Genomic DNA, 144,179 nt, shown 5'->3' with positions numbered 1-144,179 from the left:
AGATTTACATTTCCTTGTACTGCAGATAAAGGTAAAAGAAAACTCGAGTAGGAGGAGGCAACAGGAGCAGTGCTTGGGGGTGTATGTGTGTGTGGTGGAACAATGGAAAGAGATCAGAGAGTTTGTTATTATTGGGAACATGTAGAACTTTAGTTTGTTTTCTTCTCTCCGTTTTATATAAGATACTGTCACTAATCGGGTTAGAATGAAATTGACGGCTTGCCAGAATTTGAATGGCAAGTGAAAGTGAAAAAGAGGAGAACAAGCTTTTCCGGTAGAGAAGGGGGATCCTCCGCACAGCCCGTGGCACGGCCGTGCGGATTCGTACGACCTTGCCCTTCCTCCTCTTGGTCAAGGTGACACGGTCATGTGATTCCACACGGTCGTGCCGTTCCTCCTCTCGGCCAAGGTGACACGGCCGTGTGATTCCACACGGTCGTGCCCTTCTTCCTCTCGACTGAGGTGACACAGTCGTGTGGAATCACACGGCCGGGCACCTCCTCCATTCGGCCAATGCTACACGGTCGTGTGATTCCACACGGTCGTGTCTCCCCTTCTCTCAGCCGAAGTGGCACGGTCGTGTGGGTTCACACGGTCGTGCATGCCCTTTCATCCTCTACCAAGGGTCATGGTCGTACGACCCTCGCACAGCCATGCCCTGTGTCAGTTGGGAGTGCAATAGCTGTCAGGGTCACATGTCCCAGACTCACCAGAAGCTTTAGACTCCCTTCGGCCCTACGTGGCTACAAGTCATGTCCTACCAGTCATAACATGTTAGAATAGATTTAAGGACTAAGCAGCATGTAACAGGTAAGAATGCTGAAAAATTAGATACACGAGGAAATTGTAACATTTGTCCTATAGCTTAAGGGTATGAGTAAGGGCAGGCGTTACAATAAATATGCTCAAAACTGTGGAGCCTTCTATTATGGGTGAACAGAAAACTATGGTATTAGTAGACTCCTCATAGAAAGGTTCTAAGAGTAAGCCAAAATATCGGGCTAAAGGAAAGAGCAAAAAGGCCAAGATAGTAGAACCAACACAAAAGGGCTTATGCCATCATTGTGGCAAGATGGGACATTGGCGAAGAAACTACAAGATCTATCTTGAGTCTGTGAAGAAGAATAAGGTATCTGATGCCCCATCCTCTTCAAGTATTTTCATTATTTATTGTCATGACATTTTCTCAGACAATTGGATATTGGATACTAGGGTGTGACTCACATATATGTCATGACATACAGGGGCTAAGGAATAGCAGAAGACTCGTCAAGGGAGAAATATGTCTGCGAGTTAGGAATAGAGCAAAGGTTGCTACAGTCACCATTGGAACATACTTGTTAAAGCTTCCTAGTAGACTTATCTTAGAACTAGATAATTGTTATTTTGTTCCAGCATTAATAAAGAACATTGTTTCTATTTCTTTCTTAAATAGAAGAAAAGATTTCCATTTAACTTTTAGTAACAATTATTATTATATAACCTTAAATGGTGTTCTTTATGGCACTGGAACTTTATGCAATGGCATCTACAGGTTTAATATATCTAGTGGCGTACTCAATATCGAAAAGAGCAATAAATGCATCTGAATAGATAATCAATTAACCTCTTACTCGTGACATTGTCACCTTGGCCATATAAGCAAGAAACGCATGTTCGAATTACAAAAGATTACGGTTCTCGAATCATTTGAATTAGATACATTTGATACATGTGATTCATGTTTAAAAGGCAAGATGACAAAGTTACCTTTTTCTCAAAAGGGTGAACTAGTTGATGAGTTACTTGGGCTCGTACATACCGATGTATATGGACTAATGACAACTCATGCATTAGGGGGTTATAGCTACTTCATTACTTTCATTAATGATCACTCTCGTTATGGGTATGCGCATCTAATGAAACACAAGTCTGAAGCTTTTGAAAAGTTTAGAGAATTTAGAAGTGAAGTAGAGAAACAACTTGGTAAAAGTATTAAGATACTTTGATCTGATCGAGGTGGTGAATATTTAAGCTAAGAGTTTCTAAATTAACTAAGGGATAATGATTTTTGTCTCAATGGACTCCGCCTTATACGCCACAGCATAATGATGTATCGGAAAGACGTAATCGAACATTTTTAGACATGGTTAGATCAATGATGGATCGTGCATATCTTCCCAAAACCTTTTGGGATTATGCACTTATGACAGCTATTTACTTGCTAAAAAGAGTCCCGACGAAGGCAATCTTAACTACTCCATATGAGGTATGGACTAGTAAGAAACCCCTCATATCTTATTTGAAGATATGGGGATGTCATACTTATGTGAAGAGGACTATATCAGACAAGTTGGACGTCAAGTCTGATAAGTGTTTAGTTATTGGATACCATAAGGAAACTAAGGGCTACCAATTCTATCACCCCTTGGAACAAAAAGTGTTTGTCTCAAGACATGCTACCTTTCTAGAGAAAAAATTTCTCTTACAGGAAACAAGTGGGAGTATGGTTGAACTTGATGAAGTTCAAGGTACTCTAATAAACACTAATGAGATGCCTAGTCAAGAACAAAACTGATTATAACACAACCTACTCGTAGATCAAGTAGGACACGCAATATTCCTGAGAGATATGGATCTCTTGTACGAGAATAAAATAATGTGTTACTCATTGAGGATGAGGAACCTATTGATTATGAAGAGGCTTTAAATAGTTCAGAAAAGGACAAGTGGCTTACAACCATGAAGTCGGAAATAGATTCCATGTACGAAAACCAAGTTTGGAACTTGGTGGACCCACCTGAAGCATTACGCCTATAGGGTGCAAATGGGTTTTCAAGAAGAAAACCAACATGGATGGTAATATTATTACCTACAAGGTAAGGTTGGTGGTGAAAGGCTATCGTCAAAAGCAAGGCATTGACTATGACGAAACTTTCTCACCTGTGGTCATGCTTAAATCCATTTAGACACTCCTAGTTGTAGGATCGAAAGAGTGTGATAGAGGGGGTGAATATCACACTTTTAAAAACAATTCTTTTACTTGTTAAAATCAAAGTTGTGCAGTGGAAAATAGAAAACACAATTCGGTTACTTGGTTCGAAGCCTACGTCAACTCCTACTCCAAGGCTCGCAATCCTTGATCGCACCAATAAGTAATTCACTAAAACTCTTCTTTCCAAAAACCTCAGAAAGAAGCAGTGCATACAAATGAGTAAGATAGTAACAGCTGACTATCTTACTAATAAATAAGTACAATTACAAGCTAGTAAAATTATACCGACTTAAGAATGAGTATGCAGCTTGTTGGCACTTCTTGGAGCAGTAGCTTGCGTGTGAAGAGTAGCTATAGCATGGACAGTAGCTTGCGTAGAGATGAACTTTGAACCAATCAGATTTCGTTCCTCAACCTCGACCTCGAGCTCACTTTTATAAGAGTCATCGATGTTTGGTCGACCGATCCTTGGGTCCAGTCGACCGAACCAACTCCCTTCCATCTTCGCTGAGATCTTATGTTGATTCGATCTTCAACATTTAATGACAATTAAGTGTCCGGTCGAATGATCCCCTTGTTGGGTTGACCAAATAGAGATCCTTCCCTGTTTGCCGAGATCTGAAATTAATGTGCCATTAAGTGATGATTGTTCGGTCGACCGATCACTTTGTTCGGTCAACCGATAAGTCGCTCTTCCTTCTTTGCTTCTACTCGATCTGAACTATGCTGAGTTATCAGGGTTTGGTCGACCAATCCTCTAGTTCGGTAGACAGATCAAGCTTTGATTAGACCCTACTCTGTTTTGATAGTATCTATTTATTACTTCCCATCAATTGTTCACTATAAGTAAATATAAATTAATTGTTAAGTGGATTGACTGACCACTTATTTCAAAAGCTTAAGTCAATTTTAACATTGACTCCCCCTTCATATGGGTGGTATACCTCACTTGTTTAGCCTAAACCCAAATCATGAATTGACGAGATTTTTTTTCTCACAAGCAAGATTTGTAGCTTGAATCTTCTGCTTTGATACCATATTAACGTGTCTAACCATTTATCCCCAAAGTTCGAACTGTTAGGCAATGAATCAAGTTATTTATTTCTTGTATCTTTAATAATAATAATTTGAAAGGGCCTACATATAATTTGGTGTTGCTTAATTTTTTTCATTACTTTCTAGCTTCTACTTGATTTTGATTCAACTGTTGCTCGTCTTGCCTAACTGATTTTCTGTTCTTTAGTGGGTTACACTAATTAGTTTCAGCTGGTTTGTCCCTGTTGGCTAGCTAGAGTCTGTTTGATATTATTTACATGGAAAACATAGGTTTATACCTGCTGTTTGAGAGTTATAGAATCTGATATTAAATTTAAGTGATGACATACATTAACATCTATCTGCATTCTTCTGGGTCTAGAGGCTTTTGATAGCCTTAAATTTATTTGTGCCTACTTATGTTTATGATAATGCTTATGATACTGAAGTTGCTGGTCTCCTCTCTCTAGTATCTGTATCTGCAAGCCTGGGAAACAATTTCCTTTTCTCCTACTATACAAAGAATCTCTAGTAATTGCACACTGAATAACCCCAGAGAGATGTCTAGCATCCTTGCTTTCCTTCTCTGTCTAATCTCATAGCCTCAAGCCTTATTTCAGCTGGAGATTTTGGTTGCTAAAGGTTAAGAATTTTAGCTTAGGGATAGCAATGGGGTGAGACGGGGGGCGGGTTGGGCATCCCCATCCCTGCCTCCATCCCCAGTTATGTCTAATTGGGGAATCCCCATCCCGCTTCAAATGTTCATTGTATTTGGCTAAAAAGGTTTTTAATTTTCAACATCTTTCATAAAAGTATTAATACAAGAATCCAGCTCCCAGGGCTACGGTGCAGCGGAAGGGTACCAAGTTGTCGCGCAAGTACCCGCAGTTTGATCCTCAGCTATGGTACATTTGTAGAGATTTTTCCTCCAAGTGGGGCACGCAACCACGGGATGATAAACTTCTAGGCTGCCCGCCTTGAGCGCTTCTAATTTATCTTGGCGGTTGGTGGGAAACTTCCGTGGGACTAGGCCAATTGCCCCAGGTTCAATGTTACCTGGTTCATCATTTTTTTTATTAATACAAGAATCCAATAATATATAAATACTAATATTAATTAATCAATACATATATAATAATATTAATAATTTTAATAAATAGAAAAGATCAAATTTTATTTTTATTATTATTATTATTATTATTATTATTATTATTGAAGCGATTCCGAGATGGGGATAGCATCTCCATACCCGTCCTAGTTCAACTATGAGAATTTAAAAAATCTCCGAACCCGAATTCATACCTAAAAAGATTTCCCGAATCTACCCTAGTTTCGGGTTTTCCTCACGGGGCTCCAAATCCATGGTGAAAATTATCATCCCGATTTCAGCCCTTGACTAGGTAATATGTGTTTTGTAGTTTAGCTTATTCAAAGTCTGGGTCTTGTCTATGCAACTGTGTTTAGATCATCTTGTGACCCTTGGCTGCCATGCCAATTTAAATATCTCTATTAGCATTCTAAGACTCTTGCGCACGAAGATTATGACAAATGCAGTATCAATGAGTGTGAATCAATATTCTTCGATGGTGTTTTGTGGTGCTTAACTGCGTTCAGTGTCTAACTTAATCTGGGTTAGTGATTATTGTTACGGGTTATCATTTTTTTAAAGTTATTAGCATTCTCCTGTTTTCTTATTTTCTATTATTAAGCTTATAAAGTTCTCATCTAGTTGCCTTACTATGGGGGTTGCTGAACCAAAAACATACCATAAAGTTGGCAAGTACTCAGCTGCTCGTTTTGACCATTTTGAAGAATTTAAAACAGTCCCTTTATTTCCTTCTGTTTGATCTGTATTGGACTGTTATTGTTGCTGTTTTTTACTTTCAGATTGCTTATTCAGTACATGTTGATTCACCCCTTGGATCTGATGCCTTTCATGAATATGAAACATTGCTTGTTCAAGACTATGAAGAACTCTTGAAAAAGTCTGAAAAGAAAAGGCTCCAACAAGAGAGGGACTCAAAAAAGCTAACAGGATCTCTTTATGTGAAAAATCTAGCTTCTGAAGATGATGGTTGCAGGAAACTTCCTTCCTGTGAAAATGATCGAGCTGTATATGGTGATAATTCAATCAATTTTACAGGAGTAAATTCTCTGCAAAGTTGTTTGTTTCTGTTGATCACACTTCCCAATGATCTTTTGTCCTCTTTCTCCACGAGCAATGTTTTGAAAATCGGACAGGTCATTGAACCAATGCAATGATCGGATCGATTTTTAAAGTTTGACCGGTCGAATCGGTGATTCAACCGTTATATATATATATATATATATCATGTTTCAATAATTAAAAATCATGCTTCAATCCTGATTAAACCTACGATTTTAATTGATTTGGAACGATTTTGACCGGTTTTAAGTGGGTTTGACCGGTTTTCAACGGTTTTGACTGATTTTTTGTGTTTTCAGCTTTAATGATGGACCGAACCGGATCAAGGGCCAGTTCGCGGTTCAACCGGTCGGACCGGCCGGTCCGGCCCGGTTTTCTCAACACTGCCCACGAGTCTTCATTTTGCCTTCGGAAGGAACACTTACCGAAGCATGCTTGTCAACTAACTATGAAAATTCTATTAGTCCTGGACTTCCCTCTCTTTCGGCTGGATCATCTTCTGATGCTGATGATGTTCCTCCTGGTGCAACACTCACGGCTAATTTCCTCTATCATCTTCTAGAAAAGGTAGATTTTGTCATTGATATGCTTATAATTATGTGCATTTGATTTGGCATAGTTTTTTCTTCATTTATCTAGTTTTCTTTTGGCTATTATTTACTGGGGATTACCTGCTTCATGTCTGTTTTCCAACATGTTCAGATGGATTTGAAGATGGAAATATTTTCTTTAGGAGATACATCACAGATAGTTGGCAAGATGATGATGGACATGTCAAGTTTATATGATGTTGGAAGGCGTAATAAAAGATCAGCTGGTTTGCTGCTTATTGACCGCACCATTGATCTTCTTACACCTTGCTGTCATGGTGACTCTTTTCTTGATCGATTGTTATCCTCCTTGCCACGTAGAGAGAGAATCTTGTCTTCTTTACCTGCATTGTCATCACAAGCACCAAAATAGATGCCCATATCAAAGTTCAACGTGCACCACTCGATATAAGGGTTCCATTTGGAGCTATTTTGGCAAAAATGAATCTGTATTGAACCTTTCGGAAGGAATGACTGCTTTTGCATCTGGTTGGAGCTCTGGTGCAATTGAGTCAAAGTCTGATGATCACACTGACAAATTTACCACTGATGCTGTACAGCATGAAGTTGATTTGCTAGGTGGATCATTTTTATCTAATAATTCAGGAACAAACTATCTCGAAACCTTGCTTGATAGAAGAGCTAAAGATGGGGCAATTTTAGTTAAGAAATGGCTTTTGGAAACTCTGCGGCATGAGAAGCTAAACCTTTCCCTGAAAGGTCGGTCTGGATCCTTTTCTGCTTCAGAGCTTCATACTTTGCTTGAAAAATTCGCACAAAATCAGATGTCTTTAATTCGAGATAAGGGCATCATTCAATTAGCATTAGCAGTAGAAATAGTCCTAGGCGAGCCTCATAGTTCTCACTGGGAAGCATTTGTCAATGCTGAGAAGATACTGGCTGTAACTTCTCAAGACACCAGTCAAAGCCTTTCAAGCCAAATCCGTGATTTCATCAATACGAGTATCTTATTAAGATCTAATGAACAGGATAAAAGGATTGGACCATCACATAATGTTCTCTCTTTTCAAGATGCATTGCTTCTGTCAATGATAGGGTATATTCTTGCTGGGGAAAGCTTTCCAACAAGCGCATCTACTGGACCTTTTTTATGGGAAGAAGATGTTGTTATATGAGAGTACTGACATAGTAATATATTTGTACCAAAATAGTAAGTTTGCAATAAATAGGTAAATAAAAGAGTAAGGTCCAGAAATTGTTATCCTCCGGTTGAAGCGTCGGCGTGCCGACTGTCTTTAGAGAATATATTGCCGCCCACGGTGCAGAGACTTTCCGGCAAAATTCTCCCAAGATCCGACAACCACTCGCGTCGACAAGGAAAACTCTCTAGGAAAAGAAGGCAGCCCATGCAGACACAAAGAGGGAAAGAGGAGAAAGCAGACTGCTTGAGAGCACACGAACGACGAAGGAATGACTGCTTTTGCAGCCAAACCGTGCATCGCTTCCTCACGCGCGCGGGATAGAACCAAACCAAACCAAAGACTGACAAAACCAAACAGGGCACTTGTAAGTGTTGAGGCCCACGAATTAGGAATTTGAATTAAAAGACACAGAACTCAACAGAAGAACATCCCTTGAAAGAAGCTGAAGTGGATGCAGTTATGGAAAATCCATCTTCTGCAAAGCTTCATTTCCTACATGGATTATCTAATGGATTTGCTGCCAAGTTGGACAAGGAGAAGGATGATTTTTTCAAGTCATCAGAACTAGATGACTTTGATGATAAATGGGGTAATTGGGATGATGAAGATACAGATAATCAAAATGCACAAGCATATGATGACATGCAGCTTAAATTAGAGTTACGAGATAGAGTAGATCAACTCTTTAAATTCTTCAACAAATTGTCTAGTTTGAGGCAAAGAAACTCAACTCTCCGAGAAGGGTTGGCTGCTTATAGTAGTATGGAAGTGACATGGAAACTCAGAAGAGCTTAATTTATAAGCTTCTAACCACTTTATTAGCAAAGTATGATGTTCCTGGACTTGTGTACCATTCATCAGCAGTAGGACGGTTTTCGAAGAGCGGATTTGGTAGGTTTGGGCTTGGACAGGTGGGTTGTTTACTTTATTCTTATTCGTGTTTGTCCATTGATTATCTGCATTAACTTTTTAAAATTTCCTTTTTCAGGCTAAACCAAGTTTTGGAGATCAAAGTGTTCTTTTCATTTTTGTCGTGGGGGGCATGAATACTCTTGAGGTATGGTTGCATCAATTTAGCTACTGGTTATTTAGTTTTGTCTTGCACTTAGGGCCATTCTATGGTCTTTGAGCATGGCAGATTTTGGACATTGTTGGTAGTCATTTAAGGATGCATTATCATATTCTAAGTTGCTTTTCAATAGATCATTTTAGCACCAATGTAGGAAAACTGAGTTCAGCAATTTAAGATGTAAGCAAGTGTCGTAATTTATAGTGCTAAAATACATGACCAAGAGTGACACCTACTTTTTTAAACGTCCAAGGTTCGGGAGGCAATGGAAGTAATTGCAGAATACGGTAGATCTGGTATAGAATTGATTGTTGGTGGAACAACTTTGCTGACACCCAATGACATGTTTGATTTGCTCTTGGGCTCATCCAGCTACTTTTGACCGTGTAAGACCTCCGGCTCTTTGTCTCAACTGATATAATATGTTAATCTATCTGAATACTGATGTCCTTCCAAATGGACTTCATGATCCTGTTGAAGCCTGATGTCCTTTCGAATGGACTTGTTGATCCTATGCTATGCCTATTTATGCCGGTCTCCTTCGACTAAGCTCCTTCAGCAGATGTGCCCTCAAAAGGTTTCGGATAACCCTTCACTTGCAAGCCTGGGAGTTTTGAACACTCAGAAGAAACATGCTTCTGATATAAAGTTTGCCATTTCGAGAGACTAGATGATCTCTGACTATCATATTCTGAAATGTTCTTGCTGCCTAAGCCCTTTACACTGATGTGCTAATGTTTGTTTGGTGAAAAGTGCAAGGCGAAGGTTTCATGATGCAAAAGAGTTGCATACCAGTTGGATAGGGGGCCTATATATTTTTACACATGTTTCCTTGTTCCTTTGTTATTCAGAAATAGAAAAGTTCACATGTTTGACCGATGGAAAAAGGATGGAGTTGCATTGTCGATGTGAGCTTGGCCTCCCACTACACCATGTATTCTAAACATTGAGGTATCTAATAAAAATTACTGTCGTGTTTTTCTTTCAAAATATATATATATATATATAAATATATATATATAAATCAGAATTAAAGTTATGTACATAAATATTGAAAGATTCATAAATGACTTTTTGAATAATACGTGTACCTCATTTAATATTGATTCATGTATTTATGTAGATACATCTTGGGTACTCCCTATAAATATCATATGTATTTAACAATTTAGATATGAAGAAAATAAAAAGTAGTTTCCTCTCATCTTGAGTGTTATAGTTTTTTTTTTATACTCCTCATCTGCTAACAAATTGGTATCAGAGTCACCATTTGTGTTTGGAGACAAAGCATGATCGAATGGAACCCCATTTGTTGTTCCATCTTTCATCAAGGAAAATTATGATAATTGGTGCATAAGAATGAAGGCTTTGCTTGGATCATATGAAGCTTGGGATCTTGTGGAGAATGGCGTTGATGAAAATGTGGCATCCGCCAAGAAGGATCAAAAGGCGCTCACCCTCATCCATCAAAGTTTGGATGAAAAGATGTTCGAGAAAGTTGTTGCGGCAACTACTTCCAAGCAAGCATGGGAAACTCTTCAAGCTTCGTTTAAAGGTGTTGATAAAGTGAAAAAGGTACGTCTCCAAACATTGAGAGAAGAGTTTGAATCTCTACGCATGAAGGATTCCGAATCCATTTCGGATTATTTCTCAAGAGTATTGGCTATCACAAATCAATTGAAAAGATACGGAGATGATATGAAAGATGATCGAATTATTGGAAAAATTTTGAGATTTTTGGATCCAAGATTTAATTATATCGTGGTTGCCATCGAAAAGTCTAAAGATCTAGACACCATGACCGTTGATGTTGCCGGATCTTTACAAGCACACGAAGAAAGATTGATAAAACCGGTTCAAGAATCGGTTGAACAAGCTTTGAAAATAAAGCTATCATTGAAGGACACAAACCAAGGCACATCCCAAAGAGGTCGTTTACGTGGAGGATCTCGAGGGCACAGCCAAGGTCGAGGTCGTGGTTATGGAAGAGGTGGACGAGGTGACAAAAACACCTCATATAATAATGAGAGGAGTCAAAACTTCAATCAAAGAAGAAGTCACGAAAGAGGTAGAAGTCATGGAGGCCATCAAATGAGGTATGACAAATCTGAAGTTGAGTGTTTTACTTGTCATCGTCTTGGCCACTATTCTTGGGAATGTAGAAATAATATGGAGGAGACAAACAATTTTGCGGAGAGCAATGATGCAAAAGAAGATTTGGGCCCTACTTTGCTTCTAGCTTGCAAAAATGATAAAGATGAGAATGAGAGTACATGGTATCTTGATTCCGGCGCAAGTAGCCACATTTGCGGAAGGAGAAAATTTGTTCGTGAAACTTGATGAATCAACCGATGGAGATATAACTTTTGACGACTCTTCGAAAGTTCAAGTGAAAGGAAAAGGTACGATTTTGATTCGTTCAAAAGATGGGAGTCATCAATTAATTTCCAATGTGTTTTATGTGCCGGCCATGAAAAGTAACATTTTGAGTTTGGGTCAATTATTAGAAAAGAATTATGATATACATCTAAAAGATAAATACTTGACATTGAAAGATGATAGTGGAAGATTGCTTGCTAAGGTGCCCATGACAAAGAACCGAATGTTTTTGCTAAATATTCAAAGTGATGTTCCTATGTGTTTGAAATCTTGTTACAAAGATTCATCTTGGTTATGGCACATGAGATTTAGGCATTTGAACTTCGATAGGATGAAAATGATGAGCAAAGGAAGAATGGTGAAAGGATTGCCTTCCATAAGCCATCCTAATCAACTTTGTGAAGGATGTCTTCCTGGCAAGCAAGCGAGAAAAAGTTTTCCCAAAGAGTCTTTAACAAGGGCTCAACATCCATTGGAGTTGATACACTCGGATGTGTGTGGACAATCAAGTCATCATCATTTGGTGAGAATAATTACTTTGTGCTTTTCATTGATGACTATTCTTGGAAAACTTGGGTGTATTTTTTTAAGGCAAAATAGGAGGTGTTTAGAACCTTTAAAAGGTTCAAAATAATGGTAGAGAAACATAGTGGCTATCAAATCAAAGCTAAGCTCTTTGGTCTGATAGAGGTGGAGAATTCACATCTAATGAATTCAAGGTTTTCTGTGAAGAAAATCGCATTCATTGTCCCATGACAACTCCATACTCACCACAACAAAATGGAGTGGCAGAGAGAAAGAATCGAACTATTCTCAACATGGTGAGGAGTATGTTAAAGAGCAAGAATATGCTAAATAAATATTGGGCTAAAACTGTCTCTTGTGCAGTATACTTGATGAATCAGTGTCACACCAAAAGTGTTCATGGTATGACGCCTCAAGAAGCTTGGAGTGGATACAAGCCAAGTGTTTCACACTTGAGGGTTTTTGGAAGCATTGCCTACACGCATGTTTATGATGAGAAAAGAACAAAGCTTGATGATAAAAGTGCAAAGTATCTCTTCATCGGCTATGATCAAAGCTCTAAAGGGTACAAGTGGTATAATCCAAGCAATGGAAAGATTGTCATAAGAAAAGATGTGAAGTCCGATGAAGCAGGTGTTTGGGAGTGGAGTACTACAAAGAAAGAGAGGGGATATAGTTCTTTTCTTGATGATGATGAGGGGGAAGAAGGCATGGCACCACCTAATACTCCACCACCAACACCACCACCACAAGATTCACAAACAAATGAAGCAAGCTCGAGTGAAGGGCCTCAAAGATTCAGAAGTTTGAGTGACATTTATGATACCACTGAAGAGGTAAATTTTAGTGATTTTACTCAATTTTGCTTACTAGCAGAAATCGAGCCTGTAAGTTATGACGATGCCGCTCATGATAACAAATGGAGAAATGTCATGAATGAAGAAATCAAGGCAATCACAAAGAATGATACATGGGAGCTAGTATCATTACTGAATGGCAAGAACACAATTGGTGTGAAGTGGGTGTACAAAATAAAGAGAAATGCACAAGGTGAGGTTGAAAAATACAAAGCAAGATTGGTTGCCAAGGGGTACAAGCAAAAGGCCGGAATTGACTATGATAAAGTATTTGCACCTGTTGCTCGTCTTGAAACAATTCGGTTGATCATTTCTATTGCAACTCAAAACTGTTGGAGAATCCATCAAATGGATGTAAAATCCGCATTTTTGAATGGAGACTTGGAGAAAGAAGTCTATATTGATCAATCTTTGGGTTATGTAGCGACTAACGAAGAAAATAAAATGCTAAAATTGAAGAAGGCTCTTTATGGCTTGAAGCAAGCCCCTCGTGCTTAGAATAGCAGAATTGATAAATATTTTCTAGCAAATGGTTTTATCAAGTGTCCACATGAACATGCTCTCTATGCAAGGAATGATAAAAATGGTGATATGTTACTTGTTTGCTTGTATGTGGATGACTTAATTTTTACAGGGAATAATCTAAAGATGTTTGAAGATTTCAAGAGAGCTATGAGAAAAGAGTTTGAGATGATGGATATTGGCATAATGTCCTACTATCTTGGGATTGAAGTGAAGCAACGAGATGATGGCATATTTATTTCTCAAGAGGGATATGCTAAAGAAATTCTCAAGAAGTTTGATATGAAAAATTGCAAGCCGGACGGGACACCTGTGGAGTGTGGAATCAAGCCACACATGAATCAAGATGGTGAAAAAGTTGATCCAACTTTATTCAAGAGTCTTGTTGGAAGCTTGAGGTATCTAACCTGTACTAGAGAGGATATTCTTTTTGCCGTTGGACTTGTGAGTCGTTACATGGAAGCTCCTACTACTTCACATTTGAAAATTGCCAAAAGAATTCTTTGCTGCATCAAAAGTACAATCAATTATGGTATCTTATATGCTTTCTCGGACGACTTTATGCTTGTTGACTATTGTGATAGTGATTGGGCCGGTGATATTGATAGTCGAAAAAGTACTACTGGGTTTGTTTTCTTTATGGGAAATTCAGCTTTTACTTAGAATTCTAAGAAGCAACCTATTGTGACTCTTTCTACTTGTGAGGCGGAGTATGTAGCTGCTACTTCTTATGTTTGCCATGCTATTTGGCTAAGGAGTTTGTTGAAAGAATTGAATCTGTTACAAGAAGATCCGACGAAGATTTATGTTGATAATAAATCTGCAATTGCATTGGCCAAGAATCCGGTGTTTCATGAAAGAAGCAATCATATTGATACAAGGTATCATTTTATTCGAGATTGTATATCAAAGGAAGAAGTGAAGCTTGAATACGTGAAGTCACAAGATCAAGTTGCCGATATCTTTACGAAACCATTGAAATTTGATGTTTTCAAGAAACTTCGTTTTTTACTTGGAATAATGAATCTGGTTTAAGAGGGGATGTTGAAAATATAAACCATAATTAAAGTTATGTGCATGAATATTGGAAGATTCATGAATGACTCTTTGAATAATGCATGTACCTCATTTAATATTGATTCATATATTTATGTAGATACATCTTGGATACTCCCTATAAATATCTTATATATTTAACAATTTAGATATGAAGAAAATAAGAAAAAGTAATTTTCTCTCATCTTGAGTGTTATAGTTTTTTTTTATGCTCTTCATATGCTAACATATTAATCATCAACTTAATTATTCACATGTAATATAAAGAGTATGATCTTGAAGATTTACTGTATGAGATAGTATTAACCATTAGGAAATTTTCAAAAATAATGTTAATTGCAGTTATAATTTACAAGGGAATAGGTATGCTACATTTATGGTTTTATGCTACTTGGTAATTTGTATGGCAGACTATTGTTATCACTCGAGCTAAAGATGTTAGAAGGAAGAAACATAAGAAATTCCACAAAGTATCTTAGAAGTGAGACACTTGTTATGTAGGGAAGAGGCAAAACACACATGTAGACTAGCATAGAGATTTCTATGATTTTAAGGGATGTTCACCATGTAATGGTTGTTCATGCTTCTGATTTCGACGAATGTTCTAGATCAAAAGGGTATTATCATTAATTAGTTTGATAATGAACTCGATTGATCAATGATGGATAGAGGAAGTCGTCGGTGCGCACTCAAGAGGTTACAATATATGATAGCGAAAATTTGAAGCTTATTGGCTCGATAGCCTCGACAACATCAAGTTGAATAATTTGGTATTAAGGTAAGAGGAAAAGAATCTAGTTGGAGTTTATTTTATTAGGATCTTTATGGTCTCCTTGAGGTGTTAGGATTGATAATAGGCCAACTAAAGAAGAGGGGGTGAACTCACCTAATTCTAAAATTCTTACAAAAAATAAACAAAAATAATGTAAACATATTGATATGACGTGGTTTGAAAAATCTGCTCCTAATCTATGGTGTAGTTCAGTTTTTTTTTATTTTTTTTTTAAATTATTAAATAAATAAATATTCTTATATTTTTCAGAATTTTAAATTTATTTTTTATTTGTATTTTAAATTTTTATTAATTTTGTTTTTATTTTTTAGTATTTTACTTAAAAATAATTAAATATTAATTCAACTCACAAGCATGAGTAAAAAATCCCTAAGACTAATTTAGGGTAAAATCCTAATCAACACAAACATCAATCTACCTAATCAAATATAACGGTTAATTAGGGTTAGTTATCTAATCCCTAATCATCCATTAGATTAGAAATCTAAACCTAAATAAATTTCACACAATCAACATTCAATTCAATACATAAACCTAACCAATCTACCCATGATCATCTAACTATAATATTTAGTTTACCATGATCTACCAAAAGTTCAATTATCCTACAACTTACCTCAATTCACAGCTGCTGATGCCGCTGGAACAAGGTGCTACTAGATGGGGTTGCTGCCAGAACCAAGAACAAGAAAACCTCATAGCCTAGAGGTGGAGCAACTGAAAACTCCCAATTCCAGATCCACCGAACAGCCCCGCACCTACTGGAATCCATCTTACTTGGCGCCTTCTCCATGATCAACCATCAAAACCTAACCACTTCAGGTGTGCCCATCTGCTGACAGGTGTGTGATGTCTGGAATCAAGCAAATCCTCCACCTACAAGATTGCCGACAATCAGAGATAGTGCTTTCTTGCCGAAGGACAGAGAGGGGATCAGACAAGAAATAAACCCTTCACCTTGTCGGATTACCACTGCTCTGAGGAGAAGGCACGGCTCGGAGCTAAGGCACAGCTCCATCATCGCGTGGAAGAAAGGAATAAGACACCGACGATGAAATCGGAAGAGAGGAAAGGCTCAAGAAACCTACTTCTGTCGTCGACGCACGCTCTCGGCTCCCGTCAATCTAGGGCACGGGTCCGCAAGGTAGAGGGCGAAGGATAGAGTTCGGATCTCCCTTCAACTCCACCGAGAGCTTGCCCGTGTAGAGGCGACGACTCAGAAGGAAATGTGACCTCCAAGCTAGCTCGATCGATGGAGGAGATGGGGTGCTCAGCCGCCGGCAATCAGCTCCCTGGCGTCGTCGGCGTCGGAGAAGAGACGGGGATTGGGCAGAGGGAAGAGGAGATCGGGGAAAGAAGGATCGGCATTTTGGGGAGAAGGGAAATAAGGAAAAGAAAATAAAACATTTCCTCACTTAAATGGGTATCCCAAACAGACTTAATCCAAACCTGTCAATTCGTCCCCTCAAATTTCGTCGTACAAGTTCCGAAAAATTTTCTAAAAATTTCTAAAAATTTCAGAAAAATCCAATAAGATTTTCGTCCAATAATATTTATTATTTAATTTTTTTGGTATCTTACAATAAAGAAGTTAGCCCCATACCTAGAAAAAGAAATGTAAAAATAAAACTGAAAAATCAAAGTTTGAGGACTTAAGGTTTGAAAATCAAGTCTTATGATCAAGACTTAAAAAATTGGAGAAGACCCTAAATAAAATAACAAATAATGTCAAAGGGTCTAAGAAGCAAAGTTTAGGGTTAGGAAGACAAAAGTCATTTATGGACAAGAAGGGTTTGGGATACAAACCTAAGTCCTAAGACAATGTGTTGATCCTTATATCATAGAGTTCCACAAAGCTATGGAACTAACCCTAGGTCTAGGAGTCAAGCCAAAGTTAGAAGAAAAATTATCCCTAGAGTTAATCTTGAGGAGACTGGTATAACTAAAGCTTCTAAGAAGTCTGTTACGTCACTGCAAGTGCACGATTACGTCGTCAGTAATATAAAAGATTATCGATCCCACAGGGACTGTTGATTAAGCACTAGTTAACTTCACACGGCGAATTATCTAGATAAACATAAGATTGGTTAGAAAAAGAGAGAGTGAAGAAAAGAGGGAATATAAAGGGTAGAGAAAGAGGGAAAATTGGATTTGGGGATGGATAGATACTAGGATTTTGGTTTCGTTGTGATGCTAGTTAATGTCTCTATGCATTGTTCATCTCCCTAACTCCATGCTTACACTCGTGTAGGAGTTCTAACTAGAGTTCGGTACAATCCCGCAAAGATTGCACCGAAGAGTTTACCCAAGTTCTACCGACATTAAGTAGAAGAGGTAATTTAGGAAGTTCTATTATAGGGAACATCCTTCTATCACAAGGGCCCACGGTCCACATTCCTAGATTACTCAGATCACTTTCTAACGGTAGATTAATGCAATTAAGTAGAAGAGGTAATTTAGGAAGTACGATTATAAGGAACATCCTTCTCACACAAGGGCCCATGGTGCACATTCCTAGATTACACAAGTCACTTCCTAACATTAATTTGGGAGAACCCTCTAAACTCTAATTAATCTTCCTAACAAGAATTGATCCCCATTTCAAGGAACTGTCATAGAAAGTAAGGGATACCTTCTGTCACAAGATCTCATGATCTTACATTCCAAGGTTCTTCCGCTATATGGTGATCTAACCCTACATCTACATGGATTTACCTCACACACATTTCGTCAAACGCATACAAGGTACAACACACATAGATGATGATTTAAACACTTCATTGCATAGGAAAATATTCAAATACATAGTTCATACATTCACAATCACATCACAGCTACTTCCTACATCTTAGATCTAGAGATCTACTCCATAGAAAAGGATTTACAAATAAGAGACAAGAAATTAAACATTCCACACTCCAAACTAAGAGATAGAGAAGAGAGGAATGTTTATCTATGTACCGCCGGTCTTCTTACTGTAGGACCGTTGAGGTCGGCTTGAAGGGGGGGTTGAATAGCCCTGTAAAAATAAAACACAACCCTTCCCGACTTTTCAAACTGACACTTGCATATAAAATAGAAAAGCAATAAATCAAAATAGAAAAAAACGAGGCACCAGATGTTTACTTGGTTACAACCGGGGAGGTTGTTAATCCAAGAAAAATGATCACACTACTATCTCCTTCAGGCGGAGAAGCCTATTTTACAGCAATATAGGCACAGAAAGAAAGAAGCTAATCTAAATAGTGGAAGCGCACAAGCGTTGTTACAATTTTTGAACTGACGATAAGCTTCTGGACCAAGGCTATATTTATAATCTTGGTCTAGGCGCCCCAGAATGGTTTCGGGTGCCCTGGGGGGATAAAACTTTATCCCCCAACGTTCAGATCACGTTTGACGCAATCTGGTCAACAAATTGGGTCCGGGCTCCCGGAGCCATTTCGGGCGCCCCGGGCTATTCCGAGCGCCCGGAATGGTTCCGAGCGCCCCGGAGCCTAAAGTCAACCAGTGTTGACTTTTTCATCCGAGGACCACTGCTCCAGTTCAGTTCACCCCGGTCCGGGTCTTCTATTCCGGATCCGCTCGCTTTGGTGATCTCTGCCATCCGGAAAAGGGCTCACCCGAACCCAACTTCCGATCTTCTCGAGCGGGCTTCCCTCCGACATCTCATCCCTCGGAATCGCCGCGTGTTTCCTTCTCGTCCGTCGGCGTACTCATCCGCAGTCTTCATTCCTTGGAAAAAACCGCGTGCCGTCCTTCTCGCTAGCTGCGTCTCTTGCTCCTCGAGCAATCTTCCGCTCCGGCTTTCGTCCCTCGGAACCCCCGCACGCTTCCTTCTCGTCCGCCGGTATACTCTTCTGCAGCGCCTCGTCCCTCTGACGCATCTCGTGTCATCCTTCTCGCTAGCTGCGTCTTCCACTCAACTACCTGTGCTCCTAAGCTCCTGCATACTTAGACACAAGGTTAGAAACACAGGACCTAACTTAACTTGTTGATCACACCAAAATATCCTTGGGGTTCCAACAATCTCCCCCTTTTTGGTGTGATCAACCCAAGTTAAGCTAGAGTTAAAATAGACATAAAATAAATTAACTGATTTTATAATTAAGTGAACAAAAAAATAAAATTATAATACCTTCCCCTAAACTTATACTAACCTTCTCCCCCTTTGACCACAAAAAAAAATGGGGTTTAAAAAAATCTAAGGGTTAAAGACTTAGAGAATTTTGAGATCCTTAAAACAGTCTCAAAAAAAAATTTAAGTAAAATTTTAAGAAAATTTTCTAAGTAAAATTACAAGAAAATTCTAAAAAACTTAAGCAGAAATTTTCAATTTCAGAACAGCTTTTAGGCAAAAAAAATCTTCTGAAAATTTTCCTAAGTATGAATTTAAGTCTTTGCAAAAATTATTTAAAAAAAAATCCTAACTTAAGATTTTTTTTCTAAGTAAAATTTTCTAAGTAAAAATTTCATGTAAAAGTATTTTTCTAAGCATAAAAATATTTTAAAAAAAATGTTTGAAAAAACTTTTAAAAGTATTAATTAATTCTAATTTTAATGATTTGACAGAAAGTTAATTAAACATTTATTTCAATATTTTGGCTTCCAGGTCGTGGCGAGGCACTAGGCCTTCTTGGTTATTGGAGCAACAACCACTTCCTTAGACAAAGCCTTATAGAGAAATTCATTGTTTAATTTTCTCACTGAAAGCGCTAATTTTTATTAATATTTAGACTAAGCAAGATTTAGGAACCCAATAAAGGTTCCAGCCTACTGGATTGATTAAAAATTTCTTAGGAACAAATTTTTTAGAGATATTCCTAATTTGTCCCTGGTGATATCTATAATACCAATTCAAATTTTAAAATTTTCTAAAATTAGATGAGCATGCATGGTTTTTCAAATTATCTATTTGAATTTTCATATCTTTATTTTCTAATTCCAATTTCTCATTTTCTAATTTTGATTTGTCTAATTCTTATAAGGGATAGGACTTAGCTAAAATTATTTTTAAATTTTTATTTTCATTTTCTAATTTGTAGTAATCTTTTGTTAAAATTTCAATGAACTTAAGTATTTTGTCGAAAGGAAGAGATCGTACCTGACTTACCTTGTCAATCTCATTGTCCATTTCTCCCCCTGAACTGCTGCTTGCTTCCGACGTGACTCCCCCTTCATCGATGCTCTCAATGCTCATTTTGGAAGAGCTTGACTCGCAGTCGTCGTCTTGATGACTTGCCATTAGAGCAAGTCCGGAGAATGCCTTGACTTCCGACTCCGACGACGTATCGTCCCACGTCGCCTTTAGGGCCTTTCGCTTTTGGATAGGCTTCTTACCCTTCTCCTTGTCTTTGTTCTTCAGCTTGGGGCAGTTGTCCTTGGCGTGCCCTTCTTTGTCACAGTGGTAGCAGCGGATCGTCCTTTTCTTCTTCCCCTGCGGATGGTTAGTAGATCTGGATTTACAAAGTTTCTTGAATCTTCTTACCATCATTACCATTTCCTCGTCGTCGAGAGAAGATTCCGACTCTGGTTCGTCTCTCGAAGTTTTGAGGGCGACGTTGTTCTTGGGCTCCTTCATTCCTGCACATCTTGACTCATGCACTTCAAATGTTGAAAAGAATTTTTATAACGAAATTTTTTCTAAATCTTTAGAAATGTAAAAGGCATCTACTAATGATCCCCATTTGATATTTCTAGGAAAGGAATTCAGTGCGTACCTGAGCAAATCTCGGTTACTTACCTTTTCTCCGAGATTCGAAAGTCTGGTAATGATTTCTTTTATTCTCGAGTGCAGATGCGCGACTGTCTCGTCTTCCCCAAGTCGCAGGCTGGTGAGCTGATTGCGAAGCAGATCTTGTCTAGCGAGCTTGGCTTCGGACGTCCCTTCGTGCAGCTCGAGGAACTTCTCCCAAAGTTTCTTTGTCGAGTCGTAGTTCCCGATCCTGTTGACTTCTAGAGGCGGAAGAACACTTAGCAGATGGTATTCTGCTTTGCCGTTCACCACGAAGTCGGCCTGCTCCTTTTTCGTCCAATTGTTTTTCTCCTTACCTTCCGGTGTTGTAAAACCAAATTCCATTGTAAGCATTAATTCATAATCGTTGGTAAAGAATACCTGCATCAGCTTTTTCCAAGTGGCGAAATCCCCTTCAAATTTCGATGGGTGGATGCTTGGTCTGGCTATCTCGTTGCTTCGCTCGGCGGTTAGTCCTCCTGAAGCGCCTCGGCTCTGATACCACTTGTAGGACCATTGCGGCCGGCTAGAAGGGGGGTTGAATAGCCCTGTAAAAATAAAACACAACCCTTCCCGACTTTTCAAACTGACACTTGCATATAAAATAGAAAAGCAATAAATCAAAACAGAAAAAAAATGAGGCACTAGATGTTTACTTGGTTACAACCGGAGAGGTTATTAATCCAAGAAAAATGATCGTACTACTATCTCCTTCAGGCGAAGAAGCTCTTTTACAGCAATGTAGGCACAGAAAGAAAGAAGCTAATCTAAATAGTGGAAGCGCACAAGCGTTGTTACAATTTCTGACTGATGATAAGCTTCTGGACCAAGGCTATATTTATAGCCTTAGTCGGGGCGCCCCGGAATGGTTCCGGGCGCCCTGGGAGATAAAACTTTATCCCCCCAACGTTCAGATCGCTTTTGACGCGATCTGGTCAACAAACTTGGGTCTGGGCGCTCGGAGCCATTCCGGGCGCCCCGGAGCCTAAAGTCAACCAGTGTTGACTTTTTCATCCGGGGACCACTGCTCCGGTTCAGTTCGCCTCAGTCCGGGTCTTCTACCCTGGATCCGCTCGCTTGAGTGATCTCTGCCATCCGGAAAAGGGCTCACCCGGACCCAACTTCCGGTCTTCTCGAGCGGGCTTCCCTCTGGCTTCTCGTCCCTCGGAATCGCCACGTGTTTCCTTCTCATCTACCGGCGTACTCATCCGCAATCTTCGTCCCTCGGATGCACCACGTGTCGTCCTTCTCGCTAGCTGCATCTCTTACTCCTCGAACAGTCTTCCGCTCCGGCTTTCGTCCTTCAGAACCCCCGCACGCTTCCTTCTCGTCCGCCGATGTACTCTTCCGCAGCGCCTCATCCCTCGGGCGCACCTCGTGTCGTCCTTCTCGCTAGCTGCGTCTTCCACTCGACTACCTGTGCCCCTAAGCTCCTGCACACTTAAACACAAGGTTAGAAACACACAGAACCTAACTTAACTTGTTGATCACACCAAAACAACCTTGGGGTTCTAACAATTACTTGCAACCCTTGCTTCGGAGGTGGACGAATCGGCAAAGATGGAAGATCTAGGGTTCCCCCATGGGGAAAACCCTTCCCCAAGCAATGGGGAAGTGCCCCAAGCCAAAGATGAGTGAAAAGGGGAGAAAATCCCCTTTTATAGAGCAGGGCATGGGCACCACACTGCCCGTGACACGGTCGTGTGGCACACACAGCCCCAGCTGCTCTACCCTCTGCTAAGATCACATGGTCATGTGGCCTTCACACGGCCATGTAACTCTCTACCTCTGGTTGGCTCACACGGTCGTGTGGATCACACGGTCGTGACAATCTTTGCCTCTGGAAACCTCACACGATCGTGTGGCACAAATGACCTGGGCTTGCCTCTTCTCTGGAAATGTTGCATGGCCATGTGGAGAAGTTGCTTGGGTCGTGTAGAACACGGCCAGGTTCTGGTCATGCTTTCTGGGATGACACGGTCATGCCAATCCACACAGTTGTGTTATTCTCCTCCTCTGGTAAAGCTACACAGTATATCTGCTCCACACAGTCAAGGTCATTTTCCTCCTTGCTCCTTTGACACGGTCGTGTGATTCACATGGTCAATGTTGTCTTCCTTTGTTTGTTGCCTAAATCAGCGACGAACATCATTTCTTCTCCAAATTCAACTCCTGAAGATAGAAAATACACAAGAGCAGATCTCTGAATAAAGAAAAGTATTTATACTGAAAGTAAGTCAAAGAGTATGAAAGTGTATAGACAAAGCATGCATAAAATATGTAAATGTGCGTTAAAATATGTTAAATAAGTGTATGTAATCTATGTACATCACACCCCAAGACTTAAACCTTTGCTTATCCTCAAGTAAAAACTGCATCTAAACTCATGTGGTTAAATAGTGCATCATAATCTCTAGCAAGTCAATCTAATCCTATCAAATGATTTCATTGGTGAGAAAGATATAAAAGTAGTTTGAGTATGACCTAAATAGTAGTCCTCAGTGCTCAGTGTGATGGTGACCCATGTTTATCAAGTTTCAATCCCTAAGCCTAGCCAAGTCGTCATAGAATCATATTTCTTATGCTCCCAGCGATAGGCACTTACCTGCCACACGCTTGGTTCATCCTTCTCAATCTACCTAAGGTCTCAAAAGCGTGCTCGATATTAAGAGAAACATAGCAGTTATTTCCCCAATAACCTAACTGGTCTCAAGGGGTAACTTACTAGTTTCCACCCATGATAACTATTTTTTATATCCCTTATTCATTTTTTTTCATCATTTCATGTTTTTTAAGTGATTGCAAGATGCAACACTTGTACACAAATGCACATAAATGCAAATGTTGGGATATTTTGATTTTTCCAAATGAACTGACATGATTCGAGCATCATCCAGTAACCAAAATGTAGTTTGAGAAATCACTACGAAAACGCTAGTACTAATCAAGTTCTATGAATCATGACTATTTTTAGAGTTTTCTACCATCAAAACTAGGCAAAGTATATAGAAGTCCTAAAACAAAGTCAATAATTAAACTCTTACAGTAAAAACATTGCTCACTTTATGCTATCATAGATAGAAAAAGATAGGTCACTAAACATACTAGCACTATAAGTAACACATAAACCACATAAAATGTAGAATAAACATGCTAGTATTTTGCAATAAGGAATAAACAATCATGATGTGATGAATGATGCAACTAGCAAAAAATTTTATTATGCAACAAGAAATGTGCAAAAACTAAGGAATATGACAAACACTACACTAAACCCAAACATCCCCCCATACTTAAATTTTTCATTATCCCAATAAAAACTAAAAATAATGAGGAGGAGATTAAAGTAAGAGAAGTTACCAAATGATGCGTGTCAAATACACATGCATGAACTTCTCCATCATATAGTTGCCCTCCTCCTAATCTTTGAGTTCTATAAAAGAAGATAGACAACAAAAATTAAGTAGAGGATACAGGTTTATTATAAAGAAAGAAATGAAACTAGAAAGAACTAAAGTCATAAATAAAAACAAGGAAAATGAACTTGGGTTGCCTCCCAAGAAGCACTTGTTTAAGGTCATTAGCTCGACCGCCTCATTAGATTCATCTAAATCTCGCTCTTGGAGGGGTAAAATATTTCAACACCCTCCTACCAAGGGCTCTTATTATGGAGGGAGCTTTCAATATAGAAGTTAAAAGGTGAAGTATCGCTCTCTCCATCCTCGTCTTCTTTGAAGTTCTTTCAGGTGGTCGAAGACGGTTCAGATTGAGCTTCCAGTATTCGGCCCAAGTGAAATCTACACTCACAAAAGAAATACAAATCTCCCACAAGCATGTTAAATAAGATAGAATCATAACCATATCAAAATAAGCTGAATGAGTAATAAAAATTGAATTACATTCAACAAAGTCAACGATGGGTATCTCTATAATGTTGTCCAAAAGATCACAATTAATACTAACTTTACTTTGTTGAGAGATACCTAAAATTTCTAAACATGTGGATGTGACTTCCTCTGAATCAAATGATGGTTCTAGCTCTAGCTCAAGTGTTGGTGCTACCAAAGGTAGTGATTCTTGAGACTCTGCTAATTATGCATAAGTCCTTACACATTGATCCATAACATGTTCAATCCTTGCAACTCTTACAACCTCTAAGGGTTGTATGGACAAAGGAGGTGATCCTTGAGATGCTGTTTTCACAACACAGCTCCCTACACTTCCTTCCATATCATTATCATCAACACAAACATCGAAAAATAAACCAATATCAATATCCTCAATAGGAGAATCAATTACAAGAGGATCAATAACTTCACTTGTAGTTTTAAGTTGATCTACCACATCACATTCATCATCTGAAAATTTAATTTTATTATAACACCCTGTAAACCCAGAGGGTAGATTTGAAAACTTGTTATCCACTGCATTATCATCACAATCCTCATCTGAAGAGTCTTCATCTTTATATACATCCATAAATCTACACTCAACCATATTAGAATCACAAAATTTTTTAAAGTCTTTGTTTTCATTGACCTTCACTAGCCTTTGTGGAAAAGAAACCCTTAGTGAAGGTCTTGGGAAAGATTGAACTTCCTTTTTTCCATATTCTTTTTGAGCTTGCGGAGGAGGTCCAACTTGCTTATCTAGTAATGGTGTGATCAATCATTGAGGGAAAGGTACTTGTAGCCTTTAGGAACTTCTTGGAGTAATGGAACTGAGTTCTTGAGGTTTTCTATTGTTCTTCTCCTCAATTCTATACAAGTCCTTTTTCAGAAGTTCTTCATGATTCTTTCCACTTCTCAACTTAATATCATTACCATTTTCACTAGATCTTATATGTGTAGGAGGGGGATCATGTTTGAACCATTTTGAAACTATGTTGTCAATCTTTGCCTCCAACTGTTTGGACCTCACATTCTGTGATTGGAGATTTTCAAAACACTTGGATGGTTGAATAACATTTTATTTGACAGACTCTCTAACATATATGGCTTGCACTTCCTGAATTTTTTAGGGAGAATCCATCCAACTTTTATCTGACGATTCTTGAAGATTTAATGTCACTTGATCAATTAATGTGTATGCTTCGTCTACACTCTTGTTCATAAAAGAACCTCCAGCAGATGAATCTAACAAACACTTATCTAAGAAAGAAATTCCTTTATAGAATATGTGCAGAGTCGGTCATTTTTCCAAGCCATGATTAGGGCACTGTCTTTGTAGACTCTTGAACCTATCCTATGCTTCAAATAATGACTCTCCATCTACATGAGCAAAATTTGTAATGCAATTCCTCATATACACTATTCTGCTTGGAGGGAAAAAAATGATTCAGAAATTGTTGTTCCAATTGTTCCCAACTTGTAATGCTTTGAGGACAGAGGGAATGTAACCAAGTCCTTGCTTTATCCTTGTATTGAAAGGAAATGCTATCAATTGAACTGCATCTGCTGACACTCCTTCACAATTCACCATATCACAAAGCTCTAGAAATGTCTCAAGGTGCAGATAAGGACTTCTGATACTTCTCCTCCAAATTTGTGACCTTGTATCATAGCAATTAACTTTAGGGTTAGTTGGAAACTTTCTGCTTCGATATGAGATTACACAATTGGAGATAAAAATCTTACGGAAATAGGTGCAGAAAATTCTCTCAAAGGTCTACTTGACATGTTAGTGCTCATGGATATCTAAGAAAAAATTATGAGAAAAAAAAATGAAGAATTAAAGACAAGAAATAAAATACTATATTAAAAACAAGAAAGAAAATGCAGAATTTAAATTGTAAGAAAGAAAGTGCATAATGAAAAAAGAAAGAAAAAGCAAAACAAAAAAGAAAAATGTCTAGAGTAACTCATATGCTAATCACCTAATGTTAATCGAAAATAGCCCCTGGTAACGGTGCCAAAAACTTGTTATGTCACCGCAAGTGCACGGTTACGTCGTTAGTAATATAAAAGATTATCGATCCCACAGGGACTGTTGATTAAGCACTAGTTAACTTCGCACGGCAAATTATCTAGACAAACGTAAGATTGGTTGGAAAAGAGAGTGAAGAAAAGAGAGAATGTAAAGGGTAGTGAAAGAGGGAAAGTTGGATTTGGGGATGGATAGATACTAGGATTTCAGTTTCATTATAATGCTAGTTAATGTCCCTATGCATTGTTCATCTCCCTAACTCCATGCTTACACTCATGTAGGAGTTCTAACTAGAGTCTGGTACAATCCCGCGAAGATTGCACTGAAGAGTTTACCCAAGTTCTACCGCCATTAAGTAGAAAAGGTAATTTAGGAAGTTCGATTATAGGGAACATCCTTCTGTCACAAGGGCCCATGGTCCACGTTCCTAGATTACTCAGATTACTTCCTAATGGAAGATTAATGCAATTAACTAAAAGAGGTAATTTAGAAAGTCCGATTATAGGGAACATCCTTCTCACACAAGAGCCCACGGTCCACGTTCCTAAATTACACAAGTCACTTCCTAACATTAATTTGGGAGAACCCTCTAAACTCTAATTAATCTTCCTAACACGAATTGATCCCCATTTCAAGGAACTACTGTTATAATGTATACTAAAAGCCTAGCTTTTGGTATAAACATTTATCTAGAAATAAGAATCACATTGGTCAAATGTCTACATTTATGATAAATGTAGTTGTTCAATTAATTTATATTGTAGATAACATGGTGTGTGGTGTCACATACAGATGATCATGTTATCGGTTCCTTATAAATTATAAACAGTAGCTCACGACCAAGATGGAAAGGAATAAACCATTGGAAGGTCGTAGTGTAATTAGGTATTAGTTTATCTTAAGTATATAATTACACTAGTACACTTAGAGTGTATTGAGTAGGATCATTAGAGGTCGTTCCTTTTATACTGACTTTATGAAGGAACAAATACCTCAGTTATTATGGAAGTGTGTGCTCTTAATCCTAATATAATAACAAGCACATACATTTGATATCTATTTCTTTAATTTATCAATGGGTGAGATTTAGTTCAATAAATCAATAAGCCCGATAAGTTGGGAAATGATATCACTTATAGTGTGTGTTGTTGATTATAGAAGGAAACTTGTCCTAGTGATCTAGGTTGATAATGTCCCCAGGAGGAGCTCATAAGGATTGTCATGTTAAACCCTGCAGGTGGACTTAGTCCGATATGACGATAAGGTTGAGTGGTACAACTCTTGGACTAAGATATTAATTAAATGAGTTGTCAGTAACTCACTTAATTAGTGGGCATTCGACATCTTAAACACAGGGAGACTAACACACTCATAATAAGAAGGAGCCCAAAATATAATTTGGGATTGGTGCGGTAGTTCAATAATAGTTCTTTAGTGGAATGAATTATTATTGATGAAATTAAGTTGTGTGTTCGGGGCGAACACGGGATGCTTAATTTCATCGGGAGACCAAAACCAATTCCTCCTCTCGGTCTCTATCGTAGCCTCTTGTATATAGAGATTTATACCCACCACATACCCACCTTCTTACCCATCCAATGGGGCCGGTCAAGCTAGCTTGGAACCCAAGCTAGGGCCGGCCAAGACCAAGTGGATGAGCCAAGTTGGTGGCCGACCAAAGCTTGGGTCCCAAGCTTAGGTGGCCGGCCACTAGAATATTAAAAAGGTTTTTTATTAAAATTATTTCTTATGTGGATATCAAGATTTAAAAAGAGAGTTTAAAAATTAAAAATTTCCTTTTATAGTTTTCTGCAAAAGATTAAGAGAAGAAATTAATCTCTTTCCTTATTTGTAGATTTAAAGGATGATTTTAATTTTTAGTAAAAACTTTCTTTATTTATAAATCATCTACATGTTTAAAAGAGAGTTTAAAATTTGAAATCTTTCCTTATTTGTTGATTAAAAGGTGGATTTTAAATTTTAAGAAAACTTTCCTTTTTAACCATGTTCATGATTTAAAAGAGAGTTTAAAAAATTAAATATTCTCTTTTATAAGTTTCTACAAAAGATTAAGAAAAGATTTGATATCTTTCCTTATTTGTAGATTAAAAGAGATTTTAATTTTTACAGATAACTTTCTTTTTATCCACATGTTAAAAGAAAGATTTTAATTTATAAAATTTCCTTTTTATTAACCAATTATGAAGGGATAAAAATTATTGGAGAAATTTTTTATAAATTTCTGGAGACAAATTAGGAAGTTTTAATTAATTAAAACTTTCCTTGTTTTGGGGAGAAGAGTGGCCGGCCAAATAAATTGGAGAAGAGAAAATTATTTTTAATTAAATAAATTTTCCTTTTCATGGCAAAAGAATTAAGGAAGTTTTTTATTTAAATTTCCTTATTTGCCAAGACCAAGGATTATAAAAGAGGGGGTAGAGGTGCCTTCATAACGAACAACTCTATTCTATTTTCTCCCTCTTTTCTTCCTTGGTGTGGTCGACCCTTCTCCTTTTCTCTCTTCCTCTTGTGTGGCCGAAATCCTTTATCTCTTGGAGCTTGGAGGAGGTGGCCGGATCTAGCTTGAGGAAGAAGGAGAGAAAGCTTGCGTCCCTTGGAGCTTGGTTGGTGAAAAAAGTTCTTCATCCTTTAGAAGATATGCTTGGCCAAAACTTGAAGGAAGGAAGAAGAAGGTGCCTTGGTGGTCCTCGTCTCGGAAGATCGTTGCCCACACAACGTCCGAGATTAGAAGAGGAATACGGTAGAAGATCAAGAGGTCATTATCTACTAAGTAAGGTATAACTAATATTGTTTTCCGCATCATGTTAGTTTTATCTCCATGTAAAAATACCAAATACAAGAGGCATTCGATTCTAGTATTTCGAATTAGTTTTCGATGTTGTGTTCTTTTATTTTTCTTTTCCTTGTGATTTGATTGTTCCTTTTGGTTGACCTAAAGTTATTTAAGGAAATTAAATATTAGCTTTCCTTAAAAGGCTTTGTCTAGGCGGTGGTGGTTATTCCCATATCCAAGAAGGTCATGTGCCTCGCCATGCAGTCCTAGAAGCTAATTTTGGAAATTAATATTTAATGGAATTAATAACCTAGGTGATTTGGATCGAACGTGTTAAGTTCCGCAGGAGATCCAAGTCTAAACCTAAAAGAACAAATAAATTAAATTTAGGATCAAACGTGTTAAGTTCCGCAGGCGATCCGAGTTTAATTTAAAAGAACACATGGTAGCTAGGAAAAGGTTCAGACCTTTGTATAAAATTTTTGTACAGTGGAACCATTAGATTTTCCGAGTAGCAACCAACAATTGGTATCAGAGCTAGGGTTTTGCCTCTGTGTATTTGGTATTAGTTTAATTATGCACATGTCATACATAATTTAGGTAGGATAATAGTAGGATGTGCTAACTTTGTGGATGCAGGATCCAACTATTATGACTTATAGATATTGTGTGTGTAATTGGACCCTTGGACATGTCAAGGGCATTTTATTGTGTGTGCATGATTGTATTATAAAATACAGCAGGAGTTGTATTTAGTTTTATTAGGATTTTATTTTTTGATCTAGATACATGTACATTCCTTCGAGGAATATAGGATCGAAAAATGTAAAATTCTATTTATGTCGCGGATCGAATCTTGCAAGGCGTGGAACTTTTTGAGGATCAGAGGCGCAGCGGAACAAGGAGCAAGATGGATGCGACAACTAGACCCGGTGGCAGTGGCCAAAGATGGCAGCAGCTAGGGTTGGCGACACATGGAAGACAGCAATAGATAAAAGTCATAATAGTTGAAAATTAGTTTTTCTATTTATTGCTTTTTATGTTGTGCTGTGTGTGCTTGTTAGTATGCATGTTAAGTAGGCTAGAATAGTCAAAATTCCTCACTTTAAATAACTAAGTGGGAGAGGGATTTATTTTTTAATAAATTCCACGGTCTCCATTACTGGTTTATAAGTGATGCAACAAGCTTGCGCGTTGGCTCTGAGTGCCTTCCTCCATATCGGATGAGCTTGTTTGCGGATCACTAGATTAAACTTCCATTTTAGATGACTATAGGAAGTTAATTAAGAGCGTGTGATCTTCCCCATCAGAAATGGCACAATCTTATTAATGGACTTAGTGTCAAGTAATGGTATACACTTAGGCACGTCTAATAGTATCCTCCCCATCGGAGTCACTGCTATTATTTGTGTGACCGAAGAAAACCAACTATTAATTTGTCAAATAAATAGGTTGACAAGATAATAAAATTAAAAACTCCTTTTACAAATGTTTGATTTTGTATACGTCCACACTATCGTGGCATACAAAATTCACGGTGTTTGAGGTAATTTTATTTTGTCATAAAGATTTATTGACAAGATAATTAATGGGTAAAACTCTCATCTTACAAATGTTTAAATTTTGTATATGTCCACACTATCGTGGCATGTAAAGTTCACGGTGTTTGAGGTGTTGGTGAATTTAAATAATATTGTTTGAGAAATCAATGTTATTTTAAATTCAAAAGTTTTGACCAAATATTTGATCAAAGACATATCAACTATTTATTTTATTCGTCATAAAGTAAAGTTGGCGAGATAATAAAATTAATGGATAAAATCTCCTCTTTGTTTTTGTATACGTCCACACTATCGTGACATACAAAATTCATGGGGATTTAAGGAATTGATCTTGACCAAATATTTTTTTGTGATTCTTAGGATTTAAAATGTTTGTCAATTCCCTAGTTGTTATACTATAGAAAAGACTTAGTAGTCTCAATTGTAATGATTGAAAATAGGACTTGGACATTAAGGTAGACTATCTTCTTAGAACTAAGAACAATATAGGTGTATTCATTAGTTGAAACATGTTTAGTGGTGTTATCTACTAAAACCTGGAGTGTAGATACAGATGTCATTAATCATGTCTGCAATTCATTGCAGGGTTCCAGGAAACCCGACAACTAAATGAAAATAAATCACCATCCACATGGGCATTGTTGTAAAAGTAGCAGCTGTTGCAGTGGGAGATGTTTATCCTTTGATAGAAATAAAATATGGTTTTTAAGAAATTGCTTTTAAGTACCAAGTTTAGAAAGAAATTTATTTTAGTTTCTAAAGACTAAATATTGTGTCTATTTTGATAACAAAGTTGTTATCGAGAAAATAGGAAAAATATCTATTCTGGTACATTGGTTGGCAATTTATAAATCCAATAACTACCACGATACAACAAATGGAAATTAGTAACACATCTTCTAATTTTAAGTGAAAGCAACCTTCGGGAATGAACCATTTATATCTTTGGCATCTAAGGCTAGGTTATATTAACTTGAGTAGGATTCATTGGTAGCTGATGAACTTTTGGGTTCATTAGTAGAGGAAATCTTTCCAACCTGTGAGTCTTACTTGGAAGGAAAAATAACCAAGAAGCTTTTAAGTCTAAGGGGTATGGAGCCAAAGATATGTTGGAATTGGTTCATTCTGATTTGTGTGATCCTATGACTATCCAGACAAGAGGTAGTATCGAATATTTTGTCTATTTTATAGACAACTATTCAAGATACAAATACATTTACTTAATGTGCAGCAAGACTAAGTGCTTTGATTAGTTCAAAGAGTACAAGGCTGATGCGGAGAAACGTTAAAGTAAAAGTATCAAGTCACTATGGTAAGATCGTAGTGGCAAGTATCTCTTGGGACAATTTAGGAGTTACTTATCAAAAGTAGGAATTCAATCCCAACTAACTGCACCTGGTACACCCCAACAAAATGGTGTAGTAGAAAGAAGGTATATGACTCTTATAGAAATAATTAGATTGATGATGAGTTATCAGAAAATTACCAAGTTCGTTTTAAGGATATACTCTGAAAAAGAAAGTGAACATAGTACCTTCCAAAGTCAGAACTCTCTACTCATATAGAATTGTTGAATAGGCGTAAGCCTATTTTGAAGCATATTTGGATTCGTGTAGTCCAGCACATATGCTGAAGAGAGACAATGATAAGTTGGATAGGAATTCACTTGTTTATGGGTTATCCTAAAGAAACGAAAGTAGGTTTATAGTCTTAAAAATCAGAAGGTCATTATTAGCATCAATGACCGATTTTTAGAAAAGGACTATGTAATAAACCACGTGCCCATAAGTAAATTTGTTCTTAAGGAAATAATAAAGGGCATGTCTAATCTAGTACCAACTGTACAAGATTAAATATCACAAGAAACTGCAACACGTATCATAAATGATACACAATTACAGACAGTGCCTCATCGTAGTGGGAGGGTTGTCAAGCAACCTATGAGATTCATGTTTTGGGAGAGTCTTTGGACTTGATCCCAAATGAATATGAGCCTGATCCCGGACATATGATGAAGCACTCCAAGATAAAGATGCAGCATCTTGGCAAAGAGTAATGAATAATAGAATTAGAATATATGTATTCTAATAAAATCTGGAAGCTTGTAGAACCACCAGATGGTGTAAAAGTCATTGGGTGTTAAATAAGTCTACAATAGAAAAGGAAGGACAGACGGGAAAGTGTATAATTTTCAAAGCAAGGCTTGTTGAAAAAAGGAAAATCTTTTATCGGTAGTTATGCTAAAGTCTATCCAGTTTCTTTTTGGCAAGTGGATGTCAAGACAGCTTTCCTTAATGGAAGTCTTGAAGAAAGCATCCATATAAAGCAACCAAAAGGGTTCATTACAAAGGGCAAAGAGCATCTTGTGTGCAAGCTCAATCAATCTATGGACTGAGGCAAAGCTTTAAGGTCTTGGAACATTCGGTTTATCAAAGTAATCCAGACCTATAGATTTATTTAGTAACCGGATAAGTCTTGTGTATACAAAAAGTATGATGGAAATGTGGTGGTATTTCTTGTACTATACGTAGATAACATTTTTGGTAGTTGGAAACAATATCAAAATGTTGTCAGAAGTAAGGGTATGGTTGTCCAAACAATTCGATATGAAGGACTTGGGAGAATGAATATATTCTTGGGATCAAAGTAATAAGGGATCGCAAGAAAAGAATATTTTACTTATCCCAAGCTTCATATATCGAAAAAAATCCTTGCTCGTTTTAAGCATGCAAAACTCCAAGAAAGGTTTCTTACCTTTTTAGCATGGAGTAACTTTATCTAAAGAAATGTCTCTGTAGACATCAAAGGAGATAGAGGAAATGAAGGCAGTTCTTTATGCTTCGGCTGTCGGAAGCCTAAAGTATGCTATGCACGAGATCAGAAATCTGTTTTGCCAAGGGCATAGTTAGCAGATATCAAAGTAACCCTGGACAAGGATAGTGGACTGTAGTAAAGCATATATTGAAGTACCTTAAAGGCACTAGAGATTATATGCTAGCTTACAAGGCAGTTAATTTGGTCCCTGTGGGTTGCACGGATTTTGATTTCCAATCGGATAGGGACAGTAGTAAGTCAACCTCGGGGTTTTGTGTTTACTTTAGGAGGTAAAATCATAATTATGGAAGAGTGATAAGCATAGGTGTTTTTCTAGACTCCGCCATAGAAGCTGAGTATATGGCAAGCCTCTGAGGTAGTCATAAAAATTGAATGACTTAATAACCTCAAGATAGACTTAGATATGATTTCTGGTTTGTCCAAAGATTATTACAATTTATTGTAATAATAGTGGTGCAGTAGCAAACTCGAAGAAACCATAAGTCTATAAGGAAAGTAAACGCAATAGAGCGCAAGTACCACCCAATACGAGAAATCGTATAAACGAGGAGAAGTTGTTGCTGCCTAGATTGCATCAACTGATAACCTAGAAGATCTTTTCACTAAGGCCCTTAAGGCAAGAGCTTTTGATGGGCATGTTGAAGGGTTGGGAATCAGATGTATGGCAGCAGATATGCCAGCTTAGTCTTTTAGTATAAGTGGGAGATTGTTAGAATGTATACTAAAAGTCTAGAAATAAGAATCACATTAGTCAAATATCTACATCTATGATAAATGTAGTTGTTCAATTAATTTATATTGTAGATAACATGGTGTGTGGTGTCACACACAGAAGATCATGTTATCAGTTCCTTATAAATTATAAACAGTAGCTCACGACCAAGATGGAAAGAACAAACCATTGGAAGGTCGTAGTATAATTAGGTATTAGTTTATCTTAAGTATATAATTACACTAGTACACTTAGAGTGTATTGAGTAGGATCATTAGAGGTCGTTCCTTTTATACTGACTTTATGAAGGAACAAAGATCTCAGTTATTATGGAAGTGTGTGCTCTTAATCCTAATATAATAACAAGCACATATATTTGATATTTATTTCTTTAATTTATCAATGGGTGAGATTTAGTTCGATAAATCAATAAGCCCGATAAGTTGGAAAATGATATCACTTATAGTGTGTGTTGTTGATTATAGAAGGAAACTGTGTCCTAGCGATCTAGGTTGATAATGTCCCCAGGAGGAGCTCATAAGGATTGTCATGTTAAACCCTGCAGGTGGACTTAGTCCGACATGACGATAAGGTTGAGTGGTACTACTCTTGGACTAAGATATTAATTAAATGAGATGTCAGTAACTCACTTAATTAGTGGACATTCGACATCTTAAACACAGGGAAACTAACACACTCATAATAAGAAGGAGCCCAAAATATAATTTGGAATTGGTGCGGTAGTTCAATAATAGTTCTTTAGTGGAATGAATTATTATTGATGAAATTAAGTTGTGTGTTCGGGGCGAACACGGGATGCTTAATTTCATCGGGAGACCAAAACCAATTCCTCCTCTCGGTCCCTATCGTAGCCTCTTGTATATAGAGATTTATACCCACCACATACCCACCTTCTTACCCACTCAATGGTGGCCGGCCAAGCTAGCTTGGAACCCAAGCTAGGGCCGCCAAGACCAAGGATGAGCCAAGTTAATTGGTCGACCAAGGCTTGGAGCGGCCACTAGAATATTAAAAAGGTTTTCTATTAAAATTATTTCTTATGTGGATATCAAGGTTTTAAAAAGAGAGTTTAAAAATTAAAAATTTCCTTTTATAGCTTTCTGCAAAAGATTAAGAGAAGAGATTAATCTCTTTCCTTATTTGTAGATTTAAAGGATGGTTTTAATTTTTTGTAAAAACTTTCTTTATTTGTAAATCATCTACATGTTTAAAAGAGAGTTTAAAATTTGAAATCTTTCCTTATTTGTTGATTAAAAGGTGGATTTTAAATTTTAAGAAAACTTTCCTTTTTAACCATGTTCATGATTTAAAAGAAAGTTTAAAAAATTAAATATTCTCTTTTATAAGTTTCTACAAAAGATTAAGAAAAGATTTGATATCTTTCCTTATTTGTAAATTAAAAAAGATTTTAATTTTTACAAATAACTTTCTTTTTATCCACATGTTAAAAGAAAGATTTTAATTTATAAAATTTTCTTTTTATTAACCAATCATGAAGGGATAAAAATTATTGGAGAAATTTTTTATAAATTTCTGGAGACAAATTAGGAAGTTTTAATTAATTAAAACTTTCCTTGTTTTGGGGAGAAGAGTGGCCGGCCAAATAAATTGGAGAAGAGAAAATTATTTTTAATTAAATAAATTTTCCTTTTCATGGCAAAAGAATTAAGGAAGTTTTTTATTTAAATTTCCTTATTTGCCAAGACCAAGGATTATAAAAGAGGGGGTAGAGGTGTCTTTATAACGAACGACTCTATTCTATTTTCTCCCTCTTTTCTTCCTTGGTGTGGTCGACCCTTCTCCTTTTCTCTCTTCCTCTTGTGTGGATGAAATCCTTAATCTCTTGGAGCTTGGAGGAGGTGGCCGGATCTAGCTTGAGGAAGAAGGAGAGAAAGCTTGCGTCCCTTGGAGCTTGGTTGGTGAAAAAAGTTCTTCATCCTTTAGAAGATATGCTTGGCCGAAACTTGAAGGAAGGAAGAAGAAGGTGCCTTGGTGGTCCTCGTCTCAGAAGATCGTTGCGCACACAACGTCCGAGATTAGAAGAGGAATACGGTAGAAGATCAAGAGGTCATTATCTACTAAGTAAGGTATAACTAATATTGTTTTCCGCATCATGTTAGTTTTATCTCCATGTAAAAATACCAAATACAAGAGGCATGCGATTCTAGTATTTCGAATTAGTTTTCGATGTTGTGTTCTTTTATTTTTCTTTTCCTTGTGATTTGATTGTTCCTTTTGGTTGACCTAAAGTTATTTAAGGAAATTAAATATTAGCTTTCCTTAAAAGACTTTGTCTAGGCGGTGGTGGTTGTTCCCATATCCAAGAAGGTCATATGCCTCGCCATGTAGTCTTAGAAGCCAATTTTGGAAATTAATATTTAATGGAATTAATAACCTAGGTGATTTGGATCGAACGTGTTAAGTTCAGCAGAAGATCCAAGTCTAAACCTAAAAGAACAAATAAATTAAATTTAGGATCAAACGTGTTAAGTTCCGCAGGCGATCCGAGTTTAATTTAAAAGAACACATGGTAGCTAGGAAAAGGTTCAGACCTTTGTACAAAATTTTTGTACAGTGGAACCATTAGGTTTTCCGAGTAGCAACCAACAACTACCGTACAAAGTAAGGGATACCTTCTGTCACAAGGTCCCATGATCTTACATTCCAAGGCTCTTCCTCTACATGGTAATTTAACCTTACATCTACATGGATTTACCTCACACACATTTCGTCAAACGTATACAAGGTACAATACACATAGATGATGATTTAAACACTTCATTGCATAGGAAAATATCCAAATACATAGTTCATACATTCACAATAACATCACAGCTACTTCCTACATCCTAGATCTAGAGATCTACTCTATAGAAAAGGATTTACAAATAAGAGACAAGAAATTAAAACATTCCACACTCCAAAATAACAGATAGAGAAGAGAGGAATGTTTATCTATGTACCGCCGGTCTTCTTACTTGCAACCCTTGCTCCGGAGGTAGACGAATCGGCAAAGATAGAAGATCTAGGATTCCCCCAAGGGGAGAACCCTTTCCCAAGCAATGGGGAAGTGCCCCAAGCTAAAGATGAGTGAAAAAGGGAGAAACCCCCTTTTATAGAGCAGGGCATGGACACCACACGGCCCGTGACACGGCCGTGTGGCACACACGGCCCCAACTGCTCTTCCCTCGGCCAAGGTCACACAGTCGTGTGGCCTTCACACGGCCGTGTAACTCTCTGCCTCTGGTTGACTCACATGGTCGTGCCAATCTTTGCCTCTGGAAACCTCACACGACCGTGTGGCACACACGGTCGTGTAGCACACACGGCCTGGGCTTGCCTCTTCTATGGAAATGTTGCACGGCCATGTGGAGAAGTTGCTTGGGTCATGTAGATCTACACGGCCAGGTTCTGGTCATGCTTTCTGGGATGACACGGTCATGCCAATCCACACGGTCGTGTCATTCTCCTCCTCTGGTGAAGCTACACGGCCTATTTGTTCCACACGGCCAAGGTCATTTTCCTCCCTGCTCCTTTGACACGGTCGTGTGGCTCACATGGTCAATATTGTCTTCCTTTTCTTGTTGCCTAGATTAGCCACGAACATCATTTCTTCCCAAATTCGACTCCTGAAGACAGAAAATACACAAGAGCATATATCTAAACAAAGAAAAGTATTTATGCTGAAAGTAAGTCAAAGAGTATGAAAGTGCATAGACAAAACATACATAAAATATGTAAATGTGCGTTAAAACATGCTAATAAGTGTATAGAATCTACGCACATCAGAAGTCTAGGAAAGTCATTAGGAATGTATGTAGGAAAGTTATCCCTAGTGAGTACCTAATATACCCAAGGAGCATCAATAGATTTTATATTCCTAAGAATGTGTTTTCTTCACACTAAATGGATTTAGGATGTGTCAAACCTAATTGAAAGGGTAGCTAACCCAACCATGGTAAAGTTGACATTTTAGGACATTTTCAAGATATTGTGACACCTTGAAAATGAGAAATTGAGTTTTTACTCTTGAAGACTTTATGATGTGCCAATAAAGTTTGAAGTATTGGGATTAATCAATTGGCATAAATAGGATAGAATTTAATAATGTGTCAAGTTGGGTCTTTGACACTTTCTAGGGAGTTAGGGCCACTTATGCTTCTTTTTATCATAATAATTAAGGGATGTCACTTAGATAGCATACCTAGGCATTTTTCTGTATTAGGTATTTACTTTTATGATATATCTACCATACTTGTGTGCCCTACCACATACCATGACATTATATCATACATTCATATTATTATGAAAATGGTACTTATCATGTTATACATGTATCATTAATCTATGATAGTTTTTCTTTTGAAAAACACTCATTTGATGTATGTTATAATCATTATCATGCATTATTTTAATTCGTTTTAATTAAGAATAATTATATTAATTGACATCCTAGGTCAGATGATCAAAGTTAAAATGCTTAGTTAGAGATGTGCAATCCCTTAATTTTAGGGCAAACCTATTTTACATCTCACAAAAATCATAAAGTGACTTATATATATATATTGAGATATATTAAACACAAGTGAGATATTAAGAGAATGAGAAAAACACAAAATGTTAATTTAATACATATATTTGAGTTTTAATTTCATCAAAACATAGATTTTGTGAAGTCCAATCATAAGAAAAGTTAATATGAAAGTCATGTGCATTTAGCCCATAGATTATGGTTGGAAATTATTTTTGAAAATCATTTCAAAATTATTTTGAAAAAAAAATCTTAGTGAAGTCTAGTTTTTGATAGAAATTACCATTGATTAGTTAGATACAAAGTTAGAATGAAATATTGAAGTTTTAAATGATTTCTAATTTTATATCATTTTTTAAAATAAAATATATTTTTATTAAAAAAAATATTTTCCCCTAATAGTATATGACATAAATAATGTCTACATAAAATTTTATGATTTTTTAGAATATCATAGAATTATTTATAAATTTTTGAATTTCGGATAGAAATCATATTTGAAAAATTAGTAACACCAATCAACTGAGCATTGTTGCCCATCGATTGCCACATTCTATAATCCATTAGAAGCTCATGCCAATTGATTGACATGGGAGGCAATCAATTGGTAACTAATATCAATCGATTAGTGGTTGTTGTGTTGTGTTTGGCTGAAATGAGTTTATTTTAGCTAATTAAGTCATATTAAGATAATTTAACTATTCCTAACCCTATAAAGTGCTTGGACAAGTATTTAAGGGTATTTTATTGATGAAAATGAAAAAAGAATGGTTAAAGAGGACTAATGTGGAGTTAAAGGAGGGGTTTTGCTTCAATGTTGAATTTTTAACCTCGTGACTTCAATTTTGAGATTTCCTAAAGGTTTAGGAACTCCAAATCATTGTTGGTACAATAATAAAAGTTAGAGCATGCTTTGAGGGAGAGTTTCACGTTAAAGGCATGATTTGGATAAGAAAGGATGATGGATGTATGCTCTATGTTAAGCATAAAAAATAATGGAAGATTGAGAACATTCATTGTGATAAGAGAAATTTTGAGAAATGCTCAAGAGAAACAATGGAATGTAGGGAACCTTCATTGTCATGGTTAGATGAATCTTAGGAAAAAAATTTTGATATGTGTCAAAGGAAAAAAAATATATAGTTTAAGTTAGGAGACCCACATTCATGTTTTGGCATGGGATGAAAATGGAAGTTGGGCTAATAAATTAGCCTAACTTAAATATATTGTCAAGCATTAAAAGGGGGAGATTGTTGGTATAATCGTCCTTGGATCAAGGATGCCCAGTTTGACTAAGCTCGGGTCGGTCTGAGCTTGAGTTTTGGTTTTTGGCAATATGTGAAAAAAAAAGTCAAGTAGGTCAAGACAGGATCGTATATTTGACTAGGAAAGTTCTAACTAATTGTTAGGCAATGGAAAGTCCTAACTATATGTTAGGTAATGAGAATTCCTAACTGTAGATTAAGCGGGTGATAAGTATACCGAGTGACTAGTTCTAACTAAGATTAGGCAAGGGAAAGCCCTAACTAAAGGTTAGACAATGAAAAGTCCTAACTGGAGGTTAGGCAACGGAAAATCCTAACAAAAGGTTAGACAAGTGAGAAGTTTACCAAGTGACTAGTCTTAACGGATGTTAGATAAGGGAAAGTCCAACTAGAAGGTTGGCGAAGGAAAAGTCCAAGTGAGTCAAGGAGGACTGGAGCCTTGGTAAGAAAGTCCAAGTGAGTCAAAAGTTGACTGGACACTTGGCAAAGAAGTCCTGGCAAGTCACGGATGATTGGATGTTTGGCAACGAAAAGTCTCAACAGGTTACGGATGACTAGATGTTGAACAAAAGAAGTCTTGATAGGTTGAGATCAACTGGATATCAAACAAGATGTGGATTCAGCCTTGGAGAAATTAGGGTTAGCAATCAATTAGTGAGCTTCACCAATCGATTGACAAACTCTAAACCTGAACCTTCGAGTTTTGTGCTCCAATCGATTAGCATTACCAATTGATTGGGAGCTCAATTTGAAAAAAATAGAAAGAGTCAAAATTGATTAGGTTAATTGATTTTGACATCCCTAATCGATTAGGGTAATCGATTAGCTAGATTTTTCGTGAAGCATAGTAGGCTTCTAAATTGATTAGCCTAATCGATTTAGAGGTGCTAATCAATTAAGGCAATCGATTGGCTGATTTTTCACATGAGCACAGAAGGTAGGGGAATCGATTGGGGTAATCAATTTAGGCCTCATCAATCGATTGGAGGCTCTTCACGAGAGACCATAAAGCTTCGGAATCAATTGACTTAATCGATTAGAAGCTGCCAATCAATTGGTTAGGCGAAAAAGAGTTGTTCTATATGTTTGAACGGTTGGATCCTACATGGCAATCGATTGGAAGTAAGGTCAATCGATTGGGAGGCGTTTTCCAATCCGAAGGCAACCCTAGAAAAGGAGGTTTTGTGAAGTTTCTTCGTAGCCCGTTTTTGAAATTTTGGTGACTGCTACACTTTCTAAGCATCAAGAGGATAATGAAAACAATAAAAGAGCAAGCAAGGAAAAGTTCATTATTGTAAAGTCATTTTCGATTTCATTTGTAATTTTGTTTGTGTTTCTTGTTATATTCTCTCATTGTATTCTCGTGTTCAGGTTTGTACAAGGCTTCTTCACTCCGAGAAGGAGGTTTTCATAATGAAGCAATGAGAGAGAGAGTCGAACTCGTGGATTAGTTATCTCAGGGAGATGGATACCAAGTAAATCTAAATGTTAATTATGAAGTTCTTTGCTTTAAATTTTTGCTGCAAATCAAGTTTAAAAAAGCAAAGCAAACTATTCACCCCCCCCCCCTCCTCCTCCTCCTCCTCCTCCTCCTCCTCTAGCTCATTCATGTCCTAACAAAGGATACATGTACCTATCTTTTATGTGAGCTCAGATTCTCTGGTCCAAGATTTTCTAGACCAGGGAGGCCCTATAAGCATATTGGTGGAGTGAGTTGAACCCCACCTAATTAACAAGTGGGGTAGAACCCACTCCACCAATAAATGAGAAGGGGTCTAGAAGTAGTCCAGAGATTTTGGACTAAGAGAATCCCTGTCCTCTTTATGTACAAAATAATATTTTGAATGTCAACAAGTAATGCTCCACTCCACTTCAAGAAAATGAATATCAAATAAATCCAAGTTTTAATATTATAAAGTTCTTCAAATTTTCACTACAAATCAAATTTAAAAAACTGAAATGAATGGTTCACCCCCTACCCCTAGCTCATAGGTGTCCGAACAAAGGATACATGTACCTATCTCTGTGTACAAAATAATATTTTGAATGTCAACAAGTAATGCTCCATGCGAATTTGTATCTACAAGTATAATATTAAAATGATTTAAAACTCAAAATAATTTCTAATACCATGGTAACACAAAATGAATCAAATATTGACCCCGCTATCTCAATTCTACGAGACGTGCATTTTCTACTATCAAATAATAAATTTATTTGACCAAGCTAAATAGCAATTTAATAAAATAAAATCCATACCTCATGACTTTCCACGAAGCATTAATAGGGATGTTACACTTAAGCCAAATGGAGAACTCGTCACCTTAGCACTTTTAAGATGATCTCACACTCTATAGAAAAAAATAAATTATAAAAAATATTTCGATATTTATCCTATCACAACGATATTTTATATGAGAAAAATTAGACACCGAATATGATATTTTTTATTGAGAAGATCAGGCATCCTAAAGAATTGAGCTATGTTTTTTTTAAATCAGGACACTTGAGCCAATTGAACCTATACAACGTATAGCAATTAATTCTAATTAATTAATTATTTTTCGATGTCAACAAATAAGTAATTACATCCCCTTTCCCTTAAATGAGTTAGAAATAGCCAACTGTGACTTTCCTCATGATTCCACCGACCGACGACGCTGCCCCCTCTTTTTCTACAATAATTTTTTTTCGATGAATCATGTATTTTATTATTTTGGAGAAAATAAATATGACAAACATTTAATGGGAGAGAACATTATAGAAAGGCCATTCAACTTAGAAAAATTATCTCGTATGGTCATAAACAAAATAATAGAAAATCTCACATCTATCAATATTCTTCAACCACCAAACAACCTCTTTGAAAAGAAGAAGAAGAAGAAGAAGTCACTATAAGTTCTTAATTTCCCTAGTCTTTATGTGTTCTCCGAATTCATAAATTCTAAAATGATCCCTTTAAAATTCATTTGAAAAAATTTACAAAGAAAATCCTCTCTTTCTTGAATTGATTTCATCTAGAATTGTAGCAAAGAGAGCATTAGTTGTTAGAGAATGAATAGAAATAATAGAGGTGGATGGAATCGGTCTCCATGTATGAGAGTTTAGTTTTACATTGAGAAATAAGTGACTTTAAGGTTGATTAATATTGAATCACAATCGACCTTTTTTTATATGTTTGACGACAATTGTTATCTACTTATAGATAATTACTCATGAAGTAGGAGAAGCTTACTTGCTATTACAAAGAAAGAAACATTGACCACTCTCTTTTTTTTGCCAAAAAAAGGCAAAAATATATGAAAAATTAGGAGGTTCAAGCTTTCCGAGGCAACTACTCATCCTTATCTTCCATTTTCGACTAGTATAATCGGGTGCTTCAATAATCAAACTGAGCCAATTTGGTTTAGGTTTATTTGTATATGTTGAAGGAAAGTTTTGGCGCAACAGTAAAATTATTGTCATATGACCAAAAGATTATGGGTTCGAATACTAGAAACAACCTCTTGTAAAATGTAGAGTAAAACTTCGTACAATGAATCCTTCCCCGAAATTTTGCATGGTGCAAATTTCGTGCACCGAACTGTCCTTTTTTTTATTTATATCTGTTGCTTGAATTTCAATGTGTTAGGCGACAACATCCTACATATTAGAGAGCTGTTCTTCATCAATTCCCTTAATGAAGTCTGCCAATATACCATTACTACACTTCAAATATGGCCACAACTCATCATCCACCATGATTTTTATTTTCTTGTCCCAATCCATCACAATTTTATTATTGTTTTTATTATTATTATTATTATCTATAGATATTCCAATTCGTGGGGGTCCAATACTGCGAACCGCACCTACAAAATTAAGACTAAAATTAAACAATAGAAGACCTGCACATATAAAATACAGACTTTAACCACAATTTCATGGCCTGCACGTTCAACTTTTAATTGCTCCATGATTAATTTGTCTAACACATATATATGCAGATTCTTCCTTCTACTCCTTACATTTCAAAATATTACATTTACCATCGCCTCCGTAGAGGTTACAGAAGGCTAACATGTATAATGTTTTTATTGTACTGTCAAAAGAAACCCTTTTTAAAGTGATTTAGTGATGTTTAAATAAGTATATTTAGTCTTTAAGAGGAGTATGCCATGAACAACGCCTTCTATGTTAGTTTTAGGGAAATGTATAATATTTTAAACAGTTGAGGGGGGAAATGAAAATTTTCTCATTTATATATATAAATAAATTCATCTTTGAAGAAATGATGAGATCAAATTGCTCTGTTCCACTGCAATTGCTCCAATAGAAATGGGAATTGACGGGAGGAGGGTTTGGTGTTTCTGGGTGAAGAAGAAGGCGGCGATGCCCAGCATTCGGCTGGGATCGCCGCAACCGAGCTGGGCAACGAAGCCTCCGCCGGCGCAGGCCGACAGCTGGAAAGGCCTGGGTGGTAGGAGGGTGGTCGTGGTGGTGGAGGCGGAGGCGGAGGCGAAGGGCACCCTCCAGTGGGCTCTGTCGCATTCTCTCCAAGACGACGACACCCTCGTCCTCGTCGCCGTCGTCAAGCCGCCGTCGAGAAACAGTAAGTCGACTCCTCTGTTTTTCTGTCATCAATATTTTTTTCCAAAAATAAGAGTTAATTGCTATTAATATAAATATACACACGCAATCTTTCAAAAAAAATATATATTTATCCTTACAAAATTAATATTTTTAATTATCGTTAATCTGAAAATCTCTTACAAGTACTATTTATATTACGTTTAAAACAAAGAAAATATTGTAAATTACAATATGTAAAATAATATTTTTGTAAGGATAGATATACACGAAACGAAACGTTGTCTTTGCACTTTTAATACCAAATTCAAGTTAAGATTTGTTGGCAGAAAGGGTTTGTTTAATATTCTTTCGAAAAACAAAAATAAATCAGTGTTTACTATATTGAAAAATATTTAGTTAATATCAAAGCAAGATAGAAGGTTATTTTGATGGTAAAATATAGATTAAACTTTTCTAGTACATTGATTGAAGTATGTGAGACATCTTCCTTGATCACTTGTTTCCTTAAAGTTGATCATTCCCACCAAAAGAAGAGGAACTCAAGGTACCAAATGCTGTATGCCTTGCAAAGTATATGCCAAACCAGAAGACCAGAGGTACGTAGAACTAATTATCAACTCATTGTTTATATCATTTTTGTTCTGAAAGTTTATAATAAACTCAACTCGATATCAATAGATCAAAGTGGAGGTACTAGTAGTTGAAGGGAGAGAGCAAGGGCCGGCAATCGTCGAGGCGGCCAGGAAACAAATGGCCTCCCTTCTGGTGCTAGCGCAGAAGAAGAGATCCTTGGCATGGAGTTGTATAGCAGCGTCGTGGAGTAACAGTGGTAGTAGTGATGGTATTATTAGGCCTTCTGGTGGAGATGGATTGGTGGACTACTGCATCCAAAATGCTTCCTGCATGACACTGGCAGTGAGGAGGAAGAGCAAGAGAGGCGGCTACTTGCTCACCACCAAGCACCACAAGGACTTTTGGCTTTTGGCTTGATCATCGCTGCTGCTTCACTATTTGTTCTTCTTGTTTTTCTTGAGAACTTTTTCCATTTAGCTTTTGTACATTAGTTCCGATGGGGAAAGGAAAGGTTTGTATAACTGCATGTCTGTAATCGTGTTGTACATGTTGACCTACATTGTTAAATCACGTTGGGTTTGTGATCAGATTAGAAGCTTGGAATAGCAAGTTTTGAAATTGGGACGCTCTTAGTAAATACTTCCCATCTAAATTTGAAAAAAAAAAACAAATTTATTTTAAAATTATGCTTATTTTAGGAAGTGAATATATTTTTAAAAAGAAAAACTTAGCCTAATAGACGAGCCAAAAAGACAAATTGTAAAAGTACCTGGAATCCATTCATTTCCACGTCACATCACATTGAAATGTTTACACTGTGTTCGCAGGTTGTACCGAACCTCGATGCTGTTTGACTTCCTCCAATAACATCGCTTCACGTAAGCAGAACCATCTTTCGGGATCTCCCTTTACCATTTGGGTTCCTGTCGAGGGCAAATCCTCTGAATCACTTTTTACGATTTAAAGGATGATCCTTTAGCATGAATTGATAAAATGAATGGTCCCCATTCATAAAATGGGTGGGGATCATTTATCTCCACCAATCCACATCAAGAGATCATCTCCTGGACCGCAAAAAGTGATCCAGAGGATCCGGGCTCGGTTCCTCTCCCCATCGATGAAATCCTCCCTGGTCCGCTCCTAGACCAGAGATTGCCAGAGGATCGGGGCTTGGTTCCTCTCCCCATCGATGAAATCCTCTGGTAATCCTGTCCGAACGCTGCCTCAACGGACGCTGGGCACGTGGCGCTCTCCTAGTCGATGACGTGGGCCTCCGGCTAGTCGTACGAAGCTCCGGCGAACCTGCACAGAAGTCGGGCCGGGAAGGGGTTCCCGGCGACCCTCCGACACTCAAGTCAGGTAAGCAAGTGGTGGAAAAAGTAGCTCCAAAGCTTGTAGAACGCGTACCTCCAGCGAAGTCTGCGGCTCTTTATATAGAGCGGTGAAAGAGCTTCTACACGCCCACCGAGGCGCGTACGTGTCCGCAGCCCATACCTCGGTATGTGTTTGTCAGAAAGCTTACCTGACGCCATACTGCAACAGTCCCATCGCGCCTTCGATGGGACAACAGGACACCCCGTTGTCAGACTAGGAGTATGGCTTAGCCATATGACTTGATGGTTGTCAGCAGGTGTTCCTGTCCCTATTTACCCATCGCTGGCCAGGACGTCCATCCGGTCGGCTAGACGAAGAGAGCCGTCCGGAAGGCTTTAATTCCCTGCGCCGGCCGGGCGGCGCGCCCATTACGTCCTGCCTTCTCTTAGGCCTTCCGCTCGGTCATTATTTACTGTTTCATTGATCGTCGGAACCCCGATCCCTGTCAAGGCACCTTTTACTATCAGATGTTTACTAGCATACCGATCGGCTCGCCCTTTTCTCATGAGTCCGGTCGGCTCACCCTTCTTTGACGGACCACTTGGCCTTTTGACCTCCACGTGGCGTTGACCCCTCGTTAGGGGGTCCCGGGCTCTTACCATCGGATCACTTGCCTTCCCCTCGAGTCTAGTCGAAGGAGGCGAAGTCCGACTGACTGGACTGCCGATCTGACTGAGCAATGATCACTGCATTAGGCCGCTCGGCCAAGCATAGGGATACTCATCCGTTCGGCGGTATCTTGTCCGTGCCTTGTGTTCTCTTGGAATCCATGTCCGATGCTCTCCCCTACTACCCATCACGTGAGCTGCGCACGGTAAGGGGAGCTCATTAAATGCGGCCAGTATCCTGCCGACACGTGGCGATCATGCGTTTGTCAGAGTATGGCGGTGACGTAACTTCCGATGGGACATCCGCCGTTTGAAATGAACGGCTGGATGATGACCTCATTATCGACGACCTAGATCGGACGGTGTAAATTGATCGCGGCCGCCCTTATAAAGCTCCCGACCCCAGCTCTTCACCGCATTTCGACCTTATCGTCTCTAGCCATCCCTCTGTTCCTTTTTTCCGGCGACCTTGCGTTTCAGCTCTCCGACGACTCTACAGCCGCCTTCGATCATCTTCTTTGCCCGTAAGGATTCCTTTTCCTTGCCGCCTCTCCTTTTTTCTCTCTATTAGCTATTTCTTTCATCATCCCGCATTCTTTCCCTGTTTTTATTTCTCCCTCCTTCCATCGCGCGTCCTTCCCTAGCCTTATACCATGACCAACACCTCACAGCCGACCGGCGGTGCTCCGGGTCTTTGGTATTCGACCATGGAAAGCCGGTTCGACGAGGAGGACGCGTTGCGTCTCACTCGAACCTATGATCTGCCGACCGACCACCAAATAGTGTTAGCCACACCGGCCGATCGGCCTCATGAACCGTCGCCCGGCACCGTTTTATTCTTCCGAGACCAATTTTTGGCCGGGCTACGCTTTCCACCCCACAAGTTCTTCTTACAAATCTGCAATTATTTTCGCATTCCGCTCGGCCAGGTAGTCCCTAACTCCATTAGGTTGTTGAGCGGAGTGATAGTCCTTTTTAAACTGAACAACATCCCCCTCGACCCTAAGATTTTTCACTACTTTTTTTATCCCAAGCAAGCCGAGTGGGGTACTTTTATTTTCCAATTTAGGATAGGTTTCGTCCTTTTTGATAATATGTCAAGCTCCAACAAATATTGGAAGGAGCACTTTTTCTATGAGTTGTCATAAGCAACATCTGGTAATCCCTGGTCCGCTCCTGGACCAAAGATTATTAATAAGTGAGATCTCATAGATCCTTTTTGTATAACAGGTAGGGTTCATGAATTTTCACCTATGAGTGAAATGATCCATCCTCTAGATCATACTCTGCGGTCGAAAAGATCCAGCCTCCTCCCCTTCCCCTCTTACCTCCACTGCTATCCGCATCGTCATCCAGGCGGCCGTAGCTCAGGTGCACACCGCTACCGCAGGATAAGTGGGCAGGACGGCAGATAAGTTGGGAAGGACGCTGAGGAGAGCGGCAAGAGCATTGGCGGCCAGGAGGATCCGGTTCCGCACTGGAGGTGACCGGCACGGTCCCACTGAGCTGATATTGAATCACCATTGAAATCCATGGAGATCAAGAATTGAATAATTTGACTTATCGATACTAAGAGGAAGGATAGTGGATTGGAGAAGGATTAGGAATGTGCAGCTGTACCATCTATCCAATTAATTTGGCATCTAAGTTTTAAAAAAAAAACACCAACCTTGTTGGGTTATAGACTGCATTAACTAGATCAAATTAGATACCGTTGGAGAAATAAATGAAGTTCCTCAGGCTTTATCTTACATGATATTGGACGTTAAATAGATCTGTGAAGTGAAAAGAAAAGTAAAAAAAAACAATGATACAAACTACGCTGAACCAATTACTGGACAATAGTAGACGCTTCCTGCTGACCCAACTTTTTCTTCAGAATATCATACACCCTGTCCACTTTCACTGGATCAACTTTAAACAAACAATGGGCATCTGATTTATTGACAATGCTGCCCTTGAATATCTCTTGCACCAGTGTCTCTTGCATTTTGAGGTAGTGATTGGGCAGCAATCGGTTTTGACAGCACAGTTCTTGCTCCTGCAGGCCAAGAAGAAGGGGAAAAAAGTTAAAGAAAATCTATCAGAATTATGAAGCAAAGCATATTTTCTAATAATTTCCTTTTTTTCCCCACAAAACTCCGTAATGGGTTATTTAAGATCATCATCCCAACAGAACTGTATTCCATCATCAGACAACCATACTAAACTTCAAGAAGTTTGGTTTCTTTAAAAAGGAATAAAAGCTTAGCAGTTTCTGAAGTTTTCCCTGCTCATCATAATCCCAAATATCTTATTTACAAGTAAGCATCATTAAGATAGTCTTCAGCCTACACAAAACTAGCAAGAGCTATATCTAAAAGCAGTACATATTAACAAACAGATAAAATAAAGGCTAATGCACAAATAATAAATCAGGAAAGTAAATTCTTACGATCTCACTGAGCAATTCAGCCCCAGGGAGTCCGGTGATATCCCATTCATCAATGATCTCACAATAACTTGTCTGGCATTAGTTGAAGGTGAGTCTTTGCTACCGGTATCTAACCCAATGCCGCCTTTTACTTTGTGGTCATCATTCATGTTTCTCAGGCTTCCATCATTTTCCCCTTTTTCACGATTTAATGGACGGCTTGTTTTTTGCATTAGTTTACTCCCAGGAAGAACCTGAGAGTTTTTCCTGGAATTTTGTGCATTTGGCTCTGGCTCCCTCTTCCGCTTCTGTTCAGTGTACGATTTTGCTTCTGCCAATGTACGACATCCAGCAGATTGACATTCCTGTCAAACAGGCATGAGGTTTCAAGTCAAGTCACATGATGGTGCAAGTCACAGAAATCACAAATGTGCCCCCCTGTAGATTATTTCTACAACAAATCGTAATTGATGATCCACAATTAACAGGTAGTCAAGGGCTCTTCAGGATATCTAGGCATCAAAGAACCTTTTCAAACTAAGAAATCTTTATTTATATAACAATCACATAACTCAGCAATAGCATTGAGCCTTATGGTCCTATTCAACATCTTCTTGTTAATTGAAATCTATAAATAAATCTACAACTCGACTTAATTACAGAGAAGATTATACCTTAAGCTCTTGAATTCTTCTTCGAATTTTGCGCTCCTCAATAACACTCTTGACCAAGTCCTCATGATCTTCTTGAGAGAGAAAGCGCATAAAGACCTTGAAACTATTATATATGTCTTTGTCTTCATTAGAGATCTCCTTCTCTAATTGATTAGGATAAAGTAAATTCCTTTCTAGAATAAATTCCTTTCTTCGCTTCCTCTCATCAAGCCTATCAAAATGTTTTTAACACATCAGTCACATTTTTGCTAATTCGTAACAATAGTAATGCTATTCCACAAGTACTATAAAAATGCATACCAAAGATCATTTTAGCAACAACTTGGAAAGGATGACTGCCTTCAGTTCACATGGTACGGAATAGCATGCGTGCAAGTAAAATTATGCTGGAGAAACCAGTTCTAATAAAAATCTCGAGGCCACAATTAAAATTAAACTGTTCAGAGATCAAATCCTACCAATATTCAGGAAGCCAAAATTATATGTTCTAATCATGCAAGAAGAACAAACATCATCATCATCAAACCAAATTTGTTCCAACTACCTAAGGTCTAATACATAGATGTTATCCCTCAAATAAACTGTGCAAGGACTATATAAATAGATAACAAAATCAATTTTTATCAATTAAATCAATTTTTAGTACCTTTACTAAACAGATAACAAAATCAGCCATCATGTACATAATTTGGGATGGTAGTTAAATTCGTTAATTAAAATATCATTCTATGTCGATTGGTACATGCAAAATTTCTTGTTCAGCAAACTGACCATGATGTGGAATAGGCTGAACATGAAACTAGACTTTAGTGACACATCACGACAACAAAGGTGACTTCGCAAAACTTATGTGAAGTTTTGAGGTGGAGGTGATTTCACTCAAGGTTGGTATGGACTCCACACACGATTTGAAGCTTACACACATCGCAACAGCAGGTTCCATGCGAGATCTAGCAACAGAAACACCTTGCGCATAGTCAATGATAACAAAGAAAGTTTTGTTTGTTGTTCAAGACAATTAGCAATGGCTTTGCTCGTGGTCTACAAGACTTCGAAAACATGAACAAGTCATTTTCTTCCTCCAGTCCTTCCCATTCTCCTATTCTGCATCTATGCTTTAGCATTTGGCACTCCCACCAGCACCAACTCTAGGCACACCTCAAGCCAACTGGGGACTAAAACCTCCGCTTGGATCAAAACCTCAGCTCAGCTAAAGATTTCAAACCTTAATTAAATTTACGCTAAATTAGGTCAAAAGAACCATTCAGTAGAGATGTGACCTTTTCTAAAGAAATTTTTCTTAGTTTCATTTCCCTTCAAGGAAACACAAATCAGGGACCAGCTTTTATCTTCTTTTCCTCTACACTTGTCATTCAGTTCCCTCCACTTTACCGCCCTTGCAGAAACACAATGTTACTTCCACAGGTACTTTTTGTTAGTTAACATAGAAAGAGAATATCTCAAACCATTGCAAAGGCAAGAAGGAAGAGTATAAGGATCTGTTGGATTAGTCAGAGTTGTGTATGTATCGACCAGGTAACAAAGCAACATACACACGTCACACAAATAAGAAAAACTGGAGCTACAAAACAAGCAAAAGCTTTAATTATCTAACTAATGCATTTATCATTTATTTAACAAATAAGAAAAAACTTGTCCACATGTGAACTGTGTCCAACTAACAGAAGCACTTGGATATATTATACCCAATGCAGATGTTCAAAGGACACTGTCAGTGCATCACTAAAGGGCTGGCTGTACAAGCTTCCTGTGTTCCTATCTTTCTGAAATATATACCATCCTACTATTTAAAATAACACGCAAAAAGAAAGACACAATCTTGGTTGCCTCCATATCTTGATTTCCTTCTATGCTAAGCATGCAAAAGTCCTGACCTCACAAATCAATCATATGTAGTACATTTTCACAGGCAAAATTTTAAAGTAGTCGAAGTATTTTTTTACCATAGAACAGAAATTTAAGCAGAGATGTTAAATAACTGCTTAGCAAAAGCCAGTCACCCTTGATACACACAGGATTTGTCCAATATAAAATAAAACATACTGCAAATTTTTTGTAACTAACCTTGACAAATAAATACGTAGCATTCTCAGCTTCAATTCCCGTTCTATTTCCAAGTCATTTTCCTTAAACTCCATATCAGCCAATGCCTGCTCTGCATCATTGTCATATTCAGGATCAAATTCTTGCCTCTTTTGGTTATAGCCACTCTCAATGATTGTAGGACCTTCCTCTCCTGAATACTTGGGTTTTTTCACACCGACTGTCCTATCCGTATAAGACCCTGCCAAGCAAAAATGTCAAATAGGATTATCACATCTGAAAGTAGAAAAGCAAGAAAACAAAGCATTATGAATTAACAACTTGCATTTAACAAGAAAATCTGAAAATAATAGTCAGTGAGGCATGTATCTTTAAAGCATGAAGAATTAATTGATCATGCAGCAAGCAGAGTGGCATAGCAATGACAGTGTGATGGAAATAGACCCTTTTAAAAATAAATTGGTCAAATAAAATAAATCCAGCTCAGGTTCTAAATTTCTATTTTTTCTATTTTATTTATACTTGAGTCAAAATGCAAGTTTATTTTAATCCTAATATTATTATTTCTAAAGCTCCTAATCTAGTTTGCTTGCCTTGTGAGAGACCAAGTTGTTGTAAAACCCATATAAGAGACCCCATCACAGTGTTTATTCATTTAATCAATAATTTAAAGTTCTCTTTTCATATATTTTCCTCTCCCACTCTCATAGTATCATCAACTGAGGTGAAGGCATCCAGATCTATCCTGGTGTTGTCCAGTAAATACCCACACCATAGTCATGGTAGGAAAATAATGTATCTTAAAAGCGCCTATAGTAATGGGATAAGTAGAAAGGAACACTAAGCATTGGAGAAAACAAACTGATTGAATATTTTGCAAATATTTGATGATTAACCATACAGTAACAAAACGAGGACTTCAGAAGAAATTTGGTATGCTCATCCTGATATCAACCTTCCACTTTAGGTCCATCAGTATTATCCTTAAACTGTCCTGCGTTTGAAGCCATCTTACATGCACCTGAAGAAAGACAAGGAAATCAATCGATCATACAAGAGCTAGCTCTAACCTTGTATGTGAAACATTTTAGTGGCTAGTCATGTTCATCTCCAGAGCAACAAAGAACCAAGAAAACATCTGGCCACGAAACAGCAGAAAAAAAAAATACCAGAAGTTAAGTTTGAGGGTGACCGATTGACTGAACCATCACTTGAATCTTCAACCCTGTCATGCACGCATACATAGATGCAGACATTTTGATAAAGATCTTTAAATAAAGAAAGAAAAAAAATTGGTCCAAAGGCATACTTGACCCTTGCATGTGAAAATGGTGACTCGTCCTTGGGAATGACATCACCAAGCAATGAAGTGCCTACAATAACAAGCAATACTAACTAGTTAATTGATATAGTTGCTATTGGACCAGCACACTAAGTACAACTCAGTCAAAATGGATGATGGAGGCAATAAGGATGACAATGTGCACGTGCTTCGTACCCATTGAGACACCTGGCTGAAATCATGTTTGTCAAGATGGGTCAATACCAACATGGATTGTCCGAGTTGGATCAATATTGGCAACAGTATTGACCCAACTCAAAGGAAAAAAAACAAATGGCAACAGCCAATGTAATCTGTGTTAGATTATCTGAGAAGTTTAAAAAACTAGAGATTCAAAGAAACTTAAAGCAAGGCTTAAAATCTCGACTCATGCCGAGATTTCGGTCCTGGACTGAAATGATATAATTTTGGTACTGTATCATGTCGTGCTAGTATGATTTCAATATTTTTTTAATATAAAATATATAAACTAAAAATAAAAAATTGATCTAAATATTTAAAAAAATAAAAATAACTTTTTAAAAATATATATTGAATTAATAGGATAGTTTTATTAGAGTTTAATTAAGATTATTTAAATTATACCAACTATAGCTAGGAGTTGATTGAAATTATTAACGTAAGTTTTTTAATTAAAAGCACAGTTCCGCCTTCGTCTTTGGCTACTCCGCGCTGCCAGCGAACGCGAGGCCCACGCGAGCCCTCCGCTGAGGCCGCAAAGCCCATGCGTGGCCTCCACGGCAGTCGCGAGGCAACCGTGATCCCTTCGCAACGGTCGTGAGACCCTCGCAGTGGCTGCAAGGCCTCCGCGGGGGCCTCGAGGCCCATGCATGGTCTCCATGACGGTCGCGAGGCCTGCTTGTGGCCTCCGCAATGCGCACATAACACCTCCGTGGCTACGGTACTTCCGGCGTGCCGGTGCCAATTTTGATCAGCGAGTAGAACGAATTTTTTCGCCCTTGTCGAGCAACACAGCACGATATTTTAAACCTTGCCTCAATGATATTTTAGCTTTAAAGCTGGTTCAACTTCCACTACTTAATTGGCCGACATTGTCAAATGGAAGATCAAACTCCAAACAATTGTGAAAGAATAAGAACAAATTCTGAAGCTAGATTTCTCTTGTAATGGTGTGTTGAGATTCCAAGATTCACAGATTGTCCAATGTCTCATCCTATTAACAACAAACGTTTGAGAGAGACACCATTTAGACTTCGCAACACATGGATGTTTGTAGATCTTGATAGGTTGTATTGGTGTCATTACGTGAAGAGCAATATCATAGATTATGGCTCAATGTTTGGTGTGCTAGTAGATCAAGGCAAAATATTCACCTTTACATGGTGCTTTATTTGAACCCCAAATTAAAAAATGGAAATACATCACTAATAGCGCAGACTTCCAGAGTACTGAAAAAGGCATGACTCGATTTAGGTAGTAATCAATCGCTTCACCAAGTCAGCTCATATGTTGCCAATCCATAAATATGATTCGGTTGACTGGCCAAATTGTAGTGTAGATATCATCAGACTCCATGTGATTCCTCAAAGCATCATCTCAGATCATTAACCTCGTTTCAGTTTGAGGTTTTGCACTTTCCACCCATGGAGTTTGCAAAAGGCTTTGGGTACCATGCTTAGATTTTGCACTGTCTTCCATTCACAAATAGATTGTTGGCCAGAGTTCATTTTTTGGCTCTAGAGATGACTTCCTATATGTATGTGCATAGGAAAGAACTGGTGGTTGAGATGAGCGTCTATACCTAATGTAATTCGCATAAACAATAGTTACAGTCATATATTCAGATGGAACTATTAGAGACACTTTAAGAGAATACCAATAGAAAACTGGTGCTTTAGGACAAAGCTAGTGAGTGGCAATTGTGGGGTGCACAATAGATTTAAAAAGATACAAAATTAGTGCAAAGGATTATACAACCACAATTCACTGCCCAGAACCAACAGAAGAGCTATCCGGAGTAACATGTCAAAGGGTTAAGAGTTCTCTGATAGAGACCATTGCTTCCTGCATTTGTCCGCTGTGAAGGGGCGATGTGAGGAGATTCAGTCTCAAGAGAAAGTTCGCTCCCAAATTTATTTTATCAAGTTAAATCCTTGAGCAAGTTGGTCCACTATTCAGTCTGAAGACAAAGTTGGTTCCCAAATTTATTTGGTCTTTAAATCCTTGGGTGAGTTGGTCCAGCAGCCTTCTTGCTTGCTTTACCTTCTTTAAAGGGGGTGCATAGCGTCTTCCACGTGCCCATGCTATGAAATTACATGTTAGTTTTGACTCATTTTATAAAGCTCCGCAATGCGACCTAATTTTGATGCAAGTTATGAGGAGCATGGAACCAGAAACGAGAATGGCTTGTAGAAACAGAATCTGAAATTTGCAAATCGTGAAGGTCGAGTGGCAACACCCTTCATATCAGGAGGTCATTTGAGAGAGTGAGGATGACATACATATCAGATATCCTCATCTTAATGCTTCAATAACTAAAATACGTGTCAGATATCCTCATCTTTTTGCTTCAGTGACTAATTTTAGGGACCAAATTTTATTTGGCAGGTAGAATGTCATACCTGTTTGACTTAACCCAACCCAGATCCAAACCTATGAACACAAAATCTTCCCTTAACCTATTCCTTTTTCAACCACAAGAACAAAGGAAGAGGAACAAATCCATCCTCAACTTTTAAGTTCGCAAACCACTAGCGCCCTTCCACCTTTGCAGAACCATCGCCGGTTCTTCCCTTGTCCACAACTTTTCTCCTCTAACATCTCCTCTTTATCCACCTTCGTAAACCTTTTTCTCTTCTCCTTACAAATTGAACAATAAAGTCACTGCCTCTTCTAGCCATGTTGACATTCAGCAGCACTGTGTAATCTGAGCAGCTGGAGATAGTCATGTTCCTTCTAATTTATGTGAACAACAAGCAAACTCTCTCCCCTCGCACCTGAGCAACACCAACAATGAGCAAGTAGCCCAATTTTGAGCTGATCAATGGGCCAATGGCAATGCAGCACACCTCCCACATGAACCCCTTCTCTGATTGGGAACATGTGTCATTATAAGATAATGAGGATCTGCAACCATTAAGCCTATGGCTTTAGGGAGAGATCACAGAGTGGCCTCCTTAGGGTGACACAGAATCTTACCCACCTATTTGTCACAGCATGAGGGGTTTGCATAGGCAGACACATATAGAAATTTTGCCAGGATAACCTAGAATATGATAGGGCATTTACATCTATCTTTCATACTTGATTATTTTGTTGTCTATTATTTTCAGTTTCCTAGGAGACTCTCCTACTAGTTTTTTTTTTACTGAAAATCTAGTTTGTGTATCTAACTTCAGATTAACATGAGGCTAGTAGGGGCATCGAGTCAAGTTACAAGGTGCACTATTGCACTTTCTTGTCTAAGACATTACAGCTACCTAACTTGGAACATTTTGAGTTTTCTTGGGTTCTTCTTACTACCTTGGTCACTATGTATTTTCCTTGTTTATGCAAGTTTCTGCTAGTTTAGGACAATATATTTTGTTAAAGTATTACACATTTCCTTTAGTAATAAATCATTTTTGTATTAGTGAAGGTTTACTTGCATATTATTGCTATCGTAAACCTGAGATGTTGTGGAAATGTTCTACAAATGTTAACATGTGCTTATGTGGAACAGCTCTTTGATTGGCATGATGGTCATTTGTACTGCTACTATAGCAATTGTTCATAGCCATGGTGGAAGTGTGACAACCACTACATACATAAACAACTACCAATGTTTGGGATTCCCTCTATAAAGTAGCAAGGTTAACTTTATATCATTTTTGTGTCTCAATGGAAAACACCAATGTGTAAACATGATCGAACACAGCCATATATGCAAAGTAGCAAGCAAACAAATAACAAGGCTACGCAGAAATGTAGTGTAGATAAGATTTAGTTCAGATGAATGGAATAATTTGATTACAAACATTAAATAGCTTCAGTATATTAAGTTAGCTTCCTATTTCTTTACCTCATCATACAGGTGTATAAGAAAAAAAATGCTAAATGCACTGAGAATTCTGTAGGTACTAGTTACAGCACAATTATAATTTTGCATAAATTACAGATGGATCTCCTGCAACTAGAAAACAAATTATCATAAATGAAAATCAGAGACGGGAAGAGAGAAATGTATGAATACTAAGAACAAAGCAACATTTAAATGGACAAGTGACAACACTGTAAAAAAAATTTATTAGAATTGTAACAAAATCGTTGTATGAACCCAATTACTAGTTTAAATAATTGATTTATTCAGAGAAACCAAAACTAACCTTTCTTTCCCTCGACTTGTACTTTAGCCATAGCAAGGAGTTCCTTTCGATTCTTACCATTAACGTGAGACATATCCTGTAGTGGATTCCAACAACCAAGAAATGATAGACTTGAGATTGTAAAATGAGGACTGCAAAAGATTAAATAATGAAGAGTAAGCTGGTTATGGAAAGATACAATACTGGAAGAGGATAGCAAGGCGAGTTCAAGTATGATGTGGTATAATGGTCAATGCATTGTGCCTTGCTCTTTGTACCAACATGTTCAGCAACCTCAGCCCAGTTCCCAAGCCCATACATCTCAATCCCCTAAAGGTAACCACAAAGTTACTACTCAAGGTTTACACAAGGGCGAGACTGAAGTACAAAATATTTCTGATAGGAAAGGATGGGGAATACCTCTAAAAGCAGTATTTCCTCGTCCGCATTCCAATCTGGACAAATAAGAGGGAAAGACAAGTTGTCCTGCAGAAAAATCAGTATTAGCCCAGGGATGTAACTAAAAAGTGAAAACTCCATTTTAGTAGAGAGACCATAAATAAAAGTAAGCACTAAGGAAATTAGAAGATGCATTCCAATCTGGATTCTTCCCTAAGAAATTAAAATTCCTGATAAGGAGCAATTACTTAATAAAATCCAGAAATCTAAATGGTATTCCAAATTTGACATGAAATCTGATTTTTGACAAGTTAAGATGCATCCTGAGTCTATTTCCTCGACTGCATTCTCTTGTCCAGAAGGACATTTTGAATAGTTAGTTATGTCATTTGGACTTAAAATAGCACCTCAAATTTTCCAAAGAAAAATGGATAATATTTTCCGACCTGTTACTTCCTTGTGTTTATATTGATGATATTCTCATTTTTTCCAGACAAAAGAAGAACACTTTGCTCACTTACATATGATTTTTAACCTATTGGAAAAACATGGGTTAATTGTTTCAAAGAAAAAGATGAAACTTGTCATACCATACATTGAATTCCTAGGAAGTCTTATTGGTCAAGGCAAAATAACATTGCAACCACACATCACTAGTAAACTCTTAGGATTTCCAGACAAATTGGAGGATATTAAAACTTTGAGATCATTTTTAGGACTTCTAAATTGTGCATGCCCATATATAAAGAATGTTGGCAAAATTAGCGGTCCTCTATATAATAAAACATCTCTAACAAGACAAAGATACTTCAATCAGCAAGACATAGACTTGGTAAGACAAATCAAACTTATGGTACAACATCCTCAGTTAACACTTCCCTTAGATTCAGACTATCTAGTCATAAAAATTGATGGTTGTCAATCGGGATGGGGCGGAGCCCTATTCAGTAAAAGATCTATGACCCAAAAATCTCTGAAAACCTTTGCCGCTATGCTTCAGACAAATATAAAGAAAAAGGAAGATTAACCTCCTTAGACTTTGAACTACTAGCGGTCGTCTACTGTTTAGAAGCTTTTATGCTATTTATCTACAGTAAATCTAAAATTACAATTAGAACAGATTGTGAGGCCATAGTAAAATATAGCCAACAGACAAAGAAAGCAAGAAAAGGCCTTGGTTCTAAACGTTGGATAAAATTCACTGATGTCATCCTCAATAAGGGTTTACATATTCATTGGGAACATATTAAAGGAACGAATAGTTCTTTAGCTGATACTTTGTCTAGATTACTTATTTAACTTCTTTCCTCTTTCAGAATGGACCAGATAAAGAAGGTACATACTTATGGTTATTCCAAGACTATAAAATTTGGTATTCATGATTTATCGCTATACACAAGAAACGAAGATACATTCCAATTCGCATTACGATTGCAATTAGATGCTATACAACAATGTTTGATTGATAATATATGGCATCTTCCTACTTCACCAGGCATAGCCAGCAATAAAATAGCAGTGATTAATGCAGAAATCGTTGGGAAAGAAATTTTCTTGTTATGCTATTCTCGCAGGAAAGAAAATATATACAATTCCTAAAATTAAGTGGTGGAAGTTAAAGGATGGGAAGCAACATATATTTAAGGAGAAGATAGAAATACAAGCATTAGGTGAAATATATGATGACTCTAATACAAAATGGGATAAGATGGTATCAAAGTTAAAAATAGTAGCTAAGAGTGTCCTCGGTGAGTCAAAGGGGCATGCACCGCTAAGTAAAGAATCTTGGTGGTGGAATGAGAAAGTACAAGAGAAAGTGAAGGAAAAACGAATAGCTTATAAGAAATTATATATTTGTAAGAATGAGGAAAACTTAAAAAAATATACAATTGCCAAGAAAGAAACTAAGAAAGTGGTGAGTGAAGCAAAAAATGAAACTTTTGAACGGTTATATCAAAAATTGGATACAAAAGAAGGGGAAAGAGACCATTTATAGAATAGCTAAAGTGAGAGAAAGAAAAACAAGAGATCTTAGTCAAATAAAATGTATTAAAGATGAATGTAATAGGGTATTAGTAAGCGATGGAGAAATAAAAGAGCGGTGGAAGAGGTATTTTCATCAACTTTTTAATGAAGGTTTAGGAGACCAACTTAACTTGGGTAATTTAATTAGGTCAAATGAGCATCGAAATTTTAATTTTTATCGTAAAATTCAAACTTCAGAAGTAAAACAAACTTTAAATGAGATGCACAATGGAAAAGTCGTTGGACCAGATGATATTCCGATAGAGGTGTGGAAGTGCTTAGGGAAACAAGGTATTGAATGGCTTACAAAATTATTTAACATGATATTGAAAACGAAAAAAATGTCTGATCAATGGAGGATAAATACTCTAGTTCCCTTATATAAGAATAAGGGAGACGTACGAAATTGTGCAAACTATAGGGGTATTAAACTAATGAGTCATACTATGAAACTTTGGGAAAAAGTAATAGAAAAAAGATTAAGGAAGGAGACCACGACGAAAATCAATTTGGGTTTATGCTTGGAAGGTAATATAAGCTATACATCTTCTTAAACAATTAATTGAAAAATATCGGGAGCAAAACAAGATCTACACGTGGTATTCATTGACTTAGAAAAAGTGTATGATAGAAAAGAGAAATTATATGGCGAATTTTAGAAAAGAGAGGTGTTAGCGTAATATATTGAACTAATTAAGGATATATACGAGGATGTAACGACTAAAGACTAAAGTATTTTCCATAAAGATAGAGTTACATCAAGGATCGACTCTATCTTTTACACTAATTATGGATGAACTCACTTCCAGTACCGTGATGCATGTTGTTTGTGGATGATATTATTTTGGTAGATGAGACACGTGAAGGAGTAAATGCTAAGCTAGAATCTTGGAGGAAAACACTAGAAGGAAAGGTTTTAAGCTTAGTAGATTAAAGAGAATATATGGAATTTAAGTTTAGATATTAGAAGTAATGAAACAATTGTTAAGATAGGAGAGGATGAGTTGCTCGGAAAGATTTAAATATTTAGGATCATTTCTACAAAATGATGGAGGATTGAGAGATGTCTTACATGAATCTGGCGGGAGGGTGAAATGGAGGGGAGCGTCGAGTGTTTTATGTGATAGTAAAGTACCTCTTAAACTTAAAGGTAAGTTCTATAAAACCAGAGTTCTTTTGGGCTATGACTCGAGCACACGAGCAGAAGATGAGAGTTGCAGAGATGAGGATGTTAAAGTGGATGTGTGGACATACAAAGATGGACAAAATAAGAAATGAGAGCATTAGAGAGAAAGTCGGAGTTGCATCTATTGAGGGAAAACTCCGAGAGACACGTTTAAGATGGTACGGACATATACTTAGACGACCAATAAATGCTCTAGTTAGGCGATGTGAAACTATGATAAATATGCATATCAAACGAGGAAGAGGAAGACCAAAAAAGACTTGGTTAGCAACAATAAAACAAGATAAAATATATTTAAATATAGATGATGATATAATAGGAGATAGAGCTCAATGGCGTAAAAGGATTCATACAGCCGATCCCACCTAGTGGGAAAAGGCTTGGTTGTTGTTGTTGTTGTTGTTATGCTATTCTCGCAGAAACTTATGCAGGTCTTTATGCCCACTGGGATGAAGTTAAACCTCTTCTCTCAGACGAAGACAAAGTACCTTACAAGGGTTTTTACTCTTTAGATGAAGCCTATGATTTACTTAGAGAAAAATTGGGGCCAAACTTTACAATTAGCCCTTCACTTCAGAATTACAGTCAAATACAAGCAGATAAAACTTACTTAATGGTAGCAACCACTTCTGAAATACCTACCCGAAGAGATACGGATGTACTATCTGTACCTACAAGGCCAATGACTTATCAATCTATGAAAATACTTCAGACTAACACTGGCCAACACAATAGTCTAGTTGTTGGTTGCTATTCGGAATATCGTACCGGTTCCCCTGTACAAAAATTTTGTACAAGTCCTGAACATTTCCTAACAACCTATTGTGTTATTTAGAAATTAAATTTGGAATCGCAAACAGAATTTAACATTATTGATTCTAAATTCAATTTATCTATTCTTAGAGGTATGGACTTGGATTGCAAACGATGCTTAACATTATTGATTCAAATCCACCTATGTTACAAATTTGATTAAATATTTATTTCAAAGATCGGCTTCCAGGTTAAACATGGCGAGGCACTAGGCTTCTTGGTTATGGGAGCATCCACCACTTCCTAGACAAAGTCTTTCACGAAATTCAATATTTAATCTCCTTATAGTAACCCTAGATTTAACCAATAAGAACAATCGAATCACAAGATCGAAAAACAAAAGAAACACAAATTCGAATCATAAATTCGAAACCTAGAATCGTTAGCCTCTTGTGTTTGGTATTTCAAGATCTAAACAAAAAAATGAACTAGTTATGATGATGAAATTAATAACTAGTTATACCTTTTGTAGCTTATAGACCTTACGATCTTTTGTCGTATTCCTCTTCTTATCTCGAACGTCGTGTGGGCGACGATCTACCGAGACGAGAATCCACCCAAGCCTCCTTCTTCTTACGAGTTTCGGCCACCACCACAAGCTCTAAAGGATGCTAAGAAACAATGTCTCCTATCTCTCCTTCCTCTAACAAGATCCGGCCACCTTGAACTCCTTGAGATGAGATGCCACCGGCCACCAAGGAAGAAGAATATGAGGAAGAAGAGGGATGAGGGTCGGCCACCACCAAGGAAGAGAAGAGAAGAATAATAGAAGTATTGTTATAAGGTGAGGCACCTCTACCCTCTCTTTTATATTCCTTAGTTTTGGCAAATAAGGAAAGTTTTAATAAAACTTCCTTATTTTCCTTGCCAATGAAAGGAAAATTTAATTAAAATCTCCTTTTATTCTTTTAATGGTCGGTCACCTTAAATCCTCCAAACAAGGAAAGTTTTAAATAGAAAATTAAAACTTCCTAATTTGTTTCCGGAAATTTTTAAAATAAAAATTTCTCTTTAAAAAAATCCCTTCATGATTGGTTATAAAAGGAAACTTTTATAAATTAAAATCTCTCTATTAAAATATGTGGATGATTACAAAAAGGAAAGTTTTCTCCAAAATTAAAATCTTCCTTTTAACTACAAATAAGGAAAGATATCAAACCTTTCTCTTAATCTTTTGTAGAAACTATAAAAAGAAAAATTTAATTTTTAAAACTCTCTTTTAAATCATGGCTTCTACATAAGGAAAGATTTTTTTTATAAAATAAAATCCCCTTTTATTTTTATTGTGGTCGACCACCTTAACTTGGGTTCCAAGCTAGGGTCGGCCACCACTTGATCCATCCACGGCTTATCTTGGCCGGCCCTTGCTTGGGCTCCAAGCTTGGCTTGGCCGGCCACCTATGGATGGGTAAGAAGGTGGGTTTAGGTGGGCATAAAACTTTATAAATAAGAGGCTACGACAAGGACCGAGAGGAGGAATTGATTTTGGTCTCCCGATAAACTTGAGCTTCCCGTGTTCGCCTCGAACACCCAACTCGAGTTCATCAATAATATCTCATTCCACTAAAGAGTTATTATTGCACTACCGCAGCAATCTCATATTACTATATGGGTTCCTTCTTATCATGAGTGTATTAGTCTCCCTGTGTTTAAGATATTGAATGTCACTAATTAAATGAGTTACTCACAACTCACTTAATTAATATCTAGCTCCAAGAGTAGTACCACTCAACATTATCGTCATGTCAAACTAAGTCCGCCTGCAGGGTTTACATGACAATCCTTATGAGCTCCTCAAGGGGACATCATCAACCTAGATTACTAGGACACAGTTTTATTCTATAATCAACAACACACCATATAAATAATATTATTTCCCAACTTATCGGGTCTATTGATTTATCGAACTAAATCGCACCCTTTGATAAATTAAAGAAATAAATATTAAGTATATGTGCTTATTATTATATCATGATTAAGAGTACACACTTCCATAATAACAGAAGTATTGTTCTTTTACATAATCAGTATAAAAAGAAACTACCTCAAATGGTCCTGCTCAATACACTCAGAGTGTACTAGTGTAATTTTATAGTCAAGATAAACTAATACCAAATTACACTACGACTATTCCAATGGTTTGTTCCTATCCATCTTAGTCGTGAGCTACTATTTATAATTAAGGAACTGATAACATGATCTTCTGTGTGTGACACCACACATCATGTTATCTACAATATAAATTAATTGAACAACTACACTTAGCATATAAATGTAGACATTTGACCAGTGTGATTCTTTATTTCAAAATAAATGTTTACAAAAAACTAAGTTTTTAGTATACACACTAGTATCTATCAAGGCATTACCAACAGACTTACGTACCTACATCACTACTTTGGGAGAAGCCTCTAGTTACAAATTGTTCTTAGAACTTGAAGAAGTACTTAATTGGTTTCATCAAAACCCTACTCCTGGCATTTCAATAACTTATGTTGAAGAATATACTTATAAACTTCCTTGCACTAAAAGTTTTCCTCAGTGTTCTGAGAATACAAACTTGGGTTGCAGATGTCAACTCTTATACTCTTTCAGAAAAGCAAATATACATTGTGAAAATTTTCAACATAAAAATTACAGAGGCAATTTATTACTCCTCTTACTTTAATGAACTACGGTTTACTACAACAACTTTGGATACAAGACTTAGACTCTGTTCCAACCCTACCTCCAGTACTTGGGCAAAAGCTAAGAAAAAGAAACACTTGTTCTATGTACTTTTGAGTTTTGATAATTCTCCGCCAAAATGGACAACTACTTATATTGAATCAGCCATCTAATTAAATTAGATATGAAAAAACTTAATATTGAACTTCTACCATTTGAAGACTATCCTTCCAATCCAAACAAAGATTGAACATCATCAAAACCACTTGAAGAACAACTGAAACATTGCAGAGCTTCGCTACAAGGAAGTTCCTAGTTATGGGATCAAGGTCCTCTAGACTATACTTTAGCCAAAGAAACACTAACCGAAAAAATATATTAGCCAAAAACTTTTGGAACGGTATTCTTTCCGTTCTCTCACTCCACTGAACATTTAAACCTACCAAAATAAAAATCTAGCATGGTTAGAAAAACAACGAAGACAGACTTCAGCAGCCTCCACATCTACTCTACTACCATCCATGGGTTCTGTCGAAGAAGCCAACCTCATCAAACATGATGGAATTCTAATGACACAGAAGCAATGGCGTCATCAAACAAAAGACGTAAGCACTGACGACTAAAGCCACTAATGACGTCATCCCTGACCTCTACCAGCACTGACTAGCATAGTTATCTGCCACGACTACCTTCCAGTCCCTTCTTCTTCGCTCTATAAATACCTCCTCGCCAGCATCCATAAGGAAAAAAAAACCTCTCAATTCTCTCAGCTCTCAACCTTCCTCTTTCCTTCTCGCTTTCTCTGAACGTCCTCTTGTACTATAATTGTAAGTTTTTGTACTCTATCAGTTTAGTCTTGTATAAATCTTCTCAGTTGTTTGTATTTCTTCTTTATGGCTGAATAATATCTTTGTGTTTCTAAACCATAGGCTGGTGTTCTTGTTTTCTTCAGTTCAATAGTCCTCAGTCCTTATTGTCACATACTCTTTAGTATTCGCATAACTAGCTAAAAGAGACTGAGAGAAATCTTTCGGTTCTGTAAAACCTGTGCTGGCTTAAGTAAGGCAATCAGCAAAAAAGCTATTGTAAGACCTGAAGAAGTAGGGTTAAGAATCATTTGGATTTTCAAACAACTCTAGAGGCTCTTTACTAGGTGAGGCTCACTGGTACGAACGGAAGAAAGACAAAACACTAACCTATAGGTTTAGAACACACCACTTCCGAAAAACACAAACACCTCTCACAACCAACCCTCTAGAAAACTTGGTATAGAGTCAGGTCGATTTCTAACCCTATACTAGGTTATGAGCACAACTTCTAAACACTTAGAGTATCTAGATCTAGCTTTACAACCAAGAAACATAATAACACTTGATCAATAAAAACACACTTGTTATATCAAAAGCAAACGACTTGAACACATTTTACATTCAGATCGAGCACATTTAAACTCTATCACTGATCTCCTTCTTAGTCAAGGACTTTCTCTAGAAGGTCATGGTCAGTCCATAACTAATAAATTAGAAACTCTCAAAACTACTTTGTTCCAACAACAACAACTTTTATCGGAACTCCTAAGAAATCTTGATTATTTAAAAACTTCTCTCAATCTCTTAACAAGAAAACCTTCTTCTCAAAAGTATGTAGAACCAAAAACATCCTCACAACAAATTTTACTGCAATCAAAAGATTTATCAATTGATAAGAAAATGTATTCTTTGGGTTAAGAAAATGTATTCCTTTGGTTGTCAGTGCTTCAATCATATCTGTAACAGATACTTTAAAGTAATTGTGCATGTGATTCATTGTTTTTCCTAAGAATATGATATCTAATTGGAGATTATCTCCTTAGAATTGGTCATAGCCTTTTGCCTGTATATGAATTTGTATATGTTTTATAAAGTCTATTATAGTCATATTAAAATTGGAGCATAAGTAATTCCTAAGTTTGCATTCATATCGACTTCTATTAGTCCAATGATTGCTTTTTCAGTATCAGAAAAACGGATGTCATGTAAGACTAATAAAACTTTTCCTCCTAACTTTGCCTTTGTTAAGCCGCATAGACCAAAAACAAAAGTCCTAGATGGATGTAATTATGTTTTCTTAGGTATAAAGTTTTTGCTGCCTCTTCTGTCATTAGACCAAGTTTCACTTCTCCCCCCATCAAGGAGGTGAAGAGCTTCCTGTCTATGATGTCTATAGACCGATGTTGAAAAATTTTAGAATACCTTGACTATAAAGTTTCCTAGAATTTAAAGTATTTAGTTGTTCATTTGATAAAATAGTAAGATCTTTATCAACGTCTATTATTTCTTCAAGTCGAAGAGGTACTAAAGAAGAAGTGTTATTTCTCCTGGTTATAGAATCTATCCAGGAGGAGGAAGTATTAGCTTCTATTGCTCTAACAGCTCTGGAAGGTCCAGAGAAGGGTTTAGTTTTTGTCAGACTCATTGGGTTTATATGTTACGAATTTAGAAGTGACAAGTAGAAGTTTAGGAATAATTTTACAAAGAGATTACTGACTTAAATCTTTGTTTAGTTTAGCGAAAGCTTCTTTAAATTCACTAGAACGCCAAGTTGCTGAAGCGGACGTTTCTATATGTACTAATGTAGTTTCAATTAAATCCGTAGTGTAAAGAAGTGAGAAGAGCAATAATGGTATTATTTTGTTGAACTTGTATTTGATCACCTTTTCCGGGTAGTTCTAATTTACAGTAGCCGTCTTCTTTTGTTGTAGAGAACTGTTTAGTGTATTCTACAGCATCTTCATAGTGGGAGTTTTCGTAATTCAACTAGTTCATTTATATTTAAGTTCATCTAATAAGTGAATTATGTTATCTAATTTATTGTATAATTGAATAAAATCTTTTGACTTTGTTGTGAGGATGTTTCTGGTTCTACAGGCTTTTGAGAAGAAGGTTTTCTTGTTAAGAGATTGAGAAGTTTTTAAATAATCAAGGTTTCTTAAGAGTTTCAATAAAAGTTGTTATTGGAACAAAGTAGTTTTGAGAGTTTCTAATTTATGAGTTATGGACTGACCATGGCCTTCTAGAGAAAGTCCTTGACTAAGAAGGAGATCAGTGATAGAGTTTAAATGTGCTTGATCTGAATGTAAAATGTGTTCAGGTCATTTGCTTCTGATATAACAAGTGTGTTTCTATTGATCAAGTGTTATTATGTTTCTTAGTTGTAAAGCTAAATCTAGATACTCTTAAGTGTTTAGAAGTTGTGCTCATAACCCAGTATAGGGTTAGAACTCGACCTGGCTCGGATGAATGAAATTTTGTGGTAAACAATAGAAATATAAGGTCAAAGAGAGCGGAGTCTCAAAAATCAATGATGACAATAAAGAAAAAAATTCACATTAAGTATGGAAGCCGAGGTGAATCAGACACGTAACAATGATTAAGGAAAGCAAATCTTCTAACATCGACATATAGAATTACAATTAGTGAGAAACTGATAAGGATTGAGAAATCATGTTACATAAATATTGCCTTACATTTACTGACAATGATTTTTATGTGAAATGCATTTGACAAAGAAATTTTCTATTGCTCATTTTATTATGAAATAAGCAAGTATGTGTATTGTCAATATAAGATATGAACCTTTACATTCTTGAATTAACAACTTACTCTACTTATATCATTATATCATTAAATGGAACATTATATAATTTTACATATTTTTGGATATCACATTATTCTAAGAAAAAATCAGAATTCTTTTTTAACATACTTTTTATATTCTTACAATTCACCATTTAAAAATTCACCAAAACAATTCACAACCCCAATCTGAAAACCTTAAACATAATATCTAGAGGAACAAGTTGAAGAATGAGAACACAATAACAGTTTGAGCAGTAAAAAATCATGAATTAGTTAATGTAAAGATAGAAGCAATTGTGCTAACCATAACTCGATATGGATGGTTGCTTTTATGTTGAGTAACTTCAGCACCAACAGAGAAGCACTCCACACATAGATCAAAATCAGGACATTTTGTGCATTTGATACGGATCTTCCCTGAAATGTCTTTGTTGCAATAGTTGCAGTGAAACAAAACTTTTTTCCCTTCGCTTGATCCTAGTCCTGCATCAGAAATCAGTTAGAAAGTTATCACAGAATTATTTTAAAGGAAGTTTCAGATTTCAACAATCATAATGGAACGAGTATCAAAATGTCATCACTAATAGGTTCCAAAAAATGAAATAGGTAGAGTTATTGTTTACAATTGGTAACAAACTAAGATACCACTGAGCATACTAAATCTAGTGCAATAGCATAAGAAAGAAAACTATCATTTAGAGATACAAAAAAAAAACAGCCTCATGAAAATTATAAAAAGCAGCTTAAGAGTAGTTTAGCAATTGACTTATTTGATTACAGTGGCATGCTCTTAAGAACTTACTCTATGCTTAGTAATCATCCTACAGCCTTCTAAACAAGAAATGTTGGTTTTACAGAAAAAAAAATGAGCATGGAGCATCTTTAAACATTACGTTTGTAGCAACCAAGGTGTACTCCCACCAAAGGTTGCTTATCTAAACCATCACTATGCATCTGAATAAGTTCCAATTGCACAACTGGTGTCTGGACAGGTTCTCAAAACCATGGATTCATAATTATTATAATGCTAGCTAGGCTATCATTATGAAGAATTTTAATTCAAATTGACATCCACTAGGCTCTCTTATGTTTTGACAGTCACAGCCCCCTTTATTTAATCCTTCCTTAGAACGGCTGATATACTCAAATGATCAAGTAGCAAGATTTGTGTACCAAATACCATGGTGAAGCCTTTCTCCGTTTTTCAATATTTCAATTTGATCTGCATTTGATCAAGAACAAGTTTTGTCTTGCTTGGGTGTATCATCAACTGTAACCTTTTATTCTAGGAATCTGCTGATATCCATTAAATCATGGGACACTCCAGGAATTACTATTGGATGGAAAGAAAGGCGGTATTTGTGCATGTCCATGCCCTTTTTTTTAATTGGGGTTGCGATCAAAACATTAGGATTGGAATTGTAAATGATGGGGCTCAACTGTAAATGTTGTGACTTAGTGAGGCTACTAGTGTCTTGAAACCATAGATCTCACAGTCTACCCTGTCATTGTCATTCTTCTAGTGTAGCATTTTCATCCTTAATTTGTTGGGATATGAATCACTGTGGTTCACCTATTTGTCTATTTGTTGATAATGCTATTCAACTACATGTTAGTAGTCCATCATTGGGTTTTTCCTCTTATATGCAAAGGCAACGTCAAATGAATTAACATTTGCCTCCTCAAAATAGTCTCACCACTGCAAATGTGTAATTTTGCCTCCTCATAATGTGCTCACAACTGTAGATGTTTATAATCACCATGTATAACCTTCTCCAGTAAAAGGGCTCCTCCATCTTGCTTGAGAAAGGGTGGAATGGTACAAGAACCTCCATTGAACTTAGATGCATGGTTTAAAATTTTGTACAGTGAAATGGGCGAAATTTGTCATTCTGCACACCACCCAGCATAGGCACTGCGTGCCGCCGCGGGGTCACGGAGGTCACTACGGGATTGCAACGACCTCAACAGGATCACGGCAACCTTAGTGGGTCGCAGTGGGGAAGCCAAAGTTGCAGCGGGGACGCTTGGGTTTGGGGCCTTTGGGCGTCCCCATGGGGTCACGAAGGCCCATAGAGGTCGCTGCGATCAAGCGACCTCTATGGGTCGCGACGGGGACACTCACAGGCAGTGGATGCGATGATGCAGAAAGGAAACCTTATGTTAATAATTAAGCCTTAAATTAATAATTTCAATCAACTCTTAGCTATAAGAGCATCCACATTGGTATTAATATGTGGGTGTTATAACATATAAAAAAAAAATGATACAAACCAATGTGGATGAGTCTTATAACACTCATACATTAACAACATTCAATTCTTTGAACACTATTAATGAGCGGATTTTATATAAAAAAAAATTAAAAATGGATATAAAAAATAAAGATAATAAATGGACAATAGGACCCATAAATAATCATTATTAATGTTAAAATGAATGTGAGTATGTGTTAATATAATGGATACGTCATATGCTATTTGAAAATGTGGTATATATTAACATTCAAATCAATACGGATGCCCTAATAGGATAATCAAAACAGACTTATTCAAAGTCTAATAAAATTATCCCATTAAGTTAATATATATTTTATTTATACATTTTAATTTCATAAATATATAATAAAATTGTTATTTTTTATTTATTTATTTACCATATGGAGGTATTGCGATCCCATATTTTTTTCCTTTTTAAAAAAAAAAAGATATTTTCCCTTTTTTGTATTTTTTATTTTTCAATATTTAGATTAAATTTTTTATTTTTAATTAATATATTTTGTATTTAAAAATACTGAAACTGTATCATTTCAATCATAAAACAAAATTCTAATACGACTCAAAATTTTAAACCATGCTTATATATAATATAGCAATAGAACTGATGTTTTCAACCATGGTCTTATAGAACAATATTGGCCACAGTGGTAGACTCCTTGACCCATGAAGCATCCTTGAAGCTTCAACATAAAAGTAAAGCTATTCGGTAAAAATGAAGGCTTATCCAAAAACATTGTTCAATAATCCATTTTCAGTTTTTCACAATCATTCTTGCAAAATTACTCAATGTGTTTGTAAAAAAAAAAGTCTCTAACCCGATATGAGCATTGACGTGAGCTGTAACTGTTATAAGGCTACTAGTGATACAGTCTTACATAAAATCAAATCAGTATAAGATCCATTAATTGGCCCCGGTATAGTTGGGACTAACATGCCTTCTTGTTGTAATTTGATAGATAACATTGTATCCTTAGCACATTTCTATCATGAAACAGACTTCATAACCCTTTCCAAGGAATAAATGGTTCTCATCATAAGTAGAACGGCTGACCAAATAGGAAAAAAATGGTTACAAAAAAGTTTTGTTATTCTTAACTCTGGAAACAAAAGAGAACATAAGCAAAAAAAGAAACCTGTTGTTATAGTTTCCAAAGCCTCTCCACTCGAAGCAACTCTCCTTCTCTTCGATCTGAAGAAAAGAGATGTTGGAAAATGATCAATAAAAAAAAATAATCAAAGCAAAAATAACAACACAGTCTATCTACACATTCCATATAAGGCATTTAGCATGGCTAAGCCACCAATGCAAGCTTGATCATTTAATACACTGCCAAGTACTGATTACTAATTGATATCATATTCAAGAACCCAAGAAAAGTAACTGAAATAAATATATCATCTAAATATTTGGATAGTGTAAAAAGGACATAAAATAAAAAACAAATTGACCTTAAAGATCTGACTAGCTGAATACCTCGCAAGGATGAGTAATAACTAGTTAATGAATTTGGAAATACTCAGAGATTACATATGCTGAGGTTTATATAATAATTATATCTGCAGCAATTAAGTGCTAATTATTGGGTAGTCATAGGTCATAGTGGCCCAAATCTGGCCCTATCAAAAAATATACAATTAGAAATTTTGACCTGAATATGAGACTCAACCCAAAGTGATCAGATTTCAAGCTGCAAAAAAGAAACTTTGAACATGATAAATTTTCAGGTTGATTTGGGAAAAGAATTTTGGTATCTGTGAAATTTAGTTGAGTGAGATAAAATTTGGTACAAAGCAATGTAAATGTTTGACTCGACAGTTGTCATGTTTGTGTCAAAATTTTCAAATATTTATATTAATATAACCATTGTAATTAAGATTTTATAAAATTTATTAACCATTATTTTTAAAATTTTAGTTATCTCCCTATTCTTAGTATTAGCAAAGAATAATTTAAGATGAATCAACTTGAAAGGTACTTTAAGAATTATCTATTCATATATCATAATCCTTATTTTTAATATTTTTGCTTTAAATTTAATATCATATCACATATCACTTTTTCTATTTATCATTTATATTTTAGTATTGTAAAATAAATTGTTCGTTACATCAAGCTTCAAGTTAGTAAATATTCATAAAAAAAAGTTATCTCTTGGCTAATAATTATTCAAAAAGAGCATCAATTTTTGCAAATTGAAGTTACGTTTTCAGGTTTGGCAAGAATATTTTTGTTGACTGAAGTTGTTACAGACTATTATTCTTGTATTTTGTTTCAATCTTGCTATGCCATTTCCAGCAGTATTGCACTATTAAAGCTTTTAAATCTGATTAGGGAAGGTATTACATTTATTGATTTGATGGTTATGCAAGTGTCAATAGTTAATGAAATGGATTGCAATCGACCAAACATATGCAAATCAACTATATAGCTAGCCTTCACAGGAGCCATGTAACCGATTTAATTGAGATATGAAGGATCCTTTACCTTCAAGCTTTATGTTTTCATCTGGTCTGTTTTCTTAGACTTCCCTTGACACCTTATTTTCCAATGTTGGAAGAGATGATGGGAAAAAAAAGTACCTTTTCGTTTAATAATAGTATTATAGTTTCCACATCTCAACGGTTGAGCATTAGCTGAGTTACAAACAAAAAGACAAGCTTCCTTGAATACAATAATGGTGTGCCTAGATAATTCTTTATGTGGTTATGCGCCAAATCAATTCTTAGTGTTCACTGCATCCTTTATTACAAAATAATAAACCATGTTTTCCAGTAATTCACCAATTCATCGTGTCTTTCACAACATTATGCTACTTATCTGTCAAGCATGGGAAAAGACAATGATGTGGAGATATTCGATGGCAGAGTAGTAATTAGGAGGTGGAGGAAGGGTAGTTTGGTCATTTGAGAGGAGCCCCTTTGTTAGGGTACTGTAGGACACGAATAGAGGGGGGTTTTTTGTTAGACCCCGTGGGTGTTTTGATGTGATCAACCAAGTTGGTTAGGTTTTTCTTTGTGTTTGATCCCTGTGTCTGAGTGTGCAGGAACTTAGGAGTGCAGGAAGTCGAGCGAAAGACGCAGCTAGCGAGAAGTACGGCACGAGAAGGGAGCCGACGGGCTCGGTGTATCCGAAGGACGAGAGAGCTGCGGAAGAGTACACTGGTGGACGAGAAGAACGTGCGCGGCGTTCGAGGGACGTTAAGCCGGGGAGGAAGGCTGCTCGAGGAGAAGGCCGGAAATTGAGTTCGGGTGAGCCCTATTCCGGTTGGCTGGAATCACCCAAAAGAACGGAGCTTCGGAAGCAAACGAAAAAGAGCAGTTGGAGTCACTGCACTGATGGAGGCGCCTTCATTAGGCATTGAAGGCGCCTTCACCTTGAAGGCACCTTCAATGCCAGTTGAAGGCGCCTCGGACCTGGCCAAACTGGTCATTTAGCTTTCGGATAAAGTTTTATCCGCACACTCGTTGGAGATGCCTTGGACCTCTATTGGAGGCGCCTTAGACCTTCGAGATAGATTTTCCAGAAGCTATATAAAGGCCCCTGGAGCTAGGAATTAGACATCAACTCAGTATTCAACTCTGTAATCAATTCCTTGCAGCTTGTGAGCTTTCTCAGTGTGTAAAAAGACTTCTCCGCCTACAGTAAAGGAGACTTTCTTAGTACGCGTTTTTCATCGGCCTGGATTAACAACCTTCTTGGTTGTAACCAGGTTAACTCCCGAGTCTCTGATTTATTTCTATTTCCTTTTTGTTTTATTCTTATTATAGTTGCTTTTATTTTGAGTTGAAAATTCCGAGGAGGGTATACTTTTGTTTTCAGGCAATTCACCCCCCTCTTGCCGGCCTCCGCTGCACCGACAATTGGTATCAAAGTCAGACCGGCTCAGAAGGACTAACCGCCGACTAAAGCACAACGATCAAGACGATGGCTGGAGCGAATATTCATCCCTCGAAGTTCGACGGAGACTTCGCGACATGGAAACGCCAGATGGAGGTATTTTTTAAAACCGACTTCGATATTTTACTAACTATGAAATATGGTTTTGAAGTTCCGAAAGACAAAGAAGAGTCTCAGTGGAGCAAGAAGGAGCAAGTCGAGTTTGTCGCCAACGGAAAGGCAGAGTTCCACCTGCTTAGCGTGCTGCCACCACAAGAGGTAAGTCGAATCGGAAGCTACGACTCCGCGAAAGACCTCTGGGAAAAATTCCTGGAGCTTCACGAAGGTACATCCGAAACAAAGCTTGCAAGACGCGATATCCTCCAGACTCAACTTACGAACATCCGGATGAACCAAGGCGAGTAGGTAGCGCAACTCCAAGCAAGGATTAAGGAGCTAATCACTCAATTAAGTAACCTTGGAGAAGAAGTAACGAACCGGGACTCAATCCGGTACGCGCTCAACGTCTTCCCCAGAACTCCATAGTGGGTCTCCTTAGTAGATGCGTACTACATCTCTAAGGTCTTCGAGGTAAGTACTTTAGAAAATTTGTTTTCTATTTTTGAACTTCACGAATCTCGGATTGCAGAGCCCAATGAAGTGGAGAAAGCGAGTCAGAACATTGCCTTAAAGGCAAGAACAAACAATTCTGACTCTGAAGCCTCGATCGACCAATCGGAAACGGCACTACTGGTAAAGCGTTTCAATAAGTTTTTTAATTCTAATAAATTTAGATCGCAGACAAAGAGGCATGAGCGAAAGAGAAGAACGGTTCGTTGCTACAACTACAACGAAGAAGGGCACATCAAAGATGACTACCCAAAATTGAAGAAAAAGGAAAGAGTAAAGGAAAGCGTCAATCTTCCTCCAAACAGAAGAACCTGGCCACTTGGTCAGATTCGTCTTCTTCTGAATCAGATGTCGAAGCTTTCTCGGGGTTAGCGCTAATGGCTAACCATCAGCTGGAAGAAAAGTCAAGCTCAGAGATGAGCCTAGATGAAAGGGAGAAACATCAAAGGAAGAAAGCTACGATGAAGGGGGAGCATCACCAAGTCAGGTAAGTCAGATGCGCAATCTAACTCATACTCAATCGTTTCAGTTTATCAAGTCTTTTTCTAAAGATTTATTTAAATTAAAAAAAGAGAATGCTGACTTAAATAGAATCTTAGATAAATTGAAATCAAAAAACGATAATTTAATATTAGAAATTGAAAAATTAAAATCTGATGCATGTTTAAAAACAAATGTTTTTCAAAAATCAAAACTTAAAATTTATGGAAAATTAAACTGGTTTGTTAAACATCATCAAGGTCAACTTAGAAAAATTCCCAAAAACTGTGTACCCCCTAAGTATTTGACTAATCCAATAGGAAGGAACCTCTATTGGGTTCCAAAATCTGTCTTAAATTATTTTATTTTTTTTGGGCTTTCAGCGAGAAAATTAAACGTTAAAATTTCTTTATAAAAGTTTTGTCTAAGGAAGTGGTTGTTGCTCCAATAACCAAGAAAGCCTAGTGCCTCGCCACGACCTGGAAGCTGAAATATTGAAATATAATATTTAATCAACTTTCTGAAAAAGCATTAAACTATAATTAAATAATGCTTTGAAAGTTTTTTCAAATATTGTCCTTGAAAATCTTCAAAATTTTTACTTAGATTTTTTTTAAGTCATTTTACTTAGAAATTTTTTCAAAATTCTAAAAAATTGAATTTACTTAAAATTTTTTTCTGGAAAACTCTAAAAATTCATTTTTACTTATAAGTTTTTGGATAAATTCATCTTGCTCAGAAAATTTTTCTAACTTAACATTTTGCTAAATATTTTTTAAATAAATATCATATTCTCTTATTATTACCCTGTTTTTGATGTGATCAAAGAGGGAGAGAAAAGGTACAAGTTTAGGGGGGAGAGAATTTTTTTAAAAAATATTTTTTGAAAAATTGAGTTTAAACTCTAAATAAATTAGTTGTAATTTTATTTATTGCAAATTTATGCTTAACATGTTAGTTTAGTAATTTTCTTTAAAATTACTGTTTGTCTATTTTTACCCTAACTTGAACTTGGGTTGATGCACATCAAAAAGGGGGAAATTGTTAGACCCCGTGGGTGTTTTGATGTGATTAACCAAGTTGGTTAGGTCCTGCTTTGTGTTTGATCCCTGTGTCTGAGTGTGCAAGAGCTTAGGAGCACAGGAAGTCGAGCGGAATACGCAACTAACGAGAAGGACGGCATGGGAAGGGAGCCGACGGGCTCGGTGCGTCCGAAGGACGAGAGAGCTGCGGAAGAGTACACCAGTGGGCGAGAAGAACGTGTGCGGCATTCGAGGGACGTTAAACCGGGGAGGAAAGCTGCTCGAGGAGAAGGTCGGGAATTGGGTTCGGGTGAGCCCTATTCCGATTGGCCGAAATCACCCAAAAGAACGGAGCTTCGGAAACAAACGAAAAAAAGCAGCTGGAGTCACTGCACTAATGGAGGCGCCTTCATTAGGCATTGAAGGCGCCTTCACCTTGAAGGCGCCTTCAATGCTAGTTGAAGGCGCCTCGAACCTGGCCAAACTGGTCGTTTAGCTTTCGGATAAAGTTTTATCCACACACTCGTTGGAGGCGCCTTAGACCTTCGAGATAGATTTTCTAGAAGCTATATAAAGGCCCCTGGAGCTAGGAATTAGACATCAACTCAGTATTCAACTCTGTAATCAATTCCTAGCAGCTTGTGAGCTTTCTCAATGTGTAAAAAGGCTTCTCCGCCTACAGTAAAGGAGACTTTCTTAGTACGCGCTTTTCATCGCTCTGGATTAACAACCTTCTTGATTGTAATCAGGTTAACTCTTGAGTCTCTGGTTTATTTCTGTTTCCTTTTTGTTTTATTCTTATTATAGTTGCTTTTATTTTGAGTTGAAAATTCCGAGGAGGGCATACTTTTGTTTTCAGGCAATTCACCCCCCTCTTGCCAGCCTCCGCTGCACCAACATTTTTTTTCCTGCGGCGGACACAAGTAGGGAGGAGGACTTCTTCTGCCGCCACTGCACACAGATAGGTGGACGCCGGAGCCGCCTTCGCCGCCCTCTCCTTCATTGCCGGCGAACCACCCCTTCTCTCCTCTCACATTCTCCTCTCGTCTATCCATAACGTCAGCCGCCACCCGCTGGAGGGAGCTCATGCACACCGCCGACGCCCTCACGCGAGGGCCCCTCCGTCGGCCACAGACGCCCCTTTCCTCCTCTGTATACCATCCGCCGGCGCTGCGAGCAGCAATGGTCAAACCTCGTCGTCGCCTCAAGCCAAGGACCGGTTGCTGCCATGAACCCCTTGCGGTGCTCCGCCAAGCTTCGCCCCTTCCGGCTGTCGCCTCCAGCGGCAGCCAAGTGCAAACCCTACACAGCCTCCCCCTAACCGCCAGCACCACTCCTAGTAACACACCTCGCCGCCTTTGTCGGCCACTGGACCACGCTTCTTGTCGCTAGCCCCTGCCCCTTTCTCTCTTTTTCCTCGCATGCACCACGCCGCTACCGTAGCTAGCTACCACGCCAGTTCTTCCATCCGCCGTCGGCCATCGCTGGTATAGGATTGCCGTAGTAGTCGGCTCAGTACTTACTTTGACCGCGCTCACCGATCTGACCATATCGCGTTCCCGTCGTGTGTTGGCCTTTGAGTCATCGCTGTGTTCTGGCCTTCGAGCCGAATCTATGTTTAGACCTCCGCACTGATCTGGGTGGTATGTCGTGTTTTGATCTTCGTGCAGCTATTACTATCCGACCTATGTGTCGTTATTGTATTTCGGCCTACGTGCCACTATCACTTCCTGGCTTGTGTGTCACTATCACATCCCGGCCTGCGTGTCGATGTCATAACCCGGCCTGCGTGCCGAAGTCGCAATCGGTTTCGTGCCACCGTGTCCGGCTTCGCGTCGTCAAATCCAGCTCTTTATCCGGCTCGGCGTCATTTGCTCTTTCGGGTCACGACAACTCGAGCAGCGTCCCATTCAAGGACACCCCCCGGGCCAGGATACGTTTTTCGTACTCGTCTCTCATATATTTTATTATTATATTATTATCCTGTTATTTATATATTCGTTGGATCTGCCTCGAGCATCGGGATACCAGAGGCCAGGGTGACCCGGTCGCTGACTGCAGGTAGCGTTGACCAAAGGACTTCTGAAGACTTGGTCAACACAGAAACCATCTCAGCACACCCCCCCTCCGGGGCATCGCGACCTCGTCAACATTCTATCCACCTCACCCAGCGGTCCATCTGACTCAGACTCCGAATAGGATCAGACAAAATTCAGAGTTGAGCATAAATCTATTTTTCATATAATATTGACTTTCCAAACTTTATGTTTTTCAGTTAAAAAGACAACTCCTATTTGTTTTCCGTTTTTTCCTGTTCAGAGGCAATATGCTCCACTTAAATATCTAGTCTCAGTTAACCATTCCGCCAGTGTTAAACTCGTGAATAATTGCATAGCATGAGCTCAAGTATCTTGGGAACATTTTGAACTATGCTCGAGTATAATTCTACCCCTCACTCAAAAAAAAACATAAAATAAATGAAACCATATTTCGGCGATAGATTCCTCAACATTACAATAAAAAACAAACACATAAATACAAAATATTGACCACATGATCAAAGGCAGGAGAACTCCATAAACCGAGCGTGATTTGCTTATAGAAAACTTTCCTTAAGTAAAGGGAAATCACAAATCTACCTCTGATTCGTCTCGTCATCTCCAGAATTATGCACGGCGCGGGAGCGACCCATCAAGGAGGAAGCGGTAAACTACAACAACCCTAATGGTCCACGGCAAGGGATTTCGTGTCCCGAAGGGCGGAGAAGGACCGGGAGGCAAGAAAGAGATCGAGAGGATCTACTCTTCTTCCATTAAGGAGGTGGAACGGAACCAGATCGGGGCGGAGATTTCGCAGAGGAGGCGGCGGCGGCGGCGGTCGGCGAAGGAGACGGAACGACCGACCGATCTTTTTGTCACGGCAGGGACCTGTGACCCGGAGGGCAATCCAATGGACGCATGGCCGCAATGTTCAGGCAACGAACGGTTCAGATCATCCAACATTTTCTGAAAATAGTTAACTTTCACTTGAGCTCCCTCTATTTCTTAATTGTTTAATATTTGACCTTAATTTTTCTATTTTGTTAAAAAATGATTAAATTGAATCCAATCCAAGATTTGCACCGATAGGATCAATCAGAAGCGGACACTCGGTTCGTGGTAGCCATGGCGCAAACGTATGTAGGTTTCCACATCCTTGCAAAAGGACATATCTTATTTAAGAAAAAAAAAATAATTAAAATAAATTTAAAAAATAAAAAACGTCTTTGTATTTTTTTTTATTTTATTTTATTAGTTGACTGAATATCTGGTTTATGTCATTTGATAACATGTTGGATTCCATAAAAATATATCATCGAGTATCAAAATAATTGATAAATCGAGAAGTATTTTACTATTTTACAAAATTAAGAAATACATGTTAAATTAAGAATGGATTTTGCCTGCTCGGAGGCATCTTTTGTTATCCATAGCCATTATATTTATTTTTTGTGACTAAATTAATGCAAAATGTCCAAAAACGTCTCTTTCATCACAACTCACAAGAGCATTGGAGAGTGTCCAAACAATGCATTGCCCACCACACTGTGGACGTGCACCTACTTCCTCAAATTTTTATACATGCTAAAATACATTGTTTTCCTCTTAAAATTTACTGAATTAAATACATGTAGCAAGATTTTAGGGCATGTCCAATGGTTAAATTTTTTTATAGTTCCCAATATGTTACGTCAATGTTATATTACAAGTATAAAAACTTCTTAAGATATCTTCAATGATTAAACTTTTTAATAAACTTTTTTATAATTTTCAATATGTTACAACAATACCACATTACAAGTATAAAAATTTACTATTCTCTCCACAATTAAAAACCTCCATATAATTTTTTTTATCCTATATTATAAATCATATATCTTTATTTATTATTTTTTCATTTAATATCTCTATATAATTTTCATTCGATATTTTAATTAATTATAATATTTAATTTAATTTATTTATAATTTATAATTAATTAATGCTTTTAAATTTAATTAAATTTATAATTTTTATTTAATATTTAATTTACTTATAAATTTAATTTAATTATAGTTTTTTTAAACTTATCTCAAATATATTTATTTTCAAAAGAAAAAAATATCATTTTAATTATTACTCACTATTTTTGAAATAAAATATTATAATTAAATGTTTTATCGAATTATTAATTTTTAAATTATTTGAAAAAGTCAATCATGCACATTAATTACTGACTCCACCTTCAAGAGAAAAAAAATAAGTTTGAAAACTTAAACTTGCTCTTGAATTAAAAATCTCAAATTTCTCCTATACAATCATAAAAAATTTTTGTTAAGATTTTTTAATTTTATAAATCTTTGACAACGCTAGCATTGGAGATGCTTTTAGTTACTCTTGAGGGCAAGCACTGAACAAAAGTAAGGAATTATGTTCCTATGCTTGTACACTACTGTTTGAGTGTTTTAAAGTCCATCTTAGATCATTAACCTTGTTCATTTGGCTCAATAAAACCCTCTGTTTTTTCTTTATTTCAGTCACCTATTAGCGTGGGTGTATTTACTTCTTCTTCTGTCTTATTTTTTATGTTTCATGAAGAAAGTGAAACTGCTAATCAATTCACCACAATTTATGGTCAATAAACGATATTAATGAGTAAAAGATGATGTTGTAATGAGTAAAAGATGATGTTGTAAAGCATATGAAAATTCTTATTGACTCTAGCTCGTAGAATATTTGATTGTGGCTCAAAACGATGCATTTACACCTTTGTTGATCCACCTATTAAATCATAATTTGTACCCTTGTCATCATCCACCCTATACTCTCCATTTCCTTTTTCCCTCACACGCATAACACTCCATGCGCATTTGAATCCTATCTTGATTCTCATTTAACAACACACCCGGCGCCCGCTAGTTTGTCGATGCACCCATTGATCATCCCTAGTTTGTGCACACTGCTGTCGACCCCTTGCCCTCAGCTTCCCTTTCTCCACTTCTATTGTTTGATTATACTTGATTCGTTTTTGTTCCCTCGCCCAAATATTGGTGGAGTATATAGGATACCTTGATTGTTCTTTTTTCAGCTATTCTAACATTACAATTAAACAAGAATCTTTCAAAATTAAGTCAAGTGTCCCAAATTCATCTAAGGTTTTGTACCATGTGTGAAGAATTAGTTTCTTAGATCACACGTGAAGTTTCTTGGACTCCTTTTTGAACATATCATTGTAGTAAGGCTCTACAAATGTCACATTAATGTTAAGAGGATGATTCCCTTTAGTAATTTTGTAAAAGTACTTAATATCTCATTTTCTAAGGCATTCTTTCTATTATATTCAAATCATGGAAGTCGGATTTAAATTTCATGATAAAAAGGATGACATTAGCTTTTTATAAATCGATTGCATCTCTTATCAATATGTTGAAACGGAGACCTTTGTAAGATATGCCTAGGCTTTGGCAATGAGACTTAACTACCTAACATAGTATGCTATTGCAAGGCTAATGAAATCATTTTCTTTTTCATGGTATTGGCCATTATATGAAATATGCTATCAATAAAACATAGTTCGATATTATTAGTTATTTTTTTTTATCATCTCTCAATCATTGTCCTTTCCTCTACCAAGTAGCTAGAGTATCCCTACATTAATTTGGTATCCTCGATCGTCATAAAGAGAAATTGAGTCTCCCATATTGTCTCTAACAAGAGAACTCTTTGATATTCATTGAAGTCCCAATAAATCTTAAATAACATACGTTTGTCACTTTATGCCGACTACACTCACTATAAAATTTTACATACATAGGTAATGATATTTATTAGAATCATAAGTGCCTTTGCAAACACTGATGGAGTTGGAATCGGTTGAAATTTGAATGGAAATGAGAGGGGTTGGAGTGAATGGGAAATTAAGTGATATTAAGACTAATTTATAATCATAATTATGAAAATGGCAAACGTGCGCACATTTGGAGGAGGGGTGCAAATCTAGAATTCATTTTGCACAAACCCTAAATTACTCTAGTACAAGTGCTACCTGCACGTGTTAAATGATAGATCGATTGGGATAAAATTATCCAAAGTGGATCAACTAAATATTTTGTCAGATGGATCGATTTTTTACTACTTGCTCATGTATGTAACAGATGCATTAATATGTCGATCTAAAACGGACGAATGATTAATGGAGAACTTTTTAACCATCATTATGAAACAATTGACCATTGATAATCAGGGATTGACGTTTCAAGTGTCCAAGTAAAGGTGATAAATGACTTTTAGTTGACCATTTAATGTTGTGGTCTGAGCTCCTATATAAGGAGACTGCGATAAAGACCAAAAAAAAAAAAAGACATACAAATATGTTGAGCAAAAGTCCATCCACTTTTGTCCCTAAACATTTCTTCCTCTCTTTTATGCGTTTCACTTGGTAGTTCTTCCTGTGTTACCATTTGAGTACTAGCTCGGTGCGCTACGAATAATTAGTGTTTTGTTATGTACATAATTATGGCATTGTGTCTTGAGAAATAAACGTCAAACATGACCTCAAAGCATTGTTAGAGGGGACAAATCTGTTTTAAAGAAAATGCGTCAAACAAAAGCCTCTACGTCTCAATTTCTCACTTGAACACGACAGTCAAGTGCGCGACTTCTTCACTTGGCACTCAACTTTCCACTCGGGCTCGGAAAGCACTTAGGACTGAGTCTCTCAAACTCAAGGTTACTTCCCGAGCACTTGCCCCTCACTTCATGACTAGCTAGACTCTGCTCCCAAGCACTCGGTGCTCAAGCAGTGGCAAGCCACTCGGACTAGGCCAACTCAACAGTCGGCAATAGAATGATGCAACTTGCACGAGTGACACTAGGCTCTTGGCTTCCCACTTAGGCTTGGGAAGCACTCGGGCCATTCAGACATGATGGCACTCGGGAGTACTCGGTGTCCCACTAAGGAGTAATCAGTGTACTGGTCAGGAGCACCCAACATACCACTTGAGAGCACTTGATGTGCCACTCAAGAGCACTCAACATTCGGCCAACGACATCCCACTCGAGCAAATCCACTAGGTAGTCCGACAGTGATTGTCTTGAGTACTCAGCAGCTTTGACAACAAGTGACGTAATTAGGATTTTCAACTAGAAGAGACAATTTTAAAAAATTTCAAACATTAATGCAGGTCATTTTCACAATCCAAACCTTAAATTTTGAATTTAAGGAGTTCAAAACTAACATAAATTCAAAATTTTCGATCATAGTCATTGGTTCTAGTTAAAACAACGAATTGTCAATCCTAAAACTTGTCTATGACTCACAATTGAAGAAATTTTTTATGTTCTCACTTCTTTATAATATTTAGCATTCCTATATATAAGCTACTTGTAAAGGGTTGTTTACTGAAAAACATCAAAGGAAAACCATTGATTTTGAAAAAAAAAATAGATAAGAGAAGATAAGGAGGAAGAGCTAAAAGATAAGAGATTTACTTTCTTCATTATCAACATCGACTAGTTTTGGTGAACTTGACAATGACACAAAGAGAGCAAGGCAAGGTAAAACAGGGTTATTCTTATCGTGCCAACAAAGTCCTAAAAAACATTAGAAAAGTAAGAAGATGCAAGGACTTCTCTTATTATTGGAAGAAGGCAACAACTGATACTGTGTTTCTTGCTTGCTGGAGAAGAGAAAGAAGAAGAAAAGAGAACTCTTGTACTTGAGAAGTGGAGAGGAAAAAACTATAGGTTTACTGCGGTTAGAAAAGAAAAGAAGAAGAAGGAAATGAGGAAGAAGAGAAGGAAAAAGATAAAAGAGAGAGATGGACAAAGACACTACAGTGGCATACGATATGATGGGGGCTGTAGCATGCACGTAGGGAGAAAAAAAAGAATGAAAAAGAGAAAGTTTTATCAAAATACCCAAATTTGTTTTAAACCGATTGAATCTATTTAAACTTTAAATTTGATTTAATCATAACTTAACTAAATTAACTTCAAATTAATCCGAGTTTAAACCAAGATAATCTTTATCTCCGCACCTATCTATTGGATTTAGTTTAAATCCAATCTAATTTTAATTTAGCATTCTCACTTTGTATTACACGATTTAGTTCATCAATTTATTATTATATATTTTATTTTAAAAATTCAATACTTAACCTTTCAAGTCACAATATTTTTCTCATAAAAGTGATATCAATGGATAGCTTAGGTCGAAGATTTTCCAAAATATATAGTCAATTTCAATTTTCTAACAATGAGGTGGTAAATCGAGCGGTGAAAATGACGGTGAGAATTTGATATTATTTTTTAAAAAAATAAAATCAAGGGGTGATCGCCTCCTCCGTCCTCACATGACTATACCATTGTGGACAACTCAATAACTCAACCTAATCAGCTTAATCTAACAGTTTGAGATTATGAACTCAAGTCATTTTAATAGGGATAAGTTTGAAGTTGAATTCCTATAATTTTCAATTCAATATATTTAGCAATATCTTCAACTGAAACTACTCTAGCATCACTTGTTAAATTTAGCTGTCTCAACAAAAAATAATGAACCAGATAATATCGAACCTGGGTCGATCACTAATGTAAATCGGGGAAGTACTTGGGACGGAAAGTCTAGAAGCCTAGTATCATGTAATTGTGCATCTCATTTGGAGGGAAATTCTCGAACCATGGATGGCTGAATGATATTTTTACATTCTTCCGCTACACTGTAGAGGAAAATTTAATTGTCTAAGGCTATAATACATTTGTTAATTTAAATCTAATGGTGTAGAATGATAAATAACCTTCACTAAATCACTATATATACATAGTTAATATCAAAACTAAACTTACAGTAAAAATATAATTAAAATTAGACAAATTAATATACACAAGAAATCTATAAATCTTGGACGCCTCAGTATGAATATCAATATTGAAAAATAAAATAACTCTTTTTACTACGTTTAATATTTTTTTAAACATAAAAAACTCTCTTCAAGCCTTTTAGTATTTAAAAGTATGAAGATAAATTTAACTAGAATTTGAAAAACCCTGTTTTAATTGAAGTCCAATTATAAATGTCTGCTCAAATATAATTTTATACCAATTTGCAAATGGCAATTGAAATTTATTATATAAAAATAATCATTTTTTAGCTTTTATGAGAATATCTGTTAATTTAACAGTGACGCAAAAAACAAAAAACTATTATATTCATTTATATTAATTAATTAATTTGTTTGAAGAAAAAACGATAAAACTGAGAAAAGAGAAGACGTGAAGTGGTAAATAGTTGCGGCAATCTCATATGAGTTACTTAATAATAGACGAGACGAAGAAGAAAAGGAAGAGAAGAGGAAAAAGAGAGAGAGAGAGAGAGGAGAGAGAGGTGAAGAGGAACCCTTCTCGTTCGACCTTCACTTCCTCTTCTTCCAAATCTAACAACTCCGGAACCGATCTCCGCAACGCCTCCGCATCTGATACCCTCTGTCTCGGATTGGTAAGGCGCTCCCTCCCCCATTCTACCTGCAACATCCCCGATTGATTGATTCTGATGCGAAGGGCGTTCTCGCGATCCGATTGGTATCGATTTCGTTTTCTTTCGTGCCTTTTCGTCTTCTGTCGATGCTTTGTGGCTCTCTTGTCGGATCTGTGGTGGACGGCGGGGCAATGGTTGCCCGCCGATCGGCTGACGTGGTTATGACTTGTTGACCAAGTTTTGATTTTGTGCGTTGATCAGTAGTTCGAGATTGGATCTGATCCTCATTGATGCCTTCGGGTTCGATTTCCTGAATTAATTTCGGATTTTGATTCGAGGATGATGTCGATGATGATGACGACGGTTGGGTGGTGCTTAATTTGCAGGAAGGCGCATGGGGATGGATCAGGGGAAGCTCTTCATCGGCGGAATCTCGTGGGACACCAATGAGGATGGCCTCCGGGAGCACTTCGGCAAGTTCGGGGAGGTGGTGGAGGCCGTCATAATGAAGGATCGGAACACAGGCCGCGCCCGCGGCTTCGGGTTTGTCGTGTTCTCTGACCCTGCCGTTGCTGAAAGAGTCGTGATGGAAAAACATACAATTGATGGCCGAGTGGTAAGTAGACTCCCATTTAATGTGCTTTATATTATCGTTATCGTCTTTTAAGCTTGGACTTCAGCTCAAATGACAGTTCTCGATTAAATTCTTAGGTGGATGTCAAGAAAGCTGTTCCTAGGGACGACCAGCAAGTTCTTAATAGAAGCAGCAACAGCATCCATGCTTCTCTTAGCCCTGGCCGCACAAAGAAGATATTTGTGGGGGGTTTGCCGTCAACAATAACAGAAAATGACTTTAAGAAATATTTTGATCAGTTTGGGACAATAACAGATGTCGTGGTGATGTACGACCACAATACACAGCGGCCTAGAGGATTTGGCTTCATCACATTTGATTCCGAGGAAGCTGTGGATAAGGTATTGCTCAATACTTTCCATGATCTGAATGGTAAGAAGGTAGAGGCCAAGAGGGCTGTGCCTAAGGAACTTTCTCCTGGACCCAGCACACGATTGCAGACTGTTGGATTTAACTATGGTGTTAATAGAGGTAATAATTTTCTTAGTGGGTATGCACAGGGGTATAATCCAAGTCCAGTAAGTGGCTATGGTATGAGGATGGATAGCAGATTAGGAGCTCTATCTACAGGGAGGAATGGACTCCCCTCACTTGGACCTGGATTTGGAATGGGACTTGATTACAATTCAACTTTGAGCTCAGGTATTGTAGGGAATACAAACGTTGGTAACATTCTTGATTATGGGCGGGCCTTGAACTCGTTTTACAGTGGCGGGAATTCAAGTAGGTATGATGGTCCCATTCCATATAGTGGTTTTAACCGAAATACTAGCGCACTTATTAGTTCAATGGCCCGAACTTTACTGGGAAACACAGGCCTTAATTATCCTGTAAATTCTGCAACTGCAAGTGCATCCATGGCATCTGGGACTGGTGGCCTTGGTAGCTTTAGCAACAGTAGCTTGAACTGGGGTAGTTCTCTTCCTATCTCATCTCAATTTGGGGGGAGCCGCTCAGGCTATGGCAGTGGGGATCTGAGCTATATTGGTACTGATAATATTGCACTGGGAGGCAACAGTTTTGAAAGAAGAGTCTCTCCTGTAGCCAACACTAATCTTACTACTTCAAATTCTGGATATGAAATAAGTTATGAAGATTTATATGGTGGCAATTCGGTTTATGGAGACCCTACTTGGCGACCTTCATTATCAGATGTTGATGGTACTGGTTCATTCAGCTACAGGCTTGGCAATTCAGATGCAGATTCAGGCAAAGAATTTGCAGATTATGTGGGTGGTTATGATGTTAACAGTAGGCAAACAGATTGAGGTATCTCAGCCTTTTAACTTCTTGGCATTCAAATTTTCTTTTATTATGCAAAAGAAGCATTATTATCATCAAGTCTTAATGCTTCCGCTGTTCCAAGGCAGCAATATCACTAGCAAATTTTAGATTAATTAAATCAATTTGATTTGCTTCTATTGTTATACCAATCACTGATTGAACTCTTTTGGCTATAGAATCTAATTTTATGTAAAAGAAGCATATGATTTCTAAATGTTTAACTATATTAGTTCTTTGTAGATCTACTAAATGGCTATATGAAATTCATGTTGCTATATCTGCTTCTTTGTAGCATATTCATAAACTACATATATTGCTTTCTTTGTTTTAGCTTTAGATTTTTTTACTAGGATTGTGATTATCTCAACCTATGCCATTGATGATAATCAAGTGGCTTTTAATTGTTTTGACAAGTGGTTTTGTAAGCCAAATTCTAGAACACTTCCATGCCCTTGAAAAATATATCTTCGTGGCATGAAATCAAACACTAAATATGTAGGAGTTGGGGAAAAACTTTACAATATTGGTTTGCCTCAAAAGACAATATGATATATTTTTTCTCCTTGTTTTCATGCATATGAACACATTGTTATATTGGGAAAAAAAAATAGTCTAGGATTCTTAAAAATTGTTAAATAGCATAGTTTGGCAAGTTGATTCAATTAGAGTTGATGTTCTGAGTGTTGAGGGAAGAAGAGAAAGTAGAATGTAGCTATCAGTGATCTAAATGACTAGGTGTTGTGAGAGATATAACCTTACATGTAACACAGTAGAGGGATAAGATTCTTGTAATTGACCCCAAATAGGTGGAACAAATTTCTTGTTGCATGTTTGTAAAGTTAGCTAGTTGGGATGTAGAAAGAAGTTTATTGAGTAGAAACAGTAGTACACTCGTCTATTTGAAATCAAATATTATCTAAGGTTTTGATGTGCCCCACTCTTCTAGAAGAAGTCTAACACGATAATTCAGTTGGATAATGCTATGTTACCAACAATGTGTGGGCCATTGAGTATACTATTTGTTGATATGATAAGGGTATTCTAGCATGTTACGTTTGAGTGCCTCATATGGTCAACGTATTATTCCTTATGTTCAATAAGGAATCCATTATATGACTTTGTAATTTTTCTCATTTTACATTTAAAGTGACATTTGGTTCATCTTGACCTTTTTTATTGGGAAAAAACCAAATCTTCAATTGATTCCAATTCATAAAATCAAATGTTCCCAAGAAGCTATAACTTTTGTTTCAACCCAAGGTTAAAGTATGGTGATGCGCTGTAGTTTTGTACTGTGCCATATCGAAACTGAATTTAACCATATAATATTCCACCACTTGGCTTGCTTGTTTATTTCAACTATAAGTCTATGACAATTAGAAAGATAGTTGAATTAAAATTTAGAAGAATAAATTACAAAAACATAATATAAATCTTGACTAATAATTTCATTTTACTAATAATAAAATTGTATGTTAAAGCAATGGTTCTTATAACATCCTATTGAAATCAACCCATATTTTTGAAAACTAAAATTAATGCTCTCAAGACATGTAATATTTGGGGTCGAAGTTGGTTTTGAGCATATCTTAGTTAACCACTAGGAGATTGGACTAGTACTAACACAATTACTATATATAACTTCACCTTGCTTTTTTTTTTTATTCTAATATGACTCCTCTTTGTTATCGTTGGTGCTCTAATTGGTGCTACTCCTCTTTACCTCCCCTCTCTTATTATCGTGTCCTCATTCAATAGACTGAACTAAGTGATGAGTCATGGGAAGAGAATAGTCTTATCTTGGTCAAGTTAAGAGGATACCAACCAAGACGGGTCTTATCTCAGTTGATATCACCATGCTAATATGGTGAGATTCACTCTTGTTGTCATAGTATTGATATTGCTAGTGTCTGGATTGATTTTTTTCGGTTTTGCTGACAAGATGACACATAAAACCATGCTTCAACCTTCAGTTAAGGAATTCATGTTATCAATTGAAATGCCATTTAGAAGAAATCCAAACTTCATGAAAGTGGACTGGTATGTTTGAGCTTTTAAGTAATAATTTTTAATGAATCAGTTTAACTTGGTTTTTCAATTTGAATATACCCATATTTTTAAGTAATTAAAATCAAATAATAATGAGGAAAACTAGGATGCTTGATTTTATTCCGGTAGTATTCAGTGCAAATGGAAAATAACATATTTAATCAATTGCGCAATTATGGAAGCTCACTTTATTTAGTTGACAATTTGACATAGGTTTGCTGGTAAAAGGAGTTAGCATATTGATCACTAAATTTCTTAGTTTTCATTTTCAATGGTTGAACTTTCTAACTCATTTATATGTTAAAAGGAATGTACAGTCTACCCCATGATCCTGTGAATCACTTAATTTTTGATTGTTTAGCAAAACATCTTGAAGTGAATTTGATCCAAGAGGTATCATGTGCATGCTATAATCCACAGAAATCATATATCAAACTACTATGCTGTGTACAACTGAAAAGAAAACACTCAGTATAGATGTCGCAATTGAATATTTATGACCATTGTATACCTACTCCAACTCCAATCATGCATGTTCTAGAAGGCAAAAATTATAACACGGGAATGTGCATGATAAGGTATTAAGTCTAGCTTTGCTTCCTATTTAGTTCCATGTGCTATACTTCCCTCATGCGTTTCTCTGTCATGGAGTGTTGCTTGCTGTAGCTCAGGGGGAAAGATCAAGAATGTCTTCATTTCCAACTCATAGGAGCTAGTAACCATGGGAGTTCTCGAATTGGTGGCACATATTTGTTCTTTCCTCAAATTCTAATTAGCTTTCTATCTACTGACCAAAAGAAAGGTCTACCGGATTATGAAGGGCGTAATTTAGAAAATTAACCTTGAAGTTGCATTTAACATGGTTATACAACCCCTTTTAGGGAAACTAGCCTGAAAATTACAATCAACCACCCCTTGGGCCTGTATTATCTGTATCTAGTTATTTGTAGTGTGGTAAAAAATGGATTTGCTCCTTTATTGCTGGGAATTTCCTCTTGCATCAAGAGATAGGAATATGATAGCCCACCTTATGCACGTGACAGGCTAAGAGTCTGACCTTGAAAAACTTGTGTAATTTTCTTTTAGACAGTTATTTAAACTTTTAAAAAATGAAGAAAAGAAAAACTCTTTATGGCTCATGATGCTTCTGTACCAATTGCTGTGGATAATCATTTTTGTAAAAAGGTGAGCAATAAATTTACCAATTTTAGTGTTCCGATGCAAGTGACAAATGAAGTGCATTTGCATTGCTATAAAACAAGCTCCTCTAAGTAAACAAAGAGGTTTTATCTCGTCTGGTGGTGTTTCTCTGTCAAATAATTTCTCTATGTGATGTGCTGCTTCCCATGTATCATTATACACTAATACATTCTATTCTCTTCCTGCAGAGAGATGGATGCTAGCCAGCTTATTTTCCCTGGTAGATATGTTTCTATCAAGACTGCAACAGAGTTACAATGTAGATGTACACATATTTTCCTTTCCCATTCTGCGTGAGAGTTCCAACATATGGTGTTTTGGTTTGCAAGGAAATTTCCTGAATATGACTGCACATTGGTTGCTGTGTCATGCAGGGATTGCTACCTTGAGAGATTTTTCTCTCTCTCCTAGTTCTGAGCTCATCACAAGTCAACTGTTCAGTGAACCTGGTGCAGATAGTGAGTTATATATATTATATATGGGTACATTACATGGATCGGTTAGTCATACAGAGCTAACAAGGGGGTCCAAATAAATTTAGTTTTTACTTTAAAGATTTTTGTTGATTTGGGTTTTGCTTTCAATTTTACAACAATTAGGTTTGTTTATTGAGTTTGTTTGAGATGTAAACTGTGGTTGCGGGACATCTTCAGAAGAGTTGAGATTCATGCTGGCGTTGGCCGAATGGAATTTTAGAAGTATTTCTGATAAATGAAAGATAGGAAGGTGCAATAATATGACGTGATTGTTACCTTTTGACTTTTATGTCATGCCACTTTGTTTTTTTTTTTTGGTTGTTCATTATATTGGACTTTGTAGATGTAATTGTTTACAAGCATGAACTCTGAGTGTTAATGTTTGTTTCGGTGTCAAGATTGTTGAGCATTGTGGTTGGATTTCATATAGTGAATGTTTGTACCAATGATCTTCCATAGAACTGTTCAAATTTTTGTTCTTTCTTGCTTACTGTTCTTAGAACCATTTCTCTATCAATTTTCATGATATCTTTATAGAATTTTTTTCTCTCAGTTTGCTCCAACATGTAAAGATTAAAACAAAATAAGTGTTTAAATTCTTTTAAGTGCATAAAATGCTTGCAAAGATGAGAGGGGGGACTTTGCTGACAGAGTTATGCTCTATCATTCAAACTTGTGCCACAATCAAATGCAAGCCAAAATCTAGCTATCTAAATGATATAAGACATGTTTAACATTGCATTATCTGTTACTAGAATATAACAAATATGCAGGGCTGACAAATGTATTGGGCTGGTGGCTCATAATACTAGATGCCCATCTGTTTTGGGCTTTCGACATCCAACGAGCATTTGTGTGGATATATATATATTTTTTTGTAATTCATTGAGTTTACAAAAGAAGTGTAATAAGTCAGAGAGGTTAGTGTACATGATATTAGAGTGGCCTTTTGATAGTTTTGTTTCACTTTTATTATGGTAGTTTATATTTGTTTTTCAATTTTAGTGGAGTATATGCTTTGGTTGGATCACTTTTATTTAAGATAGTTGATTTGACTTCTTATTAGGGCTGTCATTGCCAATAATCCTTCCAGTGGTGTTGACTCAAGTGATACTAAGAACACTTAAGATCTTACAAAGTATGCATGCTCAATTACAATTAAATGATGCCAATTCAAGTAACAAATGGTTAGAGCCAATTTAATCACGAATTGCAAATGAACATATGACACAAATTTGTACATAAATGTCTCATGGATTAGTGTAGTAGATATTGAGATCGATCTTCAATAAGTATAAAATATTTCATTGGATATCTAACTTTTTCCATGTAAAAGATTACCGTGCTAAGGTAAAATATATACATTGATTTACATGTCTGTATCTTACCGTATGGTTGATAATACTAAGTCGCTTAGAACAATCGATATCACTTTTTACTCTTATAAATTTGTATATACAAAAATTTAGAAATTAAAGTGAGGTTCCACACCATTGCATTACTAACTAGTAGATGTATCTTTCATGCTCAAATTATATTACTAGAAATTCTATCATATTGATAGTGCCTTGAACTTAATTCAAATAGAAAGTGACCTACAAGCTCAATTAAAAATTAAAAAACTAGTTCAAAAAATGTTTATGCTTGGGAATTTTTCTATAATCTACCGTTATTATTTTATTTTATTTTTAAAAAAACCTCATTTGATTCTAAAATGTTGCTCTTTAAACTTAGTGTATTAAAGAAATTAACTTACTGCAGGAAATAGGAATTATCATTCAATCATCAATCAGGCTCTAATTGCTGATCTATAAATTGATGGTAACCGATCAATTTAATTTAGCTTAACACGGAAACAGATGCTCCCGTGGATAAAATATCTGATTCAATACAACAAGGTTATGCAGATTTTAAAAGAAAAGAAAAAAAAAGAAAAGAAAGCATGCGTCTAGGTTAATTAGATTGATTAAAAGAAGATGACTTATGAGCCCTTAATCCTTATGAAGCATGTTGGATTTCAAGAACCTATGCGATTTTGTTTTGTTTTTTTTTTTTTTATTGTTCATTTAAAAAACTCCAACAATTCCTTGGCACTTGCACTCAGAAAAGGCTTGGGCTTACGCAGAGGCCACTCAAACCACAGCAAATAAAATTGGGCGAAAATCAAGCGTTTTTTTTTAATGATTACAGAAATTACATACTGCTGTCAAGTAGTATTTAACCAATTTTGATTTTTTAATAGATTGACTTCAAATTTAAATTTTGAATTGGTGATTACAATTCGTGTTATAACAACTATGACATAGACTTATGAATATTTAACAGTTACGAAATTGTAATTATGATAATATAAACTTTGATCAAACAATATATTTGAGGGTATCTATGTAAATTTATTACAGAAGGTAGTGAGATATCACGTCCTTCTATAAAAAATTTAAAGAGGCGCATTCCTCTACGATTAAAAAAAAAGTCCTTTTAATTGCCACTCAAATTTAAAATAAAATAAAATCGACCTGAGTAATGTAAAAGAGCGTATGCGTCATATTCGTGGGTCGTGGCCGAGCACATATATCTTGAATCATTTTTTTTTTTTATTCAGAAGGTGTACCATTTATATTTGTAGTCGGATCATGATTATGATTCAATCATAAATAATTGTGATTTTTTCTTGGATTCATCGTCTCCATTAGGTTATAGGTTTTGTTCGGAGCGGACGGTCGGAGGCCGCCTGAAGGCCTCCGGTGGTGGATAAGTGACCAGATTACTAGGCTCGAGCGACGGTGTCTTCCAGACGACCTCCGACTGTCCGCTCCGAACAAAAACTATAATTTGATGGGGACGATGAACCCAAAAAGAAATCGTAACCATTTACGATTGGATCATGATCATAATTCAATCCTAAATACGAATGACATATCTCTTAAACCATAAAAAATAATCCAAAAAATTCTACCTGGTCATGGCCATGGTGAGTGGCGACGCTGAAGCAGTTCACTTGCAGTAAGCTTAATTCACCGTCGGGCCGTATTCCCCTAGCCCGCTTTGTTCACCCTCAAGCTACTATAATTACACTCATCCGTCCTCACGTGCCGTCCGCGAGGTGAATACAACCATCACCATCATCCCCTTGCTCGCTACGTATCTCAATAGTTTTTTTTCCCTCCTCTTTTTAATTTCTTCAACAAAATTCTGCTATGTCTCTGCCTTTTAATTTGATTTTGACGATTTATCAAATCTCGTCCTAAATTTAAAAAGTACTTAAATGGTTTTCTAAAATACTATTCCACTTCTCAAATTAAATCAAACTTTTTTTTTTCCTTTCACTGCATCCAATGAACTATCTATGGAACTCCTCTCCTGACTATGAATTACAGTAGTCACGATTTCGTAGTCAAGCAACTACAAGTCAAATCGCAAGCATTCGTCTGTGAGCCCACAACGGAGCTTATAGTTGCCGTTCGGCCACAATTTCACAGTTAGACTGTGAGCATTGACAGTTGGCCTAGCCACGAATTTGTGGTCCAGAGCTCGTGACCATCGCAGTGACTACAAACTTGTGGTCGCTTGGCCTTGAACTAACACCAGCCTGGCCAAGGGCGAAGCCACATTCAAAACTACCCGGGGGTCAGGTGGAGTTTAGAAATAGACAAGCTTAAATTTATCATGGGAAAAAGAAAAAAATACGAAAGCAGCCCTAGGCAATGACATCGGCTTCGATGCTTATAACTACATCTCGAGTAGATCATTCGGACTGGCTCCGCCATTGCTTGACAACAAAATAGCAAACTCATGAACCCATTTGGCTATTGGGTAGCACCCAACTACTCGACCTCAACCACATAGCACGAGGTGACATTTGACTAACTACCCGACAATATTATCAGGTATACAGACTAACGACTGTCACACCCGGAGGCTTAATCATCGACAATGTTAGGTATACAGTTTAACAATTGTTGCCTCTAGTGCCCTTACTGTCTCTCAGACAGATAATTGGTAGACAGATGACATCCTACATAGAGATTCTGCTCGACCATGTTAGCTTTCATTTCAATGGTTGTCGCCTTCGATGTCCTAACCGCCTCTAAGCAGATAGTGGATGAACATGGGGCATCCTATGTGGAGATTGTTTTCTGCCGGCTATATAATAGCCGATGAAGGTAAGTGTTTGGGGATGATTTTCCTATCAAATGCGGAGACAACTCTTCTCCACCTATAATATCTCTCTCTCTAGCATTTCTTTCTTTCTCTCACATGTCTGTGAACTCATTTTTCAGTGCAGCATTGACTTGACCGTTAGAGGGACCACTTTGACAACACTGACCCCTCATTAATGGGCTTTGATTCGCAGGCTACCAGGAGCATATTACATAAGAGGACGATTAAAGTCTCTACCTAGAAGGCGAAGGGAGAGGAGTCCGAGTTAGCAAAAAAGACACTATCAAAAGTAATTATTTTTGAACAAAAATCAAATGAGCACCATAAATTACGCAAATTATCAAAACGAGTCTTTTTTTTAAAAAAAAAAAAAATTAAAATGACACCCCCACTTTCTGATAATACTCTTCTAATGTTATTATAATATCTATAACTAATTGTATAACACGTAGCAACTACTCATGTAATATACCACACTGTTGTAGTATTGTAAGAGCTACTAATTGCTTCTACAACTGTATAGCAGTTATTCAGTAATTTTTATAATTATTTTAAAATAATTTTGATGAAGTTTATATAATTTTGACTAAGTTAGTAAATGTAAGTACCCCGTAGCAGTTTTAATATAATCAACTAAATAAAATTAGGTCTAATTAGTATTTGACCCCTATGCCTAAGTATGCAGGAACTTAAGAGCATAAGAAGTCGAGCAAAAGACGCAGCTAGCGAGAAGGATGACACGGGAGAGAGCCGATGAACTCGGTGAGTCCAAGGGATGAGGTGCTGCAGAAAAGTACATTGGCGGACGAAAAGGAGATGTGCGGCGTTTCCGAGGCATAGTTGTCAAAAGCGCAAAAAAGCGCTTAAGAGTCTTGGGGCTTAAAGCGCAAAGTGCAAGGTGAAGTGTGGACTTTACGGAAAAAACGTAAAAAAACAAAAGGGCTATTATATCTATTAAAAAACTTTCAAAATGTCTTTGAAAATCTAAATAACCATAAACAAAATATTCTTTGATGAAGTTGTAGATTACTGAAAATTAAAAGTCTTTGAAAACATGATACATGAAATATCAAATATCAAAATAATCATCTTCTTCATCTTCATTGTCTAAATCTATGTCATCAGCTCCATTGCTTGATTTATATCTATCAGTATCTTCTTCTTTAGTTTCATCATCAAGATTAATTTCTTCTTCATTTACACGACTAGTTTGAGCTAAAGGCTGCTTTCTTTTTGCTAATATAGATGATGATTCTCCTTTTGAAGAAGACACATTTTAAAATCGAAAGCCATATGCACTTTTACCAACCCCAGATGCTCGTGTTACATCATTCCAACGTAAATCTTCACCTTCGAAGACAAAATCATTATCAGTGTTTTTATCATTGTCATCTAATTTTTCCAATAATTATTCATTACTATCATCTATCTCTGACAAAGTAATAGGATCAATCTTATCTCGCATGTCATATCTTCTCCTCAAAGCTCTATTGTACTTGATATATACTGATGTGGACATAGTTTAGGGGTAGAAGAGTAATTAAAAGGAGGAGGAGGGCCATTTTGGTAAAAGGGCTATTAGGCCATTAAGGTGAAGGGGGACATTGTGTAGGTCCCTTTGCAGGCCGGCAAGAGGGGAGGGGTGAATTGTCCTACAAAATAAAACTCGAATCTTTCTCGGATTTCAACTATATAATGAACACTTGTAATAAATAAATAAAAGAGACTAAGTAAAGAAAAGCAGACACCAGAGTTTTACTTGGTTTGCAATCAGGGGATTGCTAATCCAAGGAATGTAAGCGCACTATCTGATTCTTCTCTGGGCGGAGTAGCCTCTTTACAACGTTGACAGCACAAATGAAAAGAACAGAATTGAAAGCACAGAAGGAATTGATTACAAGTTCGTTCTACTGAATGTACGGATCAATACTTTATTTATAGTACTAGTCCAGGCGCCTGGAAGGGGTTCCGGGCGTCCCCGGGGGGATAAATTTTATCCCCCAACGGTAAACTCGCGATCAGCTTTGATCTGGTCAAATATGAACCCCCGGGCGCCCGGAATGGTTCCGGGCGCCCGGAATTGATCCGGGCGCCCGGACCTGTCAAGTCAACAAAGTTGACTCTGGTCCAGGCTCTCTACTCCGGTTCAGCTCGTCTCAGTTCGGCTCATCTTGGTCCGGGTCTGTTCGCTCCGGCTCTACTAGTTTGGGTGATCTCGGCCTTCCGGAATAGGGCTCACCCGAACCCATGTTCCGGCCTTCTCCTCGAGCAGCCTTCCTTCCCGGTTTCTCGTCCCTCGAGCGTCGCGCACACTCTTCTCGTCCACCGGTGTACTCTTCCGCGGACACCTCGTCCCTCGGACGCACCGAACCCGTCGGCTCTTTCCCGTGCCGTCCTTCTCGCTAGCCACGTCTTCCGCTCAACTTCCTGTGTTCCTAAGCTACTGCACACTTAGACACAAGGGTTAAACAAACGCAGGACCTAACTTAACTTGTTTGATCACATTAAAATACCTTGGGGTTCCAACACATTGTTCCGGGGGGTTGGGCTTGGCCGCCGCCGCCTACAGGGAGGAAGAGGGAGGGGGAGCTTCTTCTCCCTCTCTTGCCGTCGTCGCCCTCGAGTGACGGTTGCCGGCGATGACCGCCTCTCCTCTTCCTCCTTCTCCTCGTGACGCTGGCAACGACCGCCTCTCCTCTTCCTCCTGCTCCTCGTGCCACCAGCAACGACCGCCTCTCCTCTTCCTCCTTCTCCTCGCGACGGCGGCAACGACCGCCTCTCCTCTTCCTCCTTCTCCTCGCGACGCCGCCACTGGACAGACTCGACGCAACTCCTTTGACCAGCCTTCTCCACGCCTTTTCCATCTCGTCGCCTCCCCTCTAGTTATCGGCCAGCAACCGCTCCACGCTGGTTGACCCCTCTTCAACAAACAAGCTCGCCACTCTCCGTCATGCGTCCAAAAGCTCATGCGCTGCCTCCGCCAGACCTCACACCGTCGACAGTAATAGTGCCGCAACCACCTCGTCGCACAACTCCAATGCATCCGTGTGGCCTTTGGCACTATTGGCATCTTCTCGCGGGCACTCAAGCAACCCACACGTCACCTCCCTTCTCCCGACACGTTGGTAGCTCGGGCATCGTTAACGACATCCCCATCGTCGGATCTAACCACTAGATATTCGTGCCTTTCAATTCATTGGTTCAATTCGCGATCCGCATTATTGTGTGTTTTCGCCATCGATTGGGCCTCCGGGCCACTATCGCCATTACGCTCCAATCTGCCCTGTCTCTAGCCATTAAGCTGCGGTTGTATGTCAGACTATGTGTTTCGTGTCTAGTCTTCTTGTTGTTGTTATTTTACGGCCTGCGTGTTGAGATCCTTGTTGTTATTTTTTGACCTGCGTGTCGAGATCCTATTCCGGCCTGCGTGCCGATGTCCTATCTCGATCTATGTGCCAGTGCCCTATCTCAACCTGCGTGTCGAAGTCATATCCCGGCCTGCGTGCTAAGATCACATCCGGTTTCATGCCACCGCTTCGCTTCGTCAAATCCAGCTCTTCATCCTGCTCAGAGTCATCTACTCTTCCGGGTCACGACAACTTGAGCAGCATCCCATCAGAGGGTGCCCCCTTGGGCCAGGGTATGTTGTCGTACTCTCTCTCTATTTATTTTATTATTCCAGTATTAGTTTGTTACTTATATGTTCATTGGATTTGCCTCGAGCCTCGGGGTGCCAAGCACCGGGGTGACTCGATCGCTGGCTGCAGGTAGCGTTGACCAAAGAACTTCTGATGACTTGGTCAACATAGAAGTCACCTCAGCATACCTCCCTCCGAGATGTCGTGACTCGGTCAACATTCTATCCACCTCACCTGGCGGTCCATCTGACTCAGATTCCGGACATGATCAATTTGGCGCCGTCTGTGGGAATCGCCTCCACCTGTTCTGGAATGTGAAGATGGACGACGTTGGGAGGTTCTCTGCCATTATCAAAGTCTCGGAGGATCCTGACGAACGTATTATCTTCTACCCTCACTCCACGGGTATTTGGGAGTCGAGGAATTGAGTTGGAGCTTCAGCTGGCCGACATGTTAGTTTTTCCATTATATTTTTTCCCTGACTCCACGGGTATTCGAGAGTCAAGGGATCAAGACCAACCCTCAACCGGTTGGCACGACTCCTCGATCAGGTACGCTATGAGATCTACTCTCTTTTTATGGTTATAGGATCTGCTATACCTCCCTGATAAGAGTAAGATCCTAGTTCCTTGATCAAAGACTAGGGCCTTTAATTTTTGATCGGACACTAGGGGCCTAGCTCCCCAATCAGACATTAGGGGCACAACTCCTATGCGATGATGTACAATGGGTCAAGGCAGATGAGATGACGCGGTGTTACATTTTGACTTCTATGTTAAATGTGCTGCAACATCAGCATTAGGCCATGCTTACAACCTATGACATGATGTACAATCTCAAAGAACTCTTCGGACACCAGAATCGGGCTGCCAGACAGGAGGCTATGAGAAACCTGATGACGACCACCATGACTGAGGGGACACCCATGAGGGATCATATCCTCAAAATGATGGCTCACTTGAACGAGAAACAAATCCTTAGAGCTGAAATCGATGAGGAAACCCAGGTCGATATCATTCTCCAAACGCCACCCAAGAGTTTTGAGCAGTTCCACCTGAACTATAATATGAACAAAAGGACTTATTCGTTGGTGGAACTTCTGATAGAAATTCAAGAAGTAAAAGGGTTATTTCGTCAAAGTTCTCAAATTCACATTGTTGAAAACATTTCTGCTTCTAAGCCGAAAGGCAGGAAGAAGAAAAAGAAACAAGTTGGTTCAGCAAAGAAAGTGATTCGACCTCAAGGGACTGGACCACAAGTAGGTGTGAAGAAGCTAAAGGGCAAGTGCTTCACATGCAAGCAGTTTGGACATTGGAAGGTGGATTGTCCTCGCAGAAAGGAGAACAATAAAGGTATATCTCATTCATTAGTTATTGAAACATGTTTAGCGGTGTTATCTACCGGTACCTGGTGTGTAGATACGGGAGCCACTGATCATGTCTGTAATTCATTGCAGGGTTCTAGGAAACCCGACGACTACATAAAGGGGAGATCATCGTCTACATGGGCAATGCTACGAAAGTGGCGGCTGTTGCAGTGGGAGATGTTTATTTATCTTTTGATAGGAATAAAACTTTGATTTTGAGAAATTATCTTTACGTACCATGTTTTAGAAAGAACTTAATTTCAATTTCTAAATTATTTATGGATGAATATTCTGTTTCTTTTGATGATAAAGAGGTTGTCAAGAAAAATAAGGTCGTTATTTGTTCTGGTGCGTTGGTTGGCAATTTGTATACTCATAATCCAATAACTCCCATGATGCAAATGGAAATTAATAACACATCTTCTAATGCAAATAAGAGAAAGCAGTCTTCAAAAATGAACCAAACATATCTTTGGCATCTAAGGCTAGGTCATATTAACTTGAGTAGGATTCAAAGGTTAATAGCTGATGGACCTTTGGGTTTATTGGTGGTGGAAAACTTTCCAACCTGTGAATCTTACTTGGAAGGAAAAATGACCAAAAGACCTTTTAAGGTACAAGGGTATACAACCAAAGAAGTGTTGGAATTAGTTCATTCTGATTTGTGTGGACTTATGACTATCCAGGCGAGAGGTGGTTTCGAATATTTTATATCTTTTATAGATGACTATTCGAGATATGAGTACATTTACTTGATGTGCCGCAAGTCTGAATGCTTTGATAAGTTCAAAGAGTACAAGGCTAATGTGGAGAAACGTCATGGTAAAAGTATCAAGGCACTACGGTTTGATCGTGGTGGAGAGTACCTCTTAGGAGAGTTTAAGAGTTACTTATCAAAGGCCAGAATTCAATCTCAATTGTCTACACCTGGTACACCCCAACAGAATGGTGTGGCGGAACGAAGGAATATGACTCTTACGGAAATAGTTAGATCAATGATGAGTTATTCAACATTACCAAATTCATTTTGGGGATATGCTTTGGAAACAGCGGCGTACATTCTGAACTTGGTACCTTCTAAGTCAGTACCCTCTACTCCCATAGAATTATGGAATGAGAGTAAGCCTAGTCTAAGACACATTCGTATTTGGGGTAGTCCAGCACATGTGCTGAAGGGAGATACTGATAAGTTGAAATCACGTACAGAAGTTCGCTTGTTTGTAGGTTATCCTAAAGGAACGAAAGATGGTTTGTTTTATAGTCCCAAAGATCAGAAGGTCATTGTTAGCACCAATGCCCGATTTTTAGAAGAGTATTATGTAATGAACCACAAACCCATGAGTAAAATTGTTCTTGAGGAAATAAAAGAGGATACGTCTAATTTAGTACCAATGGTACAAGATGAGATACCACAAGAAACTACAACACGTGTCACAAATGATGCATAATTACATGTAGTGGCTCGTCGTAGTGGGAGGGTTATTCGGCAACCTGATAGATTCATGTTTTTGGGAGAGTCTTCAAAATTGATCCCTGGTGAACATGAACCTGATCCCTGCACATATGATGAAGCACTCCAAGATAAAGATGTAGCATCTTGACAAAGTGCAATGAACTCTGAAATAAAATCTATGTATTATAATCAAGTCTGGGAGCTTGTAGAACCACTAAATGGTGTAAAAGCTATTGGATGTAAATAGGTCTACAAAAGGAAAAGAGGGACAGATTGGAAGGTGGAAACCTTTAAAGCAAGGCTTGTTGCGAAGGGGTATACTCAGAAAGAGGGAATCGATTATGAGGAAACTTTTTCGCCGGTAGCCATGCTCAAGTTTATCCGGATTCTTTTATCTATTGCTGCTCATATGGATTATGAGGTTTGGTAAATGAATGTCAAGACAACTTTCCTTAATGGAAGTCTTGAAGAAAACATCTATATGAAGCAACCAGAGATTCATTGCGAAGGGCAAAGAGCATCTTGTATACGAGCTCAATCGGTCCATTTATGGACTGAAGCAAGCTTCGAGATCTTGGAACATCTGGTTTGATGAAGTGATCTAGTCTTATGGATTCATTCAGTGTCCGGATGAGTCTTGTGTATACAAGAAAAGTGATGGAAACGTGGTGGTATTTCTTGTACTATACGTAGATAACATTTTGCTCATTGGCAATAATGTCAAACTGTTGTCACACGTAAGGGTATAGTTGTCCAAGCAGTTTGATATGAAGGACTTGGGAGAATGTGGATATATTCTTGGGATCAAAGTAATAAGGGATCAGAAGAAAAGGATGTTATGCTTATCCCAAGCTTCATATATCGATACTATCCTAGCTTGTTTTAGCATGCAAAACTCTAAGAAAGGTTTTCTACCTTTTTGGCATGAAGTACCTTTATCTAAAGAGATGTGTCCTAAAATATCAAAGGAGATAGAAGAGATGAAGGCAGTTCCTTATGCTTCGGTTGTAGGAAGCCTAATGTATGCATGCTATGTACGAGACCAGATATCTATTTTGCCGTGGGCATGGTTAGCATATATAAAAGTAACCCAGGACAGGAACATTGGACTGCCGTAAAGCATATATTAAAGTACCTGAGGAGGACTAGAAATTATATATTGGTTTACCAGACAGATGATTTGCTCCCTGTGGGTTACACGGATTCTGACTTCCAATCATATAGAAATAATAGTAAGTCAACCTCAGGGCATGTGTTTACTTTGGGAGGTGGAGCCATAACATGGAGGAGTGTTAAGCAGAAATATGTTTCAGACTCCACCATGCAAGCTGAGTATGTGGCAGCCTCTGAGGCAGCCAAAGAAATTGTATGACTTAGAAACTTCTTGATGGACTTAGATATGATTCTTGGTTTGCCCAAATTTATCAAAATTTATTGAGACAATAGTGGTGCAGTAGCAAACTCGAAGGAACCACGAGGCCATAAGGCAGTAAACATATTGAGCGCAAGTACCACCTGATACGAGACATCGTAAAACGAGGAGAGGTTGTTGTCGCCAAGATTACATTAGCAGATAACCTGGCAGATCCTTTCACTAAGACCTTTCTGGCGAGAGCTTTTGATAAGCATGTTGAGGGGATGAGAATCAGATGTATGACAGCATATATGACAGCATAGTCTTTTAGTATAAGTGGGAGATTGTTGAGGTGTATACTATAGGCCTAGCTTTTGCATGAACATCTATTTTTGAGATATTTGAAATAAGAATCACTTTGGTCAAATGTCTGCATTTTATGTTTATATATATGTCGATGTAGTTGTCCATTTAATTTATATTGTAGATAACATGGTGTGTAGTGCCACACAGAAGATCATGTTATCGGTTCCTTATAAATTATCAATGGGAGAGATTTATTCGTTAAATCAATAGGCCTGATAAGTTGGGAGATAGTACCATTTATATGATGTGTTGTTAATTATAAAGGGAAACTGTGTCCTATTTATTTAGGTTGACGATGTCCCCTTGAGGAGCTCATAAGGATTATCATATAAACACTGTAGGTGGACTTAGTCCAACATAATAATAAAGTTGAGTGGTACTACTCTTGGAGTCAGATGTTAATTAAATAAATTGTCAGTAACTTATTTAATTAACATATATATGATATCTTAAATACAAGGAGATTAATGCACTCATGATAAGTAGGAGCTCATATTGTAATATGAGATTGGTGCAGTAGTTCAATAATGACCCTTTAGTGGTATGGATTATTATTGATGAACTTGAGTTGAGTGTTCGGGTCAAACACAGGAAGCTCAAGTCCATCAGGAGGCCGAAATCAATTCCACCTCTCAGTCCCTGTTGTAGCCTCTCTATATATAAAGTCTCACATCCACCCAAGCCCTGCTTCTTACCCAAGCAAGGGGTCGGCCAAGCCTTACTTGTTGCCCAAGCATAGGGCCGGCCAAGCCTTGCTTGGTGCCCAAGATAAGGGCCGGCCAAGCCTTGCTTGGTGCCCAAGCAAGGGGTCGACCATAATAGGAATAAAAGGGAGATTTTATTTAAAACAGAATTTTGTTAAAATTTTTTCTTTTATAGCTATTTACAGTGGTTTAAAAGAGAGATTTTAATTTTGTTAAAATCTTTTCTTTTTGTAACCATCCACAGTAGGAATAAAAGGAAAATTTTATTTAAAATATAATTTTGTTAAAATATTTCCTTTTTAGTCGCCAGCAAAGATTATAAAAGAAGAGAGGGTGGTGCCAAAAAACTAACCTAAGAATCCTCTTCTATTCTCTTGTGGTCGGCGCCCCTCCTCTCTTATTTCCCCCTTGCTTCTTTCCCTAGGACCGATGACATCTTTCCCTTCCTCTTCATTAGGGCCAGCGCCCCTTTGGAGAAGAGTTTACTTTGTGGCCGGTTGCTTGGAGGAGAAGAAGAAGAGAAGGAGGCATCCTATTCTAGCATCTCTTGGTGGTCGAAAGATTGGAAACAAGAAGAAGGAGTCGGGTGGTTTTGTCTTGGTAGATCGTCGCTCACACGACGTCCAAGAGAAGGAGAGGAATACAATAGAAGATCAAGAGGTCGTCTTAGCATACGAGGAAAGGTACAACTAATTCTTATTCCGCAGCGTAATTAGTTTGTCTTTTTTCGTATGGATCCTAAACACCAACACAAGAGGCCAGCGATCTTGTGCTTCGATGAAGGTGTGCTTTAATCAATCAAAAACTTTCTTAATTGATCAAACACATGTCTGATCGAGCATGTGGGTTGCTAGGAAAGTTTCTGTGCTCGTACAAATTTTTGTACAGGGGATTTACACAAAACGGAACTCCCAGCGCCAACAATTGGTATCAGAGCAAGTTTTCTACCTCTGAGTGTTTGGTTTTCGGTTAAATTATGTACTATTCATATATAATTTAGGCAGGATAATAGTAGGATATGTAAAATAGATTAACTCTGTGGTTGCAGGCATCCTAGTTTCAACTATTATGGCCTATTGTGTTTGTATGTGATTTGAATCCTCGGGCATGTCGAGGGTATTTTGTGTGTGCATGATTATAATTATTAAATACAGCCGGAGCTGTATTAATTTTTTTACATTTTGTTCGATCTAAATTATATGTGCATTCCTTTGTGGAATATAGGATCGATAAATATAATTTTTTATTTCTTATTGTTGCGGCTTGCTATGCATGGTGTTACCTTGAGGACCGAAGGCGCGGCGAAGAAGGAAGCAAGATAGACGCGACGACATAAACCCTAGGGCCGACGGCTAGGTTTTCTCCTCTTCACTTGGCTAGGGTTGGCGGCGGCTAGGGTTGGTGGCATACGGAGGACAGCGATGGATGAGGCCATAATAGTTGGGAATTTATTTTCATATTTATTGCCTTTATATGTTGTGTTTGTGTTCTTGTGTGCATGTGTGATGTGTGTACATGCTAAAATTCATCGATTTTAAATAACTAAGTGGGAGAGGAATTATTTAAATAAATTCCACGGTCTCCATTATTGGTTTGTAAGTGATGCATATAAACTTGCGCATTGGCTTTAAGTGTCTTCCTCCATATCGGATGAGTTTATTTGCGGATGATCACTAGATCAAACTTCCTCTATGGATGATTATAGGAAATTATTTAGGTTTGTGTGATCTTCTCCATCTGAAGGGGCACAATTTTAATTAATGAACTAAGTATCAAGTTATGGTATACACTTAGGGGGATTTAATAGTATCCTCCCCATCGGAGTCACTACTATTATTTGTTTGACCGAATACAAACCAACTATTAATTTTATTTGTCATAAAGTTAGGTTGACAAGATAATAAAATTAATGGGTAAACCCTCCTCTTACAAATGTTTGAATTAGTATACGTCCACACTATCGTAACATACAAAATTCACGATGTTTTGAGGTGTTGGTGAATTTAAATTATATTGTTCGAGGAAGCAATATTATTTTAAATTCTAAAGTTTTGACCAAATATTTTGTTTTATGATTCTCAGGATTTTAAAATGGCTTTCAATCCTCTTGCTGTTATTTTAAAAGAAAACAAACTAACTGGTCCCAATTATATTGATTGGAAACGAAACTTGGGCATTATCTTAACTGCTGAAAGATACAAGTTCATACTTTTTGATGTCTATCCTAATGTGCCTGATAGCGATTCTAGTGAAGAGGAGATTGACAGATATAGGAAATGGGTCAAGGCAGATGAGATGACGTGGTGTTACATTTTGGCTTCTATGTCAAATGTGCTGCAACATCAGCATCAGGCCATGCTTACTGCCTATGACATGATGTACAATCTCAAAGAACTCTTCGGACACCATAATCGGGCTGTCAGGCAGGAGGCTATGAGAAACCTGATGACGACCACCATGACTGAGGGGGCACCCGTGAGGGATCATATCCTCAAAATGATGGCTCACTTGAACGAGATACAAATCCTTGGAGCTGAAATCGTTGGGGAAACCCAGGTCGATATCATTCTCCAAACGCTACACAAGAGTTTTGAGCAGTTCCGCCTGAACTATAATATGAACAAAAGGACTTATTCGTTGGCAGAACTTCTGACAGAACTCCAAGCAACAGAAGGGCTATTTCGTCAAAGTTCTCAAATTCACATTGCTGAAAACGTTTCTGCGTCTAAGCCGAAAGGCAGGAAGAAGAAAAAGAAACAAGTTGGTTTAGAAAAGAAAGTGATTCGACCTCAAGGGACTGGACCACAGGCAGGTGTGAAGAAGCCGAAGGGCAAGTGCTTCACATGTAAGCAGTCTAGATGTTGGAAGGTGGGCTATCCTTGCAGAAAGGAGAACAATAAAGGTATATCTCATTCATTAGTTATTGAAACATGTTTAGCGGTGTTATCTACCGGTACCTGGTGTGTAGATACGGGAGCCACTGATTATGTCTACAATTTATTACAGGGTTCCAGGAAACCCGACAACTACATGAAGGGGAGATCACCGTCTACATGGGCAATGCTACGAAAGTGGCGGCTGTTGCAGTGGGAGATGTTTATTTATCTTTTGATAGGAATAAAACTTTGATTTTGAGAAATTGTCTTTACATACCATGTTTTAAAAAGAACTTGATTTCAATTTCTAAATTATTTATGGATGGATATTCTGTTTCTTTTGATGACAAAGTGGTTGTCAAGAAAAATATGGTGGTTATCTGTTCTGGTGCATTGGTTAGCAATTTGTATACTCTTAATCCAATAGCTCCCACGATGCAAATGAAAATTAATAACACATCTTCTAATTCTAATAAGAGAAAACAACATTCGAAAATGAACCAAACATATTTTTGGCATCTAAGGCTAGGTCATATTAACTTGAGTAGGATTCAAAGGTTAATAGCCGATGGACCTTTGGGTTCATTGGTGGCAGAAAACTTTCCAACCTGCGAATCTTGCTTGGAAGAAAAAATGTCCAAGAGACCTTTTAAGGCACAGGGGTAACAGCCAAAGAAGTGTTGGAATTGGTTCATTCTGATTTGTGTGAACCTATGACTATCTAGGCAAGAGGTGGTTTCGAATATTTTATCTCTTTTATAGATGACTATTCGAGATATGGGTACATTTACTTGATGCGCCGTAAGTCTGAATGCTTTGATAAGTTCAAAGAGTACAAGACTGATGTGGAGAAACATTATGGTAAAAGTATCAAGACACTACGGTCTGATCATGGTGGAGAGTACCTCTTAGGAGAGTTTAAGAGTGACTTATCAAAGGCCGAAATTCAATCTCAATTGTCTGCACCTGGTACACCACAACAGAATGGTGTGGCGGAACGAAGGAATATAACTCTTATGGAAATGGTTAGATCAATGATGAGTTATTCAAAATTACCAAATTCATTTTGGGGATATGCTCTGGAAACGATGACGTACATTCTGAACTTGGTACTTTCTAAGTCAGTACCCTCTACTCCCACAGAATTATGGAATGAGCGTAAGCCTAGTCTAAGACACATTCAGATTTGGAGTAGTCCAACACATGTGCTGAAGGGAGATGCTGATAAGTTGGAATCACATACAGAAGTTCGCTTGTTTGTGGGGTATCCTAAAGGAATGAAAGACGGTTTGTTTTATAGTCCCAAACATCAGAAGGTCATTGTTAACACCAATGACCGATTTTTAGAAGTGGATTATGTAATGAACCATAAGCCCATGAGTAAAATTATTCTTGAGAAAATAAGAGAGGACACGTCTAATTTAGTACCAACGGTACAAGATGAGATACCACAAGAAACTGCAACACGTGTCACAAATGATGCACAATTACAGGTAGTGCCTCATCCTAGTGGGAGGGTTGTTTGGTAACATGATAGATTCATGTTTTTGGGAGAGTCTTCGGACTTGATCCCTGGTGAACATGAACCTGATCCCTAGACATATGATGAAGCACTCCAAGATAAAGATACAACATCTTGGCAAAGTGCAATGAACTCTGAAATAAAATCTATGTATTCTAATCAAGTCTGGGAGCTTGTAGAACCACCAAATGGTGTAAAAGCCATTGGATGTAAATGGATCTACAAAAGGAAAAGAGGGACAGACGGGAAGGTGGAAACCTTTAAAGCGAGGCTTGTTGCGAAGGGGTATACTCAGAAAGAGGGAATCGATTATGAGGAAACTTTTTCGCCGGTAGCCATGCTCAAGTCTATCCGGATTCTTTTATCTATTGCTGCTCAGATGGATTATGAGGTTTGGAAAATGGATGTCAAGACATCTTTCCTTAATGGAAGTGTTGAATAAAACATCTATATGAAGAAACCAGAGGGGTTCATTACGAAGGGCAAAGAACATCTTGTATGCAATCTCAATCGATCCATTTATGGACTAAAGCAATCTTCGAGATCTTGGAACATCCGATTTGATGAAGTGATCCAGTCTTATGGATTCATTCAGTGTCCGGATGAGTCTTGTGTATACAAGAAAAGTGACAGAAACGTGGTGGTATTTCTTATACTATACGTAGATGACATTTTGCTCATTGACAACAATGTCAAAGTGTTGTCACACGTAAGAGTATGGTTGTCCAAGCAGTTTGATATGAAGGACTTGGGAGAATGAGTACATATTCTTGGGATCAAAGTAATAAGGGATCGCAAGAAAAGGATGTTGTGCTTATCTCATGCTTCATACATCGATATTATCCTAGCTTGTTTTAGCATGCAAAACTCCAAGAAAGCTTTTCTATCTTTTCGGCATGGAGTACCTTTATCTAAAGAGATGTGCCTTAAAACATCAAAGGAGATAGAGGAGATGAAGGCAGTTCCTTATGCTTCGGCTGTAGGAAGCCTAATGTATGCATGCTATGTACGAGACCGGATATCTATTTTGCCGTGAGCATGACTAGCAGATATCAAAGTAACCCAGGACAAGGATATTGGACTACCGTAAAATATATATTAAAGTACCTGAGGAGGAGTAGAAATTATATGCTGGTTTACCAGGCAGATGATTTGCTCTATGTGGATTACACGGATTCTGACTTCCAATCAGATAGGGACAATAGTAAGTCAACCTCAGGGTATGTGTTTACTTTGGGAGATGGAGTCATAACATGGAGGAGTGTTAAGTAGAAATGTGTTTCGAACTCCACCATGCAAGCTGAGTATGTGGCAGCCAAAGAAGTTGTATGACTTAGAAACTTTTTGATGGACTTAGATGTGATTCCTGGTTTGCCCAAAGTTATCACAATTTATTATGACAATAGTGGTGCAGTAGCAAACTCAAAGGAACCACGAACCCATTGTTAGAGTGTATACTAAAAGCCTAGCTTTTGTAAACATTTATTTTTGAAATAAAAGAATCACATTGGTCAAATATATACATTTTATTTGTTAAGTGTAGTTGTTCAATTAATTTATATTGTAGATAACATGGTGTGTGGTGACACACACAGAAGATCATGTTATCAGTTCTTTATAAATTATAAACAGTTGCTCACGACTAAGATGGAAATGAACAAACCATTGGAATAGTCATAGTGTAATTAGGTATTAGTTTATATTGACTAATAAATTACACTAGTACACTCTAAGTGTATTGAGTAGGACCATTTTAGGTAAGGTTTTTTTATACTGACTTAATAAAAGAACTAGACCTTAGTTATTATGGAAGTGTGTGCTCTTAATCCTAATATAGTAACAAGCATATATATTTAGTATTTATTTCTTTAACTTATCAAAGGTGAGATTTAGCTAGATAAATCAATAGGCCCGATAAGTTGGGAAATGATATTACTTATAGTGTGTGTTGTTGATTATAGAAGAAAATTGTGTCCTAGTAATCTAGGTTGAGAATGTCTCCAAGAGAAACTCATAAGGATTGTCATGTTAAACCCTGCAGGTGGACTTAGTCCGACATGACAATGAGGTTGAGTGGTACTACTCTTGGACTAAGACATTAATTATAGTGAGTTGTCAGTAACTCAATTAAATTAATGGATATTCGATATCTTAAACACAGGGAGACTAACCCACTTATGATAAGAAGGAGCCCATAATGTAATTTGGGCTTGGTGCGATAGTGCAATAATAATTCTCTAGTGGAATGAGTTATTATTGATGAACTTGAGTTGTGTGTTCGGGGCGAACACGGGATACTCAAGCTCATCGGAAGGTCAAAACCAATTTCTCCTCTAGGTCCCTGTCGTAGCCTCAATGAAGCCTCAAATCTATCCATATAAAGCCCATCTTGGTGTCCAAGAGGGGGTCGACCCAAGGCTTGGTGACCAAGCCAAGGGCCGGCCACTAACTTCTCAAAGAGGGGTCGGCCCTTTACTTGGTGCCCAAGCAAGAAGGGGTCGACCACCATATTTCAAATAAGAAGGGGTGTTTTGAATTTTTAAAATCTTCTCTTTGTAGGTAACTACAAGTTTTAAAAGAGAGATTTTAAAATATAAAACTTTTCTTATTTGAATTAGGCCACATGGTTTAAAATAAAGTTTAAAAGTTTTAAAATTTCCTTTTTTAACCATCCTCATAGTTTTAGAAAAAAGGAAGAGATGTTTTAAATTTAAAACTTTCTATTTTTGTAGCCATGTTAAAAAAGAAAATTTTAGAAGAGAAGTTTTAAATTTTAAAACTTGGTTTTAATTTTTAAAACTTTCCTTTTTTAACATCTACATAAGGAAAGAGAGCTTGTAAAATTTTATAAGAGGATTTATTCTTTTATAAAATTTTATAAAAAAAAATTATTTCTCTTGATGATGATGTGGCCGACAACCCTTGCTTGGTGTCCAAGCAAGGGGCCGACCATTAAAAGCATCTAATCATTCATGATTCAATCAATTGAATCAATGATTGATGATTGAATCAATCAAGAGGAAAGAAAAGGAAAAATAAAAGGGGAAAAGGAAAAATAAGAGGAAGATTTTAATTTTTGTAAAAATCTTTTTCTTATTTGCCTTGGGCAAGTAATATAAAAAAAGGGGAGGAGAGACCTCATGAGATAACAATTCTTATTCTCTTGTTGGTGCTCTGTATTGTGGCCGACCCTCTCTCCGTTCCCTTTCCCCTTGCTCTCTTTGGTTCCTTGGTGGTGGTGGTGGCCGAATTCTAAAGAAGGAGGAAGAAGGCTCTTGGGTGGTGTTGATCTTGGAGGATCGTCGCCCACACGACGTCCAACGCGAGGCGAGGAATACGGCAGAAGATCTCGAGGTTATTAGCATACAAGGAAAAGGTATAACTAGTAATTGTTTTTTCACATCACGTTAGTTATTTTTCTTTGTATGAATTCCAAACACAAGAGGTATTAGATTATAATTTTTCGAATTTGATATTTGAGTTTGTGTTTTTTTTGTTTTGCGAATTTGTGATTCGATTGTTCGTTTTGTTGGTGCAAGCTGCACCATAATCAAACCTGAATTTTGATGTTGTCAAAGGTTCAAGTTAAGTCTTGTTGTGATCTAACAAGTTGACTGAGTGTGCAGGATGTTTACTCAACCGAGAAAGCCCTAGCTGGAGGCTAGGCGGAGAAATCTTAGCAGATCGTGGAACCCAGGTGCAAATCCAAGCAGGTCAAGGGGACCTAATGCTTGGTGGTATAATCGAGAGGTATGGAGGGCCGAAGATCGAAGGAAAAGTCCTGGGGAGCCGATCAAGGCTGAGTGAAAAGTCCAAATTAGATCTAGAGGATCAAAGTTTGGCAGGTGGGTTGAGGTAAACAAACTGGAGGAGCGACTGTCAGGTGGAGTTCCAGAAGGGAACAACCCTAGGTCGCTGATCCAACTGAAGAAACCGGGAAGGTTTCCAAGTTGAGATCAAGAACAGTTCTACTGTTCTTTTATTACTCATTCATTATTATGCTGTGTGTTGATATCTATGTTGTAGGAAGTTTTTATTCTAACACTGTGCTACAGGTCAGACTGGATCGGTCAACCGAACCAGCGGTTCAGTCGACTGAACAAAGCATAACAGACAAAATCAGAAAGCAAACAGCTCAGACCAGATCAAAGTCAAAGTCCGATCAAAGCTTGATCGGTCGACCGAAAAATAAGATCGGTCGACCGATCCCTGGTGACTCAACACAGACCAAGTTAACAAACATCGATCAGCAGAAAAAGGAAAAAGGCTTATCGGTCGACTGAACCAGACGATCGGTCGACCGATCTAATTAGCATTAAACATCATTAAATGAAGATCTCAGCTAATTGTGACGAACAGGGAAAAGATCATGTTCGGTCGATCGAAAGGCATGATCGGCAGACCGAACCATTGAAGGCCAGTAAATGCAAAAGATCGAGCCAGCTTCGAACTTCAGCCAGGAAGGAAGGGAGCAGGTTCGGTCGACCGAAAAGTGGGATCGGTCAACCGAACCTCCAGTACATCTATAAAAGTAAACTCAAAGTCAGAGGCAGTATACAACTTTTCGAATCAATTCTGGTGCTCTTCTGCAAGCTGCTCACGCCTACGATTTCAGCAAGCAACTTCATTCGTGCCGATCAAGCTTCGTCTTTCAAATCTTATTGTCCGTATATTTATTTTATATTGCACTTAATTTGCATAAGATAGTAGGTGTGTTACTATCTTAATATTCTTATATCTGTATGATTCGCTTCTTTCCGAGGACTTCGGAAAGAAGGTTTTTAGTGCTTTGCCCATCGGTGCAGTCAAGGACTGCGGGCCTTCGAGTAGGAGTCGAGCTAGACTCCGAACGAAGTAAAATACTTTGTCTCCTTTTTATTTCCGTTGCACGACTTTGATTTGAAAGAAAAGAATAGTTTTAAAAAGTGCGATATTCACCCCTCCTCTATCGCTCCTAACGATCTATCAATTGGTATCAGAGCGGGTTAGCTCTGAAATTTCTTAACCGATTTTCAAAGCATTTTTAAAACTCTTTCTTTTCCTTTTAGAATATTTTTTCTTCAAGCACTACTAATCCCAAGACGAAAGTCTTGGAAATATTTTGTTCTTTAACTTTTTCTTGCAAGGATGTTGAACTCATATCAAGAAGGCTATAGTACGGTCCGACCTCCACTATTCAAAGGAGAGAATTTCAGTTACTGGAAGAATAGGATGGAGTGCTACTTAAAGTCCGACATTGAGCTTTGGTTCACAGTTTTGAAAGGCTATACTCCCCCAATGAAGGACGGAACAACCCTAGAACCAGAAGAATGGACTCCTCAGATGATCAAGAAGGCACAACTGAACTACAAAGCAATCAATACCATTTAGTGTGGGCTCACGATGGAGGAGTTGAATAGAGTTGGTCCCTATGACAACTCCAAAGAATTGTGGGACTCGATAGTCAAACTACACGAAGGAACGGATGACTCGAAGGTAAACAAACAAGATCTACTTTTAAACAATTTGTTAAATATAAAAATATTTCCTGGAGAGACGACCTCGCAACTACACGCTCGACTGAAGGACATCCTCAACGGTCTTCACCTGATCGGGCACAATCTCAAAAATCGTGACACTATAAGGTACGCCCTGAACGCATTTCCGAGGAATGCTTTGTGGGCATCAATTGTAGATGCTTATAAAGTTTCTAAGGATCTTTTAGTTCTTAAGTTAGACGAGTTATTTTGTGAATTAGAATTACACAAACAGTCTAACACAAGCCATGTCGAGAAAGGTGTAGCTTTGTATGCAGGATCAAGCAAGGAAACAAAATCTAAAAAGAAGATCGAGTCAGAAAGTGAACCAGACTCAGACTCAACAAACGAAGAAGAATTAGTCAACATGGTCCGAAGGTTGTTGACTAAAAAGAAGTTTAAAAGAAGCACCAAAAAGACTCCACCGAACTAGATCCAAAATAAATCAGAAATAATTTGTTATGGATGCAACAAGAAGGGGCATTTCAAAAATGAATGTCCAAATCGGAAAGAAGAAGGACCCAAATCAACAAGACGAAAGAAGACTCTTCAAGCGACATGGGACGAAACTTCTTCCGACGAATCCGATGCGGAGTAAACGAAGCACTGGAGCCACCTTGCATTTATGGCAAGAAACGAAGATTCCGGGACCGATGAAGAGTACGAATCCGAGATCGACATCGAGTCTGATAAAAGCCCCGGATCGGAAGATCCAAATATGGTAACAATTTATTCAAAGTCTAACTTGCTTAAGGTAGTTAAATGTTTGTTTAAAAAATTATCGAAATCTGAAAAACAAATTAACTTGTTACTTAAGGAAATATACCACCTTAAGCAACAAGTTAACTTGAGTGACTCAACTAACCATGTTCAACTCGGAACTTCAACTCAAGTTGAAATACTTGAGGAAGAAAATTCCGATTTGAAAGGTCAAGTCGAGCGACTCAAGAAAACGTTGGAAAGGTTCGAAATGGGATCCAAGTATCTAAATATGGTACTTGGATCGCAACGAGCCGTGTACAACAAATCTGGACTTGATTACAAACCCAAACAAACAAACAAACCATACTTATCCTTAATCAGTCAAAATACTAGAAGTCAAGTCCAAGCATGGGTTCAAACAAAATTTTTAACCAAACAAATTGAACCAAATCACTACTTGGTCCCTAAGAGTCAAATCCATTACTTAGATAGACCTTATCTAAGCTATGACTCAAGGGGAGCAAATAGAAAAACAATCCAACCAACTTGATTAAACCAAACTCAATACTTAGGCTTAGGATTATTTTTCTGCTTAGAACGGTTAGATGAAAAAGGTTTACCAAACCCTACAACATAGCACCGGAATGGATTGGGATGATAGTACGTTAAGGAAACTTTGTCGAAGGCATGTCTAGGCTGAATATGGAATTCTACCTGGTGCACTAGACTTAGTGGATCTGACCGAAGCTACCCCAGTCAAACATGGGCTAGTTAGACCAAAATTTAGTATTAAGTTTTTTAAGCGGGAATAGTTTGGAAAGCCTTCAGAAAGTGGTCTAATGATATTCAAGTAGGCCGTATGCCTCGCCACTGAACTGAAAGCTTATCCTTAGGACGCCTGCTTGATTAACCCAAAGCTAAGTTTGAATCTAACATGGGTTCAATAACCTCTTTCAATAAATTCAAAATTAATTGAAATCTAATTCAAATCTAATTCAAACTTTTAAAACTTAATTAAAATTATTTTTAAAACTTAATTAAAATTATTTTTAAAACTTAATTAAAATTATTTTAAAAAACCTAATTAAAATTATTTTTATTAAAAACTTAATTAAAATTATTTTAAAAAAAACTTAATTAAAATTATTACTTAATTAAAACGTAATTAAAATTATTTTAAAAAACCTAATTAAAATTATTTTTATTTAAAACTTAATTAAAATTATTTAAAATTATTTTAAAACTTAATTAAAAAATTATTTTAATAAAAATTATTATTTTAAACTTATTAAAAATTATTTTAAACTTATTAAAAAAATTTTAACTTTATTATTAAGAATTATTTTAAATAATAATATTAAAAAAAAAAATTCCATCGACCGAACACTTTTAAAGACTGATTTAATTATTCGATCGACCGAACTGGTTTATCGGTCAACCGAAAACATAAAATCTCATCCGTTCAACTACTCTTCACCCACCCTGTATCTGTGCCAAAATAAAAATATCAGTCGACCGAACAGTTTTATCGGTCGACCGAACGTCTGCTCACCGGTCAAAAGGACAAGAAATTTAAGGGATCGGTCGACCGAACCCCTTATCGGTCGACCGATCACACTCTATATAAACAGAATCGGGCAACCTTTGGAACTCACCAACAAATCCATTCTCCTCTCTTCTAATCTGACTCGCCGATTCTAGCCTCACCTCACCTCCGAAAATGCCTCGGTAATTATCTAGTCCTTTCTCAATTAATTATATTATGCAATATTAATTTTTCATTATTATCTTTATATAGTGAGAAAAGTAGAGCTATTTCACAACTAGAGGCTAGCTCTCTTAATCCCAGCCAAGACCCTAGGTTCTCTTCCGAAGAATTGCGTCAATCTTTTCCTAATAAGAAATTTAAGGTATTAGGAACGCGTTGTCTTGATCTTCAATTCTATCAAACCTTTTGTCCTGAGGTCATAGACATCACACAACACTTTCAACTAGACAGTATTGTCTTTTGTCGTCATGCATATAATCCTATTTTGTGTTCTGAATTTTATCACAATCTGTGTGAACTTGATCCCCATCATTATAGGACTAGAGTTGCTACTCGAGATATGTTGTTTGATCTTGACATATTTATTCGTTTTCTACGGATACGACCTTCGGTTAATCGTATCTTTTTTAGTAAGTCTCTTCCCGATCCATTACCTACTCCTTTCTCTCATCTGACCCTTGACATCATGTATGCTGACTTCCTTGAGGGACCTCGTCCTAAAAAGATGTCAACTGTACCCTTTAGTCCAAAAGATAATGCTTTTTATAAGATGATCGTGTCTTGCATTTATCCATTATCATCTGGTGATCAGGGTGTCTGCGTCCAGTTCATCTTTTTCTGATGTATGCTCTTAGACATAGACTAGACTTTGACTTAGGATACTAGGTATACAAATCTATCATTTACTATTCAGGGTACAGTACTTCATATAAGGTTCATATGGTTCAGTGTCATGTTCTTACTTCCTACATTGCTTCTCTGGGTGTGGGAGTTCATCGGGGTGAGTTGATTGAGCTGTCAAATTTTGATCTTATCGGGATTAGGCAGTTGTCCTTAGCTGGGATTAAGACTAGCGCCGAGGGGCTTGTGTACAAACGAACTCATCCACACTATATCCCATCGGCTATCGACGACCCTATTTCTGAGGATGATCCGATCCCGGTTACTGCGCCTCCTCCTGTGTTTATTGATCCTGGATTTGCCATGACCCCCTTCTTTGATTTTCCTCAAAGCAGTTCATATGCTCCTCCTCCTCCTCCAACTAGTGACTTCTTCACCCATCTGCGAGATGATATTTTCAGTCGCTTTGACTCCTTGGAAATAAAAATGGATGATCAGTATAGCTCTCTTCAGGGGCAAATTGCAGATTTTCGTCAAGAGATGATAGAGCGTACTGATGCTTTAGAGAAGGAGCAGCGGAGGATGTTTGATTATTATCGTGATGATGAGGATGAGGATGAGTGATTCTGGGGATCTGTTGTTTGTGACTTATTATATCTATTAACTTGAATTATGACTATGTTTAATCTTAAAGAATTTCTAGTTAGTCATATTTTTTAAAAAGTAATTCTTTGCCAAATTTTATAGAATAAGTTTGTTTGTTTTGGAAATTATTATTTAGTTTATCTTTCAAAATTATTTTTGTAAAAATTCCTTTCAAATTTTTAGTTTTCAAAATTTCTTTCAAATTATTTTAAATTTTCTGGAGTAGCTTAGGATCTACCGTAGAATTGCATGATCCTATAGTCCTAGGAGCCAGCATCTCACAAGCACAGTAGGATTCCTTGTTTGATAACTTAGAATGGGTGAGATGCTTAGGTCTTAGCCCTAGATTTCAGATGCTTATGTCAGTGCATCGCAATAAATCTGGGCTTTAAAACAACATACATGAATCAATTTGGGTTAACTAACCGGTACAAACCCAATTAGTACTAAATACTCAAATTAATCAACCTAAGTCATTGCTACTATCTTGTGGTAGTTAGCTTTGAACAAAGGTTGGACATTTCATCATAAGGACAATTTTTCCTTAGTTTTTCTATACCCATGCTTGGACTTATAGGAATTTGTCAATTTTAGGGGAGCTTCAAAACAAGATTTTTTAAGCTTATATTATTACTTAGTGATCAAATTATTTTCAAAATATTTTAGAATTCATTCTTTTCAAAATATTTTTTAAAAAATTCATTCTTGTCAAAATATTTTTTAAAAATTCATTCTTTTCAAACTATTATTTTTCAAAAATTCATTCTTTTCAAAATATTATTTTTCAAAAATTCTTTCTTTTCAAAAATATTATTTTCAAAATGTTTTTCAAAATTCAAAAGTTTTTTAAAATGTTTTTCACAATTCATTCCTTTTCAAAATGTTTTTCAAAATTCAAAATATAATTTTTCAAAATGTTGTTCAAATTTATTCTTTTCAAAATATAAAATTTCAAATGTTTTAATTTTCAAAATATCTTCCAAATTTTATTCTTTTCAACATATAATTTTTAGATATTTTCAAAATATTTCTTGACTTAGTAAATTTTTTAGTAATGTTTTTCAAAATATTATTCAAACTTAGTATTATGTTTAAATTCTTTGATAGTTCTATTCAAAATTTACTTGTTTTTTTGTTATGCCCCTATTTTTGATGTGTGTTAAAGGGGGAGAGATAGTGAATTTAGGGGGAGTTGTTTAACTCAGGGGGGAGAAACATTACTTGTTTATTTACTTGTTGCATATTTAAACTTAACTTTGAACCTTGGTTGCCAAACATCAAAAAGGGGGAGATTGTTGGTGCAAGCTGCACCAGAATCAAACCTGAGTTTTGATGTTGTCAAAGGTTCAAGTTAAGTCTTGTTGTGATCTAACAAGTTGACTAAGTGTGCAGGATGTTTACTCAACCGAGAAAGCCCTAGCAGGAGGCTAGGCAGAGAAATCTTAGCAGATCGTGGAACCTAGGTGCAAATCCAAGCAGGTCAAGGGGACCCAATGCTTGGTGGTATGATCGAGAGGTCTAGAGGGCCGAAGATCGAAGGAAAAGTCCTGGGGAGCCGATCAAGGCTGAGTGAAAAGTCTAAACTAGATCTGGAGGATCAAAGTTTGGCAGGTGGATTGAGGTAAACAAACTGGAGGAGCGACTGTCAGGTGGAGTTCCAGAAGGGAACAACCCTAGGTCGCTGATCCAATTGAAGAAACCGGGAAGGTTTCCAAGTTGATATCAAGAACAGTTCTACTGTTCTTTTATTACTCATTCATTATTATGCTGTGTGCTGATATCTATGTTGCAGGAAGTTTTTGTTCTAACACTGTGCTACAGGTCAGACTGGATCGGCCGACCGAACCAGCGGTTCAGTCGACCGAACAAAGCATATCAGACAAAATCAGAAAGCAAACAACTCAGACCAGATCAAAGTCAAAGTCCAATCAAAGCTTGATCGGTTGACCGAAAAGTAAGATCGGTCGACCGATCCCTGGTGACTCAGCACAGACCAAGTTAACAAACATCGATCAGCAGAAAAAAAAAGGTTGATCGGTCGACTGAACCAGAGGATCGGTTGACCGATCCAATTAGCATTAAACATCATTAAATGAAGATCTCAGCTAATTGTGACGAACAGGAAAAAGATCCTGTTCGGTCGATCGAAAGGCAAGATCGGTCGATCGAACCATTGAAGGCCAGTAAATGTAAAAGATCGAGCCAGCTTCGAACTTCAGCCAGGAAGGAAGGGAGCAGGTTCGGTCGGCTGAAAAGTGGGATCGGTCGACCGAACCTCCAGTACATCTATAAAAGCAGGCTCGAAGTCAGAGGTTATATACAACTTTTCGAATCAATTCTAGTGCTCTTCTGCAAGTTGCTCACGCCTACGATTTCAACAAGCAACCTCATTCGTGCCGATCAAGCTTCGTCTTTCAAATCTTATTGTCGGTATATTTATTTTATATTGCACTTAATTTGCATAAAATAGTAGGTGTGTTACTATCTTAACATTCTTGTATCTGTATGATTCGCTTCTTTTCGAGGACTTCGGAAAGAAGGTTTTTAGTGTTTTGCCCATCGGTGTAGTCAAGGACTGCGGGCCTTCAGTAGGAGTAAAGCTAGACTCCGAACGAAGTAAAATACTTTGTCTCCTTTTTATTTCCGCTGCACGACTTTGATTTGAAAGAAAAGAATAGTTTTAAAAAGCGCGATATTCACCCCCCCTCTATCGCTCCTAACGATCTATCACCTTTTGGTTAAACCTAATGTTATTTTGGGAAATTAAATATTTAATTTCATTAAGAGATTTTGTTGAGGTAGTGGTGGATGCTCCCATACCCAAGAAGGTCATGTGCCTCGCCATGTTTTGTCCTGGGAACCGATTTTCGAAATAGATATTTAATTGAATTTGTAACATAGGTTGATTTGGATCAATAGTGTTAAGTTCTGCTTGCGATCCAAATATAAACCATTAAGAACAGATAAGTTAAATTTGGAATCAATAATGTTAAGTTCCGTTCGCGATTCTTAATTTAATTTCTAAAGAACACAATAGGTTGTTTAGGAAAGGTTCGACACTTGTATAAAATTTTTGTACAGTGGAACCGGTATGATCTTTCTAAGACCAACCAACAATTGGTATCGGAGCTAGGGGTTGCCTCCGTGTATTTTGGTTTTCAGTTAATTATGCACATGTCATACATAATTTAGGCAGGATAATAGTAGGATGTGCTAACTTTGTGGTTATAGGTTCCAACTATTATGACTTATGGTTGTTGTGTGTGATTGGACCCTTGGACATGTCAAGGGCATTATTTTATGTGTGCATGATTGTATGTATCAAATACAGCAGGAGTTGTATTAGTTTTAGAATTTTACTTTTTTGTTCGATCTAGAATACATGTACATTCCTTTGTGGAATATAGGATCGATAAATGTAAAATTCTATTTTTGTCGTGGATCGTATCCTTACGAGGCGTGGTACTATTGGAGCACCAGAGATGCAACGGAATAGGAAGCAAGATGGATGCGGCGACGGGACCCGATGGCGATGGCTAAAGATGGCAGCAGCTAGGGTTGAAAAACACGGAGGATAGTGATGGAAAATGCCATAATAGTTGGAAAATTAATTTCCATATTTATTGCTTTTATTTACTGTGATGTGCGTGTGTGCATGTGATGTATGCTAGCATAGGTTAAAATTCCTCACCTTAAATAACTAAGTGAGAGAGGGATTTTTAAATAAATTCCACGGTCTCCATTATTAGTTTGTAAGTGATGCAACAAGCTTGCGTGTTGGCTCTAAGTGCCTCCCTCCACAATGGATGGGTTTGTTGTGGATCACTAGATCAAACTTCCTTTATGGATGATTATAGGAAATTATTTAGGAGTGTGTGATCTTCTCCAACTGAAGGGGCACAATCCTATTTAATGGACTGAGTATCAAGTAATGGTATATACTTAGACACATTCAATAGTATCCTCCCCAACGGAGTCACTGCTATTGTTTTTACATGACCAAAGTAAAACTAACTATTAATTTTATTTGTCATAAAGTTAGGATGACAAGATAATAAAATTAATGGGTAAGACCCTCCTCTTACAAATGTTGAATTTGTATACGTTCACACTAACGTGGCATGCAATATTCATGGTGTTTTGAGGTGTTGGTAAATTTAAATAGTATTGTTTGAGGAATCAATATTATTCTAAATTTAGAGTCCTGACCAAAATTTATTTTGTGATTCTTAGGATGACTTTCAACCCACTGGCCATTATACTGAAAGAGAACAGATTTACTGGTCCCAACTATATAGATTGGAAAAGAAACCTGGACATTGTCTTAATTGCTGAAAGCTATAAGTTTGTACTGTCAGAGATATGCCCAGATACACCTAACAGTGATTCTACTCCAGAGGAGATTGAGTATCATAAGAAATGGGTAAAAGCAGATGAGATGACGCGGTGTTATATTTTGGTTTCAATGTCAAATGTATTGCAACATCAGCATCAAGATTTACCAACTGCTTATGATATAATGAACAATCTCAAAGAACTCTTTGGACACCAGAGTCGGACTGCTAGGCAAGAGGCAATAAGAAAGTTAATGACAGCCACCATGACAGAGGGGACACCCGTAAGGGATCATATCCTCAAGATGATGACTTATCTGAACGAAATACAAGTCCTTGGAGGTGAAATCGATGGGGAAACCCAAGTCGATATTATTCTCCAAACGCTACCCAAAAGTTTTGAGTAGTTCCGCCTGAACTATAACATGAACAAAAGAGAGTATACGTTGGCGGAACTTCCGATAGAACTATAAGCAGCAGAAGGTATATTTCGTCATAGTTCTCAGATTCACTATGCTGAAAATGGTTCTACTTCTAAGTCGAAAGGAAAGAAGAAGAAGAAACCGGTTGTTTCAACAAAGAAGGTGAATAAACCTCTAGGAACAGGACCAAAAGCTGGAATGAAGAAGCCGAAGGGCAAGTACTTCATCTGCAAGCAGGTTGGACATTGGAAAGTAGACTGTCCTCATAGGAATCAGAACAATAAAGGTATATCTCATTCTCTAGTAGTTGAAACATGTTTAGCGGTGTTATCTACCAGCACCTGGTGTGTAGATACGGGAGCCACTGATCATGTCTGCAACTCTTTGCAGGGGTTCCAGGAAACCCGACGACTATTTGAAGGAGAGATAACCGTCTACATGAGCAATGCTACTAAGGTGGCAGCTATTGTAGTGGGAGACGTCTACTTATTTTTTGATAGGAATAGAATTTTGGTTTTAAGAAATTATCTTTATGTACCCAGTTTTAGAAAGAATTTAATTTCAGTTTCTAAACTGTATTTGGATGGATATTCTGTTTCTTTTAATAGCAATGTGGTTATAAAGAGAAATAGGGTTATTATCTGTTCTGGTGCATTAGTTGGCAATTTATATACTTTAAATCCAATTTCTTCCACAAAGCAAAAAATGGAAATTAATAACACATCTTCTAATTCCAATAAGAGAAAGGAACCTTCGGAAATGAACCAAACATATCTTTGACATCTAAGGCTTGGTCATATTAACTTAAGTAGGATTCAAAGGCTTATAGCCGATGGACTCTTGGGTTCATTAGAGTTGGAAAACTTTCCAACCTGTGAATCTTGCTTGGAAGGTAAAATGACCAAGAGACCTTTTAAGGCCAAGGGGTATAGAGCCAAAGATGTGTTAGAACTGGTTCATTCTGATTTGTGTAGTCCTATGTCTATCCAGGCAAGGGGTGGTTATGAATATTTCGTCTCCTTTATAGACGATTATTCAATATACGGATACATTTACTTGATGCACCACAAGTCCAAATGCTTTGATAAGTTCAAAGAATATCAGGCTGATGTGGAGAAACGTCTTGGTAAAAGTATCAAGACACTACAGTCTGACTGTGGTGGCGAATACCTCTTTGGAGAGTTTAGGAATTACTTATCAGAAGCCGGGATTCAATCCCAATTGTGTGCACCTGGTACACCCCAACAGAATGGTGTGGCAGAACGAAGGAATATGACTCTTATGGAAATGGTTAGATCGATGATGAGTTATTCAGAATTACCAAATTCGTTTTGAGGATATGCTCTGGAAACAGCAGTGTACATTCTGGATATGGTACCTTCTAAAACAGTTCCTTCTACTCCCATGGAATTGTGGAATGGGCGTAAGCCTAGTCTGAATCATATCCGGATATGGGGTAGTCCAGCACATGTGCTGAAGGGAGATACTGACAAGTTGGAATCATGTACAGAAGTATGTCTGTTTGTGGGATATCCTAAGGGAACAAAAGAGGGTTTATTTTATAATCCTAAAATCAGAAGATCATTGTTAGCACCAATGCTCATTTTTTAGAAGATGATTATGTAATGAACCATAAGCCCATGAGTAAAATTGTTCTAGAAGAAATAAGAGAGGACACGTCTACTTTAGTACCAACAGTACAAGATGAAGTACCACAAAGATTGCAACATGTGTCACACATGATACACAACTAGAGGCAGTGCCTTGTCATAATGGGAGGGTTGTAAGGCAACCTGAAAGATTCATATTTTTGGGAGAGTCTTTGGACTTGATCCCGGGTAAACATGAACATGATCCCCGGACATATGACGAAGCACTCCAAGATAAAGATGTAGTATCTTGGCAAAAGGTAATGAATTCTGAAATATAGTCTATGTATTCTAATAAGGTCTGGGAGCTTGTAGAACCACCAGATGGTGTAAAATCCGTTAGATGCAAGTGGATCTACAAAAGGAAAAGAGGGACAGATGGGAAGGTAGAAACCTTCAAAGCAAGACTTGTTGCGAAAGGGTACACTCAAAAAGAGGGAATCGATTATGAGGAGACCTTTTCACCGGTAGCTATGCTTAAGTCTATCCGGATACTCTTATCCATTGCCGCTCATATGGATTATGAGATTTGGCAAATGGATGTCAAGACAGCTTTCCTTAACGGAAGTCTTGAAGAAAACATTCATATAAAGCAACTAGAGGGATTCATTGAAAAAAGCAAAGAGCATCTAGTGTGCAAGCTGAATCGGTCCATTTATGGACTGAAGCAAGCTTCAAGATCTTGGAACATCCGGTTTAATGAAGTAATCCAGTCATATGGATTTATTCAGTGTCCGGATGAGTCTTGTGTATACAAGAAGTGTAACGGAAACGTGGTGGTATTTCTTGTACTATACGTAGATGATATTTTGTTAATTGGCAACAATGTCAAAGTGTTATCGGACGTAAGGGTATGGTTATCCAAATAATTTGATACGAAGGACTTAGGAGAATGTGCACACATTCTTGGGATCAAAGTCATAAGGGATCGCAAGAAAAGGATGTTATGCCTATCTCAAGCTTCATATATAGATACAATCCTTACTCGTTTTAGCATGCAGAACTCCAAGAAAGGTTTCTTACCTTTTAGGTATGGAGTAGCTTGATCCAAAGAGATGTCTCCAAAGACATCAAAGGAGATAGAGGACATGAAGGCAGTTCCTTATGCTTTGGTTGTGGGAAACCTAATGTATGCAATGCTGTGTACGAGACAAGATATCTGTTTTGCCGTGGGCATGGTTAGCAAATATCAGAGTAACCCTAGACAAGGACCTTGGACTGCTGTAAAGCATATATTAAAGTACTTGAGAAGGACTAGAAATTATATGTTAGTTTACCAAGCAGACGATTTGCTCCCTATGGGTTGCACGGATTCAGATTTCTAATCAGATATGGACAATAGTAAGTCTACATCAAGCTATGTGTTTACTTTAGGAGGTGGAGCTACTGCATGGAGGAGTGTTAAGCAGAAATGAGTTTTAGACTCAACCATGGAAGCTGAGTATGTGGCAGCCTCTGAGGCAGCCAAAGAAGCTGTATGGCTCAGGAACTTCCTAATGGACTTACATGTGATTCCTGGTTTGCCCAAAATCATCACAATTTATTGTGATAATAGCGTTGCAGTTGCAAACTTGAAGGAACCACGAGCCCATAAGGCGAGTAAACATATAGAGCGTAAGTACCACCTGGTACGAGACATCGTCAAGCGAGGAGAAGTTGTCGTCGCCAAGATTGCATCAGCAGATAACCTGGCAGATCCTTTCACTAAGGCCCTTCCGGCGAAAGCTTTTGATCAGTATGTGGAGGGGATGGGAATAAGATATATGGCAGCAGATATGGCAGCTTAGTCTTTTAGTATAAGTGGGAGATTGTTAGAGTGTATACTAAAGCCTAGCTTTTGTAAACATTTATTTTTGAAATAAAAGAATCACATTGGTCAAATATCTATATTTTATTTGTTAAGTATAGTTGTTCAATTAATTTATATTTTAGATAACATGGTGTGTGGTGACACACACAGAAGATCATGTTATCAGTTCTTTATAAATTATAAATAGTTGCTCACGACTAAAATGGAAAGGAACAAACCATTGGAATAGTCGTAGTGTAATTAGGTATTAGTTTATCTTGACTAATAAATTACACTAGTACACTCTAAGTGTATTGAGTAGGACCATTTTAGGTAAGTTTTTTTTATACTGACTTAATAAAAGAACTAGACCTTAGTTATTATGGAAGTGTGTGCTCTTAATCCTAATATAATAACAATCATATATATTTAGTATTTATTTCTTTAATTTATCAAAGGGTGAGATTTAGCTTGATAAATCAATAGGCCCGATAAGTTGGGAAATGATATTATTTATAGTGTGTGTTGTTGATTATAGAAGGAAACTGTGTCCTAGTAATCTAGGTTGAGAATGTCCCCAAGAGGAGCTCATAAGCATTGTCATGTTAAACCCTGCAGGTGGACTTAGTCCGATATGACAATGAGGTTGAGTGGCACTACTCTTGGACTAAGACATTAATTATAATGAGTTGTCAGTAACTCAATTAAATTAATGGACATTCGATATCTTAAAAACAGGGATACTAACACACTCATGATAAGAAGGAGCCCATAATGTAATTTGGGATTGGTGTGGTAGTGCAATAATAACTCTCTAGTGGAATGAGTTATTGTTGATGAACTTGAGTTGTGTGTTCAGGGTGAACACGAGATACTCAAGCTCATCAGAAGGCCAAAACTAATTTGTCCTCTAGTTCCCTGTTGTAGCCTCAATGAAGCCTCAAATCTATCCATATAAAGCCCATCTTGGTGTCCAAGAGGGGGCCGACCCAAGGCTTGGTGACCAAGCCAAGAGTCGACCCTTTGCTTGGTGCCCAAGCAAGAAGGGGCTGCCCACCATATTTCAAATAAGAAGGGGTGTTTTGAATTTTTAAAATCTTCTCTTTGTAGATAACTACAAGTTTTAAAAGAGAGATTTTAAAATATAAAACTTTCCTTATTTGAATTAGGTCACATGGTTTAAAAGAAAGTTTAAAAGTTTTAAAACTTTCCCTTTTTTAACCATCCTCATGGTTTTAGAAAAAAGGAAGAGATGTTTTAAATTTGAAACTTTCTATTTTGTAGCCATGTTAAAAAAGGAAATTTTAGAAGAGAAGTTTTAAATTTTAAAACTTGGTTTTAATTTTTAAAACTTTCCTTTTTAAACATCCATATAAGGAAAGAGAGCTTGTAAAATTTTTTAAGAGGATTTATTTTTTTTATAAAATTTTATAAAAAAATTATTTCTCTTGATGATGATGTGGCCGGCAACCCTTGCTTGGTGTCCAAGCAAGGGGCCGACCATTAAAAGCATCTAATCATCCATGATTCAATCAATTGAATTAATGATTGATGATTGAATCAATCAAGAGGAAAGAAAAGGAAAAATAAAAGAGGAAAAGGAAAAACAAGAGGAAGATTTTAATTTTTGTAAAATTTTTTTCCTTATTTACCTTGGGCAAGTAATATAAAAGAAGGGGAGGAGAGGTCTCATGAGATAACAATTCTTATTCTCTTGTTGGTGCTCTCTATTGTGGCCGGCCCTCTCTCCCTTCCCTTTCCCCTTGCTCTCTTTGGTTCCTTGGTGGTGGTGGTGGCCGAATTCTAGAGAAGGAGGAAGAAGGCTTTTGGGTGGTGTTGATCTTGGAGGATCGTCGCCCACACGACGTCCAAGGCGAGGTGAGGAATACGGCAGAAGATCTTGAGGTTATTAACATACAAGGAAAAGATATAACTAGTAATTATTTTTTCGCATCACGCTAGTTATTTTTCTTTGTATGAATTCCAAACACAAGAGGCATTAGATTCTAGTTTTTTGAATTTGATATTCGAGTTTGTGTTTTTTTTGTTTTGCGAATTTGTGATTCGATTGTTCCTTTTGGTTAAACCTAATGTTATTTTAGGAAATCAAATATTTAATTTTGTTAAGAGGTTTTGTCGAGGTAGTGGTGGATGCTCCCATACCCAAGAAGGCCATGTGCCTCGCCATATTTTGTCCTGGGAACCGATTTTTGAAATAGATATTTAATTGAATTTGTAACATAGGTTGATTTGGATCAATAGTGTTAAGTTCTGCTTGCGATCCAAATCTAAACCATTAAGAACAGATAAGTTAAATTTGGAATCAATAATGTTAAGTTCCGTTTGTGATTCATAATTTAATTTCTAAAGAACACAATAGATTGTTTAGGAAAGGTTCGACACTTGTACAAAATTTTTGTACAGTGGAACCGGTGCGATCTTCCTAGGCAGCCAGAGTATGTGGCAGTCTCTGAGGCAGCCAAAGAAGTTGTATGACTTAGAAACTTCTTGATGGACTTGGATGTGATTCCTGGTTTGCCCAAAGTTATCACAATTTATTGTGACAATAGTGGTGCAGTAGCAAACTCGAAGGAACCACGAGCCCATAAGGCAAGTAAACACATTGAGCGCAAGTACCACCTGATACGAGACATCGTAAAACGAGGAGAGGTTGTTTTCGCCAAGATTACATCAGCAGATAACCTGGCAGATCCTTTCACTAAGGCCTTTCCAGCGAGAGCTTTTGATAGGCATGTTGAGGGGATGGGAATAAGATGTATGGCAGTATAGTCTTTTAGTATAAGTTGAAGATTGTTGGGATGTATACTATAGGCCTAACTTTTGTATGAACATTTGTTTTTGAAATATTTTGAAATGAGAATCACTTTGGTCAAATGTCTGCATTTTATATTTATATATATGTCGATGCAGTTGTCCATTTAATTTATATTGTATATAACATGGTAAGTGGTGCCACACAGAAGATCATGTTATCAGTTCTTTATAAATTATAAACAACCAAGATGGATACGGACAAACCATTGGAACGGTTGTAGTGTAATTTAGTATTAGTTTGTCTTGACTATATAATTACACTAGTTCACTATGTATGTATTGAGCAGAACCATTTGAGGATGTTCGATTTATACTGACTATATAAAAGAACAGAATCTCTATTATTATAGATGTGCGTACTCTTAATCCTGATATAATAATAAACACTTATACTTAGTATTTATTTCTTTAACTTATCAATGAGTGAGATTTATTCATTAAATCAATAGACCCGATAAGTTGGGAGATAATATCATTTATATGGTGTGTTGTCGATTATAAAGGAAAACTGTGTCCTATTTATTTGGGTTGATGATACCCCCTTGAGGACCTCATAAGGATTATCATGTAAACCCTGCAGGTGGACTTAGTCCGACATGATAATAAAGTTAAGTGGTACTACTCTTGGAGTCAGATGTTAATTAAATGAGTTGCTAGTAACTTATTTAATTAACGGACATACGATATCTTAAACACAGGGAGATTAACACACTCATGATAAGTAGGAGCCCATATTGTAATATGAGATTGGTGCGGTAGTTCAATAATGATCCTTTAGTGGTATGAGTTATTATTGATAAACTTGAGTTGAGTGTTCGAATCGAACACAGGAAGCTCAAGTCCATAAGAAGGTTAAAACCAATTCCTCCTCTCGGTCCCTGTTGTAGCCTCTCTATATATAAAGCCTCACATCCACCCATGTCCTGCTTCTTACCCAAGCAAGGGGTCGACCAAGCCTTGCTTGTTGCCCAAGCATAGGGTCGGCCAAGCCTTTCTTGGTGCCCAAGATAAGGGCCGGCCAAGCCTTGCTTGGTGCCCAAGCAAGGGGCCGACCATAATAGGAATAAAAGGGAGATTTTATTTAAAACAGAATTTTGTTAAAAATTTTCCTTTTATAGCTATTTACAATGGTTTAAAAGAGAGATTTTAATTTTGTTAAAAATTTTCCTTTTTTGTGACCATCCACAATAGGAATAAAAGGGAAATTTTATTTAAAACAGAATTTTGTTAAAATATTTCCTTTTTAGCCACCAGAAAAGATTATAAAAGAAGAGAGGGTGGTGCCTAAAAACTAACCTAAGAATCCTCCTCTATTCTCTTGTGGCCGGCACCCCTCCTCTCTTATTTTCCCCTTGCTTCTTTCCCTAGGGCCGGCGACATCTTTCCCTTCCTCTTCATTAGGGCCAACACCCCTTTGGAGAAGAGTTTACTTTGTGGCCGGTTGCTTGGAGGAGAAGAAGAAGAAGAGAAGGAGACATCCTATTCTAGCATCTCTTGGTGGCCGAAAGATTGGAAACAAGAAGAAATAGTCGGGTGGTTTTGTCTTGGTAGATCGTCACCCACACGACGTCGAAGAGGAGGAGAGGAATACAGCAGAAGATCAAGAGGTATTAGCATACGAGGAAAGGTACAACTAATTCTTATTCCGCAGCGCAATTAGTTTGTTTTTTTTTCTTATGGATCCTGAACACCAATATAAGAGGCCAGCGACTTTGTGCTTCGATCTAGGTGTGCTTTGATCAATCAAGAACTTGCTTGATTGATTAATCACATGTCTGATCGAGCATAAGGGTTGCTAGGAAAGGTTTTGTGTCGTACAAATTTTTGTACAGGGGTTTTACACAGAACAGAACTCCCAACGCCAACAATTAGTATCAGAGCAAGTTTTCTGCCTCTGAGTGTTTGGATTTCGATTAAATTATGGACTGTTCATATATAATTTAGGAAGGATAATAGTAGGATATGCAAAATAGATTAACTCTGTGCTTGCAGGCATCCTAGTTCCAACTATTATGGCATATTGTGTTTGTATGTGATTTGAACCCTCAGGCATGTCGAGGGTATTTTGTGTGTGCAAGATTGTAATTATTAAATACAGTTGGAGCTGTATTAGTTTGTTTTACATTTTGTTTTATCTAGATTACATGTACATTCCTTCGTGGAATATAGGATCGATAAATGTAATTTTTTATTTCTTATTGTTGCGGCTTGCTATGCGTGATGCTACCTTGAGGACCAGAGGCGTGGCGAAGAAAGAAGCAAGATAGATGCGATGACATAAACCCTAGGGCCGACAGCTAGGTTTTCTCCTCTTCACCTGGCTAGGGTTGGCGGCGGCTAAGGTTGGTGCCATACGGAGGACAGCGATGGATGAGGCCATAATAGTTGGAAATTTATTCTCATATTTATTGCCTTTATATGCTATGTTTGTGTGCTTGTGTGCATGTGTGATGTGTGTGCATGTTAAAATTCCTCGATTTTAAATAACTAAGTGGGAGAGGAATTATTTAAATAAATTCCACGGTCTCCATTACTGGTTTGTAAGTGATGCATACAAACTTGCGTATTGGCTTTTAGTGTCTTCCTCCATATCGGATGAGTTTATTTGCGGATGATCACTAGATCAAACTTCTTCTATGGATGATTATAGGAAATTATTTAGGTTTGTGTGATCTTCTCCATCTGAAGGGGTACAATTTTAATTAATGGACTAAGTATCAAGTTATGATATATACTTAGGGGCATTTAATAGTATCCTCCCCATCGGAGTCACTGTTATTATTTGTTTGACAAAAGACAAACCAACTATTAATTTTATTTGTCATAAAGTTAGGTTGACAAGATAATAAAATTAATGGGTAAAACCTTCTCTTATAATTGTATAAATTAGTATACACCAACACTATCGTGGCATACGAAATTTACGGTATTTTGAGGTGTTGGTGAATTTAAATTATATTGTTCGAGGAATCAATATTATTTTAAATTCTAAAGTTTTGAGCAAATATTTTATTTTGTGATTCTCAGGATTTCAAAATGGCTTTCAATCCTCTTGCTGTTATTTTAAAAGAAAACAAACTAACTGGTCCCAATTATATTGATTGGAAACGAAACTTGGGGATTATCTTAACTGCTGAAAGATACAAGTTCATACTTTTTGATGTCTGTCCTAATGTGCCTGATAGCGATTCTAGTGAAGAGGAAATTGACAGATATAGGAAATGGGACAAGGCAGATGAGATGACACGGTGTTACATTTTGCCTTCTATGTCAAATGTGTTGCAACATCAGCATCAGGTCATGCTTACTGCCTATGACATGATGTACAATCTCAAAGAACTCTTCGGACACCATAATCGGGCTGTCAGGCAGGAGGCTATGAGAAACCTGATGACGACCACCATGACTGAGGGGACACCTATGAGGGATCATATCCTCAAAATGATGGCTCACTTGAACGAGATACAAATCCTTGGAGCTGAAATCGATGGGGAAACCCTGGTCGATATCATTCTCCAAATGCTACCCAAGAGTTTTAAGCAGTTCCGTCTGAACTATAATATGAACAAAAGGACTTATTCGTTGGCGTAACTTCTGACAGAACTCCAAGCAGCAGAAGGGCTATTTCGTCAAAGTTCTCAAATTCACATTGTTGAAAACATTTCTGCTTCTAAGCCGAAAGGCAGGAAGAAGAAAAAGAAACAAGTTGGTTCAGCAAAGAAAGTGATTTGACCTCAAGGGACTGGACCGCAAGCAGGTGTGAAGAAACCGAAGGGCAAGTGCTTCATATGCGAGCAGTCTGGACATTGGAAGGGTGACTGTCCTCGTAAAAAGGAGAACAATAAAGGTATATCTCATTCATCAGTTATTGAAACATGTTTAGCGGTGTTATCTACCGGTACCTAGTGTGTAGATACGGGAGCCACTGATCATGCCTGTAATTCATTGCAGGGGTTCCAGGAAACCCGATGACTACATGAAGGGGAGATCACCGTCTACATGGGCAATGCTACGAAAGTGGCGGCTGTTGCAGTGGGAGATGCTTATTTTTCTTTTGATAGGAATAAAACTTTGATTTTGAGAAATTATTTTTACGTACCATGTTTTAGAAAGAACTTGATTTCAGTTTCTAAATTATTTATGGATGGATATTCTATTTCTTTTGATGACAAAGTGGTTGTCAAGAAAAATAGGGTGGTTATCTGTTCTGGTGCATTGGTTGGCAATTTGTATACTCTTAATCCAATAACTCCCACGATACAAATGGAAATTAATAACACATCTTCTAAGTCTAATAAGAGAAAGCATCCTTCGAAAATGAACCAAACATATCTTTGGCATCTAAGGCTAGGTCATATTAACTTGAGTAGGATTCAAAGGTTAATAGCCGATGAACCTTTGGGTTCATTGGTGGCAGAAAACTTTCCAACCTGCGGATTTTGCTTGGAAGGAAAAATGATCAAGAGACCTTTTAAGGCACAGGGGTATACAGCCAAAGAAGTGTTGGAATTGGTTCATTCTTATTTGTGCGAACCTATGACTATCCAGGCGAGAGGTGGTTTCGAATATTTTGTCTCTTTTATAGATGACTATTCGAGATATGGGCACATTTACTTGATGCGCCGCAAATCTGATTGCTTTGATAAGTTCAAAGAGTACAAGGCTGATGTGGAGAAACATCATGGTAAAAGTATCAAGACACTACGGTCTGATCGTGGTGGAGAGTACCTCTTAGGAGAGTTTAGGAGTTACTTATCAAAGGCCGGAATTCAATCTCAATTGTCTGCACCTGGTACACCCCAACAGAATGATGTGGCGAAATGAAGGAATATAACTCTTATGGAAATGGTAAGATCAATGATGAGTTATTCAAAATTACCAAATTCATTTTGGGGATATGCTCTGGAAATGACGGTGTACATTCTGAACTTGGTACCTTCTAAGTCAGTACCCTCTACTCCCATAGAATTGTGGAATGTGCGTAAGCCTAATCTAAGACACATTCAGATTTCTAGTAGTCCAACACATGTACTGAAGGGAGATGCTGATAAGTTGGAATCATATACAGAAGTTCGCTTGTTTGTGGGGTATCCTAAAGGAACGAAAGACGATTTGCTTTATAGTCCCAAACATCAGAAGGTCATTGTTAGCACCAATGCCCGATTTTTAGAAGAGGATTATGCAATAAACCACAAGCCCATGAGTAAAATTATTCTTGAGGAAATAAGAGAGGACACGTCTAATTTGGTACCAACGGTACAAGATGAGATACCACAAGAAACTGCAACATGTGTCACAAATGATGCACAATTACAGGTAGTGCCTCGTCGTAGTGGGAGGGTTGTTCGACAACCTGATAGATTCATATTTTTGGGAGAGTCTTCGGACTTGATCCCTGGTGAACATGAAACTTATCCCTGGACATATGATGAAGCACTCCAAGATAAAGATTCGGCATCTTGGCAAAGTGCAATGAACTCTAAAATAGAATTTATGTATTCCAATCAAGTTTGGGAGCTTGTAGAACCACCAAATGGTGTAAAATCCATTGGATGTAAATGAGTCTACAAAAGGAAAAGAGGGACAGACGGGAAAGTGGAAACCTTTAAAGCGAGGCTTATTGCGAAGGGGTATACTCAGAAAGAGGGAATCGATTATGAGGAAACTTTTTCGTCGGTAGCTATGGTCAAGTCTATCCGGATTCTTTTATCTGTTGCTGTTCATATAGATTATGAGGTTTGGCAAATGAATGCCAAGATATCTTTCCTTAACGGAAGTGTTGAAGAAAACATCTATATGAGGCAACCAGAGGGATTCATTACGAAGGGCAAAGAGCATCTTGTATGCAATCTCAATCGATCCATTTATGGACTGAAGCAAGCTTCGAGATCTTGGAACATCCGGTTTTAAGAAGTGATCCAGTCAAAATGGACTGAAGCAAGCAGCACATTTGACATTGAAGCCAAAATGTAACACCGCGCCATCTCATATGCCTTTACTCATTTCTTATGAGACTCAATCTCCTCTTCACTAAAATCACTATTAGGCACATTAGGGCAGACCTCTAACAATACAAACTTATAGCCTTCAGCAGTTATGACAATGTTCAGGTTTCTTTTCCAATCTATGTAATTGGGACCAGTAAGTTTGTTCTCTTTCAATATAATGTCCAGTGGGTTGAAAGTCATCCTAAGAATCACAAAATAAACTTTAGTCAAGACTCTAAATTTTGAATAATATTGATTCCTCAAACAATACTATTTAAATTTACCAACACCTCAAAACACCGTGAATTTTGCATGCCACGTTAGTGTGGACGTATACAAAATCAACATTTGTAAGAGGAGGGTTCTACCCATTAATTTTATTATCTTGTCATCCTAACTTTATGACAAATAAAATTTATAGTTGGTATCTTTTTGGTCACACAAATAATAGCAGTGACTCCGTTGGGGAGAATACTATTAAATATGTCTAAGTGTATACCATTACTTGATACTAAGTCCATTAAATAGAATTGCGTCCCTTCAGTTGGAGAAGATCACACACATCCTAAATAATTTCCTATAACCATCCATAAAGGAAGTTTGATCTAGTGATCCACAAACAAACTCATCCGTTGTGGAGGGACGCACTCAGAGCCAATACGCAAGTTTATTGCATCACTTATGATCCTGTCCGAATCGCCGAACCAAAGGACGCTGGGCACGTGGCGCACTCCTAGTCGATGGTGTAGGCCTCCGTCTGGTCGCACGAATCTCCGGCGAACCTGCACAGAAGTCGGGCCGGGAAGGGGTTCCCGGCGGCGACCCTCCGACGCTCAAGTCAGGTAAGCGGACAGCAAAAGGTGGCTCCGAATATCCAGGAACGCGTACCTCCGGCGAAGGAAGAGACTCTTTATATAGAGCGGTGAAAGAATTAATGCACGTCCACCGAGGCGCATACGTGTCCGCAGCCCATACCTCGGTATGTACCTGTCAGAGAGCTTACCTGACACCATACTGCTACAGTTCAATCACGTCTTCGATGGGACAACAGAACACCTTGTTGTCAGACTTAGAGTATGGCCTAGCCATAGGACTTGACGGCTGTCAGAAGATGTTCCTATCCTTCACCCACCGCCCGGCCGGGACGTCCGTTCGGCCGGCCGGCGCGAAGAGCGTCGTCCGGACGGCCTTAATTCCCGGCGCCAGCCGGCCGGCGCGCCCATTATGTCCTGCCTTCTCTTAGGCCTTCCACTCGGTCATTATTTACTATTTTATTGAGCGTCAGAACCCCGACCCCTGTCAGGGCGTCTTTCACTATCAGACGTTTACGGGCAGGCCGATCAGCCTGCCCTTTTTCATGCGTCCGGTCGGCTCACCCTTCTTTGACAGACCACCTGGCCCTCTGACCTCCACGTGGCATTGACCCCTCGTTAGGGGGTCCCGGGCTCTTACCACCGGATCACTTGCCTCCCCCTCGAGTCTAGTCGAAGGAGGCGAAGTCCGACTGACTGGACTGCCGATCTGACTGAGTAATGATTGCTGCATTGGGCCGCTCGGCCAGGCGTAAGGATGCTCATCCGTTCGGCGGTATCTTGCCCATGCCTTGTGTTTTCTTGGAATCCATGTCCGATGCTCTCCCCTATTACCCATCACGTGCGCTGCGCACGGTAAGGGGAGTTCATTAAATGTGGCCAGTATCCTGCTGACACGTGGCGATCGTGCGTTTGTCAGCGTATGGCGGTGGCGTCACTTCCGATGGGACAGCCGCCGTTTGAAATGAACGGCTGGATGACGACCTTGATATCGGTGACCTGAATCGGACGGTGGAAATTGATGGCGGCCACCCATATAAAGCTCCCGACCCCTGCTCTTCGCCGCATTTCGACCTCCTCGTTTCCAGACATCCCGCTGCTCCTCCTTTCGCCGGCGACCCTGCGTTTCGGCTTTCCGGCGACCCTACAGCTTCTTCAGACCATCTTTCTTGCTCGTAAGACCCTTTTTCTCGCTCCCAACGTTTTCTTCTTTCTGTTAATCGTTTCCTTCAGTCGGTTTCCACCCATTCCTTGCTTGAACCTTCCCCTTTTGTCCCGCATTCTTGTCTTTCGACCATGACTAGCACCTCGCAGTCGACCGGCGGTGCTCCGGGTCTATGGTACTCGACCATGGAAAGTCGTTTTGACGAGGAGGACGCGTTGCGTCTCGCTCGGACTTACGACATTCCTTCCGACCACCAAATAATATTAGCCACACCAGCCGATCGGCCTCATGAACCGCCGATCGGCACAGTTCTTTTTTTCCGAGACCAATTTCTGGCCGGACTACGCTTCCCACCCCATGAATTTTTCTTGCAAGTCTGCAATTACTTCCGCATTCCGCTCGGCCAGGTAGTTCCCAACTCTATCAGGCTGCTGAGCGGAGTAATAGTTTTGTTCAAACTAAACGGCATCCCCTTAGACCCAAAAATTTTCCACTACTTCTACTATCCCAAGCAGGCCGAGTGGGGAACTTTTGTTTTTCAATCTAGGATAGGTTTCGTCCTCTTCGACGGCATGCCGAGCTCCAACAAACATTGGAAGGAGTACTTTTTCTATATACGTTTTCCCGAGCGGCCAACTTTTCGTACCAAGTGGCAGACGGCGATGCCAGCGCAGCCGGAGCTTGGCAAATTTAGAGGCGACGCGGCCTACCTTCATGCAGCCGAACGGCTGGTTGGTCAGCGTTATCATATTGACAAGCTGCTCCTTCCGGGAGTAATGCACATATTTGGCTTGTCCTCTACCACAGCCGATCTGCCCTGCAGTATGAGTAAGTTCCCTTATCTTCCCGTTTGTTTTGTTCTAACTGATTTATTTTTTGCTTCTGCAGCTGAAGTCATGTGGCGCGCCAAGGCGACTGAGAAGCTCAAGTTGAAAGCCGCTCAGATTGAGGCGGTGACGAACAAAGAGGTCGTCGAGCGGGGCCTTGGTCTAGCTGATCCGACCGGCGAAGCAAGTGAGGGGACTCAGAATGCCCCTGAAGCCGTAGCAGCTACTACCTCCCACGAGGAGGCAGCGGGCGACACAGAACCTCCTACCCAAGCTGAGGTGGAGGGCCGTTCAGCCGACGACGTTCCGCTAGTCACTCGGAAGCGCCGCTGCCCGGAATCTGCGTCTGCCTCCACTCCACTTGATGAGCCACAGCCCGAGCGGGGCGCGGATGCTCCGATGTTGTCCGGGACGATTTCCCTCGAGAGTACTCCGACCCCACATGGCTCTCCGAGGGCCAGCTCTGAGGTGCAACCATCCAGCCCTTCTAGAACTCTGCGCCGTATCAGGCGTTTGGGCGACCTTCCCTCCTCGTCCACCGGCAAGGCCGATGCCTCTCACAGCGAGCCGAGCGGCTCGAATTTAATTAAGACCGTTCTGCGCCTCCCCTCAGAGAAATACATGGCTGCTGCTGATCGGCTAGTGGTCCCCGAGCAGCAGATCACCTTGACGGGCCCCCTTGCACAAGCTTGGGAGGACGCTCGGCGTCGCATAAAAGCGATGACTCCTGGGCAGCTCGGCGACAACAACCTCCAACAGGCCACCGGGGTATGCTCTTCTTCTTTATTCGTGTAGTTGAATTAAGTTTTTAACCTATTCACCTTTGCTCATAGAACTGGGTGGAGCAAATTGCCATTAGCAATCGGTTGGCCGAGCTGGAGGACGAATTGAGAAAACTTAAAGCCGCCGGGGACAACCAACAATCGATGGCCGCTCTGGAGAAGGCCAAAAAATCACTGGAAGCCGAACGGAAAAGGGCTTCTGATCTGGCGAGCAAGGTCGTTCGGCTTGAGGCGATGATCAAGCAACGAGATAAGGAGATCAAGACGGTGACCACCCGGAAGCTCCAGGCCATCGATGATATGGACCGGATGAAGGTGGAGATCCGAGGGCTGGAGCAACGCATCAAGGATCTGGATGTTCTGCTGGCTACCGAGAAGGAGAGCCGCTCGGCCGATCTCCAAAGATTTGATGGAGACTTGAAGGATCTCCAAGCCGCTAGCGACGCTGCCCACACCGCGCTCAAAGAATATCAAGAGGGGGAGTCGGCCCGTTCTGACGAAGTGAGGAAGGCGTATCTCCGTTAGGAAGATTTCGGAGAGAAGTTTACCGACAAGATATCCCTCACTTTCGAAGAAGCGATCAAGGCGGCGGTGGATTACCTGAAGACTAAGGGCCACCTGCCCGCCGAGCTGGCCATCCCCCCCGAGGAACGCGTGATAAGAGTTTTTTCTGTGTATGAACTTTTTTGTATTCCAGCCGTTCGGCCCAACTTTTTTGGTTCACCCAGTGTATAATAGATAATCTTTTCTGTTCCTTCAACTTCTGTTTTGGCAAGAAATTTTTCTCTCGTCACGACTGAAGTGTTCTTTAAAACTCTTCCGCTCGGCACCACGCTCGGCACCATGCTCTACCAGACAAGTCGATTGTTTTTAATGTCTTTTATCATGCGACTGAGCAGCCGCTCGGCGTTCTTACGAAGCCGCTCGGCGTTTACACGCTAATATCTTTTAATTTCTACTGACCAACTTTTGCTCTGTGCCTTACCCCCAAGGGGGTTTTCCGTACACATTGGATAATCGAGCCGCTCAGCCGTATGTTGGTCTTAACAACCAGGCTATCGTTGATCGTATCATGTGAATGGCTATCTGCTCGGACGTTTATAGACGCCGACTCGTCTCTCGATATTTATCGTCGGAGCTCGACGGTCTTCCGCTCGGACGTTTATAGACGCCGGCTCGTCTCTCGATATTTAACATCGGAGCTCGACGGTCTTCCGCTCGGACGTTTATAGACACTGGCTCGTCTCTCGATATTTAACGTCGGAGCTCGACGGTCTTCCACTCGGACCTTTATAGACGTCGGCTCGTCTCTCGATATTTAACGTCGAAGCTCGATGGTCTTCCGCTCGGACGTTTATAGACGCCGGCTCGTCTCTCGATATTTAACGTCGGAGCTCGACGGTCTTCCGCTCGGACGTTTATAAACGCCGGCTCGTCTCTCGATATTTAATGTCGGAGCTCGACGGTCTTCAAGGTTAATTTTGACGTTGCCGATCGGCGAATCCATTGGCCATCCTTTGCATTAATTTTGTTTCCTGCATTACAAGGACATGGGCGACTAACATATACAAAAATGATTTACATTCGTGCACCTTTCACCCCGCTCGATAAGGCTGGAGATGATTCGCACTCCACGGTCGATCCAGCTGCCGCCCGTCTTCATCCTCCAAATAATATGCTCCCGATCGGAGCTTCTCAATAACCTTGAAGGGCCCGAGGAGCTTCTAACTTGCCGACATCGCCGACCGGCTTGACTTTCTTCCAGACAAGATCGCCGACCTGGAATGATCTGGGGATTACACGGCGGTTGTAATTTTGCTTCATCCGCTGCTGGTACGCCATCAGCCGAACGAACGCCTTGGCTCGCTCCTCTTCGACCAAATCCAGCTCCATATTCCTCTGTTCGGCGTTGTCATCATCATAACTCTGAATCCGGACGGATTCGACGCCGACTTCAACCGGAATAACTGCCTCGCCACCATACACCAAATGGAATGGTGTGACGCCCGTCCCTTCCTTCGGAGTCGTCCGGATGGCCCACAAGGTGCCCGGCACTTCATCCGGCCAACTTCCTCCCAAATGGTCGAGCCGAGCGCGCAGAATACGAAGAATTTCCCGATTGGCTACTTCGGCTTGACCGTTGCTTTGGGGATAAGCCACGGACGTGAAGTGTTGCTCGATGCCGTAACTCTTGCACCAATCCTCCAGCACCTTCCCTGTGAATTGTCGTCCGTTGTCGGAAATCAGTCGGCGAGGGATGCCGAACCGACAAATGATGTGTTGCCATATGAACTTTTTGACCATTTGTTCGGTGATCCTGGCTAGCGGCTCGACCTCCACCCACTTGGAAAAATAATCTACTGCCACTAGTAGAAATTTCCGCTGTCCGGTCGCCATAGGGAATGGACCAACGATATACATTCCCCACTGGTCGAACGAACATGAGACTGTAGATGCCTTCATTTCCTCTGCCGGTCGGTGGTTGAAGTTATGGTACTTCTGGCATGAAAGACACGTCGACACGGTTCGAGCGGCGTCTGCTTGTAAAGTCGTCCAAAAGTACCCGGCCAGGAGGATCTTCTTGGCCAACGATCGTCCGCCCGGATGCCCTCCGCACGATCCTTGATGTACTTCTTGGAGGATGTAAGCCGAGTCCTCCGAGCTCACGCATTTCAACAACGGGCGTGAGAAAGCCTTTTTGTAAAGCTGATCGCCGATGAGTGTGAACCGACCGGCTCTTCTCCTTAGCAGCTGGGCTTCATACTCATTGGATGGTGTGGCACCCGAGCGGAGGAACTCTATGATGGGTGTTCTCCAGTCGCTCGGAATCGTAAGGCCTGCCATCCGGTCGACATGCGCCACCAACAATACTTTTTCAATTGGCTGCTGAATGGCGATCGGCGTTATTGAGCTCGCGAGCTTGGCTAACTCATCGGCCGCTTGATTTTCTGCTCTAGGTATCTTCTGAATAATAACTTCTCTAAAATCGGCTTTGAGCTTTTCGAAGGCTTCAGCGTAGAGCTTGAGTCGAGCATTATTAATTTCGAAGGTACCAGAGAGCTGCTGAGCAGCCAACTGCGAATCCGAATGAAGCGTTACCCGACCGGCTCCTACATGCCGTGCAACCTGCAAGCCAGCTATGAGGGCCTCATATTCTGCTTCATTGTTGGTAGCTTTATAATCCAGCCGGACGGATAAGTGCATCTTTTCTTCTTGAGGGGAGAGCAACAATATTCCAATCCCGCTTCCGAGCCGAGTGGACGACCCATCCACATATATTCTCCACATAGCTTTCGGCTCCGGCCTTTGCACCTCAGTCACAAAATCGGCCAAGGATTGCGCTTTGATCGCCGAGCGGGGCTGGTATTGGATGTCGAACTCACTTAATTCCGTCGTCCATTTGATGAGCCGTCCGGATGCCTCTGGATTTAATAGAACACGTCCGAGCGGGCTATTGGTTTTGACAATGATCGTATGCGCCAGGAAGTATGGACGAAGGCGCCGAGCGGCCAGGACCAAAGCGAAAGCCAGCTTCTCGAGCCCAGTGTAGCGAGATTCAGCATCTTTTAAAATGTGACTAAGGAAATATACAGGCTCTTCTCCGCTCGACCTCACTAAAGCTGAGCCGATTGCATGCTCGGTTGAAGACAAGTACATATGAAGTGGCTCACCCGCAGTCGGCTTGGCTAATATCGGGAGAGAGTTCAGAAATGCCTTCAAATCTTCGAACGCCCGGTCGCATTCTTCGTCCCAGTAAAATTTTGTAGCTTTGCGTAAGATCTTGAAAAAAGGAAGACTCCGGTCGGAGATGAACAGAGCGGTGATCCGACCGGTCAAACGCTGCACTTCCCTTATATTTCTTGGAGGCGGCATATCTTGTAGAACTTTCACCTTGTTGGGATTTGCTTTGATTCCCCGCTCGGTCACTATGTACCCCAGAAAGCGTCCTCCTTTTGCTCCGAACAGGTACTTCTGGGGATTTAGCTTGACTCCATATTTGCGCAGCGTTCGGAAGGTTTCCTCCATGTCTTTGAAGAGATCGGCCGCTCGGACGGACTTAATGAGAATGTCGTCTACATAAACTTCTAGATTCCGTCCGCTCTGAATACTTTATTCATCAAGCGATATGTGGCCCCGCATTCTTCAATCGGCATTACATTATAGCAATAAGTGCCGTCACGAAGCTAACCTTTTCTTGATCTTCACGGGCGAGCAGCACTTGGTGATAGCCCTGGTAGGCGTCGAGCATACAGATTAATTCGCAGCCGGCCGTAGAGTCCACCAGCTGATCTATCCGGGGCAGAGGATAAAAATCTTTCGGGCAA

At 38.3% G+C, this 144,179-nt stretch overlaps 2 protein-coding genes, 1 non-coding gene and 2 pseudogenes across 4 annotated transcripts; 4 read left to right on the top strand and 1 right to left on the bottom strand.

Moving 5' to 3' along the window:
• The first annotated feature begins 5,748 nt into the window (after nt 1–5,748).
• LOC122050692 lies at nt 5,749–9,410 on the top strand (annotated as a pseudogene).
• Nucleotides 9,411–26,061: 16,651 nt separating this feature from the next.
• On the top strand, nt 26,062–26,167 carry LOC122054426. The gene has a single exon (XR_006132739.1). It is a non-coding gene; the product is annotated as a small nucleolar RNA R71 (small nucleolar RNA).
• An 18,656-nt stretch (nt 26,168–44,823) lies between these two features.
• Nucleotides 44,824–46,068, top strand: LOC122050691. Its single transcript, XM_042611579.1, has 3 exons — nt 44,824–45,097; nt 45,589–45,674; nt 45,757–46,068. Exons 1-3 carry the CDS (start codon nt 44,824–44,826, stop codon nt 46,066–46,068), a joined length of 672 nt encoding a protein of 223 aa, XP_042467513.1.
• Nucleotides 46,069–49,303: 3,235 nt separating this feature from the next.
• On the bottom strand, nt 49,304–80,385 carry LOC122052515 (annotated as a pseudogene).
• A 6,346-nt stretch (nt 80,386–86,731) lies between these two features.
• On the top strand, nt 86,732–92,843 carry LOC122052514 (heterogeneous nuclear ribonucleoprotein 1-like). Of its 2 annotated transcripts, none has more exons than XM_042614070.1 (4): nt 86,732–86,938; nt 87,304–87,533; nt 87,629–88,820; nt 92,273–92,843. In XM_042614070.1, exons 2-3 carry the CDS (start codon nt 87,312–87,314, stop codon nt 88,817–88,819), a joined length of 1,413 nt encoding a protein of 470 aa, XP_042470004.1. In that variant the 5' UTR covers nt 86,732–86,938; nt 87,304–87,311; the 3' UTR covers nt 88,820; nt 92,273–92,843. The 2 variants fall into 2 exon arrangements, with proteins under 2 accessions (XP_042470004.1, XP_042470003.1); XM_042614069.1 differs by lacking the exon at nt 86,732–86,938 and adding an exon at nt 86,977–87,217.
• The last annotated feature ends 51,336 nt before the right edge of the window (nt 92,844–144,179 follow it).

The sequence above is a fragment of the Zingiber officinale genome, chromosome 3A (assembly GCF_018446385.1).
Source record: "Zingiber officinale cultivar Zhangliang chromosome 3A, Zo_v1.1, whole genome shotgun sequence".
Lineage (NCBI taxonomy): Eukaryota > Viridiplantae > Streptophyta > Magnoliopsida > Zingiberales > Zingiberaceae > Zingiber > Zingiber officinale.
The sequence above is the reverse complement of the archived record's forward strand: the minus strand, read 5'-3'. Positions and strand labels throughout refer to the sequence as shown.

Coding starts and splice junctions, on each gene's coding strand:
- LOC122050691 (XM_042611579.1), top strand. CDS start 44,824: ATGGGAATTGACGGGAGGAGGGTTTGGTGTTTCTGGGTGAAGAAGAAG. Junction 45,098..45,588: donor CAAGCCGCCGTCGAGAAACA/GTAAGTCGACTC, acceptor GTTTCCTTAAAG/TTGATCATTCCCACCAAAAG. Junction 45,675..45,756: donor GCCAAACCAGAAGACCAGAG/GTACGTAGAACT, acceptor CGATATCAATAG/ATCAAAGTGGAGGTACTAGT.
- LOC122052514 (XM_042614069.1), top strand. Junction 87,534..87,628: donor ATACAATTGATGGCCGAGTG/GTAAGTAGACTC, acceptor TTAAATTCTTAG/GTGGATGTCAAGAAAGCTGT.